The following is a 139,469-nucleotide window of genomic DNA, read 5'->3' on the forward strand; positions in this document are numbered from 1 at the left end:
GGTGGGCTAACGGAGCTGGAGATGGGCTAGGCTGGGTTGGAGGTGGTCCAGGCTGGGCTGCAGGTGGGCTAGGTTAGAACAGAGGTGGGCTCGGTTGGGTTAGAGGTGGGCTCCCTGAGCTGCTCCATGAGAGCCTGCATCGCTGATTGCCTCCTCTGACCAGCACAGCTGAGCAAGGAAAAGCAGGTCACAGGGCTGGGAGAGGCTTGGCTGTGCAAAGCAGGGGGAGGTGGAAGGCAGCAAGCTGCAGGAGGCACAGGAACAGGCTGAGGCTGCAGTCATTGCAGGAGCTAACGCAGTGCCCTGTTCGGTGTACCCCATACTCAACAACTGCACTCCTTGTCTTGAGCAGCAAGCCTGCTTTTTTCCTCAAAAACACACAGAAGCTTTCAGAAAAGTGGTGGCCTATAAATAAAAATTGTTTCTGAAATACTTTCAACCGATATCTACAATGCAGAACTTTCCCTGATCATTATACGGAATAAAAACAATTCCGGCTTGTTCCCATGCCCGACTGCAGGAACAGAAAATTTTGGGATTGGGTGAGTCCCTTTGTCCTCTGACTGCCAAACAGTGTCACAAAAGCCAAGCGTTTTAAGGGCAGGCCATACGAAACGCGTTTCTGTCCCCATGGCTAAGTTCATTGGAGTCAGGACTTCCTAATGAGAGGTCTGCATTTTCAATGCAAATAGGATTTCTATCAGGATACATTTTCATGACGGGTCTTTGCAGACAAAACAACTCCCCTAATATCAGTGATGGCTCCTACATTTAATCACATGTATTACTGCATAAAAGTGGTTTGCGGGCAACAGCAAAACAAGTTATTTTTATACGTGCACTAAAAATAATAATAATAATAAAAATTGTCTCATCAACAGAATTATATTAAAAGGAAAAAAATGGCATTTTAAAATAAATGCATTTTTTTTAAAAAAAAGGATCTGGGAGATAAGAGAATGGTAAGGTAAATAAACAAAAAGACAAGATATCACAAACCTCATTTTCAAGATTAAAAACAGTACAAATAACTGTTTGGGAGTGGTTAAAACGATCATTGATTATATATGAAAAGTAAAGACTGTTTAAAATTGGAAGCCTATTGAAAAAACATGAAGTAAATATCACACCCCTGTAAAATATATATTACATACTTCAAAATGTATATTACATATTAACTTAGAATATGGCAAATTCAGTGAAAGCCTGAATGCTAGCAAAAAGGTTTGTCTTTCAAGCATCACACCAGAAAATCTATAAAATGGCCACGTGTAAGTACACACTGAAATAGAATTAATTTTTCTATAAATTTAAATAAAAATAAAAAATGTCTGTTTTAACGTGGTCTATAATATTCTTGTTACTATATATTGATGTATAGGTGGAGATCATAGCAGATAACTAATGTTAACGATTTTTAAAAGGAAATTAAAGCACTTTATTCTTGCCTCCTTTTTCTTTTTTAAATTTTGATAAGAAGTTACATTGCTATAAAATTTCCACTGGTGTGGGGGCTTATTGTTTATCCCTTAGTATTTTTAATTTAAAGGCAGATGTTGCCTTTTTTGTACAGTTCAAAATATGACTTGGAGTTCTGGAGCAATGGAAGCCATCAGGATCTATTATTTTTATGTATAGCTGTATGTGTGTGTAATGCATGTATGCGTTATGATGAAAACCACTGGAGATGGCTGGGCAGTGCTCAGACAAACAGCAAGACATCCTGCCCCTCACCTCAGAGTCACTTAGAGCGAGAGGGAACAGGAGGGTGGGGGGAAAGTGGGAGATAATAAGGAAAGAATAAAATCATGATTAGAAACATGTAATCGCATAAGCTAACTGCACACGTAAAAGAATGGTTTCAAGTTGCTTTCGTATATGCTTGAAGGAAATTAAAAAAGCTAAGCCTAAATGCTTCTCGACTGACCCATCACTGCTACCTTCCTGACATCTCCTGCCCGGGACCACGCTGCGATGTGCAATTCAAACACCTCTATTGCACCACGCACACACACCTTAAAATGCGGGGCGGGGGGGGGGGGCTGTAATTGAGCTGGACCACACATATTCTCTCATTCAGAATAAATCTATACGAACTGGATCCAGCGTTTTTAAAGTAATGCTGCTTGTGCGGTCTGCTGCTATCTCAAAGAAACAAGGAACTATTTTCACATCTCATTCCCATAATGGATGAGCTGCAGAGCAGACGAACACTCTGTTCGGTTTGTCACATAGACATGAAAATTCTTTGATACTTCCACATTAGGCTTTCAAAGCCAAGCTGTTTTGCCAGTCCACTTGTATACATTAGAGACCATGATGGTCACAGACGGCCTTTGTTTGTGGTGTTTTGTTTTGTTTTGTTTTTAATGGTAAAAAGCATATGTAAATAATCCCTAACGATCAGGTCAATGGTCTTAGGGTTAAAGCGGGGCTTTACGCTGCTTTCTGAGAAGCTGCCCTGCTTTGTGGCCCTGCAGGATCATTTCTGGAGCAGTCCCCAGGAGCAGAGAGAGCCCCTGGGGCTGTCCCTGCCCTGCACCAGGGCTGGCCGGTGGCCGGCCGGGAACCTTTCAGCAAGACCCCGATGAATTTCTGCTCCGTTATCTGCAGGTGGAGTTCAAACAACCACCCCAGAAAGGCCCACACTTTGGGGTCCAGTTTTTATTTTGTTTATACCATTTCAATACATCTGAGTTCAATGAAATTAATCCTGATTTACAGCAGTAAGCGAGCAAAATAATGGTTCTAAGTGGTGTAACCTTTTACCGTCTTTCAGTTGCCAAAGTCTACCAGCTGTTAAGTCTATCAATTTTGCTCTTTTCATTTTTTCAGGCACATTCTACCTTCAGTTTCTGCTCAAAATTCAATTGACTTCAATGGGATTTCTGTGTAAGGAGCAAGGCTCGAACGCAGCCACTGAGACAAATCTGCCGCTGATTTCAGCAGCCGAGAGGCCGAAGGCGCCGTCCCCGGGAAGGGACGCCAGCAGAGGAGGAGGTCTCCGTGCAAAGCCCACTGTGCAGGATTAACACATAAGCAAGATCTTATTTATAACAACTCCTTCATTTAAAAAAATGCAAAGCACAGTGCTTTATCTGTTATTGTGCTGTTAGCTTCCAATACTCATTGCTAGCTACTTTGAGTTATTAGTGCTGCCAAGGTTAGCTATGCCTGAAAATCTTTGTTGACTCAGTTTCAATGAAAGTAGGGGTAAATTAGTGATGTCACCACCGGAAAGCACAATATTTTTGCTGTCAAATATGCTTTGAAAAGTTATTTAAACAAAGGGAAGTAAAACACCTAGCTATGAAAGTTATATAGAAACATGATCACTGAACTTTACATTTAGGAAGAATTAAGCTTTTAAAAAGTTTTTTCCACTGAAAAAGCCTTTAATGGTAGTTATCCAGGTGGCCCCTGGATTTATTGTTGGATTTTGCTTTGACTGCTATGGAGTTCCCAAGGGCACTATTATGTCAATAATTTCTAAGGCAACATTTTATTCCAGGTAACTGAAATTCCTTAGAAGATGAGAGCTTCAGCTTGGAGATTCTCGGATCCCATTTGAAATCACTCATACTGACTACAGTAGAAATTTAAAAATAAATTATTGTATAGCCTTCTGCTTTCGGCTATATATATAATCTATATATATATTTATAAACATTCTTTATATAACAATTCAGAACTTAATTCCCCTTGACGCTATTAAAACTATATATTTAATTACATTCATAAGGGAGTTGCCTGGGATACAGTCAAAACCTACCACTAATTCAACATGTATTATATATTAACACACTTTGCGATTCCGAAGAATTAGTAATACGGGTCATACGCTGTCTTCGTTCTGGGCATGGAACTTCCATCAGAGTCAGTCAACAGCCTTTATTTATAAAGTCTGGGTTTTTATGAAGAAATCTATAATGACTATTTTTGGTCAAGCTTAAAAGAAAAAGAAATGGCACAAAGGTCTTCTGGTTTCCAATGCACAGAGCATATTTTGCTAGTAGGAAAAGTAGAGTAGGACTTCTATCTAGACTAAACAAATTTCAGTACAAAATGATAAATGAATCAAGGAACTTACACTTTGAGATCCTAAATTCTATTAAGTCTCTGATTTTATGAAGCCAGAAAAAGGTCATTTCATGATACTTACAAGCTACAGTAAATAACTAAAATGTATGCGGTATGATGATTTTTTCTCAAAACCTTGAGAATCGATACAACTTGTAAGAAATCAGAGAAATTAAACTGAAAATATAATTGTTCCTTTTAAGACCTATTACGTTTAACGTCCATTGGCCATGTTTGTTCCACAGGTCACATATAAAAATAAATTTACTGTATTTCTTGCATTTGATCAACAGAAAGCGCCTAATGATACGTGTCCAAATTCCCCGAACGGTTGTCCCTGTGTTGGTGTCTATATAGGCTGTCTTGCATAAACTGAAAACCATCTGTCATAAATACATAATCGCTTTTAAATCCACCACACCCATTCCTCCTGCTCCCCAAAAAGGATGCATGTGAAGTATGGTCTGCCCCTGAAATATTCCTTGCAAGTTGCTAAGTGGATATAAAAGAACACAGACCTAAAATAATCTGCAAATAACTGTAACATAAGCCCTGAAAAATGCTTTTGGAGCTGGAGAGAGGGGGGAGAAGCACTTCCATCGCCCGGAGTCGACTCAGAACCCGATTCTGAGTGAAGCATTCGGGCAATATTGTTTGTCCCTGGTTTATTTTGTAAATTTGAGAGATGATTGCTACAAATCTTATTTAAATCAAGCTTCCTTTTGAATATTTTCTTGTAATTGAACAAGTGTTAAACTGCATCAGGCTGTCACAGCTGTTACAATACATGAACCACACTTACAGTAACAGCTTTCGTTCCACATTTTTGTGGAGTAGTTTCCATAGCACTATGATCAGGGTTTGCATATTTTTATACCACTTGCATATTGAAAATAAACTCTGATGTTTAGATTGCTTTCTCCAAGTGCATCTGGTACTTAAATTTCCTGAAAAACTGAGCAGGCAACTCTGATTTAATACCAAACAGCCAGAGTATAACACCTTGTTTTACTTTTTGTAGAGTTATTTTTAGCCTTCTTTTCTCTTAAATTTGTAACCAAACAGTGTATCGGATGAGAAAGCTTTGAAATAAGCATTTATCTTAATTGTCATCCATGAATTAAACATTATGGCAAACTTTTCCATTCACGACAATATACAATACAATCAGATATTCTCCATGTAATAATACGCTTTGCGTAATTATCTGTGCCTCGATTCAACGTCTAGCACAGATAAAAAGAGAAGTGCTCAGAAGTTTTAATTAAACCCCGCTCCTCGTACACAGGCACCTGCCCCTGGCCAGCAGCCCCTGCCCGCTGCCACCTGGGCGCACGTTGGCACAGCCCCGGCACGCGGTGCACGCGCTTGAGGCCGAGCTTATTCCTGACCGAGGAGCCGCCTTCTTATTAGAAAAATACACACAACTTTATATGTCTTGAGGGAAACAACCTAATGAGCACAAGCTCTTCTCTGGAAAGCAAAGCAAAGCCAGCACGGAGATGGCTTGTGTCCTGCTGGCTTCCCCCCAGAGCCGACCCCAGCAGCCGCCAGCGCTCGTGGCCGCGAAGCGCGGGGCCACGCCGTGCCGGCACCACTGCTCCCTGCGAAGCGCCCCGTGAATTAGCAGATTGGAAATTAGCAAAATACAGCAATGCCGTTCACTTTAAATTTTAATAAGAAACAGAGACATCTTCTCTCTCTTTCTTTTGCTGTTCCTCCCTCTCCTCTAAGAACAGAAGGCTGCTGGTGAAAGGAATGAAAATCTGGAAAGAATTTGGGGTGGACTGGCCAACCCCCTTTCATTTCCTTCAGATGTTTACAATCTAGCACCTTTCTGAAGACAAAGATGGGAAAAAAGCTATTTTTTCTTTTGACTGAAGGGTGAGACAGGGGGGTATTAAAAACTGATCAATGTAATTTTTTTCGCAGAAGTATTTGCACATCTGTGAAATAATGTAATTTATGAAAAAAATCTTTTATATGACATTCATGATTATAGCCTGATCTGGAGAATTATTCAAATATAAAATTAAATACTCAAAAACTAGCTGTGCTGTGGATGACTGAGCTTTTACCAGCTGTGCATCACACTTCTGTAATTCTATTAAAAGTATATAAGTGAGGCTTTCCAACTATGTCTGACTCTCTTTTAAAAGGAATGTTACATTTCTAAATGTCTTTATGATCAGTTGCGTTTTGTTTTTTCTTGATGATCGCCCCAGTTGTTGGATACGTTTTATCTGACTGTACCAAAAAGGAAAAAAAAAAAAAAAGAGAGAGAGAGGAATGCATACCCATGGAAAGCGCTCTATAAATTATATTGTATTTTATTATCACAGGGCTTAAGGAAAAATTGGCTCTTAAGAAAGGTTAAAAACCTTTAAAGTGCATTCTTCTGTTTGGTTGAAATTGCCTTTGATTTAACGCGATCCATCTGGGCCCGGTACCTGGCCACCTCCCTGCTCCGCCCGCCCCCAGCCCGCGCGAGGCCCGGCCGCACGTGGGGCGCGCAGGAGGCGGCCGTGGGGCGAACGCCCCCCGAGCACGAAGCCGCAGCTGCTCTGCTCCCAGGCGCCCGCTCGCAGGTTTCTGCACGACTCGTCCCTCTGCAAGGCGAGCCGAGCGCCTGCATCGTCCCCAGCATTATTTTACACGCCGAGCCGCACGCCCCGCAGTCAGGTCGGGAGGGGAAAGGCTCCGTGTGCCTCCACACCATTTTCTTCTCGGTTTCAAGGCGCTTCCAGCTGCGTCGGGCAGGACTGCACGGCCAACCTGCCCCATAGCACAGGCACAGGCTCCGCATCCAAGTTCACCCGTATTTTCTAAGCTTAAATATAACATTTGGCATAGATCTTCCACATCTTTCTTATTATCTACAGGTTACAGAGAGTATAATCTTGAAATTATGTGCACTTTCCCATGTAACAAGCCAATATTTTGATTAAAAGGGAAAATACAATCCTAAAACCAACCTAAATGCTCCGGTATAAACTAGCCATTAAAAGAAGAGCACCAACAAAAGGCCACATTAGTAAAAGACAGGATCTGCAGTTGTAGTTTAGCAGGGAGAGAGACAAAATAAGGGATAAGATATTGTTTCTGCTGCCTAAGACAGACGGACTTTAATAACACTTAACAGAATGATGCACATTAACGATCTCAGAAAGCACTTCTTATGCCTCATCCATCATGCGGAGGAGAAAATGAAGCCTTCGACAGCATTAGGAATTATTCTAGATCTTGTCAGTAATTCGCAGCTTCTCTGTAGTATCGTAACACAAATTTGTGTGTATGAGACACTGACCATTAATCTAGGGGCTTTTTTTCACTCGCCACAGCGTGCTGAGAATGTATCAATTGTTTCATGGAGAAATTTCACAGATGAAGCCTTACTAAATAAAACACGGAAGAGGAAAGAGATATAGACAGAAACATAAACAAGGGGAACTCAGAGACAAATTATTATCCTTAAAACAAAAAACACAATAAAATCTCCATATATGTGTTTTCTGAATGGGCAACAACAGACCTCATTCACTGAAAATAGTCAGAATATGCAGTGATTACAAAGTTATGCTCATACATACAAACAGACTTATATTTAATTTTCTGGGAGCCTTTTTTCCCCTCCTTACCAGAGCACAGGAAAAATCCTGATCTCTCCTCCCAGGAGAGTCGTGTATTTTTACAAATAGTAGCAAAACAAATTTCAATGCAAAATGCCATACGGCTAAATAAACAATAGCTTTTGGCAACCTTTTCCTTAAGTCGAAATCTGCTGTTAATCGCATGATAGCTGTTTCAACTGGAATCTGTACTACAAAGGAAAATGTCCATAAATATTTGTACAGCAAACTCCTAAGAAAAAAACCCTCTGAGTACACTCCAAACTCATTTCTATCCATGTAACGTAAAGATGAAAGCTAATGAGTTATATGAAGTTTATGATAAATTAAAACTGTTCTGCTTCCAAAACTCATACAGCAAGCAGATGTATGTTTACATAGATGTGATCGACTGCTCAACAACAGAACACTTGTCAGACAGAATGAGGTGAATTCTCCCCTAGATGTGGAGGAGCTGAATTGTCTCAGGAAAAAAAAAAAAAAAAAAAAAAGGATGGAATTTGATCAAATACTAATCACGCAGCAATAATCAGCCTTGCAGTGGCCTAAAACATACACTATTTTATCTCAATTGGAATAGTGACATATATCCAAGAAGTCCTCAAAGAAACTTGGATTTAGATAATATATTGTGATTGCAGTAGATATGCAGGATTAAAATCATTCTTGATCTTCAAACAGAATAAGAATGTATAGTTCTGTTTACCGCACATATATTTGTACATAAAAGATATGACAAATATTTTAGGTTATTTAGAAGCCCATAGTTCTTTATTTTGAATTTTTACAGACCAAATACTGGGAAAGCGATTTGACAGTCACAGGTAATAGGCACAAATTACAGATTAAACTCATTAGAAATTATAAACACTCATATAGTCTCTTAAACCCCCTGACGAAACCTGAAAATTAGAAATCCAATAACCAAGCATCAATAGGGTCTTTAACGGCTGGACAGATGTTTAAACTGCACGATGCTCATGTCAGGAGTGAAACGAAACAGTTGAAAATCAAGGTTTGCACTAAATAACAAGGCACTGATGTCAGATCAGATCATTCATATAAACTGTTTTAATCCATCTTTTGGCATTAAGTTACGTTATTCTATAATTGTATAATTTTGTTGTTCATTCATTTTGCATAATATGAATAGAATAAAATAAAATAATAAGCTAAAATAAAATAAAATAAGGAAAATATGCAGATGAGGGAGACTGTTCTAAAACACTCTGCATAGCTCTCCTCAGAAAAGGATTACTATCAAATTGATACATACAGAAAGTCAGGACTATTGTCAGAATAAAAATGTAAAAAATGCTTAAAAATAAAATCTTATCAGCAAGCTTTAATTCATGGCTTATTTAATTAAATCACAGAGGGAAATATTGCAGGAATGGTCATCTCACCAACAGTAACTAGATAAATCCCTAGGAGCGGGCACTGGGATAGCAAAAGAAAAATTGTTTGTGTTCCTAGTGTTCGGTCTGACCTGGGAGGGATAACAAAAGAATCTGGCATGAATATGTATTTTTATAGAGCGTGCTGCTGGTAAACATACCAAATAAAATAGAGTGGATTATTTTAAAATAGTTTCTCCTTAACTCTCAATATGTTTAATATGATGATATGAAAAACTATATATAAACCAGAAACATATTCAGCCCATACAAATTCTTTACAGCGCAGTAAAAAGGCAGCCAGATTTCAGCAGAAGAAAACAAACAAACAACAGAAACGCTCCGAAGCTGCCCTGTCTCTCTGCAAGCCTGCGTGCTCTCCAGTGCCGAGATAAAGACCCAATCTGCTCATCAAACACCTCCGGGCTCGGCCATCTAATAGGAACAAATTGGCAATGACTGCCCAAGCAAGTAACACAGGCCCACTGATTTGTAGATTGATACTGATGCCTAATGATCCCCTTGGGCAGATCAATAGCAACAATCCTCATCCCTGCCTTTCTTCTTTATTGGCACAGAGGACCGAGGCAAGCAGAAGCCGTGCGCGCGCTCCCCAGCACCGGCGCTCCCGGCCGTGGGGCAGCAGGGGCTCCTCCGCAACGGGGGCCAAGGTGACCCGGCCTCGACGCTTTGCCAACTTAGGGAGATCACTGCTGCTCATGCCCCTCTGCCATGTGAGCACCAGCAGTGGCTCCTGGCCACCCCAAGCACGTGCCACCGGCCCAGGCTGGGCACGAGGACCGCTGCCACCGCAGCTGGGATGCAGCGCCCGTGGCCAACGCGCATCAGGCCAGGCCCACGGCTGGGCGCTGGTGCCCGGACAGCACCGAGACACCAAGGGGCAGGTGAAAACACAGCACGTGTTGGCACCACGCTTTAAAAGTTGAGATTCCTAAGAACCCAAGGCAAGCACGGTGCTTCGGTGGCACAGAAATGCAAGAGGTGGCGGCCTGGCCATTGTTTAGGAACCAGGCCATACGGACAGGTGGATTTACCCTGCGGATTGCCGTAATAGGGTTATACTGCACTTCTTCTCCTGATGCTCCTGCCTTTTCCCTCCTCGACTTTGTCTTGTTGTCTCTTAGTGCACTACAGTATGATCAATCAGGCAATTTCAACGCAGGATTTTTATTCGGTTAACCGTGAGTCACTTTCATCCACTTTCCCCAGCCCCACCCCTGGAAAGAATTAGGGATTTTCTATTTATTTATTAATCTAGTGAATACAGTTATCCCATTAGTATATCCTTTTAAAGTCCCTGGTAATACCTAAGAAAAACTAATAGAGGTGCTTTGCTCTTTTTTTTTTTTTCCAGTGAATTAATGTTAGTGACGTTCTGCAGACCTGTGAGTGGTCATTTACGGCACCGTGGCTGCTGGCAGGCACCGCACGCAGCACTGAAGTTCTGCAGCAGCTTCCCTCGCTCTAGAATAGCCGTGTATGAGCACAGAGCTCACCAGGTGCACCCCAATCAGCAGGTAAGAAAAAAAGAAAAAAGAAAAAAAAGAAAAAAACAACAGCAGAAAGTTTGTGTCTGCGGAATATGAAATACGAATCCTGCAGTTACTGGGTGTGTATGGCCCCCTGAATGGCTCTCCCCTGCTAACCCTGCTGTGCCCAGGGGCAGGATGAGCGCAGCCTGGCTTCTTGAACCGCGCTCAGCCCCACGGCCGCCCGCCCGCGATCTGCTTTGTTCAGCAATCACCGTGGTATTTTTATTCCTTACGGCCGTTTTATTAAAACGTGGATAAAGCAAAAGGCGCAGGATAAAATTAAATTTCATTGACTGTAAATTCCTAAAACGTCCCTCCAATAAAAGATTCCCTTTTCATCACAAAAACGCCTTTCCCGGCTCTCCCCCTGCACTGCCGCACACTCGCGGTGGGCACGGAGCCGCACCGCCACCCGGGTGCCCCCCACCCCTACGTGGGTCCGTGCCCGGCGCTGCCCCCCTGGCACACGCAGCGCTGCTGCCGGGGCTCCCCCCCCCCCCACCCCGGGGCCGTGCCGCAGCCCCGCTCCTGCCAGCACCGGGGGCTGCGCTCTCCGCCGCCGTCGGACCCACGAGGAGCCGCGGCCCCAGCCCCGGCGGGGGGCAGCGCCCTGAGCCCGGCCCTGCCCGCATCCCCCCGCCCCCCCAACCGGGGTCCGCCCGTGCCCACTCGCGACCCGGCCCTCGCGCCTCCCGCGGCCACGCGGCCGGAGCCCCGCGCCCTGCCCCGCGCCCTGCCCCGCGCCCCCACGCGCGGCCGCCGCCGGGCCCCGGGTGCGCGCGGCCCCCACGCGGCCCCCGCGCGGCCCCGGCGCCCCCACGGAGCGCGGGGGGCAGCGGGCGGCGAGGAGCGGCCGCGGCGCCGGGAGGAGGGAGGGGAGCGCGCACGTGTGACGGCGCAGCCCCGCGCCCATTTGCATATTCACATGAGCTCCGTTCCCAGATTGCTTAAGCAGGCAAGAAGTTAAGGTGTCTTCTCCACCCACCTTCCCTCCCTGCTCCGCCGAGGAACGGCAATTTATAACCAAAAAGGGAGCGGGAGGCAGAGAGGGGAAAGCAAAGAAAGGGTTCGCGCACACCGCCTTACCTCCGCCGGCTGGCTCCCGCTCTCCGAGGAATTCCCCCTGGTTCCGCTAGAATTTTTGAGAACCATCCTTCAGGGTTTTTAGTTTTCCCTTTCTCTCCCTTCCTCCTCCTCCTCGCTCGGTGTTGTGACTGGGTTTATAAAAAAATAAAAAAGACAACTCCATGTTAAGCTAGCAGTCAGGGCATCGTGAAGTCTAGGGCTACAGGGGGAGGGAAAAGAGGAGGGGAGGGTCACAGCTTAATGCCTTACAAAAGGGAGCCAAAAGCCTCTATATTTTTTTTAATATCCTACACAAAACGCTGGCATGCATATACATGTAATACAGGCGCGCGCAGGGCCACGTACATGTCGCTAATTAGATTTTCGCCAAAAACTGTCGAGGCTCAGCCTATGACGCAAATAAACGCAACGGCATTCGGAGTTAATGTGGAAACTCCATCCCTAACCTGCCCTGTTGTTCCTCCGTGTGCACAGACACCCGAGGAGCGCGAGGTTTTATGTGGCGTGCAGCACTGTTTGCGATAGCTCGCACAATGGTTGAGCATCCAGGTTCAGCCTTAGCCACACGGTGCTGGCTGGGGCTGCTTCCCTGCAGCAGTGCCGGTACCGAGGTGCACTTCTGCACAAATTAATTTCCACGTTGCACGGCTCTAACGAGAGCGGGGGAAAAGGGGGGAAAACAAAATCGTGCGTCCCCTTGCAAATATACCAAATTGGCCTCCCCGCGTTTACGGAGAGGGTGGCCAGGAGCGCAGGCCCATTGTTGTGAGAGGCACAGCTTTTGTTAGCCTGGGCAGCACGGGCTCTGCCCCCAGCCTGCCCGCTTCCTCCAAGGAGCTCGGATCCCTTGCACCAAGCACGCCACCGCTCCATGGATCGCATCCACTTTTTAACAGCCTTGCATTAAATGTTTGCTGCAAATACGCGGCGCGTACACGTGGCACCTTTTTACAAACGTGTCATTACCATGAATGATTAAGGGCTTCGTCGCTCCCCTGTGCAAGGTCTTAGATCTGATTGCTGACTGATTGCTGAATTCCACTGTACACCTCACAACATGATTTCAGTGAGGGGGTCAGGAAAAAAAGGCACTTTATTAAAGATTTTTTTTGCACACAGAATATTTAGGAACAGTCAAATTTATTTTTGCAATTGGCAAAGGCAAATTTGCTCCTAAGCTGAACCGTCGCGCGTCGTGTTTCATCCCAGCGTACGTTTTTATGGAGAAGTTATAAACCCCTGAAATATGCGGTGTCTATCAGGAGCGCTGGATGTTAGATCACACGCCGCAGCAGCGGGAGCTGCTCTCTCTGAGGCAGGGGCTATGGAAGCTAGCGCAGGAGCGGTGTTTGCGTGTGCGCTTGTACAGTAACTCCATGTGTGTTCGCCACTGTACGGGGCTGCGGCGGTGCAGGGCAGACAATAGGAGCTGGGGAGAGCGAAGGAGTTAACGGGAGCTCTGCTCCTGCACCCAAGTTGCACGGGGCTGAGCGAGGGCGAGGAAAGCAGGTCAGTGGCTACCAACTGGTTAAGCAAACGCCAAAACAAAGAGCGCTTCTTTATTTTGGCGAGACCTTGGTGGGCACGCTTCCTTATCAAAAATAATTTCTCTGCCTTTGTTTCTCTCCTCCTTCAAAGAGAGTGGGAAACGTGGTGCTTTGTATTCACGCCTGGTTTCCAAAGGAAGAAAGGTGATTTTTAAGAATCTGACCACCGAGCGTGAGTTACTCGTCCTCCACCCAAAACTGATTAAAAAAAAAAATTCTTTGACAAGACTCAAAGGGTCCCTGAAATAAAGAAGAAAGAAAAAACATCCAAAACATTAGAGACAGAAACATTATATTTCAATATTATCATATGAATTAAATGTAATCCTTGAAGCGACTAGTCCCAGGGGTCACATATTAGGCCATTTTTTTCTTTTTTTTTTTTTATTTAATAGAGGTCATCCAGGCTGAAAAGCAGAACCCAAATGAAAAGCATCTTCAATGTGGTTATAACATGAGCTGCACGAGGTCAGGCAGTGTCTTGTATGGCCTCATAAAAAATACATAACCAGACAGCCTAATAGTATTTCTTTGCATTCATTTTTGGATGGGAACTGGCGGGTGGGGGAGGGGGAGGGAAGGGGCTGATGGAGATAGGAACATATAAAAAACCGCACGTACATTTCCATAATGTGCAGCTTTTAATACATTTCAGTTAGGAAAAAATGAACATTCATTTTAAAAGATGCCTCAGTGAGCTTTCTTTAAAGGACCAATCCTAAGAACTATTTCCATGGCCCTAAAAACAGAGGTGGCATTTCAGCGTAGCCCTGTGTGCGCGTGCAGCTCCTGCACACACGCGTGCATTTATTTAGGACAGTGGTGCTACAGCCATGCTTAATTGGAAGTGCAACCATGTTGGGCTCGCTTTCATTAAAAATTCCTAATGCACTTTGTTATTTGTCCGTACACAAACACAGCCTGATTAATTTGAATTATTTCTCTTCTGAAAAGAAATACAGATGAAAAACCCCGGTTACATGGTTTCTGCTTTAATTTGCTCTCACAGGGGAGGGGTTTGCCCAGCACAGAATTTATGCAGGTTGCAAAGATACACTGGGTGGGAGAGAGGGCAAGAGAAAGGCAAGGCATAAAAGGGAGCGAGGGGGGATAAATAAAAATAAACAGCGCTAAAAACGCTGGGAGATAAGAGAATCTCTAAATATTGCCTCCCTTCCCCCTCTCCCAAATATAGCCTGGAGACGAGTGACCCTGCTGGGGAGCGAGCCGCAGAGGTGACCCAATGCTAACCAGCCTGTTAGAACTAATAAGGTGCGCTCCTAAGCCACTCAGCTGACACTGGGGCATTGTGGAAATAACTCTCCTTGTTATTGCCCATCCTCAGCTTGAAATTTACTACTCCTTTGCATTATTAAAGAGACAGCTTGCATTCACTATGGGGGAGAGGAGCTGGGCAGGATAAATAACTGTGCACGATTTTTTTAATGTTATGTTTGTGCTCTCTGTAGTCTTTATATTAAGATTCTGAGCATTAAAGCATGCTGGGTTAATAGGTTGTTATTTATTATTTGAACTGTTTTCAAAAATAAAATCTGGTTTAGAAAAATAAGATTTTTTTCCCCCATGGCAAACGGTCAGAAAACAGGAAATGCGTGAGCCATCGCGGGGAAGGTCAGGCTGTGGCCAGCGGCAGGCCTTGTGGGACAGAAACCTTTCCAAAACGCTTCTCGGTAGCATCCGATGGGGAGCAGAGCAGAGCAAAACAAAACAAACAAACAAAAAACCCCACCACGGCAGATAGCATGGATTACGAGGCCGGGAACAAAAAAGACCTGCTGCAAAATGAATCTGCTCTTGCGAGACAACATGAAAAGGGCGTCAAAACATGGAGCTGCTTTGCATTCTCTGGGCTCTCACATTTTAAAGCAATTGCAGGGAAAGGTAAAACTCCGAGATAGGAGTAGGCGGAAAAAAAGCACTGTTCATCATGCCCTGCCCACACGAGCTTCCCCAAAGCAAATCCAGAGAGGTGCTGCAGCTGCCCCTGGAGCTGGCCGCCCCTCTGCGGGGCAGCTGCGAGGGTGGCAGCGCAGCCACCGTGCTGGGATTTACACTGGCACTTAGCACACCGAACGCTATGGAAAATGGGCTGAGCTGCTCGTACAGAATATTCTGCCATCTCTGAATTGGTTTTTACGGGCAGGCATTTTAACCTCGGTCACCGTAAGGGCTGGAGAGGCCGTCCCACGGCAGAGCAGGATCCTCCAGCCCCTGCTGCAGCCTGGGCCCGGCCAGCAGGGGAGCAGCTATAACAGAACTCGGGTGTTGTTAATTTCGTGTAGCACATCTGAATTAACATTGGAGACATCACTGTGAATAGTGATCGATGATAAATAAGATCCTCCGGGTAAATACAGAACGCCACTTAGCAGCCCATAGTGGGCTGGCAGAGGCAGGGATTGTTTCTGAAGCCAAGGAGGCTTTGCTTCTCTCTTGGTGTTTCATCGGATGCCATGAAATTGGTTACTGGAGGGATTTGAGAGAATTCTTAAGAGAACACAAGAGCCACAGCAATGCTTTAGCTGTCCACACTGACTGTTTTGTTTCTGCAAGTTCAGAGACAACCCATTCTTCTGAAAGGTTAATGTGGGCAGCTGCTGGGAAGACCTGGGATGACAGCAGGAATCAATGCATAGTAATGTGATGAAATACATGTAGCTGCCATAATACGCCGGAGGAGCATATCGTGACCATTGAGCGACCAAGGAGCAGCCCTAGGAGTGGGTGTGATTTGAAGGGAGCAGCCCAGCAGCCCAGCAGCCCACCTGTGGTGGGAGCAGAGGGGCCCTGTGCGTGCCAGGAGGACAGGGTGGGCTGCAGCGAGTTTTTGGCTCGTGCTCCGTGCAGCGCCCTGGTTCCGCAGGACACGTGCCATGGAGCAGCCCGTGCATCCCAAGGGACCTGCCCGCCAGATGCAGGATGCTGCCAGCAGCACACCGTGCCAGCAGCTCCCCTGGAGGCTGGGTGTCGTGGCACCCAACTGGCAGGGTTGCAGCTGGCCAGGCTGCTGCGCTCGCTGTGCTCTCAGGGTGTCACGGATTCACAGCAGGCAGAGCTGGAACCACGAGTCTGATCTAGTGGTCACTGGAGAGCCAATAGTCTAGGAGTAGATCAAAGATGACCCAAAGCTTTGAAAGAGGCATGGTGAGAGCTGCTTCTCACGGGAGGTATTGAAAACCATCAAATCACTGGAAATGCTCCGTGTGCGCACACGTTGATCATCCTGGAACCGCAGCCCAAACAGCGTCTGAGCATGGATTTATAACTCTTGGTTAAAGCTAACTCTGTGCCTATCGCAAAACCAGGCTGAGTGAGGCTTTAGCATAGGCATACAAAGCGTGTTTAAATACAAAATGTCAATATACATTTATGGCAGCAACTAGCAAACAAGAAGTATTGCTTCAGAGCAAAGGGATAACTGCCGGCTAAGGCAGGAAAATGAAACCCAGATTTTTGATAGTGCCAAATATAAACAAGGAATTAAAAGGGATACCTGGACAAACAGTCAAACCGGGAGCCTTACTGACTCTCTCAGTTATTCCCTTTCTGGCATCCTAATTTTGTGAGTCATCAAAAGTAGCCAAATTAGTCCTGTCAGCAACTGAGCTTGCAGATATTTAGAACTGCTATACATTTATGTATGCCCAAATATAAAGGTACTTTTATAAAAACACAGCTGCATATACATATTTTTAATCAAGTACCCGTCCTGTAAGCCACGATAATAGCAACAAATGTAATGTTTTACATTCCGGTTGTAATCTCCAAAAGTTTGGGGGTAAAATCGAAGGTGTGGAGACTCACAGGGCTGTGTTAAGCAGCTCTTGTGCTCAGCCTTCAGGTGGTAAAGCTTAAGTAACGAGAGTATTAGAACCGTGACAACACTCTACTGGATTTAAAAATACAATTTTCAAAACTGATTGCCAAACTCTGATCTCAATAGCATGCCAATTTTTTCAGCTCTGCCAGCTGATCCCATAAAAAGTATTATTTCTCCTTACAAACCCAGGCAAAGTTAGGCATCCAAAGAAGAGCAATTTGACTCTAGGGTTTCTAATCCCCTGCAGCTCTCTCGGTAACACTGAACATTCTCTTGAACCGACATCAAAAACACAATTATAAAAACAACAGCCAAAATTATTTCTTATATAACCGGATTGTATCGGTGCCGTATCTGCCACATTAAACACAGCAGTGGTTAACCTGCTCTACGCTTAATTCCATACCTCTTGTTTAGACTGACTGTTTAAGTGGCTGTCTTGCCATCTTGGCTTTTTTATGTCTCACATTTTATTCATTTTAAACCTGCTTCTTCTGCTTTTTTGATATCTGGTGGGCTTCAGCACTGCTGGCTGTGAGGCCGCGCGGTCTGTGCAGCCGCTGCACCGGGCAGGCAGGAGGTGGGGAAGTGCCGGCTGGCGGCTGCAGCTGAGTCCTGCCCGGGTGATGATCACGTTCACATCAGAGCTATTTTGCCAGAAGGTGCTTAGTGTGTAATTCCATAGATGTGCCTATCTGCGGAGCACAAGCAAACCAAAATTTGAGGTAGGAAGCCCGTAACAGAATAACCCCCGCTCTCCATCTTCAAGGGGCACTCACTGATGGCCGAGCTCGGCAGCGTGAGAGCTGCGGTGAGGACCAGCAGGGTCAGGAGCCTCCTGGACCAGTGTCCCCTGCAGGTGGCAGGTGGCCCAAGCAGAAGATGTGCCCCAGGTCTGGATGGAGGAGGGCGAAGGTTTAACAGCTGGGTAGGAGCTGTGCCCCCCTCCTCCCAGAGACTGGAGACCAGCACAGGCCTCGGCTAACTGAGCAGAGACGGAGAGGAGAGGCGGCTGGAGACAAATACCTCTCACCTGGGAAAAAGGGCAGGAGAGGACAAGAGAAGCGTGAAGCAGCTGTCGTGGTTACACAGCCTTGCAGCCCCAGCAGGACCAATTTCCATACCGCAAAACCCCTGCGTGTGCGTATCGCAGGCATCCACCACGCCTCCAGCTACTTTGCACCTCTGCAGTGTTCCTGCTGTAACTCTCTTGTACCTCCCTTCTCCTGCTCTCCAAATATAATAGCAACTGACAAACAGATAAAACTTCTTTTTAAAAAAATCTGTAACTAACGTATCTATAACAAATACATGTACGCATTTTAAGCCATTCTTTTGGGAATCAGAATATTAGGTTGCTTTATACAAAACAGGACTTATCTGCTGAATTTTCTAAGCAATATCATTCTTGATTATTAAAAAACAGATCAGAAGGCTTTTAGCATGCAGAAAAACACCCAAATATATTGAGCCTCTCTCTGTGTCCTAATGAAAATTATGAAGGGGGATTTGGTTTTTGTTAGCTCTCCCTTTTTAATGTAAACCTACAAGAGAAGATGGACGTCCCTGGGGGTGAAGGAGCTGGTCCTGGTCCAGCCTGCAGGCGTGCCACCAGCTGCCTTCTGAGCTGTGGCCAGTTGCTTAATAATTCTGCAGAATGAGGACAGTAATTCATGTCTCCCATGACTCATCTGGTTTAGCTATTTAAACTAAAACTCTGCAAGATAGGGAGTGAAATTTTAGCTCCTCTCAAACCAGTGAGTTTTGGCACTGACTTCAAAAAAAGGAAAATTGTAGGTTAAACAAGTTCAGGTGTCTATATAGTGAAACACTGATCTTGGCTGTGGTCTCTAAATGCTCTTAGAGTGCTAATAATAAGAATGTGGTGGCATATCCGAGACTACACTGCAGCCACAAAAATGTAAGGTCTTCATTTTCAAACATCTGAATGCTGCCAAAACCAGCTACACAGAAAAATACACACCAGCAGCTGTCCAGCAGTCCAGGTCTGGAAATCATGGAAATGCTAGCCTCCTCTTCACTTACAACCAGACGTACTTGATAGCTTGCAGAAAATGAACAGAAGGAAAGTAGAGCTCACAAGTGGGGGTTCACCCCCCCAGTGAATTAAAGCTAGACGTGAAAGCTGCGGAGAACAGGAGCCTGAACCCAGCTCCCCCAGAAGAAACCCGCAGCGTGTTAACTCTGGAAGGAAAAGCTGGGAAGCATCAGGGGGTACTGAAGCATCCGCAGGAGCAACCTGGTTAGGGGGATTAATCCTGTTTACATGAGACTCCCACATGGGCAACCTGGGCAGTTCTGCGCAGAATAGAGGAGCTCCTGGAGAAGACCCCAGGTTCCAGCCAAGGACACGACTAATCCGCTCAGTGTTTGTCCTAATGAAGAAGCAAACAAACCCAATCTCTGGTTGTACCCCTACTGAAGTGACCTGCTTCCATGAGAGGAAGCCTACAGATAGTTAAATAGATAGCTAAATCATCACTGGTTACAGCTGCTAGTGATAGGGAAGAAGGCATTTAATTTATCTAAGTGATGAGCTTTGCTCTTTGTCAGTTTTTTTTCAGGGAAGATCATTTCACTGTGTAAAAGACTGAGTTGTTAGGGAAAAAAATTAATGATATTCAAATTTTTACTAAGGATCATCCTATAATTCTGAATAGCCATCAGCATAAAAATCTGTTTTAATAAAATTAAAATAAAATAAAATAAAATAAAATAAAATAAAATAAAATAAAATAATAAAACAAAATAAAAACTCAAGCTCCATAAATGGTGAATTCCATACAGAATAATGGCATCTTTTTTTGTTGCTGTTGCTTAAAAATTTTAGAACCGTATAGTGAATATTGCAATTTTACAATTAGAAGATGGCATAAGTGTGCTCATCTTTCAAAATCACTTTAAGATCTAAAATATTCCACATCAGCTAGGTATTACTGTTATCCTGCTATTTTCATAAAAGTTTTAGGGGTAGTTCTGCTCTGTAAATGGTGCAGAGAAATTCTGAGTGGATTTCAAAAATCCTTGGTGAGCTGAGGGCTACCTTAATAAAAACAAAGGCATGAACTTGAAACATACACAGTTGCAACTCCCCAGATAACCTTAATTTGGAATAAGAACGTCTTTATTTTATTTAGTTCAGTGGTTCTTAAAGTTAGGACCAAGAGACCACTACCCAGTCGTGGAATTTCTTTGAGTCACTTTGCGTAACCGCACAGAACTGACTCATTCATAAATTTTACTGTTTAGTGTAATTCTATAGACTACAGTTCAGGAGCCAGCGGTTCAGTTTACAGTGTTTTGAAGAAGTTAAACTAACCCCAAAAAGCCAGTTATTCCAGATGAAGTGATCCATCCGTAGAACTATACTGGTGTGGAAGGTGTAACTTTCCTATATAAACAAGTCCTAAACAGCACAAATCCTCCTGAAACTCAATGGCACTTGTGTTCTTAAGTCACGCAGATGCCTTTGAAAACACACGCGTCCATTTTATTCTTGTTACTTCTAAGGCTGTTGAAAGATACCGGGAAATAAAAAATGGTAAAAATCTCTCGGTGATGACTTTGGCTTTCTGACTGTGTTTTGAGCCACCCAGCCGAGGAGTCCCCCCGTTCTTTCCCCAGCACTGCCACCCAGAAGCTCCAGGCAAAGCAGGAGTGAACGTCTTTGTAGGAGGTGGCCTAAAAAAAATGGAAAAATAAACAACTTTTGCTTTGAAGAGTGTCTTGTAGTGTTATGCCCCAAGTTAAAAATATCCCAGTAAAATTCAACAACAACAACAAAAAATTCCAACTAAAACAGCAGTGGGGAGGGGAACACCACAGGTCACAAGCTGCTCCTGCACTTGCACTCATGTCAGTCACTGACCAGCAAGAAATTGCACTACTCAGTATTTAGAGCATGAAACCACGGCATTCAGCCTAATTCTCTAAAGCTTCCTCCCTCTCCTTCTGCCCATCCGGTGACTTGATATATAACCCATAGGAAATAAACACAAAATCTCTCAAAGGGAACCAAGAAGGGCATTTTAAGAACAGACAGTCAATTAAGCATTATCTGCAACTCTCGTGCTTACATCTTCAAACACGAAAGCACAGAAACTTTCCCTTTAAACAGCAGCTTGCTCGTATAGCTGCTAGATGACAAGGCTCATGCACTACCACATAGATGTTCTTACAGATTGGATGGTTATTCCTGGAACTGTAAATACAGAAGGGTTTTGGCACTGCATCTTTGAAGAAAAATACAAAATATACACATAGCACATACATTCTACTCCATAGTTTATATAAGCTAGAAAGTCGTGGCATATGGTGAAGTCGGTTTTTATACAAAGACGTGGAAATGTATACAAAGAAAAATATTCTCAAAAATAATGCAAAACTACATATGGTCATTAAAAAAAAAATACTCCAATATATTTTTAAAGAATCTTGCAGACAATTTAAACCCCAGCTATCCCTTCTAGATGATGGAAGGTAATAATGCAATTTATTTTGCAACGTCTACTTCCATCACAGCTCAGTCTTACCAAGCTCCTTTTTACCTTCTGAATGCACTGAGGTAACAAAAGAAAGTTAACTTTATTTAAAAAATAATGCTCTGTATAAAAATGATTGTGTAAATGATTAATAAATACTTGTATGCAGTTCTGTAAACTTTATATCAAATAAGGTTGTGCCTGTTTTCCATATCTTTGATTTTTTTTAAATGCCTAGAGAGACGAAGAGCATGCTGAATAGGAATTCCCTATCAGTGGCAAGTGCTTAATGTTCATTAAATTAAAATACAATTAGCACAGTTCAGCTGCACTTTGGTGAGACCCTGCTTCCATAAAACCGAGGGCTGAACCAGCTGAGGCAGGAGTCCCAGCAGTGCTTCCCCCCGAATGGTTGGCTACAGAGTCCAAGTACGGCACCCGCACCGCTTCGTGGCAGCGATCCTGCAGGAGGGCCACTGGTGACGCCGGCTGGTTATAAACGTAACCTTAAGACCTGGTTTTCTTTTAGAAGAATTAAAAACTTCAGCTGGTTTTCAAAGAAACTAAGAAATGTGCCGTGTGAACTGAGCTTGTCTCGCACTCAGCTGATCAGGAGCCACGCTTGCGTTTCCAACTCCACCACTGCCACTTTCTTCAGCGCTCTCCCTGGGGAAGGGATTAGCACAAACGTTGCCGTTCTACCCGGTATCATCAACGAGAGTGCCTCTGCAAGAGTCAGAAATAGCTGGGCTCTCAAATAAGATTTTAAGGGAAATTTGTATTAAAATTATTCTCTTAACATTTTCCTACTTCTGCATTTCACTGCTACATTCATAGTTGCGATTCTGTATCTTTGAGGTAATTAACCGGAATTGGTTTGTTAGATACTATATTTAAACTTTAAAATACTATACACCAGTTACTCCAGATTCAAAATACTCTGTCTCTCCTGCCAGACTCCACAAGACACGTCTCAGACAAATGCTCTAAAGGCCCAGGGAATAGGAGCATTACAGCTCCCACCTCCTGAATCAGAACCAGAGCAGCTCAGAGATGGTGAACGATCCACCTGCAGGAGGAACGTGTGTACTTGGGCATCTCCGAAACAACAAGTTCAGCAGCCACAGGTGGTGTTTTGAAAGCTGCCGAAGACCAATTTGCTTTATTGTTTCTCTTTATGCATGGTTGGATCATTAGCATATGTAAGATGAAACCCTAAACCAAACCAGAGTTTTTATCTTTGACAAACATCTTTTCTAATTAATTTGTTACAGAAAGCAGGGATTACCAAGAGCCAAACTTTGTTGTGTATTTTTAAGAAAGACTTGCCATGCCTTCATCAAAAGTCATATAACATAGAATTTTTCATCAGCACTTATTCTATTTTGACAACCTACAGAAAAGAAGAAAAAAAACAAACTCTTGGGTATACATTGCTTATTTTTTTCTAATGGTAATAACATACTCTCAGAGTCACTTCCCACTGAGACCTGCTAGTTATCACCTCTTTCTTTTATTCTGTTAAGCAAATCCTGTGATTCAGTAGAAGGTTATTCCCATCAGCCAAAATGATTAACTAATTCATAATTTCCTTTCCTAGCTTTATACCCTCCTCCTCTAAATTTGGGATAGGCCATTCAGCTACGAAAGAAGAATAAGTTCATACTCAAGGCACTGGAAGTAAAGAATATACTGGTTTAGCACCAAATAACTCACATCTGGAAACCTGAAGACAGTGCTTCAGGAACTTTCACCTTATATTTAACCCAATTATGCAGATCAGCATTCGAAAAACTGTGTATATGGTGTTTCCCAAAGCTACAGAAGTTATTTTAAAACTGATCAGAAGAAAGGATTTAAGAGAAAATCAACCCAAACCATGGAAGAAACATATCAAATGTCCAAAAAGATGATTTAACAATGTAGAAAGGTGACAATTTTGACTAAAAGACATCTTGGTTTATTAGCAATATAAAGTCAGCAATTAAAATAGAAAACCAGGATGACAAATGGAAACAAAGGAACTAGATAACAAGTAAAATAAACAAGAAGCTGTGGCCAGCAGAATGTGGGTAAGGAAAGCTAAAGGCAGCAGAAAAATAGTTACACAGTTAGGGCTAACAGTTTTTAAAGTATGAAAGAAAACACAGAAATCTCAACCCACAATGAAATGAAGGTGGCAAAGCTGAAAATACAACGTAGAAAATAGGTCCTATTTCAAATAAATAAATAAATAAATAGGATTTTGACAAACTTACCAAAGAAGAACAGTAAGGCACTGAACAGTTTGTTAATGTAAATTAAACAGTGATTCAAACAGGCACAATCTCCAAAACTCTGCTGATGTGCATTGTCAGTGGGTCTCGGTCCTGGCACGTGCAGAGATGGGAGCTGATGCAAAAGGAAATGCAAGTCGCAGTATAGCAAGAAGATGCCGGTAATAATACTCAGGTTAAATTAGGAAAGCTAACTTGGGATTCAGCCTGTTTTAGCAGCTGGGAGGGGTGCACGTGTTATCTGGTGCTGGCACTTGGGTTTGTGGAGACCAGATGTTAGCAAAGAGCAGTGGCTGTGGCAGCACCGGTGGCACGGGGACACAGGCACCATGCCAGCTGTGCCGCTCCTTGGCATGGACAGGGGAAAGGGGGACTGGGCATGGAGCGGCTACTCAGCAGGGAAGCAGAGGCACAGGGAAGATTTCGGCAGACCCAGGGCTGTGCACCATTTTTGGAATCCTGAGGTTAATAATAACTGGGAAAAAAATAATTGGTCATAAAGATGGCACAAAGTTTTGGAGCAGTGAAGAAATGATGGGGATAAGACAGAAGAGTTTGGATCTTTTGCTAAACTGAGCCCATTGGACGAGCTAAGAGCTAAGGAGCTGAATCTGCCTCATTTATCAAAATTAGGCCGAAAAATGATGATTACCATGGAATAAATACTTACATGGGAGAAAGCACCAAGCACCAACGTGTCCCTCACCCTGCAAGGCCAAGCAAAGAGCTGGTGGCAAGAAGCTGAAGTCAGGGAAATTCAAATGACAGCCAAAGGACCTGTTTCTTACCACAAAGGTGATTCACCTCTGGGAAACATTAGGGACAAATGGGTCGATCCTTCATGTTACAGCATTTTTAATCCCATACTCAATGCCTTTCTTGAGGAGAACCCTCAGTGAAACTTGAGTTTGGGGCTAGAAAATCAGCAATTGAGAAAAACTCAAGTGATGGAATGAACATGGGGCCAAAGACCCATGGTCTTAAGTTGTATTGTGGAGAAAAGATTTAAAAAAAATGCTGAGAAAATCCCAAAGCTATCATCAAAGCAGCTTCGTCAAGTGGAAAACAGCAGCCCTGCTGGTGCTGGCAGCACCCCGGAGCTCAGCCCGCTCCCTGCACACGGGAGTAAAGCCCTGCTGGGTGCAGATGCGGGCTCTGGAGCATCAAAGTGCTGTTTGAAGGGCCGGCATTGCAAAAGCACAATCTGAAGCACAATTCACAGCAAGGATGTGGGCCGAAGCTGCATCCATATGCCAAAGAAGGGATAGAAGGCCCAGGAGGGCAGAAAGCAATGAAAGCATCACTGCAGTGCCCTGAACTTGGCCACCAGCCCTCTCATTTTGGGGTGTTTTGGGGCAGGAGGCAGGGTGCTGCCATGGGGCTGCTCGTGTGCCAGCTCCTGCAGGAGAAGCGAGGCGAGGGAAGGCACGGAGCCCCCGCGGGCACCGAGCCCTCATGCTGTGCCCTGAGCTCTGCAGCTCACCCCCGCCTCTTGGCCATGCTCAGGACAGGAAAAAGAGCAGAGCTGAGGGGCCTGGGGCTCACAGAGCCCTCGCGGGTTGGGTGAGGACGCAGGCATTAGCAGATGCTGAAATGCCTCTTCTTTAAACGAGGCGGGGGGGGAAGCGAGGGGCTTTATAAAGAGATTTTTCTGTCCCAATGGAAGCACGACAGCGCCCGTTGGTGACCTGCTGTCCCCGTGTGGCTCCCCCTCGGCCGGCCTCCATTTCCCGCAGCCCCCGCCAGGCCGGTGCGAAATGGAGGAGAGCGCGGGAGAGGAGGAGGAAGGAAGGGAGGAAGAAAGGCGCCGTGAGCGGGAGGGCAGGAGAAAGAGAAAGATTGAGCGAGACAGAGAGAATGTCAAAGCTCAAGTCTGGCATTTGCCTATTTAAATTCAATCATGCAGCCCTCGCAGAGCTGGAAATGGATGGCCTGCGTTATGAATTTCTGATCAGACGGCTGATAGGTTATGAGCGGGGACGTAATCCCATTGAGAAAGCCTTTTTTCCCAAGCAAGGGCAAGCAATAACTGCCCTTCAGAGATGGCTCTTTGCTTTGCCCTTTTTATATTTTTTTTCCTTTTCTTAAAAAAAAAAAATCCAAATAAGCATTTTTATGATGATAAATGTGTAATAATGATTCATTCTGCCTGCATCTGAAATGGGATATGCCTTTGCAAATCAGACATGCGCTCAAAATAAACTGCCATATTTTTTCTTTTTTAAACCTAATTAGAATTCTCTCCTTCTCTCAGCTCATTTTGTACCAACACTAGTGATCTAAAAAGAAAGTGAAAGGAATGAACACATGCATTGAGGCTGGTATTTTTAATACCCTGCAGGGTTTTTAATGTTTTATAGTTTGCCTTTTTTAACATGATGTGTTTACATAAAAGGGTACAAAAAAAAATTCTTCCAATGGCAAGAACTGCTGGCGTACAGCAGGGCAAGCCAGAAATTATTGCAAAATCCAATGTTTTCCTTCTTCTACCCATGTGACATCTTTCAGCATTGCTTCTTGTTAGGTTGAATTACGCAAAACAGCTGAGGACACTGAAAGATTTACAGGAACCAAACTCACCAGGAAAGGGAGAGGCATGCGGTGGGGGCAGGCATCGCATCCCGGCACCCAGCCACCAAGGATTTACAGATGTGCTGTCCAGTGCCCACAGCGTTCACAAGAAAAAATGGTACCAATGTGAGCTGTGGTTGGGCCTCGTCTGATACAAGAGATCTGCTGAGATTCGGTAACACTGCGGTGCCCAACCTAGGAGGAATTGCAGCGAGGTCAGCAGTCAGCAGCCACCACCTCCACAGACCTCCTGTGCCCAGGCACAGCTTGGGGCTGCAGAACCACTGTGCACAGCGTTGTGCTCTTAATTCCTCTTTCTTTCATGTTTTTCCGTGCTAATGCACTCACACATGGATACCTCACCTGAAGCACACACAGAAAGCTTCGCATCGCCAGCTGCCCCAGCGGGGCTGCAGCTCTGAGTACCGTGCGCAGGCTGGCACAGGGCTGAGCAGCCCCGGGGTGCTGAGACTGAGACCCACACCGTCACTGCATGGCATTTCTGCAAGTTCTTCTAGGTTTGTTGGATTCATTCCCAGATGTGGCTCCTGCTTTTTTTCTTTTTCTTTTTCTTTTTTTTTTTTTTATGTTGTAGCACACCAAAATATCTAGAGACAAGTAGCTAAGGCTGTCGGTGTCTTGAAGGAGATCACAGCCTGCAGCCGGGGCTCTGTGAAATTCACAGGCTCCATTTCTGGAAAGGAGGATGCCGAGGAGATCCTCTGCGAACTCACGCAGCCACCACCTCCCACCAACCAGGACACGAAGCTAACTTCATGTCTATAAATGTAAACGCTTCAGAATAACAAGGCTATTGAAAAGAGTAGATACATTTTTCCTCATTTTGCTAAAATCCTGGATCACCAGCTAAAAAACGGATCCTTGCAGGAGCCTCTCAGATGTGCTGAGCCAAAGCCTGGCTGCTCTGCACACCCCAACACATCGCTCCGTGGCACTGCCCACAGGGGCAGCGCAGACGGACACAGGAGCTAGCACAGCACCTCCCCACACAGCAACTTTAACTCTGTCCTCTTTCAATACATTAAAATGTGCTAAATTGGCTGGTCTCCAGAGCTTAAGGCAATAAAGGGAAAACTAGGGGGGGGAAAAATGTATAAAGCAATTTTCCATCCTTCTGACAACGTACCATAGCTGCAAACATTTTCTGAGATTTTGCGTACGCAACATGAGGCTCCCATGAAACTCACACACTGCAAGTGTCTTGTGTATTTTTCCTGAGGAACGCAAAAACCTGATGAACCAAGTGGTTTGCTAGTCTCCTGTGCTCCAAATGGTTAATTTTGCTGAGTATCCTCACACTGAAATGGGCAAGAAACCTCACAGCTGATAATTATGAAATAACGTGGCCACAGGGGAGTTCCCTCCCCATTACCATTGGTTAGGGATTGTCTTATGTCCTGGAGCAGTAGAATTTTGATTATTTAATTGAAATTATATATATTAGCATGGATGTTCTTGTTAGCCATAAAATAAAATATCTAATATTTTCAATCTTGTTGCATCAACATCTTGTGGCAATGAACTCCAAGGGCTAAAAGCACATTATCTGAAAACATCATTGTTTAAATTTGCCACCTTTCAGTGTCACTACCTGGATGCTTGCATTAGGAAATAAAATAAAAATAGTATAAAAAAGGGAGTGGGGGACAACAAATAACTGCCTATTGGCCTTCTTCCTCTCTTTTTATTTTATAACAAGAAAAAAAAAAAAAAAAAGCTTTAACTGAGGTAGAAAAGTATGGTCACTTATCCAGCATATCACATAATTTCTTGTCAATTAAAGTTTCTAAAAAGCTCTATCTTCTACTAACAGATTTTAAAGCCAAGTGTTGGTAGTCTCCTTTATGTCACAGGACCAATAAATTCCCAATGACCAAGTAAAATCCCAGACAGACATTTGTTTTATGATGTGTTCCAATCAAATGCAGGGGTTCCTAAGCTGGTGATTACAACTGCTGTCACTTGTATTTGCAGTAACTGCTTTACATATTTATTTGGTAACTCAAAATAGAGGTTAGCTAAAGAAGCAAACCTACAACAATAAAGCATCTTCTTGTAAAAGGCTTTTACTGTTTTCATTAACTTATTAAATTTAAACTCATTTTTCCTAGTTTTCACTTCTGCAGTTAATAACTTTTATATAGCAATTCTATAATTACATTAATAGAAAGTTAAATTTTCCCCCTTTCCCATAGCATTACAGCATTAATGGGATATTAACCAGTAAAACTGCACATTAAGTCAACTCATCTTCCACTGATAGGGCACATTTTAATTTAATGATTTTGAAGTTTTCAGCTGATTTTTCTTTTTTTTTTTTTTTCATTTTGTTTTGTTTGTTTGATTGATTTCTTTTTAAAAACTATTGCCAAGCTTCTGTTTTTCCCAGCATACACTAAAGCCCAGGCAGGACCCCTTTAGCCTTCCAGTTGCCACAGGGCAGTTTTTCTTCGTGCCCTGAAGAGCAGCAAGAGCCATGGGCACCACGTGGGCACCTTCGTCTGCTGGCATCACACCCGTGACACATGGGAACAGCTCGCTGGCCTTCAGCCTGCAGGAGCCCCTTTTTGCCTTGTGCCTTGTGGCTGGTAGTTTGTTGTTTTTTTTTCTGCTTTTTCTAAAAGCATATGGAAGTTGCTGTACTTTTTACACTGCATCACTTCGCAGATTTTAAGTGCAGCTACAGAAACAATGGAGCTGATAAACTGCAAAGGAAGGGCACGAAGGAACCGGCACCTGGGAGCCCCGTCCCGGCTGCCACAGCAGCCTCGTGCCCTGATGCCGGGTGCCTCAGCTGCTGGAACTGAGGATAAAACGAACAGAATTTCTGTAATAATTCTAACAGTCAAAAACATATCTATGGAATATTAGATTTATGCAGTGGGAAGGAACCATCAGAAATGTTCCATTTAAGAAATATAAAGACTTACTGAGCTAGTGATGCACAACAGAAACACTCAGTGATCAAGGACATCACAGCCCTTTATAAACTGAACCGGTAGTTTCCCAAATTTAATATGCATGAACAGTGCATGTGAGTCCTCTTAAATCCAAGTACCAAACCCTGCCTGTTTAATAAATCTCACCAGTACTCCACTATTAGACAGGGGATTAAAACTAATCTATCAATCCCAAAACCAAGCACAGAGTGGATTAAAATGCAAAACACATGAGAGTATGAAGATGCTTAATGCTAAATAACAAACATTTCAATCACAGAAATCATTTTTATCTTCTTGTTTATGCTAAGTAGATACTATTAGGCTTAATATCTGTATTAACACAAGTGGGGGAAGAAACAGTTTTAAGGAGACCTAAATACTTGAACGCTACAGTATTGCTTGCAAGCAGAAGCTCTCTTGTTGAAAGTGAGTGCACCATGGCGTTTAAAATAATTGTTTACTCTCTGAGGCCGGCTCAATGGTGCTTGACCTTTTTCTATTTTTTTAACCCAAAGCAATGCACCCATAGGGTCTTAAGAAAGACAGAACTCAAACCTGTTATTTGCATCATAATATCCGAATATCACATTACCACCACTGCTGGTGATGTCACAGATGTTGCTCCTGTATCCCCATGTTCAGTTCAGCTTGTCAGCGAACTGTGGGTTTGGGTGCTTTGTGTGTTTGTTTTAAAGAGTAAATGAAAAGAGCTCACTCCACTATGGAATAAATATGGGAAGTAAAGATGAGGAGGGAAGGGTGGAACTGTGCTTGCCCAGCTGAAACAGGGGAATGGCCTGAACTAACCCACCCAGTGGTTCCCACCTCACAGCAATTCACTTCTCCATCGTCACCCCAAGCTCCTAACTCTGCAGTGAGTGCCCGTTTGGTTACACATATCTATGCCTTTGTGCATCTGCCTTGCAGAGAGAAGGATTTGTGAGCACTACACCCAGCTATGGTGAGTGAAGGCACTGCGCGTTACATCATAGCTTCCTAAAAATCCTCAGTGAAGACAAATGCCAAATGCTTGCCTGAATTCATTCATAGCTCGAGAGCATCCAAAACCTGTGGAACTGGACCTTTGTCTTCCACATCCCAGCAAAAACTACCCCCGAATCAATGAGTAATCATATGATTTGATATGAAATAATATCCATCGGGGATTTGTTTGAGGTCGCCATCACACTCATTTCACTTGTAGGCATATCAGGTTGTGAGCTGATGTCTGCGGATGTGAAAGCTGGTGCATTAACCCAGTGGTATTATCACCAGCAGAATGTATAATGAGGGGAAGGCGAGCGGCTGCTGTGTGTGTGTGAGGATGGATAATGTCACACAAGTTCAGGCTATCTAGCTGGAGAGGGAAATTTGGTGACAGGAAAAAAAATAATAAAGGAAAGCCACCCATCCCCCTCACCTCCATAACATTAACTTGTGATGATGTTTATTTGTCCGTGGGGTCTTGCTTCTGGTGTGGCAAGAGGCTATGGTGCTATTTCAGCTGAAAACATACATAGTAAAGTTGCACTGCTCTTGTTCATATTTGCCTTGGTAGGTAAAGATTTTTTCTAAAGTGTCATCATTCACTAGTTACTGAAATCCTTCCACAACAGTATACATCCTTAATGGAAAGCATGAAATAAAGACAGAAGCAAACAATTTTTTTCCGAAGGCTGAGGCAGTTAGCCAACAGATTTATGCTGTCCTAATCTCTTAATTTTAGCAGAAGTCACAAATTCAGGAAAAGAAAAAGGGAAGAGAGCAGCAGTTTGATAGTTTCTACACAAATTGGAAACATTGGTATTTTATTTCGCTATAAAGTAACAAACACAAAATGCAAGCACACACCCTCATCTTGTCCCTTTGTCAATTACACTGCATTTTCAGCTCAGTTTCTGCCTGCCCTTGCTCTCCATTGTGCCTGCACCTGTGTCATCCATGCACAAAGCAAAAATGCACCATTTAAACCTATCAACGATCTAATACCAAAAAGCAAGACCTTCTAATATCACAAAAGAAGGCCCACACATCCTCAGTAGTTGTGGAAGCACTCATTAAAATACCGTTTGGAGAGAGGAAACACCCTTGACAATGGTAAAATATCCGGGGAAAAAAATAGCACATGGGAGCTCCAGGCTCCAAGAAGCCGCCCGTGGGCAGACAGAGGAGTCTGGGAGCAAAAGGAGAAGCAGCACAAGCACCTCGGAGCACAGAAGTTACCTGGACCTCTACAACAGCCCTGCAGCAATGTGTCACCCAAAGCTCCGCTCAGCTTCCCCCAGCCAGCTCCCAGCCACACACTGGGCAGTAGCCATTATGGTTATTTTGCTCTTTCAGTGACTTTCCTCAGAAAAATGCCTCGCAGCTGGTGAGCTACCAGATGTAACCGAAGTGACCGCAGCAGATATGCCCACGTGCAAATCTGTTCAGGCACAGAGACCTCAGCTCAGGAAAGAAACGGGGCTGCAGCTCTGCAAATGGCCACACACCTCTGAGGGTCTCCAGCTCTCACCTTTATGCTTCCCTTCCCTTCGTGCGGGGCTGTACGAGGCCAGGCAGAGGTTTCATAGCACGTGAAGCCGTGGTGTTTTGGGACCAGCTGCACAGCCAGCACGTTCTGGGTAAAACAGATCGCTGCCCTGCAAGGCTGCACAGCATCCGTGTGACCCCGAGAGCTCGCCCCCCAGGATGGTCCCTGTCCCTGTCCCTGTCCCTGTCCCTGTCCCTGTCCCTGTCCCTGTCCCTGTCCCTGTCCCTGTCCCTGTCCCTGTCCCTGTCCCTGTCCCTGCCACAGCAGCCCTGGAACAAAGGGGGCAAATGGGCCCCTGCTCTGCTGCCGGGAGGATCAGGGAGGGTGCAAGTGTGGCGAGGTTTATAAGATTAATTCTTATCTCTCTGGGCAGTGGGTCAAGTCAGAACCGTCATTCAACTAACTCTATGGATAATCTCCCTTTATTACTTTCAATCAAACTAAGTGTCTGCAATCTGCGGTATGGTTACTCATTTATTGAAAGAAATTACTTGTAGAGCTTGATTATATAATACACGAAATATAAAACAGTCTGGGTAAGCATCCGTTGAGTTTTTACATATCTCATTGCATAGCAAAGCTTCTTCGGGCTAGCTGCATTAGCACTGAGCAGCTGTTCGGTGAGCGAAAATTCACAGAAAGAAGTGGACATTATGCTTGTCCACTTCCTAATTAAAATAACAGGAAAAGAAATGTGATTAGGGTTATACTTGGCGTCATATCTAAAAATTTGCCGTTTGCAAATATTTAACAAATGCATTTTGTGAAAAATCAAATTTCTACTGTGTTCTTGTTAATGGAATTCTGCTGCAGCCCCTGGACAAAACAATGTAAAGCTGCCTGGATTGTGGAAATCATTCTCCTCCAGTGATGGATAATATAGCATGAGGTTTTGCTTGGTTTGATTAATTTCAGAATATTGCAGAGAAGCTGCATAATCCCTTAGATAGCACAGAAAAGAAGGAAGACATGATGAAGTAGGATAAAAGCGCGTAGTAATGAAGCACAGGCTGTTTCATATATTATGGAGAAGCTCACAAACTAATGTTATTTTGGCAAGTAGCAGCCACAATAAGGGGCAACACTGGAATGCACTTTTGCTTATGTGATTATATTATATGATCCCAGCAGTTTGTTTTTGAAAGCAAAAAAACAAAAACCTGCTCAACATTTCCACGGCTGCGACTGGAGCCAGAGCAGAAATAGAAAATGCGCCTTTCCTTTTTTGCTGCTCGCGATGGCCATTATTTATAAAAGCACTGAATATGGAAAAGGCTCTGACAAATTTACAGTGGTGTTTGGATGGCTGAAGATGACGAATGATGGATGGGGGAGGCAGAGGATTCCCTTATTAAAGCATCAAATCTTCCCCTAAACATCAAGCAGACATCTGAGCCTCGGTCGCTTCGCTCGCACCAAAAATTGCCTCGGCCGCCGGGCTCCGATTTTGCTCCTCGGCTCCTTTGCACCTCCGAGCCCGGCCGTCCCCGAGCCCCCCGCTCCTCCCGGCAGGGCCGGGGCCGGTCCCGCCCCGCGGGCAGCCCCCGCTTGCGGCCGCCGGGGCTGGAACGGGTTCGGGGCGCAGCCACGGGGGGGTCCGCCGGAGGGACCCCAAGGAGCGCGGGGAGCCGGGCAAGCAGTGGCTCCCTGACACCCACCCCTGGGTGCCACCCCTGGCCTTTTGTCACCCACTGGGCAAGGCCAGGACAAAGCACGTGCGGAGATGGTTCTCCGGGTTGTGCCCCGAGGGCTGAACGTGCAGCGGGGAGGCAAATAAAGGCAAAGCAAATACCCCAATACCGTAACTCCCCATGTGCACCACCAGCACCTCGAGTCCCATTCAGCCGAGGTGCTAGAAAAGGGCTGTGCCAGCTAACGGGCAGCTGAAGCCCTGTGCGTGACTCCACGATGGCAAATGATAGTGGAAATTATTTTAATTCCACGAAAAAAATAATAAAGTACTTATTAATGGGTTTTAGAAAAGGTTTTACTGCCCAGCTTCAGGTCTGGAGGTGAGTCATCTCAGTTTCATCCAAGGAAGTAGGGACTCACGCCCTGTTACAGGAACATCACAAAGCGCTGCGTGGACCTTCCACTGCTTCAAATAAAGCGAGAGCCTCAAAGCAACCAGAGAACAACGGCCAAGCCTCAGCCCTTGCACTGTATCCTCTCACTCCACCTTGGGGAGTTTCATAGGTATAGACAGAATTAGAAAGGTGTCTCCATTTGAAATGCATTTTCTACATTGCAAGAAACCGTACGGTTTGAAAACATGGATGAACAAACCCATTTTCTGTCCAGGTGGGAACAGTCTGGTTCTTGGGATTTTTTTTCAGTACCAACACCTGCCCTATTTTGGTTGGTGCTTAATCAATCAAACGGTAAGCTATTAATTTCAACCGTTCTCTATTTCCTTTAAACCAACTCCTTTCTCTTTTAAAGCACATGTACAGACAAAAATAAAAACCATGCACCAGGACGAGGGGGGCAGCAGGACTGGCCCCATGGCTGGGCAGGGAGGGTCCGGGCATGATGCTTTCAGTGCTGGGCTGCCTCAGCCTCTGGCACACCGGGCCTTGAGCAAGGGTCAGACCTGCTGCTGCTTCCCTGCAGACCACAGTGTCAGGCAGGGTGCTTGTTTTATAATTTGGGCTTGGTCTGTGGGCATGTAGAGGGGCTCCAGCACCTCCAGGGACCTCCAGGCATTCTTATGGCATTGTTCACCAAGTGGGCATCTCCCTGGCTCGCTTGGTGTGCGTTGGCACCAGCAGCATTTAGCTTTTGGAAGTGGCTGGGAGAGACAGAGAGACAGACATGCATCTAAGCAATCCCCCTGGCTTCTAGTTGTGATGAGCAGTTACTTATTGGGGCACAAAATTCTGTTCCGTGCTGCCAGAAAAAAAATGCCAAAGGAATTTTCATTACTGAAAATATCTTACCATGTAACTTTACTCATGTGAGCAGCTCCTTTGAAGTCAACAAGATGACTCGCATGTGTAACTGTTTGCAGGATCAGACACTTAGTTTATCATTTTTAAGTTCTGCTTCAGTACTGAAGGATGATGAAAGTGTTTCAGTGGCATGGATGAGAGTCTGCAAGGCCCATGGAAGAAGCTAACTTTGTCAGGAAGCACTTACTGAAGAGAGGTGAAGAGACCCCAGCAGTTGAGCAAGAAATGTCCAGGAGAAAAGGAAGCAGGGCGCAGGCACAGGGCGGCAGTGGCTGTGCTCACATTAAGGCGAGGACTTACCAAGATACAATGCTGGAAAGTGTAAGGCTGAAGTATCACAGTCAGAAGAGCAAATGGGATGCTGAATAATATGGAAAAATTGTGTGTAGCACATGTAAATCAAGCATTCTCAGCCACAATGTATGGTATGACCACCCGATTTCAAAAATAATATTGCATAATTAGAAGTGATTCAGAGCAGACCATCGAGAATGATTAGGGATATGGAAAAATCTCTCACATGACAAGAGATTGAAAGACTTTTTTTAAACCTTAAATAGGCAATAAATAAGAGGAGACATAATAGCAGCATATAGGATAATGAATAACCTACAGGGGGTAGATCAGACACTCCTGGGCTATCTCATAACACGAGTACCTGGGCATCCTCCATGAAATTAAAAGGTGATGCATTCAAAACCAATAAGGGGAATTTCTTCCACAAATGCAAATTAAACTTGGGAAGTCCCTGACTCTGAACACACTGAGCAGATGAACACAGATGAAAAAATGGAGTGTGCATTTATGCTAATACTAAAAATATACAGAATTATAGTAGTCAATTATAACTTTTTTAAAAAACAAAAAATTACCTCACTCATTTACTTTCTAATCACAGGGAATCCAGAGGAAAAAAATAGGCCATGGGCAGACTGTTCCACGTGGCTAGTGTGGGATTTCTCATTCCTTTTTCTGATGTATTTGCTCTGCTAATGCTGGACAAAGTCCCAGGTTAGATGGAGAAGAGCCAATGCAGCCGGTGCCCCAGAAAGGCACATGCTACCAGGCAGCACACACAAAAAGAAAGGAGGAATAAGAAAAAAATAAAGTTAAAAAAATGGTATTTTCACTCCCAGTCCTGTTGGCAGACCTGATGGCTTTCTCCCATGGGCCCAAGGCAGCTCTTTCAGGCTGAGTGCCAGGCAGTGCGCGACACCCCGCAGCCGCAGTGCCCGGGTGCCAGCAGCGCCCTGAGCAGCAGCATGCTGGCAGTCACATTTTTCCAAAGCTCTGCTGTTACCCCCACCTCGTCCCACAGAAAAAATGCAGGCAGCACAGACAGAGGGCCACTGGCCAGAATGGCAACTCCCCAGACTGCCCCCGGCACCCCAGGGCAGCCCCCTGCAGCTCCCTTGGGTGCTGCCCCGCCGCAGGGCCTGGGGCTGGTGATATCCCCGTGCTGATAAGGACACACGAGGGCTGTTCTGCACCAACGCCCTCATAGACCCAATTGCTGAGAATTTTCTGCCTTTTCTCCAGCTGACGGCTGGTCACGTGCACCTCACTGCCACCATCAAGCCCCCAAATGACAAATGTGACATTTATGCACCCCGTTCTCCCCACAGCCCCGTTAGCTCTCCGTTACATTTCACACCTGCACCGACTTCACCCTCACCAAGCAGATTTTGAAACCCCCCCGTGATTCCCGCGCAGCTGGCAAGGCGATGTGCACACCGCAGACAGTGCCGGCCCTGCGCCTCTGCCCTCACAATCCCAGGAAATGGAATCCACATGAGAAAACATCCCCCTAACTGCCTTTTTATTAAGGCTTGTCGGAAAGCATTTTCTCCCTTTTCTTGTGTGGAAAATAAACCCCTGCCCATTTACAAAAATAATTGTTTTGCTCAGTTTAATCAAAAATGCAAAAAAAAGGCTTTGCTTTCAAAAATTAGTTGTTGTTTTTCATGTTAAAGGTCAAAGATTTTCAATCAAGACAGATTTTTAGGTGAAAAAATCCATTTTCTCATAACACCATTTTTAGCCCAGAAAAGAACTACGAGTGAAGCTTTTTTTCCAAATATCTCTTGTCCTCAGCTTAATTAGTTTTATGGGTTTCTGTTGCCTCTCCAGCACGCAGTCCATGACACGTGAGCCTTTCCTATGGCCCTACAGGCAAATCCCAGCCCCTTCGGCAGCGTTTGTCGCAGAATTGCTGCGGAGGTTGCTGCCCGCTAATAAACGCAGGTGGTCCTGACCCCCTCGGTAACCAGAATCAGCATTTTTCCCTCACTGTCTGACACCGCAGCTCCACCTGTCCCCGTGTGAAATGTCTGCCTGGCCACCAGAACAGCCTGGGGTGCAGTCCCACAAGGGGAAGAGATGCTCTAGTGCATCACCAGCTGTGTGCAGCCCGGGCACCACAGAACAGGGCAGCTCGGCCACCTGCCTCTGTGGTGCTCAGCTGAAACCCGGCCATTGGGTTGCGTTGGAAGAGGGATAACATGCATTAGTGGGGATGGGAAACTTTTAAAAGTACCTCCGCATGGAAAGTCATTCATAGTTACACTCTCCTGGGAAATATATAACTTATCTGCGCCTCAGTAAGGGAGATAAATGTATTTTCAACTTGTCACAGTTGCATATTGCTTCTCGATACCTGTCCATACATTTTATATGCTTCGCATACCTGCGGTACGTCTGCAAAGATAAAGTACTACCAGCAAATACACACAACAGCAGGGAGCTGGATGATGCACGACCAAACAAAAAGATGATGGACCCGTATTCAAACAGCAGCTCGGGGGAGGCGGGGGGGTCACCGGGAGGTAGTTTTGATTTGTTTGGTTTTGCTTTTGTTGCGAGCGCTCTCAACCCACAAAATGAACCTCTGCAAAAAAATAAATATATAAGGAAAGCTAGATAAGATATAAAATGTGCTTCCATCAGTTTCTTGATGGTCTGCAGTTATATTTTTGCATGGAAGTCAATAAAATTCCATGCAGTATGTGTTTTTCCAGTGGATGCAATTTTTACAAAAAAAAAGCTATAAATAAATTATTAGTTGGGTAAAGCTGCATTTGTTCTTAAAGGAGACCAGGATCAAAGTAAGGCAGTATGAGAGAAAAGGCAATAGATACGACTAGATTAGGCTGCAAACACCTTTAACTCTTCTTTTATTACTGCACCTGTTAGATTCATTTTTAATGATTTTTAACCTTATAATTTTATATTTTAAGTCTTTAATAAATCACTTTTACCTCCCTTGGGTAATGCATTTTGATATCTGTTTATGTATTCACTTTGGCACCTGAATGGCTGTGGTAGAAAAACCCTTCCATAGTATATTTAACATGGCAGACTCTAGGAAAATATAAAATAAAATAAAATGAAAAACCTTCCATCCTATCTGTCTTCAGAGCCATCACTGCTGCAGCAGTGGGGTTTTGGTGGCTCCTGCTGAGCCCCCAGCCCGTCCTTCCACACCTGCAGCCCAGACACAGGCACATGGGGGCCAGGGCCGTGAGCACACAAACCCCACACGATAGGCACGGGCTGCCTTAACTGCACATCAGAACGTGACCCACCATCAGCTCTGCGTTACGATGCACATAGTAAGGACAGAGCAGAGCAGCAGGAGGAAAGCTGTGCCATGACCCCACACATGGGAAGTGCCTCGAGCTCAGCACCCCAGCTCATGCTGCCAGCCGTGGGGAGGACCCGCTGCTCCCAGGGGAGCAGGGGCTTGACATTACCCATCCCCAGCATCTAGCTTCGTGTCTCAAGGCACAGAGGATCAGGAGAAGTTGGCTGGGACGCTCAATGATCCAGTCTTGCTGGACCTCCCCCTCCTGAGCTTTTGCTAGCGCTCAAAGCCTCCGCCCAAGGAACCTGCATAGGCCGTCCTTTATCAGGGGTTATTCCCCATCCCAATCGGCCCAAGTAACAGTGATATGAGGAGTTTAACAAAGGAATTTCCTCCCCACTCATTTCATTCTTAAAAGGCACTAGAGGCTTGTAAACATTTGTGCAATAACGCAGCCCCGCAGAGGCACCGTCCTCGCAGCAGGCTCCAGCTCCTCGGCAGGCCCGAGGCTGGCGGGGCTGCGGGCCCGGCAGGCGCAGTCCTCCCCTCGCCTGGAGCGCTGCCATCTCCCACATGTGCTCGAGCAGCGCAAAACCCACCTCCAGTTCAACCTCCTCCTTGTGTTACAGGTTGAGGAGAAACAGATGTCCCAGCCAGCCGCCCCGGTCTGCTCGCAGAGACGCTGCTGTGCCTCAGCAGCCCAGGGTCGCTTCCCCACACCTCACGGGGGCGGTCCCATGTTCAGCGGGGTGCCATCCGGGGGATGCCCGTTCGTGGGCACGGTTAGGCGCAGCTGAAGCACACTGACATGAGGTTTTCTAGATAGAAGTGAAGCTCAATTAAATGCGGATAGATGCATTTTGTCATATCGAGTACCAGTGTTCGCTACAGGAGAGGCTGCACGTCTCAGGTTTGCAGAACAGCACGCTTTGCCTGCAAGCAGCCCACAGCTTCTCACACGAGGAGGTGCAAATCCAGCAGTTGATGCGCAGTCACCTGGGACAGCACTTGCCCAAGGCCCTGGCGCACTGACTTTTCTCCCCATGCTGGGGAAGGTAGACGTTGTTGCAGCTGGCTGGGTGAGCACCGACACACCAAGCAAACTGCAAAATGGCCTGGGAAGCGATGAGGAGAGGGCCAGAAGCATCAAGCTGTGCTGAGAAAGGCTGGAGAAGCCCTCAAGCAGTGAGCAGAAGGGAGCAATTTTAGTGCTGTTTTTCAGATGTACAGCAATTTTCTTGTCTGCTAATAAATGTACTACACCGCACATGAGGGCCGCGGCCACAAGAAAAATGAAAATTTCAGGCATACGTGATTCCTGAGCATATGCAGGAAGGCACCTTCATCTGGTGCACAGGGTTCACCAGGGAGGTGCAGGTGGGTGAGGACGTTTGGACAAGACACCCAAGGAGCCAGGCGTCCAACCATGCAGCACGCCCAGAGCTTCACTGGCCCAGACAAAGGAGGAGCTGGCTGCAGACATGAGTGCTGACAGCGGCAGCTGGCACAAGATAACAGGAGCCCATTGGCTGCTGGCCGCTATATTCCACTTTAAAAAATAAAGAATAAAAGTGGTGAGAGATTAGTTGATGCCTCCTAGTCCTTTCCAATCACATTGGACGTGATTTCAGTGATCTCCTAAAGCTGAGGAGTTTAGTCCTCATTCAGACAGAAGGCCTACAAGACCACAGAGTGAAAGCCACGGGCTGATGTCACCTGCGAGGTCGGGGAAAGCCTCACAGGCTCGCGGGGCTGGCCCAAGGAGGCAGCGTGCCTGAGCGCCAGCCTCGACTGCAGTTACACGTTCTGGTCTGGATATGCTCCGAGAACACAGAAAAGTAATTCACCTCAAGTATTGCAGCTTTTCTATAGACAACGCATCCAAAAAGGTTTCTAAATGTAAGAAAACAAGTATATAATTACATAATTAAGCAGATGCACTGCAATTTTTCTTTTATGTTACCCTTTATATTTTTAAAAGGCAACAGGACAGAGCTGTGCTAAAAAGCAATAAAGCACGGGTAATTTAATACCAAATTACATCCATATTGAAAAGTTTACATGAAGTTGAGAGCAGACAGAGGTCAGGTTTTCAGCAGGACTGTCTTTAATTGTGGCCATCAGTTTTAGCAATCCAGATCTCTGGATCAAAGAAAAATATAATGCGTTTCCTCAACACTGAATAGTGAAAGCAGACAGTAAGCATGGCACTATCTTGCACCAAAAGGTCATAAAAAAGATTATCAGAAGGGGAATACGTCTCGCTGTTCAACACACACATACGCATAACATGCTGTATATTTTTAATAGTTACATTTTTCTAGCAGATTTTTCAGCAAGTGGGAATGTAAATTACAAGTTTTACTACTAGTTTTCAAATGCAAAGGGTTTTTTCTTCTTGTCCTCTAGTAAATGTGCCATCTTGGTACATGTCTTTTTTAATTTTTTCTGTTGCTTTCAATCATAACTCTCAGCCCAGTGAAACAATTCCTCCCTCCTCAGGGAAGAGATGTGAGCTGAGACACTGTTTTGTTTCAGTCGGGGGGGAGCAGGGAGAGAAGAGAAAAAAAAAATAAATGAGGAGTAAATTATCAGCAAATCAGATAGAAACAAGTTTCCTAGATCTGCAGATCCATTGTACAAATGAAGCAATTTCATCTCTGCTTGCTCTGGGGGGGTGGGATTTTAAGTGGCCAAGGGGGACTGTAAGGGGATGTTAGCAGACGAAGCATCACAACATTTGCATGCATAGACCACTCAAATCTGCACCAGGAGACTACTTGTGAGAATCCATCTTTTTTCACTTAACAAGATACAAAATATAAAACACATTTGCCTCTTATTAAGCCTCTCTTGTAAGTGGTTCCAGGTCCACCATTTTTAAAGAGGGGGAGAGGGGAGCCTGGATGCTCTCTTGGGAATTTCACTGGAGTGACTGGAGATGAGGTACAGGCTGGGAGCCTTTATTACTTCCCCCCACACACACCCCCTTTTTTTTCCTTTTCTAAAAGCACAGAAGGAATAACATTTTAAATCATTAGCATTTACTTTAAGTAGCACTTTCTTCAACTAAGCTTCCCTTCCTGGCCCTCGCCCTGTTAGCACTGCACCCCGTGCTCACTGGAGGAGCTGCCCGATGGGATTGCGATCTGGTTGCTGAACGCAGAAGGTGCTTTTTTAAAACTCTGCCCTCCAAACCAAGGTGGCTGTGAAAGAAACTGTAATCACATTTTTCTTTAAACTGTACTGAAAATAGTATTCTAGTGTTTATTAACACCTAGACCTGCAAAGCACATAACCTCTTGAAGTTACTTTCCTGCTGCAGTAGCAGTTTCTGCTTATTTTTTTATTTTATTTAATAAAAAAAAAAACACTAATCTGTTTAAAAAAAAAAAAAGATTCTTAGCAGCCTACATTCAATTCACAGTTCTGTCACACAGTCAGTAGCATTTTCATCATTTCTATACTTGTTAAATATTAGATGCAATATTAAAATATTGAAGAGAAAAAAAGAAAAAAAAAAAAAGAAAAAAAAAAAGCAACTGCCTGAATTTACAACACTGGCAAAGAGAGACATGGAGGTGATCTCTGAAAGAAGTCATGGGTTCTGTAGTTCAAGCACATTACAAAAAACAGTTATGAGATACTCCATAATCAGTGTTCAAAAAGGGAGAAAAAATAAGTTTCTCCTCTACCTGGAAATTAGGCATTAGTGAGGCTTCTTCAGAAACAAAAACAAAGTGATTTCCACTGCAGAACAGAAGGTGCATCCCACCCTGCAACCTGTCCAGAAGGAAACCTGGAGCACAGGTGCTTGGGCATGAAAAGTCTAGATTTCCTAAGAAAAGGGACTGCACGTCAGTGCCAGAGCAAGCATTGTCTTCCATTACCACAAAAACAAGGAGGCAGAAGAAATTATTTCAGAAAATAGTAAAAAAGGAATGGAAAACGGAGTACCTGTTGTGGGGGAACATCATCTCTGCTACAATTTGCACCAAAAACTTTTGGATGTTTCCAATGCACCTTTCACAAACCAGACAGCCTCCGCATTTCCCCTAAATCTCCTGGCAATGCTGATTTGCCAGCTAAAGTGTATTTCAAACAATCCCTTTTGTAGTGCAATAAGTTCAACCAGAAAGCCCTCTTTCCCGGAGCAGCTGTGCAGAAGGTTCAGCATCGGGCCCAAAGGTAGTTTGTTGCAGCTCAGGAGGCGAGCCACAGCTCTAATCGGGTGCGCACAGCCCAGTGCAGGAGGGTCACCTCCTCCGGGAGGTTTTCCTTGGACAGAGAGCCCTGGCCAAGTGCACGCAGTCACAGCCAGCATCTCTGCAGAGCTGCTGCTGCGGGCACAGCTGCCTGCTCCTGCTGCCAGCAGTGAGGGGCAAGAAGCACGAGGCCTGCTGGTTGCCCGGCTGCAGTGGGTGCCACTGCCAGCTCCACCTCATCACCACGTGCATGCCTTGCCTCCCATGGAGGAGGTGCTCTCCTCCACCTCCTGCCACCACTGGCTTCCCTCCGACCATTGCCCCCAGGCTTTGGGATGGGATGGGATGGGATGGGATGGGATTTGCTACAACTATTCTGAGAAATGAGGCTAAAACAGGCAAAGACAGGAGCTAATGGATGAAAGCCCAAACTGCAGACAGCCAGGTTTCCCTGACTCTCTCTCATGTCACCCTAAAAATGCTTCAGAACCTGCCCTTGTGCCTTGTTGCGTGCTGGCATTTATGTGATGTTTAAGAGGGTCTGGGGCAGGAGGAAGGCTAACCTGGGCAGAAGATACGGGGCTGAGAATTTAATCCCTTTGTACCTCAGTCACCTAATCCATAAACCAGGGATAATAATACTCACTAATCTCAGACGGCTTTAATTGATTATTTGTTAAGATCATCAAGAACCTTAGCAGGAAGACTTTAAAGACCTGTAAAGTCTGTTAATTATTTTACCATTATCATTGCTTCAAAATTATATCACATTCTTCCCTCTCCTTCTCGCCTTTTAGACCAGGAACATTTCGAGGCATGCAGTGCATGACTGTGAGGCCACATCCAAGCTGAAGCCTTGGGGTATCGTAATGGATACGCACGGCTTTAATAGCAGACTCTTCAGACCAAGGATTGTGTCTTTCTGTTTATCTCATTATATAAAAACAACAATGAAAACAATATGGCAGAATCCTCTGCTGCAGCTAATGACAACAAGCAAGGAAGTACTAAACTGAATACAGCAAGGGGGGAATAATAATGTTGCTAATAGGGGAAGTTTAGCCGTAGCTTTTCATCATCAGATCTCTGACCTGTCTGCAGCAGAGCTCTTCTGCATCCACTTTAACGTACAGGTAAAAAGCAATGGTGCAAAGTCAAGTGGCGAAGATCCAACCAAGTCCCCAGCTCAACCTTAATGAGGCATTACTTTAAAAAAATAAGGCTGTTTATCACTGTTAACACAATGACAATTACATGTTTATTAATGTAATATATATATAGTCATATTCAAACCATATGTTTGTCTACACATGAATTCATCATTTTTTTTTAAATCACTTGATCCAAACTTCAGAATAACTACACCCTAATAATTTTCATCCTTTGAGCTCAAAGGCTTGTTAAAGCACTGACCAGGGAAATTTCCTGTCCAAGTTACACATAGCCTGAGATGAAGAATTTACCAGATCCTTTGCTAAACTTCAAGTGGTTAACAACTATCATTAAAATATCTGTGCCACATTCCCCACTTGAATTTGGTGATTAGAAGTTGAGTCCACTTCTGTTTGCTGCAGATTTCTCCATGCAGACACATACACCCCTACACAGGGAAGAGTTTCATGTGAACTTAACTTCTACCAGAAATAAATAAATACATAAAAACACTAACTTCTCTACACTACTTTAGGCATCTCTTTGTGTACCACATTTTTGCACTTTTAGACCCAAAGTAGGAACAATTATTTCTTGCCACCAAAGCTATCCAGAACAGGACTATCCTGATGCTCTAGACTGAAGATTTTTCCATTATTATAGCAATACTTGGTCACACCTGAAAGACTAGCTTGTCCGATATCAGTAACGAAGGTATTTCATGGCCGGTGAATTAGGAGGAAGTGTGACCTAAATTACTTCAATTCACATTTAATCTTTTCGCCTCAGGGACTCAAACCCCTCCAAGTAACGGCCAGCATGAGCCCAAATGGCCAAGTGCAATAACGTCTGTGACTTTGTGCACAGCAGGAACATGCCGTAACTGTTACCTGCACTTCGCATGTGCATCCACACCACGCACATACGAGGGCGGTCGGTAGAAGATCTCATTTTATTATGGCCTCAGGACACCGAGCTAGAATTGGTCTAACAGGAAGGGGAAAGTTATTGAGCCACAAGCTTTTTCTCAGATGGTTTTCTCTTCAGAAGTTTACTTTACCTCCCAAATTAAATTTTTTGGTAATATTCAGTACTTTTTTTCTGAAAAACCTTAAGTTGTACCAGTGTGTCCACAGTTATTTATTACCTGCCTTGTGGTCTGAACAAATATGATTTTGTTATTCTATGTTGTCAATAGAAAAAGCACATATGGTTTTGTTTGACAAAATTATGATAAAATTCACTGTATCCTAAAAAATGATTGAAAAGTTTGCAGATGGTTTCTGGGCATAGTAGGGAGGGAGAGGATTGAATTTCAACAAAAGACGTGCCAAATTTTTTTCTCTTCTTACTGTTCACCCTGTTTCCACATCCCAGCTTTTTTCTTATTAGATACTAGGGTAAAGCAGGTATTCAGTCCAGAAGTCATATGTTTCTCTTTAGCTTTTGGCATTCCATCACACTTTGTCATGTTCGCATTATGTTATACCCAGGTTCATTCACAGATAAACATGAAATGACATCATAAGCCTCAAGTCACAAACAGCAAAACATAATTAACGGTAATCAAAAGAGTGACAAATCTGTACCCCAAAAATTTAATGTTTGAGGAATGTTAGTTTGGGGCATATTCCAAAGGTTCTAAGTGAACTTAATTTTGTCTTCTTTTTCTTTTTTTTCTTTTTTCTTGAAAACTAAGTTCTTCTCTTCCTCTGTTCTTCTACTTCCCAGAGGACAAATAAGTGAGGAGAGGGCCAGGCACTGCGAGCCCAGGTGAGACATCAGATTATTTCCTGATAAAATCGATAGCTCCCTTTTTGTCAGCTCAGCTCACATATTAAAGCTAATCCCTTCCATGGGCTTTCCTGTAGCTGCTCACGGTGCTTGTACATGTTCTGTAAAACAAAAGACCCACGTAAGCGGCGTTTTTTGTGTTTCATCTCCAAAACATCTTTACAAAGAGATTCACCTGTCATTTGGTAGCACACATTTTTCGTCTTCTTCATCTGCCTGGGGAAAATACTTATTTAACTTTCTGCTTGCACCTGAACTCTGCAGCAGCTGGTGACCCATGGCAGTGGCAGATGGGCAGCCGGGGCAGCCCCTTGGGCATTAACAGGAACGGGGCTGCGGGCTCCAGGGCGAGACTCTGGGAGCACCGTGGGGATTCTGCATTCAGCAGAACAGCAGGAACCAAACAGCATCACTGAAATAACTCATATGTGAGCATGGGGAGGGGGGTACAACTCACCTTCTCATGCTTTCCATTAATTTGGTAACAGACTTCAGCCTGTCATAGCCATTTTTCTCTCCCCAATACTCATGGCAGTTGACGATCTGCTACATCACCACCTCTAAAAGCTGCTCACAGCTCCATGTGCACATGTGCACGGAGGTCCACACCTACACCATGGGCTGGGAGAACAGAAGCCTGGGTGGGAAGTTCTGCTTTCCCCAGGGAGGAGTGGAGGGACAGCATCCTCAAGGTGCGAGCTCTGAACTCTGTCCCTTCTCCTTCATTTTAGCCACGTAATGATGGATAACACAAACTACTCAGTACTTATTTAACCAGCCCAAATATTCCCATCTCTGCCAAAGCTGTCAATGCCCATCGGCAGCTGTCATCCCATCTGCCACGGGATATCTGTGGAGCAGCAAGCCGGCCTGGAGAAGACTGATAATTGTTGAAGGGAGAACATCTGGAAGGTGTCATCTGAGTGTTAGTAGCTCTCCCTGCCTATGAGCTGTGCCCAAACATGTCGATAAGTTTTCCAACGTGGAATTCATTTTTTATAACAGGATACATGTGGCAGTTCATGTTTCAGCAGTGGACAGAAGTGGCTCTTTTCTTCTTCAAAAAGATTTGTGACCTCTTCTCCAGGCTACTGTAGTGTGATTTATTTGGGCCTCCTTTCACAGCACACTCACAGGCCACAGCATTTCCAAACACAAGAGCAGAGGCTTTCAGCTGCCAGTTAATGAGAGCTACCCCCTGTGACGGGCACTGTCTGCCCGCCAGCCCGTGAGCACAGCGTAAGGGCCACGAGGGCACCAAGATGCTCTGCAGGGGTCTGGCTGTCCTAAGCTGCCTGGATGGGCACCGTGGTCTGTGTGCTGCTGCATGGGGGCACCCAGCTGGGCAAAAGTCCCCCTGTGCAGAGCAAGGGTGAGTTTCACCAAGGTGTCCAGAGAAATTACGAAGGATCAGGGTGAATCTGACCTGAGAACATCTGTGGACTCTCTCACTGCCAGAAACAAGACGAGGAAGGACAGGGAGCCTGGGGAGCAAAGGGGCAGAAATGAAGGAGGAATGTAGGGAATGGAAATAAAACTCCCCCAAATCTTGTAAAAAGTTTTTGATTTAGTTTGAAAGGGAGTGGTGAGGAGAAGACACTTTGCTCACACATTTCACTCGTGGTCGTTTGCAGCAGCCGGCCCCAGGAAAGCAGCACGGGGCCTTGCCCAGCCTTAGCCTGCAGCGTGTGGCTTACAGCCCAGCCCAAGCACATCTGCGAGCTTCTGCATGCACCTCAGAGATATTCACGGCTCTCCCAGCCACATCTGCACAACCCAAAAGACACCTGTCCAACGGTGGAGTGAGGCACAATTATTGATTATGCAGAGGAAGAATTTTGCAGGACCTGTTCCATGCAAATCCCTGAACTGATCACGGAGCAGCACACTTCCATACCCTTGCTTATTGCCAACAGAGAATGTGTGTGACCTAATTGAATTTTATCTAAAAGTATTTTCTTGTTTAAGGTCTCTCAAAGCACTTATTAAAATAATCAGTTTGAACATCACAATGGCTCCAGGAAAACGCAGGAGTTGGAAGATTTTCAGCAACAACTCAAAAAAGTCCTTATGCAACACTACATATCTCATATATCTCAAAATAGCACATGCATGGAGAAGTACCATTTAGAGAGATTCTGAGCATTTAACCTTTTCAAAGGGACCCTGGGAATGCTACCTTCTGCCTGGCCAGAGAGCAACTGGCTTTTACGTCCTGCGGGAGCTGCCACCCTCTATCTGAGGCACTGAGAGGCTGGATCAGCACTCTGCATTAGCACGAATCCTTGATGTGATGCTTAAACCTATAACCCTCCAGTTCAGAGGGAAAAATTCTACCCAATAAACCTTTCTGACATGCAATAAAATAACACATTTATTTACTTGCTTGAACCCACCAATGTGCTGTTCATTTCAGTGATTGATAGAATTGGGTTATAATAAGCATACTTTATTATTGAAAAATTTAATTTAAGGTTTAAACATAAAACAAATGGTATTTTCAAATCTATTTTAATGAAGACTATCAAAACCATTCCATTGCCATAAGGGAAAAATTCTGTCTCCATATCTGTTATGTATATATGCATAAAATCTTCAGCCTACAAGTATAAGTCGCCTGTCCTTCTATCAATCCATCATTCTGAAAATAGAATACAGAAAGCCTTATTTTTTCACTTAATTTTCATTAGATTCTTGAGGGAATTAAAATAACACAATAATGGGCAAATTCTGCCACTACAAATCCAAATGACAGCAATGAATCTACTTATGGGCGGAATTTGGCCAAAACTCCAGCTAGGAGTGCCAAATACAGAGCAGATACCAATAAAAGAATACTTAGAGCTCAAGTATGTCAGGCAGGTAAATAATATACTGTAAATTCATACAGGAATATGAGTGCCTTTAATGTGCCATTCAGAGTAATGGGCTGGCTGGAGGGACCTCGCAGCGCAGTGCCCAGTGTGTGCTGTACCCACGGGCAATGCGGTGCTTGCACCGGGGGCTGCCGAGGCTCCTTACCACCTGGGCAGACCCCGTGCTGGGCACAGCCCAAGGCAGCCCCCTCCTACCAGCATCTCCAAAGGGGTTTTTCTTGTACAGGAAATGCAGGACTGCTGGTGTGCCTCCAAAAGGCTGCTGAACGTCCAGACAGCATCCAGCCCTGGAGAAGTCTAGCGATATGATGTATTGCCCAACGCGCGCGACTCAGTTCTTTGAAATAGAAACTCTTCCTACTACGTGATTAAAGAACGTCTCTCCCTTTGGAGCAGCCAAGCCAGCAGACCCGTCCATATCGCTGCGCTGTAAATCAGGTTAACGACCCTTTGTTGGAGGCCAGTTGCATTCGGCAGAGGGATGGTCGCCTCCTTCCTCGGAAGGCTCCAGTTTAGAGCACACGGGTGCAGCCCTTGGCAGTACAGTCCAGAGCATTCTCCATTTTCCTGCACGTCCACCTTCATCCTGGGCTGCCCTGCTTGAGTGTTGACCAGGCAATCCTTGAAGTCCCGTGCCAGAAGGGCCATCCAGCAGCTCGCTGGGACACCTCTGCTCTGCCAGCAGGACGGAGAGGTGCTGAGCTGCGTGCATTGGCTCTCCCTTGTCCCATGTGCACTGTGCCATTCTCCTCTCCCCACTCATGCATGCTCAGAAAGAATATTTTGGTGGGTGCATGAAGAAAAGTTTTATAATAAAACTTTCCCCTGGCACTTTCCTGAGATCTTCCTTCCCACAGTCAGTGCAGATGTCAGCTCACTCCTCTCTAAAAAAGCAACACAAAAAGACACTGGACATGCCAGAAGAAAAGCCCTGATCCTGAGCCCAGTTCCCTCACCACTCTTCCCCATGGCTGGGGGGCGAAGGACTGTGGGTGCCTGCAGCAGGGCAGGGGTTTGGGAGCAGCCTCCAGGGGTTGGGAACACTCCAGACCCCTGCTGGCTTAGGGCTGCCCACCCAGCCATGGCACATAGCAGAGCCTCAGATCCCCAAACCCTGCCACAGTTGGCATTAGGCCCCCACTAAGAGCAAGCAGCCAGGTGCTACCACATCCAAAATTTCCATCCCTGGGCAGTCAAATCCTGCACTGGGTTAAAATGTCTGCCCACAACTGGCTGGGCTGGCTGCTGTCCTCAGCCCCTTTCTTATTCCTTGGTTTTTGGAGATAGGCAATACATTGTTTAGCTTGAATGCATTTAAAAAATAATAATAATTTGGGTCTGCCTGCTTGTTATAATTCAGTGTGTAAGTTAAACGTTAGCCACGTGCTGAAGTTCGGGGGGTGGAAATAATAGACTTACATTAAGGATGCTGAGAATGCTCTCATTCACATTTTCCTTAAATTTTTTAAATCACCTCAAACCATAGCAGAACATTAAAAGCACCATGTGTTGGCTGGATTCTTGTTTGATAATTTTTAAATGATCGTCTATATTCTAATTCGGTTTGCACACTGCCCAGATAAATCAACAGATTCATTTCTTCCGTGGGTCAGACCGTTAGCACATTTTGCCTTTTTGCGGAAAAGAAATTTATCTTTTGAAATGACTTATTCTTTCCCTGGATGTTCCTTTGATGCAGGTCTATTGTTTCAGTGTAAAGAAAATGTATTCCTTTAACAGGTTTATGCCTTCAATGGAATTTGTGTAAGTAGGTTCCACTGCACAAACACAAAAAGCCCTAATACATGCAGGCTGGGTCTACATCACGCCGTCAGATGTCAAGTTTGATGGCTGATGGTACTTACACAGATTTACACAACAAAAAGTACATTAAAAGGACGTTAAGATTGTGAGTCAAAGTCACAAAAGCATGGAAATTCACATTTCAGGATTTAAACATCCAATATTGACATGGAATGCTGAATATTAAAACAGTATCCCATTAGAGTTAAGGTACTGAATAATTTTTAATCTAGACTATTAATTTCCTGAAATTTGTTGTTCTCTCTGCCTCTTATGGCTTTCACATTTTTAATTAAGTTTTTGTTGTGTATATGTCCTTGTCTTGTAATTTCAGAGTTGCTCCTTCTGTGTCTAGTATAATTACATAATATATGCAGCATGTGTGATAGCTTAATTAGAAATGTTAACCACTATATGTATTGAAATCATAAAAAGCTTCATGAAACTTTAAGAGTAAATGTTTCTACGTATTTACTGAGGCTTGTAAATGGTTGTTTCCAGTATTATTCTCTAATAAAAACAATTACACCCAACACCAGCCCAACCTGGAGTAAAATTATGAATAATAATAATAATTAGTACTTACAGAATCCTTTCAACACAGTGTTACCATTTTCAGATAGAACAAACATATTTAGGGGTTAAGTGACTTGCCAAAGGGCTCGCTTCAAGTCAGTGTAAAAGGAAAAAAAAAAAAAAAAAAAAAAAAGCCACGCTCAGAAACCAAGCGTCTCAAACCAGGCTCAGGCAGCAATATTAAACTCTCTCTCTTTGATCATTTGACCCCCCTCCCCCATGTGTCTGGCATTATTCTTACAAAACCCTGCTAGGATCCAAACCTTTCAGATGCTGAATTGCTCTTAGGAGATGTTGGGCACTAAAATAAATGGGAATTGAAGGTGCTTAGAAACGTGCACAGCCAGAATGATGTAAAGTTAAAAATAGTAAAGTAAATTGTATTTTGAAAATTTTTTGTAACATTAAAAAAAAAAAATTATTCCCAAGTTTACACATCTTATGCCAGGCCTTACCCTGGTGTGAATTCTGCGAGGCAATTTTATAAGCCTTCGGAGTAGAAGTGTGTAGCAAAAACAATAGCATGCTGTAACTTTAACTAGCAGTCTTACAGCCTCGCTGCAATAGAAGCAGAAATATGCAAGTTAAACCAGTGGATAAAAAAATCTCCAATGTAATGACTATTTGCTACGCTCTCAGAAGGGGCTGGGACAGCTTATGGGGAGAGGAGAGGAGCACCAGGAGAACGGCAAAGTGCAGTGAGATAAAACAGGAGCCGCTACTTTGAATACAATTTACGTTTGCTAATTCCATTTCTATCTACACAGAAGGGAGGCTCCATCTTACGCACCAGTGCAGCCATTTTGAGCTCACCAAGAACTAACTAGACAGCGAGTGGCATTCTTCCTCCAATAAACCATGATAGTGGCTCAAATGCAAACGGGTGCTGAGTAATGGCTAGTGGATAGCGACGGCCAGTATCAACCACAAAAAAAAATAAAATAAAATAAACACAGGAATTTTCTTAATATCTCGAGATGACTCTGCAATGCTGGGACCAAAGGAATCGCAGCTCTCCAGAAGTGGTTCTGCGCCAACATTTCAGTGTCAAATCAGTGTTGCGAGGCACCAACTTGTGCAGGCCCGCTGCTTGTAACCGCAGCAATCAGTCCGTGCCCTCGGTGCTCAGCTGGCCCTGAGGTGCTGCGGCTGTCTCCTCCCGCAGGAGGAGAGGACAGGAGCACCTGGGAAAGGGCTTCTCCAGCCCAGGGCCCTCCGAACACCAGCCAAGGCTTGCCTGGTTGGTTTTCCTTCTAAAATAAAGCCTTTGGAAGAGAGGAGAAGCTGATTTATACTCACACAAGTTTTCCAACATGGATTTTGGGTGGATAAGCCTTTTTCTGCCCTTTAAAAAGCAAAGAGGACAGAAGTTACTAACAGCGTTTTTTTGTTTGTTTGTTTGTTTTTGTTTTTCCACATAGTCAAAATTGCACACATCTAAAATTTGGACTCAAGGTAAGCCAACATGTGAAAGAAAATGTCTGAGAAGTCTGTTCTCCAGCCAGAACCCCTCAACTGAGTACCCGCCAGCATAGAAACGCATCCCAGCATCCCAGCAGGATGGAGAAATCCATCAGGATTTCAGCAAAACACTAAAATCATTAATTTTTTAACGCTTTTTTTTTTTTTTCCAGCAGTCAAAGTGTTACCAAAAACTGGGCACAATTCTGCACTGCCCCTGCAGCCCCAGCTCACATCTCTGTGCTGCCTCCATCCCAAGCGCAGCAGGCATCGCGTCCAGCCTGCCACAAGGCTTCTGAGGGCACTTTATTTTTTCCAGGTGTCCTGCACTGGCTTATTTACGGTCTCACTTTCTTCCTCAGTGTGAGAAATCCTAGCTTTTAGCCAGCTGTAAAGGATTGGTAAGAAGCATTTGTGAGAGGAAAAAAATTAGCAACGCTTTTTTCTTACCAACCTTTGCCCACCTTATTAGGCCGAGAATTTTCCAGTGTGCTTAAATAAGCCCCGCAGCACCCTCGCGTTTGACCTGCGAGCAGCATTCAGCACATTATTACAAAAACCAGCTGAAACATGGTCACATCTGATAAACCTGGGCTTGCCTGAGCCTTTCCGAGGAAAAACTTCCCATGAGAAAAAAAAAAAAAAAAAAAAAAAAAAGAGAGAGAGAAAGAGAGAAAAAAAAAAAAAAAAAAAAGACATGAATTTCTGTTCTCACGGGCTTTGGCAAAATCACAGTGACCCACCTGAGAAAGCCCAGAGGCAGCCACGTCTCTCACCAGCCCCAGTAACATCTCCCGTGCCCACTGCCCAGCCCAGGGGCAGAGGTGTCCGGGTGGCGCCCAGCCTGCGTCACGCCACGGGGAGCCCGTCCCAGCCGAAATGATGTCGAGCAGCTGCTGCAGCAGAGATTGCAGCCCTCCAGCTGCACACATCTGGCATTTTAGGAACGCCGCGGTGCCACCAGGGCCGGTGGTGCCATCGGGTGGTGCTCAGCAGAGCAGGATGTGGCCCCGGGGCCACGCTCACTGCAGAGCCGCGGTGCCAGGTGCTCAGATATCAAAAATGTGCCCAGAGCTCAGCTTCAAAACAGAAGCGTGAAGGCCCTAGCAAAGTTGTTGCTTGAAGGAAAATGAATCTTGGGTTTATCAAAACGAGGTGTCAGATACCTTTCTGCATATGCTGGAGAGACTCTACCCTGCGTGGTTAATGGCAGGTTATTCCTTTTCTTATGCTGTCAACTATTGTTACTGATTGTTAATAGCATTAATATTTCCATCACTTAATTTATTTTATTAATCCCATTCAGGTTTACCATTACCAGCATATGAACTGTAAATAGCAATAATAATGCCATCAAGGTTAATATCGCTGATGCTGAAGGGTATTATGTAAAACACCGCCTGTGAGCGGCAGCGAGACGGGCGCCTATAAAACCTCGCGTGAGATAGTGGGGGGGGTTAAACAAAGGTCTCGCGCAGATTTACGGAATTGCGTTATCTGGTGGAAGAGGTGAAGATTTAATACCAAAAGCCTCCTTTAAATTTCCCGTAATGTTCCTTTCTATCCCCCGACTGTAAAAATATAGCCGAAGAACATTCTTAAGGAACAGCATTTTTATCTTAAATTATTAAAAGTCTAATAGTGGCTTCAGTTTTCTTCTAAAAGCACAGGCACTGGAAATAGGCGATTTGTCAACTTTTAAATCACAATATGCAGGCGTTAGGATGATTACAAACAGCAGAAAGAGAAGGTCTGCTTGAACGAGTACAGGGCAAGCAAAATCCCTGCTGGTGGACTCCGAAACGCCAGGGCTGGGGGGGAGAGGGACCTGATCCGGGGCTGGTCCTCACCCTTCCAGGTGTGCACCACAGCCACAGAGAGCAGCAGCACCCAGCAGCGAGCACACCGGCATAATAATACTGCTAATGCTGCTAGCTAAGTTTATCTGCAATTAAAAGGCCAAAATATCTCCAGGCAAACCAGCCTTCCTGCTGGTGGAAGATCCAAGGCAGAGGGAGGGGACACAGCACCCTGCAGCCCAGCACCACCATGGGCACGGGGTGCAGGAGAGCCCACGGGCTGGGACAGGGACACCAGAGGGAGACACATGGGGACAGCCCTGCTACCCCCCCAGCAGCCCGAGGGAAATGCTTGCAGATGCTGCTCTGGAATAAAGGGGGGGAAGATTCAGAAGAAAAATTTGAATTCTATAGAAATTCCAGGAGAATACGGAAGCCGCTAGTAAAGAGGCCACTGAATACGGTAGTTTAGGGAAATCTGGAGAAAGGCTCCATTTGCACCTCTGGGATGGATTTCTGAAGGCTAAAGAACACGTCAGCTTCCTGCGCTTGGACAGGGTGATTTAGTATTCACACCACTTTATTTGGGAGGAATTTGTAAAAGAGTTTGAGCTATAAAATACCTTTCTGCTCATTTTTCATTGATGCTGCTGCAGCGATTGCAGAAGTCTGCCAGGGCACGGAATTAAAAGGAACGTTTTCATGGAGGAAGGCTTCGTCCTGCGGTAGGAAGTGGCCCGTCGGCACAGACCCTCCTTTCTTTGTTACATCTGCCTTGCCTTCCTCTAAGAATTAAATTAGATATACAAGGGAAAAAAAGAGAGAGAGGGAGAGGGGGAGAGAGGGAGGGCAAGAAAGGGAGGGAGAGAGAGAAGAAAAAAAAAGGCTCAGGCAGGAATATATTTCCTATGTCTGGATAAGGGGAAGGATTCGAGGTAATTGCTTGCTTTTCTCATTGTTCTCAGCTGCCAAGCAGAGATTCATAGAGTGTCTGCAAAGATCTCTCTCTTTTTTCTTTTCCTTCTAATTCTTCACTCCCCCCCTCCAAACCATCACAGACCCCCAGCCCCGATCCCTCCCCTTCCCGGTGCTTATTCCACCCTAGGAAAAAAAAAGTAATTTGTCTGTTTTATTTATGATGCAATGAAGGTATGCTGAACGCATCGGGATAACCTGACACTGGTCAAACTATCTGTCAGCAAAGAAGAACTGCCTTCATACTCCAACGAGTGCATAATTTAACCATTTCTCCACCACAGGGCAGCGCGAGACCATTCATTTACAGCGAGAGGTTTTGTCACTGTTCCTTTCACAATAAAAATCAGTTTTGTTGCACCCTGGCAAAAACTGGAATTTGACGTGTTTTCAATCAGCCCTTTATCTTCTCATTTTCACTAGTCATATACAGATTGTCTGCATGTAATAAAACTTCTACTTGGAAAAATATAAAATGATTTGAGATATTCATATGAAAGCCAGGTCCCAAAACAAGATGGAACACACAAATCTGCCAGCTATGAAACCAATTCAGGATGGATTTAGGACCCAGATAGATCCAGACAATTGGATGCTGAGTATGGTGAAGAAACAGTAATGCCTCAGGTCTGAAAGAAGTGCGGATAATCCTATCCTCCTGATGCACAGGGCGGCAATGGCTACGGCTCTGAGAGCAAACGCAGCCCATCCAGCGGCCAGGGTACAACGAGAACAGAAGGAGGAGAGAGCAGGCGAGAGAACCATAGCAAAAATATTAGGAATGTACACTACGGATTAAAAAATAAAATAAAATGAACTGCATCGGAGCTTTAAAAAATAATAATATTAATAATAATCTATTCAAGCCCTGTTGAAATAGAATGAGCAAGGAAGGGAAAGGCTTTACCACTTACATTCCACCATTTTAAATTAGACACAACATTTTTTCCTCATGGCCAGCACCATGCTGATGAGGCCAGTGGCCGGGAAGCCCCCTCCTGCCCAGGCCATGCCCACGGCCACCCCTGCCCACTGCCACCGGCTGTGCTGTGGCCGCACCGCAGCGCTTGTTGGCCAAGGAGGGCGAGCACGGCCGGCGTGAGCAGCTCCAGCTCCCCACTTCCCCACAGCCGTGCCATTTGCTGCTCTAATTCTTGATCTGAGACAGGAAAGGACACGCCAAGTTTGAACAATTCCATTTTTTATTTCACCATAAAAAAAACAATGCTCGGGATTAGGCCCCGAACTGTGAGCTCTCGCGCCACGAAGCCCTGCCGGGCAAGATTTCCTGAATAAGTAGGATTTGAGCACACTGAAAATATTCTGATGTTTAATAAATGACAGAACAAAATATGGAAAAAAAGATTTTGAAATATAATGCAATGCATGCAACAGGGATCAGAAAAGGAACTCCAGGAAATAAGGGGCTTGATGAATAGGTTCTGCTTATGATCCTATTTATTTCTGATGCACACCAGTATTTGCCTTTGCACTGTAAGAAAGCAGAAAAAGATTTTATGAATGGGAATATCTGCAGCAAGAGGACCGTACCCTCACAGGGAGCTGACAGGCAGGGTCGAGGCACAGCCGCCAGGCTGTCCCCAGCACCCCAAGGGACGGCCTCCAGTGCAGCCACACTCGCCTGGGGACCGGGACACTGGGGCCGAGCCGGCACCCAGCTCCTGGTGCTCTTCTGCTCCTGCTGCCGGGCTGCTTTTGTCCATCCTTCGTGGAAGGAGGGATTGCACAATTAAAATCTGGGTCTCTGCTGTATTCTGAGACAATTTGCTGAGAAACAGGCATTTAGAAATGACATAAATTTTTCATTGTGAGGTTATTTAGGAGTCAGTCCTTGTAGTTATATTGTCTACTTACCTGTAACTACTTATGTATTAAACACATGTTAAGATAAAAACAAATATATTTGGCAAAACATAAAAATAAAGATATTCTGGATATGGGGAATCAATTTGTAGAAGAATAGATTCTGTAGTAGAAACATCTAAAAAGACACATCATGCTGTTTGTCCTGTCATTCTGGAAATCCCACTTCTGCACAAATATGATGAATGTTCCTATGTTTTTCACACAAAGATTGCTCTGTAATAATTACTGTATTTGAGAACAGTCCACTTTACTTTCTTCTTGCCCTTTATTTTTTCACTACTGAATGAAGAAATAACATGAAATTACAAGGACCAGCCGATCTCTTTTTAATTCGCAACCATCTTAAAATGTGAAAATACAAACAGAGATAAATACATCAAGCTTTAATTTTATTGTAAAATTGCAACTAAAATTAAAATTAGTTTAAACAATTAACATTTGTTTAGAAAAAGGCACAATGAGGTTGAAACATTCTGTGTCTGCTTTTAACTTGAACCAAATTTTTAAGGCTGTTATAAACCTGAAAACAGGATGTTAATACCTGAAACACTTGCATTAATTTAAACATAAGAGTCCAAATAACATCATTATAATTCTGAACAGGTTGTTTTATCTCCTCAAATCCAGAGTTAAAACCTGCTAAAATAAAATTACAAGAGCCTTTTGAACAGACAAGCTCCTTCAAAAGAAACTGTACAGTTTTGAAACCTGATTTGTGTTACAGATTTTGAAGTGTTCATAATTTGTATTTGTGAAACAAGCTGGATTATTACAGCAGGGGAGATCCTATCAGTTTACAGTCTGCCTGAATTTCATACAGAAATCTGACAACACTCCTCCATGATCCCCTCTTTAAGTAATTGCTCTGCCATTTTGTCGTTGCTTCTTTTTCACCTGACTCAGCCTCAGAGAACCCAAACCACACATTTTAGAGCAGATTTCAATGTCCCAAAACAAAATTTGCAATTAACAATTCTTTTATCATCCCTCTTCAACATAAAGCAAAGGCGCGTTTATGCTGATGTAAGGGAATTTGCTGCAAATCAGTTATTTTTTTACTTTAGTAAGTGACTTGAAGCAAAGGAAAATCCTACTTGGTGAAATAAAAGAATCCCCATTCCCACGCTGGAGTGCTCAGATTCTGGAAGAAAAGTAGAACGCATTTTCAGAGAAAAACAAACAGCGAGGGAAAGAAAGAATAAAGCAGGTAGCAAAAAGAAACTTGAAGACCAAATTCACACCTCTCATTAGCAAGGTAATGCGTGGTTTGGATTACAGATGTCAGGGGCTCCCGCAGCAGCGTCCCTGCGGGCTGGCTGTGTGGGCACCAGGTACTTTTGGTTAAGCGGCCTCTGGGCACGATTCGGCCAGGTGACACCACGGGAGCCCCGCTACAGCCCAAATGCGGCCGCAGCACCTTCCTCAGCCTGCACCGAGCTGGGGATGGGGAAAAGCGCGAGTGTTTGCGGCAGGGGTTGGGGAGCTGCGAGCAACGCCGGGGAGCGTCCGCAGGGACAGGCGGCCAGGGAGGGCTGATCACCCCTACCCCGAGCCCCCAGCCCCAAATCCCCAGCCCCAAATCCCCAGCCCCTAAGCACCGGGCGACTCCAGGCGCTCCCCGCCCCCATCGCCCCGCCGGCCACGGGGCCGCTCCCCGGCTTCCAACTGCGCCCACCTCGCCCCACCGGGGGACCCGAGCCCGGCTCCCCGCCGCCCCGTCCTCCCCCCTCTCGTGCCCCCCCCCCCGGGCATCATTTGCTGCCATCATCGGGATTTTTCTACACGCGCGGATCGCGCCCGGCTGCCCGCGGGGCTGCGCTGGGGGCCGCGCGGCCGGGGCGCTTCGGTGGAGGGCGGGCGCCCTCTGCAGGCGCAGCCCCCCCGCAGCCCCGCTCCGCTCTCGCCCCCCCAGCCCCGCTCCGCTCCCCCCCCCGGCCCCGCTCCGCCTCCCGCACGGCGGCGGGGACGCGGCCGGGGAGCCCCGGGCAGCCCCCCTCCGGGCAGCCCCTGCTGGGCAGTGTCCCCCCCCCCCCCGGAGCCGGGCAGAACGGGGCTTTCTGGGGGGGTTCTCCAAAAATCGAGGCGTGTCGGAGCCCTGCCCAGACACCTGTGCGGGACGGGTGGAGGCGCGGGGCGCTGCGCGCTCTGGGCTTTAAACAGAGCTTTGGGGTCTGGCTGGGGGGTGTGGGGGGGTAGGGGGGGGGATGTGGGTGTTTGTGTTTGTACCGACACAGGGCACGCAGGGAGAGCGGCGGCGGCTTAAAATGCAACCCAAAGGGCCAGAGGCGGGGAGCCCACTCCCACGCGAGGTCGGGGGGGCCCGGCAGCCCCAGGCACGAGGCCTCCCCGGCCGGCGGCGTGTGCGCTGCGGAAGAGGGTGGGATTAGGGCAAAAACCTTCTCTGAAGGGAAAGCATTTAAAAAGACGTCATGAAATGAGAATTTACTAGTCTTTTCCAAGACCTAATAATGCCTGTGCAGCACAATAGACATTGCTCACTCTGCCACAGACAGGACTTTCAGGCTCCTTTTTGTCCCCGGCCCCCCTCCCCCTTTAAGAATATAGCTTATGCAAACCTCACAACAGACTTTTGCCTGAGATTGTATATCAGAGCAGCAGGGGGGCTGATGAAGTGCTCATTTTTTTACATCAGTCTTATAAATTGCTCTCCCCATTAATTGTTTCCATGGAAACAATGCATTTGGCTTGTAGGGGGATCCTGAAATTTTTTTAATGGGATTCTTAAAAACGGGCAAAAGGCGGGTGGGGGGTAGGGTAGGTGCTCCCGAACGTCCTCAGAAAAGATCCAGCTTAACTTCTAACAAAATGTGCAATTAATTGCTTGTTTCCAAATGTTGCTAGGCTGAATCCAGATTAAATCAAGGATCTGAAAACATTATTCAAATGACCAGGGGAAAAAAAAAAAATGAAACAAAAGGGCAAGTACAGATTACGTGACAGCACAGACGAGAATTTTCAAACACCTCCTAGCAAAACACAGTCATGAGACCATGACCAAATAACAATTCTTTAATGTCACAGCCTTAACTAATAATTTAAGCATGAGCAGTCCCTGATAACCCATCAGATCTTCCAACAAACATCGCGTTTCTTGCAAAATCTCCGCATGCTGCTCTGACAGGGACAGCGGTAGCTACACACAAGCCTGCACCACCAATGCGCACAGCTGCACACACACGCACGCACACACCATCTTCCCTTTCCCCACTCTTCAAGTGCCTGGGAGGATTTTTCTTCTATTTTTTTTTTCTTTTCCCAGCAGGGAAAGTATTTGTATTACAGGGTATGAAACTAGTCCAACATGCAAGCATATTTAATTTGGAAAATGTGTGGCTAAATGCCACTTGTTATGGGATTAGTTAACAGCTGTGAGTCTGCTACTGTGGAAAGAATTTTTTCCAGGAAAAAAAAAAAAAAAGAAAAAAAAAAAAAGGAAAGAGAAAGAAAAGGATTTAACTGAGAATTGATATGTGTCGTCTCCCAACTTTCCCTGCACATTTTCAAGTTACATTCAGTTTCTCAGCTCTCTATGGGGTTGTCCTCACTTAACTGCCAGCTGAAGCTATCTACACTTACATTAACTCCTCTCGAGTCAGCCTGCTTGGAGCGAGAGCCGTCAGCACCAGCAAGCAACACTCGAGCTGCCAGGCATGCGCCAGGGCGGCAGCGCCCGGCTCGGCCCCGCGGTGTTGCTGGCAGCAGCCTCGCACCCACACCTCCAGGTCAGCTCCGGCCGGGAGCCCCGGGCTCGGCTGAAGATACGCCCGAGCATCATGTTACAGGCAATGCTCAAGGTATACCTCACGCTAACAACGCAGCGAAGACAGGCTCTAAATTACTTGTTAAAAATACCGTACTCGTCCTGAGTGTCCTATAGTGTCCTCCAACAATAAGTGCTATTAATGAAGGAGAATTTCACTGTTAACAAATCAGGCAGATAAGGCACAGCCACAAGTGGCTCCTATTCTTTCTGTCCATATGGCCATGACCTTCCTGCGTGACCGCTGACAGATTTTTTTCATGAAGATGCCAAGAAGCAGGTTTCTAGGCCACAGCATGCCCTGCTCTGCGTCCCAAAGCGTTTCTCATCAGTATCGTGCCGTGGGTTGGGCTCTCGGGATGGGGTCAATGCAGGGAGCAGCTCTGGAACAAGCATTCCCCAGGTCCACCTCCTGGAGAAGCTCCTGTAGGTCCCTGCCAGGCGAGGCAGGAGGAGGGGAGCCACCAGGGGATGGAGCGGGCTCCCCAGCCCAGCAGGGAACCTCCAGAAATTTGCTTTTTTTCCCCAGACTTGCTGCTGCCGCTCAGCCTGAAGCAAAACAGGCTCCCGTGGTTTCATTGCACCAGTGGTAACAACAGAGAGAAGCCCCCATCACTCACCCCCATAACCCCAGGCACTGGCTGCTTGGGCTCCAGGCTCAGGATGCCCGAATCCCCGTGTCACACTGCGGGGAGGGAGTGAGGAAGACGCAGCACACGAGCAGGAGCAGGTGAGGAAGGCTGCCTGGGCTGGGCTGCCTCAGCCCCCAAAAACTGCCCCAGGGGCTCTGCCCAGCCCCGGGGCCTGCAGGAGCTCATCTGACCAACTCCACTCATGGCATCGGCATCCTTTGGAGGTCACCAATGCCTCCAGCAGTTATCCCAAAACCACAGTCAGATGGGGAAAATGCACTTCTATGGCTACCAAGTATGAGCGGGGGCAAGGCAGTGCCGTGCCTGTCCTGTCTGGGCTCCCCAGCAGTGGTGCTGGTCATACTCCAGCTGATAATTCTGTTTTAACGCCGTGCTTACTCCCACAGCCTGTATCATAGAAATGAGACAGAGATAGTCATATGATATGGCAGAAAAATCCCTCTTTGGCTGTTTCTTTTGGATACCATTTGCCAATTGCTTTTATGTCATACACACAAATATGATCACGCTGTGCTGACAGACACCCCGCAATTATGTGGACAAAGACAGATGCTACGTGGCATTTTTCTGCTGGAAATGATACCCTGAAATGTATCACGGGGGCAGGGGATAATTGGGAGCAAGTTTCTTAAAATCACATTTCTGCTACAGTGGTGCCAGTTCGCTGACCCTAGCTGAGCCACGAACATTGACACCCCACAGCCCAGACCTCCTCCGACCAGAAGGACCCTCTTCTCCTTGAAGAGCCACAGGACAACCAAGCCAGTGTCAGCCAGGGGGGTTCTGTTTTTCACAATGATGCAGCAAAATATTCCTTTTCCAGCATTCTCTCTTAAAATTGACCAGATGAAGCCCATTGTGCCCAAAGTTTGCGCTTTGGGCCATCGGTCTCTTCAGGAAGGTGCAGTGAAGCTTTTTTGAATTTGCCCACGTTTAAAAGTAGGGCCACTTTAAGAGGAATGAGTGAGGAGTATGTTCTGTCATTTCAGAAATGAAAGGCATTTACCCTCAAGACAATAAAACAGATCTTTTAAACCTTCCTGGTGCAAGAGAGGAAACGCGAAGTTTACAAAAGTAAAGCTCCGCTCCTGCAAGTACAGCCCTGATCTTCCTCCCGGTGCAGTTCACCAAAATCAATACAGTTGCTCACGAGTGAAGCCGCAGATGCAAGCAAATGTTTCCCTGGCTGAATCTTATATTAATATTAAAGTTGCATTAAATAAAAAAATCTTCAGAGTAAATTCAAAAGTTTGTGCAGTTAAAAAAATCATGTGTGAGTTATATTTGTGCAAATATTTTTCATTAAATTATATAATTTATGCATGCAGTTAAAGCCCACCTACCTCAGGTGATGCCGGCAGCACCCCCCTGCAGGACACAGGGGCACCCCGCGGCACAACGCCCGCAGCCCCCCAGCCCCAGCACCCCCTCCGGCCACCGGCTGCCTCGGCTTGGCAGCCACAACCACTGCCTTCGGACCGTCCTGCAGCTCCCAGCTTGTGGGGTTGAAACAAACACTTCTTTTCTTCTTATTGCACTGCAAAGGTCCTCAAAATACTTGAAAAAGCAACAGGTATTACACAGAAAGGACATACGTGGTAAAGACCCACAGGAATTACGAAGAGGTGACAGCGATCACTTCCCCCAGACCTTCAGACCGTCAGCTTTCCTCCTACTTTATGGAGCCACACAAAGTAAATTCCAGCTGCTAACCATACAGAATGAGAGTTGTTTGCTAGAGACCTGATAATGTTTAAAAATATATAGTCAAACATCTTGCTAAGTGAAGGCATGATAAAGCAAAGTCCATCTCTTACACTAACCTTCAAGGTAAAATTAATAATTAATTGGTAAAGCCAGGACATGGAATGATTGCTATCAATATTTTAATACTTTTACTGCTAATTTCATTCTCCCTTCATAATCTGCTTTCTGAAAAAGCAAGAGAGCTACATGTGCATTTCCAATGAGCTCCCCTGCCTCGGCTGGGGTCAGCATTTGAAGCGAAATACCGCTCTGAAGTGTGCTGCGAATGTCATTTCTACACAGAACGAGAAACACAACATCCACGCTTCCAGCTGCTGGGTGTGCTCGGTGAGCGAGCTGTCCCCATGCCCTCCATGAAGCAGACCCTGCCGCAGCCCTGCACCACGCTCTCCTCGCCTGCAGTGGCTTTGTGAAATTTTGGTGAGCACAACTTTAGTGACGGTGGTAGAGCATACCGGAAAAGAATACACAACTCAGCTCAATTCCTTGCACGAGAATTTTTTAACAGGAGTGAAAACCAAACCCCTAAGACCCTGAGAGCGAATAGTGCCTGTATTTGGTGACATACGCGGGGCTTTGCTTTCAGGTACACAGGCGGTCGGTGCTGCAGCTTGCCCAGCCAGGACAGGGAGAAAGATGGGTTTGCTTTTCATGAGTATCAAAATGCAGCCATAAACTTCCGTGAGTGCTCAAAACACCAACTTCCCTGGGCAAGGAGATGCCCAGTGCAGGACAGAGCTGCTGGGGAAGGTGCATGGGTCGAGTGCCCACAGATGAAGGGCCCAAACCTGCACAGGAGCAGGCGAGGGGCAGGGAGGCGACCCCGCTGCTGGGAAGAGAAGCGTGTCCTTGCCTGCTTTATTTACTCTTTATTAGTCTAATGAGGCTGTTTCCCGGGAGTTTAATTACCATAATAGAGACAATTCCTTTCTTAACCCTCTTTACAGCCGGGAACAGAAAGAGCCTATGAAAGGGTAAAGCAGAAAACAAGAGCCAGCCAGGAGAGAAGTCGTGTTTGACTCTGTCGGAGCAGAAAGGGACCGAACCTCGGCCACGTGGCCGGGAGCTGGGCAGCCGCGGCATGGGGCTCCCGGCCGCCCCCGTGCCCACTGCCCCATGGGGCCGCCGCCAGGACGCGGAGAACACATGATGAATGCTACAGAAAATGTGCGGGTTACCAGCCCTTTGAAACCCTACCTCGTCATCATTTTCCATTTATAGTTTACTAATGAAATTAGATATGGTAAAGGGTTTCTTTCTTTCGTACTTTTTTTTTTTTTCCTTGAATTGACTGTGCATTTTTTTAGAGTTAAATCAACATATTTTCCATTCCATATTCAGCAAGAAATCAGAAAATTAAATGGTTTTTGTTTTTTGTTTTTTCCTGGTGCTGCTAAGAAATATTTCCACATTGTTGCCATAATGCATACAGCAATTTACTGTAGTAGCTTTACATGTCTGCTACTCCATACACAACAGATAAAACAGAGCACACTGAAACACTGAAACTGCTCGTTAGCTGGTTCAGTCCCCACTGACATCCAGCTGAAGCGCACACGCACCAGATCAGCATTCCCTCCTCCCAAGAAAGCATACTTGTGCTAAATGCAGCCAGTAATATCATTCTGCTCCTTTCCGTGTGAATAAAAAATAAGAAACAGCCTTCCAAACATTAGTTAGTGGCAGTTTTATGAAGCCAGTACTGGACCAGCCACCTCGCCCCCTGTGGGCTGGGAGCCCCAACCACTCGGAGCACTGCGGGCCGGACCTGGAGAGCCAGTGATCTGCAACTGGGCCGTGCTAAAACAGATTTTAAAAAGGTGAAGGCAAAGAGACAGTGAGGACGAAAAGAAACAGATCTAAGAGGAAAGAACTACAGAGCCTATGAAAAAGAACAAAAGAAAACAAAACACAAAGTGGGATGAATCCAAGCAAAGTCTCTCCTTGCCCACTCCATTTGTTCTTGCACAATATGGACAACATACTAGGAAACTGATTCCTACAAAGGGGATGGGTCTGCAGGAGAACGCAGAATAAACTTGAGCCAGGGTCCAAGTTCCAAAACCACACAACATCCTCTCCTGATTTTCCTCTACTCAAGCCTCAGCACCACCTCAGTGAGCAGCTTTGGGTTTCCCTTGTCTCATGTGTGAGCCGCCCTCGTTCCATGGCCGGTACCTGGTGCATGTCCCCATGCCAGGGACGTGCCCCGGTGCCATGGGTGCCACTCAGGCACACAGCGTCCTGCCAAGGGCCCCGGGAAGAGGCTCAAGCAGAGCCCCCCGGGGTGAGGGCACTATGGCATCGGGAAGGCACTGAGCCATGGGGAGGGGGCGCCTCACATTTTGGTGCCCCAGCTCTGTCTCTGTCCTCCCCACATCTATGGCTGCACTCCTGTTAAGCACCTTGAGCACAGGGTTTGTATGCTGGAAGCACAACACAGCAGACAGGGGAGGGGATGGCAGCAGGTCGGCACAGTAAAACCACCCAGGGCCAACACAGCATGATGCAATCAACCACTGCTATTTCTCACTTTGTTCAGCACCGCAGTGTTGCTGTTTTCCTTCACCTTTTCCTTTATGGCTTCCTGGGCTGGGTTTGGCACGCACATCTCTCCGGGTACACGCAGTGCCCAGGCTCCATGCTCCGGGAGCAGCTGGGAAACACTGCTTCTGCTTGAAACGACAATCACTGTTTGCATCCATGCTGCTAGCACACTACAGAGAAACCAGAGTAAGATACCAGGTTATTTAGAAGCCCTCTTTCCCTCTGCAGCACAGCATTTCTGAAACAAAGCAGTTAAAAGTGCCTTGGGTTACAGCTTGACCAAAGCCAGGAGATGAAGCTCACACCCGTATCACACCCATGTCGCATGCACTGTGTGCACTGAGCACCACGGCCACCGCACGCTCCTTCCCTGGATCGCTCCCCAAAGCCAACCCACTGCCAGAACTTAGGAACTTCACTGCAGCCAACAGCAAACGGGACCTTTTGTAGTCAGATAGCTCTTACCATAGCCAGGGACTGACACTGTAAAAATAAACGTGAAATTAAATAATTAAACACATTCCCCAGAGGCTGCTTACAGAGCAACCACGAGAGCGAAGGGATTTGTGAGCCTCTCGCTTCACGAAGCCACTGCCACGTGTTTAGATGAATGCCCTCTGTTCCTGTGCTGCGTTTTGAAGTTTAGGACTTTGCAGCAAGAAACTGCACTCTGGCTAAAATTCATATACGGATATCCCCTTTGAACGCCTCCTGAATGGTTATTTTAAATAAGGTTGTGTTTATTAGCAGAACAGAGGAAAGTCTGTAAAGCGAGAGAACCTGAGCGCGTGATTTCAGGCAGTGATGGATGAATGGCGGGGGAGGCCAGGTCACCCGGCTGCAACATCAAAGGGGCGGCTGCGCCAGGCAGCACACTTGAAGTTAGTTAAAATGCCATAACAGTTCTCTGAGTTTTTCCTTTTTCTTACAGTTAAAGAAATTATATTTCATAGCGCCAGCTTCAGTCATTATTTTCAGGTCTCTGACGATACCCAGGGCTATAAAAAGCGGCTACCTGCCGGCATCCCGCGGAGTTATTTGCCACACATTTTAATTGCGGTACGGTGCGGTGCTCCCCTCGGCCAGAGAGACGGCCTTCCAAGAGCAGGAGCAGGACGCGTGCCTCCAACAACGCCGCGGTGCTCCTCCCGTCAGCCTACTCGGGCGCATCGGGACGAAACTGCCGGGTGACTTGAACGTCCCCCGAGCCCCCCGAGCCCTCCGCCGACGGGAGGCGGCTGCCGGCCGCCCTCGCTCCCCTCCCGCTTTGCGAGCAGCCGGAGCGCAGCGCGCCCCCGACGGCCCCGCGCACCCCGAGCCCGCAGCGCAGCGCCAGGGGGCGGCCGCGGCACGGCACCGGCACCGGCACCCACAGCCCTACCGGCACCCACAGCCCTACCGGCACCCACAGCCCTACCGGTACCCGCACCCCCACCGGCACCGGCATGGGCACGGGCACCGGCACCGGCACCCGCCCCGGAGCGCGGCCGGCCTGAGCGGGGTTCTTGTTTTTGCTTTGCCTGCAGGCACTTTTGAGCCCGAGTAACTGCAGATCTGGGAATAACAGGTGTTTATTGATTTCCTTGTGGGCTTTTGTTGTGTGTTTCTTTTTTTTTTTTTTTTTTTTTTTTTTCCAGCCGCAGAGCTGCTGCAGAAAGACATATGTAATCCATATGTAACACGTTAGAAAATGAAAGGCAGCAGAAACTCCGAACAGGTGGGCAGAGCGGGGGAAGTGCTGACTCTCTCCCCAATAAATTTTACCTACTTTTCCCACATCATCAATATTAGGAAGAAAGCAAAAGAGTTTTTTAAAAGCCCGACCTCCCCTAGAATCCAAGCGTGGCTTTCAGCGCCAGCACGATGTCTGCACACCCCAGCAAACTGCCTGGGGTTCCCTCCCTGCCCGCTCAGCGGGCCTCAGGGCAGGGCAGCTGCAGCAGAGCCCAGCTCGCTCCCTCCAGCCAACGACCTCAAACTGCAGGGGAGATGCTCTTTTGCTACCAAGTGGACAAAGCCATGGATCACAAGGGTAAAACAAAGTCCAGAAAAACACAACCAAACTGCAGTGTAAAGCTGAACAGAAGTACATTTCTGCATGTCAAGGTTTCCTAAATTATCTCTAGGTAAACAGCCGAAAACTGGCCTCTTACGCTGACATCCACCCACTTGTTTCCACAGGCATTTTGCCTGGGCACAGAACCCGTGTCCCAGATCGTTATCCAGGGGGTTGTGTGCAGGGATCCAGGCTGGGCCAACCTGACCCAAGAGCCCTGCAGGTGGCCAGGGCTGAGCACACGGCAGCAGCGAGAGCCCCCCATCCACAGCGCCCCTCACTGCGTCCAGATCCCCTCTGCCCCTCTCCTCCCTTCCCACAGCAACAACAAACCCTTCTCCTGCACCTCAGTCCAGTATTACCTTATCAAACAGAGAAGGGGGAAACCATATCGATCATTTTGTCCAATGTTAAAAAGAGGGCGAGGAGAAAAAATACAAAAACAAGAAGGGGAAAACAGACAAAGAGAGACTAAATCAAACCACAAAGCAGCAAAGGAGGAAAAACAGGTAGAAAACGACAATTGTTTTCTGAACCCTGGCTAAGTGGAGAATTGAAACGAGGGAGGCACCGAGAGAGGATCAGGGGATGAAAGGAGAGATGGTAAGAAACAGAAGGGATATATAAGTCTGAAAATGGCTAGAAAGAACAAGGGAGAGAGGAGACAAGAATGGAAACCTCTGATGTTGGCAGGAAATGTTGTGATTCTGAAGATGAAACAACTTGCAGGGAAAGAAATTGGGAAAAAATACCCCTGTGTATTTCATACGGTGAACTTGAGCAGCAAATGAACTGCAGAGGAGACAGCTGCCGGACGGTACTGGGCAGGAATGAAATGGCGCAGCGTCCTCTGAAGGAGAATTCATTGTTAGAAAATGACATCCTTTCATAATACCAATATTTTTCAAAGACTGCTACAGCTGCAGCTGCAGATGTGGTTTAAAAACCCGAGCAGGAGGCCCATTCCCCTATGGCAAGACCATATATTCTATGACCGTAATATTATTGCCATAAAGGGAATAGGAGAGACGGGGCATGAGAGATACTTAAAACTTCCAAACTCATCTGAGACAAGTATTAAGGGACATACAAGGAGTTTAAGAAAAGAAACATGATGGCCTTCTTACTTATCTATGAAATTATTATAGAAATGTTTATCATATATATTTTCACTATCCCCTAGTATGCTGGGGGGGGGTTTAATTCCTTTGGACAGATGCCAGTGCATTAGGAAAAAAATGCCGGGGAGAGGGAAGGAATACATTTACTAGAAAAAAACGCATTCCTTCCAACCTTTCTGCAGCTTCTTAAAAAAAATACAAAAAGCCTCCTTCAAACTGCTCAGTGCCATACCAATTTCCTGTGTAGACCTGGATATTAGTATATGTTTTTCTGTGTCTCCTAAGTTTCCCAAGTTACCTAATGCACGCTCAGCATGAAGCATTTTTAAATGAGTTAGTCTTTATTGAATTATGATTTCCAGCAGTCACTAATAACAAAATTCAAATTGCTCCAGCAGACGAGGATTTTAAGAATGCTGAGAAGAAACTGAGATTTTAAGAGAATCTCGAAGAGCCACCCACTGCTTGTGTATAGTAACCATGAGCCTCTTGACGGAATACTTCAAATAGTTAATTAGATTTGCTCAAAAAAAAAAAAAAAAAAAAAAATCAGTCATTAAGAGTTACCACTCTGGGAGACACTTGATAAAGGATTGTTACTGGCATACCTACGGCTTAGTCAAAAGTGAAGCTAAAAAAAAAAAAAAATTTTTTTTTAAATAGTTTCAGGTTTTCCTCACACTGTCCCTGCAGTCGGCATGATGCAATTAGCAACACATCCAAAGGGGAAAAGGGAACTTTTATTCCATTAGGACTTCTTTTTTTACCTCAGGAATTTCTTCAGGCTGCTAAAAAGGCATTTTTTCGAGCAAGGAATAATAGGGACACTTAGAGGCTATCTGCAGTTACCATCCACGAGGCTGAGAACTGCAGATCACCTGCAAACTGAATTTGTTCTATTTTGTTAACCATTTATTTTGTCTTTACTGGCTGTTCAAAGGGAAGTGTGATAATCCCACTGTTCCTCACTTGCTCAGCAGGGAGTTTAATCTAATAAAGCTATTACAGCAGAATGGATTAAAGCAACGTGAAGCATTAGTAATTTGAGGAGCAGTTAAAGAATGTTAACGCTGAGACACTGTGCGTATTCTCCTAAAAACATTATCACAGAGATGAAAGCAGAGCTTCTACTCAAAATGTCATTTTTCAGGCTCAGAATTTAATTCTTTCAGCCTCCTCAACCAGATGTTTATAGTGCAGAGCAAGACGCTGCCCATTATTTTAGAACTGCTGAAACCAGAGGCCGCTCAGAGCGGACGTGCTTTAGCTTAGCCCAACTTTTGATTAATCCTTCTGTTATAACAATATCTGTTTTCGAAAGAGATGTCTGTGACCGCAGCCACCTGGAGGGCACAGCAGGCAGGGCCCAGGGCCCTGGGCCACCTTCCCCTGGGCAGGGTCGGGGCCATGGGAGCTGCAGCCACAGCGGGAAGGGTTTGGCTCCCGTGGTGCACCCCAGCCCCATGCGCAGACAAACCACAGCGGTTTCTGCACACTCCTGACCCGAGAGCTTCCCATGCCAGACTGCAGCCCCAAATGGGAGCTGGGAACCAGGGGGGTGATGGGCAGGGAGGTCAGGGGCTGCAGCACGGGCATGGGTGGGACAGAACAAACTGAGTAAAGAAAAAGTGATGTGCTGCACATGGGCTTTAAGTACAGTACACACACGTTTCACTGTACTTGGGTTTTAACATGTTATTGATCTTCCCATGAAATCAAGCGTTTGGGGGCAGAACTCCAATTAAAACCCCAGTTGCACTGCAGGTTTCTGGATTCTTTATCAATACTGTTGGAGGCAGGAACGTGCTCAGCCCATGTTTGGCACCATCATCAAACAGCGCCTATGTCCTGGTGCTTCAGAGGACGGGAGTGCTCCTGAAGCTCCCCAGAGGCAGGCAACCACCAAGCCATCAGCCAAATGATTCCATAAGCACATTATTATTTTTTTTTTACCTTGTCAAGGAAAGATGCCCCTGTGTTCAGAGATCCTCAGCCCGTTTTGGGGCTGTTTTGGTTCGTGCAGAAGAGGAAGCTCTCTTTGCTCACACTGCTGCTTGTGGGAAGCAAAGGGATCATCGGGACACCAAAGGCAGAGCCTCATTGAGAGAAAAACACCCAAACCGTGCCACATTTTCAAACCCACCAGTAGGGTTGCAGCCTGGAACCACACAACAAATCTAAGTCAGAATTTGAAGCAGAAAGGTAGGCATTCAGAGTTGAAAATTTGGTCCTCTGTTACATCTGAATGCTGGCAAGGCCAAGTGCATCTCAGAAGGAAACCCACATGCTCACACCTTCTTTACAGGACTTACAAGGGCTTTGCTACCCAGGGATTTAGATGCCATCTGGTACCCAACTGTTGCCTAGAGGGCAAAGTTTAAGTCAACTTGTATTATATATGTTTATATACACTTATAAAACCTAACACGGCATACAACGCAGTAGCACTTGTGGAGGCACAGGCACTGCTAAATATCACTGGCACACCCCAGCAAACGTCCCTCGATCAGTCTTGGTGGCACAGATGGGGGCTGCGGTGGCCCCACCACAGCGTCTGCATCAGGACCCTCTGCCCATCAACCGCTTTTATTTTGCTAAGATAATTTTTTTAATATGGGAAGTGCTGTGACTGTCACTGTCTGACCTTCCACTGAGCACATGCCGTGGCCTGCAGAAAAATAATAGCTAAAATAGAGAAAATTTAAATTATCCTGAAAAAGATGGGAAGCAAGAGGGTGACCGAAGAGAAGAGCTGCCTGCCTGGCACAAAGGAAGGACACCAGGCCTAAGAGGTGCTGCCCCATGTCAGCCACAAAGACCTGCTGCAGGACCCGGCCAGGGCTCAGCACCCCAAGGCTGAGCAGCCACAGATGTCGACGGGCACCCGTGCCTGGCCAGGACATCAGGCAAGGTGTCAGGACGATGTTTCTAACCCCAGAGGTGGGAACTGCTGAACTTGAAGCAATAAAGAAGCTGGCAGCTTAACTATGGAAGAAAAAAAATCTATTGCTGGTCCATAATGCAAGTTCCTCCACTTAATTCGGTCACTGGTTAATTTGTTTCTTTGTTTAATATGATAGAAACCCCAGGGATCAAATCATTCATATTGAAATTATATTAGTACTTTATTTTTGTCATTTCTGATTGCTCTGAGCAAGCATTATTGGATAGTTTGATCGTGGGATACAGAAAGTTACCATTTAATTAATATGAAAGGTGCCTAAATTTTGAATAGCATTGAAGAAAAAAGCCTTAGGACATGGCAGGAGACTCACATGTATTATTAACTCCTATTGCTTTCTAAGCTGCATTGGCTGTCAGCTTTCGGGTGCACTTCAAGATGTTAGATTTAATCTGTAAAGCCTTAAATTGTTTGGAACATTATGGTGAGAAATAGGCATTTCTCACTGGTCTCATTGACACGATGGAGAAGCCAATGTGCATCACAAGGGGAAGTTGTGCACAGGGGGGTGCCAGGGGCCTCGCGTGCTTTGGTGCAACATCTTTAACCTTTTGCAGGTGTTATGGGCATGGTCTCAACTTCAGGGAGCAGTCATCAGTACCAATTAACTGATAACTTCATAGTTATTCCCAAACTATCAATAAATCACATTATCTGATGAAACTGTCAGCCCTGTAGCCACCTGGTCACCTTTCACAAAAGGTGAAGTCTTTGGCAACAAGGGGAGGGTGGTGGTGTTTTTTGTTTGTTTTTGTGAAGGGGCTGCTCAACACTGGAAACGTAAAACCCTTAAAAAATAAAAATCACAAAATTAAGCCCCAGACACGCTGAAAAGATGTATTCTTTGCACATGGTTTTCTATCAACGAGCATAGTTACATGTTTCTTGATGTCATCAGCTCATGAAGCAGATGTGAGGTTTGCTCAAGGAACCCTGGCCCTACCCAAGGCTCAGTTAAAAATTAAAAGGACATGGGAATTAAAGTTCATCGGGTGTCGATGGGGAGCCAGAACAAGCATGGCCTGCTCCTTAAACCCATAAGGAGAAAATCCCACAGCACACTGAGATCTGTGCCCAGCTCCTGGTGCTCCAGCAGCTGGAAGGCTTCCCACACCCAGACCAAGTCATCCTCATCGCAGGGGAAGTTCGTGCTGTTTAGTACATTTGGTAGAAGAGAGAAGTTTGAGGGTAATTAGCACAGAAGAGGATAGCGAGGAAAGCAAGCAAAGCAGGGGAATTGGCAGCATGATTGGAAACGAAAATCAATGTTAATAAGTGGAAAGAAATGCATACTAGGGGCAAAAAAAAAATTAAAGCACTTAAAGACTTTACAGTATTCTAAATCAACAGGGTCAAAACAAAATGTTTTCACAAAGCATGCTGTTGGGGTGTCCTACAGGAAGTCACTGTGGGCACAAATGCACAGAGATAAAAACAATGAGTTTTCCTAATTCAGTAGATGTTTAGAAAGGACGTTAAACTTTGTTCCCTAAGGTTTATGCCACTCTGTAACTACCAGAGAGCAAAAGAAAATACACCTTTGGGGAGGAAGCCAAGCCGCACTATTGCCTGCTGTGCTGGCAGGGTCTCCCCAGGACACGCAGGAGCAGCCAGGTGGGGCCAAGCATGCACAGAGCCACAGCCCCATGCCAGGGCCTGGCACTGCTGGCTCTGCACCCACACACCCCTATGTAGCCAACAGAACAGGAGACAAGGGAGGATGCCATGCCCAGCGTGCACAGCTCACAGTAGCAGGCGAGGAAAAGGCTGGCACACTGAGGTTTAGCAAAGGAAGGAGCCCGGTTGCTGTTCTGCTCCCCAGGGAAGCTGCGTGTGCAGTGCAGGAGGCAGCCTGAGCAGTGTTTGGGACCAGACCCTCCCAGCTTGGTGAGCCTGCCAGGCATGTCCCTCCCTCATGGCACGGAGGGATGCTTCTGGAGACTTCACACGTTTGCTGCTTTTGGCTGAAGTTTGTTGCTTTTTGGCTCCAGAGCTGCAAGCAGGACTCACCCTGGAAGCACAGAGCTGCCTGCTCTGCCTTGGCAGGAAGGCACAGTGCTGCTAAACCGCAGGGTCTGATTGAGTTTGGTCGCTAGAGTGGCGTCCTCAGCAGCATGGCTAATTCATCTTAGCTGCTTGTGCTACTGAGGCTCTCTGTGGCTTGGGAACTACCCAGCTCCAGATTTGCAATGTGCATGTTGTTGTGCAAACTGCCTGAGATGGCACCATGCACTAGACTTTTAAGGAGCCATGCTCACTGCATGTATACAAAATGCACATACAAGAAACATAGCAAAAGCTTGCTTGGTATTTCCAATATGCAAAGGCAACATCTTTTAAACCACTGGGACTAGTTCAGTGAGCACAAAGGTTATGTTCTATCAGCAAGGCCTCATGGCCAGGAGTCCAGCAGCACACGTCTCAGCAGACACCACCTGCACCACCACCATCGGCTTCCCAGCAGTGAAAGCACGCTGCCAGTTGTACCAGTCAGCGCCCAAAGCAGGAGCAGGTTAGAAACTTAGCAGTTTTCTTTTCCATATTCCACTGAAGTACTTCAGGAAGAGCCCTTGGAGCTCATTGCACTTCAGCACAGCAGCAGACACTCACATTTGCTTTTTCCCCAGCAGATCACAGCTGAGAGAGTCTGGAAGGTGCTGGCAGCACGGTGACAGCCAGGGGCTGAGCTGCCCATTTCACCTTCAGGGGTGCTGGGAGCAGTTTCTCTCGTGCCACCAGCCAAGTTCCCACCCAGCTGCACAGTGGTGTCCCAGAAGAAATGGATCCTCACAACACAGTGGACAAAGCCAGCAGGCAAAGCCCTACAGGTGAGTGGGACCCACGGAGCTCCCGGCAGCACTGCTGCCACTCCACAAGGGCAGCTCCTGGCACTGGTGCTTAACCTTCAGTGTGCAGTACCACGGGGAAGTACTCACATCAGCCAAGACAACCAGGCATTTAGAATAAACCTGCAGAGTGTTTTACCCTAACCCAGATACCTCTGCGTTTTCTCCTACTCTGTCAGTGCCATTTTATGATTCTCCACTGCTCATAAGTGCTTTGATGTCATCTAAACAATCCCACCTGCACCCATCACTTTTCACAGCTTACAGGTATTACTTGTTTGGAACATCCCCTCTGCACCTTAAGCAAGTGCAAAACCAGAAGAAAACTGAATAACCCAGTCAGATAATGAACAGAATCTGACTCTATTTATAAATTTTATTTTTCTTTTATGATACACTCACAAACAGTAACATGATTAGCCTTCTTGTAGGTCTGGTATGAATGGTTCTTTTCATTAAAGTTGAAATAATTAATGTTTTTAAAGCCTATAAAGGCTTTGAAAGTACAAAATGCCGCAGGCTATGAGGAACAAAAAATAAGGATACAGTTAAAAAACATATATTATAAATGGTTCCTTAAACCCCAGTGTGCTATCCTTTCATCATTCCCTTATGCCGAGGTTAGTAGGTTATTAACCTGTGTCCCTGGGGAGATAGGATGCACATCAATTATATCAATTGAATAGACAAATGAAAATCAAATTAAAAATTTAACATGCACGACCATAACTACAATACAGTGCTTCTAACAGGAATTTCATCCAAGGAATGAAATGCAGAAGTGCTTTCTCCATCTTAACTGCAATTCACAACACCAGGAAGAAGGACCCAGAGAGCTGTGACCTAATGGAACTGAAGTCCGTGCAGGAGATATCAGTGAAGTCTTCATTCCTAGTCCTGCAACATTATTGTGGCAAATCTGCTTTAATTAACCCACTAGTCTGGTGTTTAACATGGTGAGGAGTGCTTGAGAAGATGGGTTTGTGTGTTTCTTCTAGCCGGAGCCCAGCAGGAGTGTGCTCACAGCTGGATTTGCCTGCCAGGGGCCAGGTCCCACTCCCCAGCCCACCGTGAGCCTTCCACCACAAAGCCACATCAAGTGTTGTTCCCACTCATCATGCAATAATTTCAATGAGAATAGCAACCCAGTTTGCACTGACTTTCAGAACGTGAAGTGTTACAAATCCCTAAGTACATGTTCTGCAACATCCACGAAGCAGAGCAGCACCCTCATTAATTTCACCTGCTTCACAGCTAGTCTCAGGATCACCATTAAAACCTGAGATGGGGAAACTTGTGCTTAGAATGGTTTAAGTTATGCAGTTCTGCTCTAGATTTCGTGCCCTATGTCACCTCTATGCCTAAGAGAAAATAATATCTAGAGGCATCCATCAGGAAGAGTCTTCTATAAATCTGCCCCCCACTGAGAACTTTTGATTGCAGTTTTAGACTAAGATGCAAAAATATTTAGCTTAAGTAATTAAGTGCTTATATTATGTAATTATGTGTATTGACGTTGGCACATTTAGACAATTAAACAAACAATTGCAACATTCTGCCTTTCATGCTATTTGCACAGCTCAGGAAGCCCCAGCTCAGCAAAGCTCCCAGCTGCCACAGCCTTGCTGGCAGCACTGGGACACAGATGTAGCCAAAGCTCCACCAGAACCATTGGTGCAGCCTGGCAGCAGCAGGACCAGCAGGAGCGGCTGCACACCCCCATCACTCCCCATGCTGCCTGCACTTTTTAAGACAGAAGCAACTTTCTAGCAATGACTCCCAATTATCTTAACACCAAAGTTAGGGAAGAAGCAAAAGGCTCCGCTTTTCTCCGCAGATTTGTCTGTACCTTCAACACTTCATCACTTGTAAGCAGAGGACAATTACTCAGAAACAAATACGGAAGGAAGGCAGCACTACAACGGAGCTGTGCCATTTTAATGCTATTTCTGTCTATATAAAATCTTCTGTAATTTGTTTACGACTACCAGATTCAACAATAGTGTGCAAATGCAAACCCATTTATGTTAATGTCCTCTTTCTCTCCTTCTCAGATCAGATTCTGAATAAAAATTAGGTAAATACTCTGTTTGAAAATATATAAGATGAGAACTAGTCGGGGAGGGAGCAAGAGAACCTCCAAATGCACTATCCTATCAACCGCATTATTTTTTTTCACTTAATAACTTAAGTGTACTGTTAGTGAAATTACAACCTGCTTGTGACACAATAAATTTACAACAAAATTCATGTCATAAATTATTCAATTCGCTGACTGCAACTACACTGAGAAATATCACCACGAGCAGATGATTAGCATGTGAAAAGAAAGCCATCTCCAGACTGAAACAATCACTGTCACACCTCCATTTGAAGATGCCTAGTGGAGTTTTGTAAAATTACCATTAAGAATACACATTTAAGGCTTTGTAGTTTCTATAAAAGCGTTAAGTATTTGATTTACATTAGATTCATTTGTTCTTTCTTCAACTGTCTCTTTTTTCCTACAAACCATAACTGTTTCAATAAATGCTGGCTCAATCAAGTGTGCATTAAAACAAAAGAATTTTAGTCCAATAAAAGTGATGAATCAGAACTAGAAGTTAACCTTCCCCCTCCCTTCCCTTGCCACATGATTGCTGCAGCAGGAGAAACAGACTGATTTGGTAGCCTCAAGGTTCAAAATAGCCTTATCCCACAAGGCCACATGCTCACGAAGAAAGAACCCAGGAGCTGTACCACCAGTTTGGAGGCTTCAAACCTGCAGTAAACATGAAGACTTTCTCACCTTCAACACAGGCACAGAGCTGGTGGTGAAGAAATGCTTCCATGCAACATCTTACCTTCATTCAGATAAGCAGTGAGCTCTCAATGGGCAGACCTTAGCATCTCACAACCTAACCAGGACCCATTTCTTCTGCGTGCCCACAGAACTAAAGTCTCAGCAACATTTCAGCAATGGGATCAGCAACCTTCCTAACAACTAACAGGAGGATGACACTACAAAAAGTAACAGATGCTGAAGCAAGCATAAGCAAAATCAATGGAAATTCTTAACCAGCTGCTGAGATGGGCTTCTAAAGCTTCTCTGTTTACTTTCTGCACCACACAGCTAGCACCAAGCTGCTGGGTTTTAGATAGCAGTAGTAGAAGCGACTGTAGTTGTATAACCTAACAATCGTTACAGTATTATACTAGCATCAACTCTTCAGAGCACTCCCTTAAAAATATCCTAGTATGATACAGAAAAGATTTAAACCTCTCTCCCTGATAGTCTCCTTATATACTAATTGTCTGAAGAATTATTTTATTCCAAGATGCAGGAGTAACTGCTCTGAAGGCATGCATTACCTCTCTGATGAACGACCCGCATCCAGCTGCTGCAGTGCCCCACCCAGCAGAAACAAGGTGATGGATGAATTTTAAGTACAATTTTCTCAGGTGACCTAGATGAGTTTATCAAAATGCCTCCACACAACAGACCCTTCTGATCCTGGCCCATTAACTGTAAACATCTTACCCATTAGAAGCATTTAAATGGCTTCCAGCATCTTTACCTCCTGCTGGGTTTCCCAGCTAGAGAAATTCAAGGAGTTTATGTAAAGAATTTATTTTCCTGAAAAGGAGAATGAAGAATTCTTCTTGCTCTGGGAATCAAAATCTTACATTTTTAAAAAATACTTAAAAAATAAAAAGTCCAACAGCAATCTTCAGGTAAATCAAAACTCACTGCCATGACAAAATTCCACTTTTACAGATAAGAGTATTTAAAAACAAGAGCTACCATTTTTAAGCTGAACAATGACATAAATCCGGCTTCTTCCTCACTAATCATTCAACTTGCATTTAAAAAAAAAAAAAAAAAAAAAGTTGTTGTTGTTCTAGGAGCACTGACCACAAGGGGAAAAAAAAATGTTTTGTTCTTTTACCCAGAAACTTATTGGCTCTACGTAAGACTGCACTTCTCTATCCACTGACAAATTGCTTTATCTTCTCTTATGCTGAGTTCATTATCAGCACTTAGACATGTTCCCTAACTCCTTCTCGAAGTCTCTCCCATCTGAAAGCAGTACCTTACATTATTCATAAGGATAATCGCAAATATGCAGAGAGCCATAGACATGTAATGGAGAGGCTGACTTGTATCCGATCCAAATTCCATACGCTTCATGGAGCTTACGGCTTTCCCATAAATTTTGCTGCATGGGCATGCCTCCCTTCCCAGCCGCTCCAACCGGCCCGAAGCAGGGACAACTTTGGAAAAAGTTCTCATGCTTCCCCACAAAGTTTTGTTTCTTTCAAAGGGTGGAAAGCAAATAGGTATATTCTGCCATCTCCTCATGGGTTCTGCAGCTGCTGTATCTGTCTATAGATGCTGCCTCCTGACTGTACAAAAGGAAGGCTCAAATGGTGTTTCCACCCTTAAGCAGGATTCAAGACTTTACATGAAATTGTACTTCCAAGAGCACAAGGAACGCAAAAGTTCCTCTCAAGTTACTCTCATCAGTGACAGCTCCATGAAAAAGCCAAGGAACGCCAGCACCCTGGCTGTCACTGACTGCGGGCAACCAGCTGCCGGGCATTTTTCACTGCAACTTCTTTACCTCTGGTGGTGCAGAGAAACTTCTTTGTCGTCTGCACTGCACAGAGCCCGCTGGGTCTGCCAGAGCCCTGTGGAAAAAAAAGCCTAGAGGAGGAAACTGAACGTGTCTGTAACTGCAGGGGCTCAAAGGACACGCAAATGGTAGGTGAATAAATGGGGACAGGTAGGAAAGGAGAGGGTATGCACAGTCCAAAGGTGGGGAAGAAATGGTGGCTGGATGGGGTAACAAGGTCACCAGAGAAAAATCACTGAAATCACGGGCTCTTCGTGGCAGGGGCCTCTGCTCAGGCATTACTGGAAACATCCCAAGTCCTTCTGGACAAGATTATTAAGTAATACTAATGAAGTAACAGATTAAGAAAATGAAGGCATTTCTAAATCCCTCAAATTTGAGACCAAAAAAAAAAAAAAAAAAAGATTAAAAAAAAAAACGTCCTGAGCAGATTCTTGTCATCAGATGCATTCTAATAAGGAAGAAAGAGATTATACGTTCATAGCCACATTAACCAGTAATAACTGTGTAACTTCAGCGAAAGACAGAATCATGGAGACATTAATAAGTGATGAGATCACAAAACATCTGGAGAAATGTGAGCTGATATGAAAAGTAGCCAGCAGAGTCTTATAAAGGGTAAATCTTGTTTGACAAATCTGCTGGAATTTTTTAAAGAGGTAACACAGACTTCAGGCAGGAAGAAAACACTGGACATAATTTATTTGGATTTTAAAAGTTTATTCTACACATCACAGGGCACAGGCTGGTGTATTAAAGTACCACAAGTCAAAAAAGTCACCAACTTTGAATGGACAAATAAAATTAAGGTAGTTAACAGCTTGGTAGTGTGATCAGTGAAAAACGGGGGGAGCAAATCAGAGCATGTTATGTTCTGTGCACTCAGGATAGAGAGGAAGACATCATAGCACAAACATCCAACCAGATGGATCACATTGAGCCATTATATGAAGAACATAAAGTAATGTACTGTGTAATGGCCATGATATTCATTTTAACTATAAAATGAGGAGTTTTAATATTAGAAGCTTTATGTGCGGTGATGTCTTTGGAAGACCCAGAAGAAGAAACTGGGATTGGCTTTAGGAATAACTGCAAAGCATTTCATGACACCTAAAAGCAAGCATGGCAGATGGAGCAGTGCATGACCGGAGCACTGGCTGAGTCCTGCATGCGCTGGTCAGCCGGGGAGAGCACTGCTCTGAGACAGGAGCAGCGTGCCTGGAGGCTGCCATGCATGCTGCAGCACTGCATGCAACCCAGTACGTACTGCCAAGAGGGGGAATAAGAACAAACTGATAAAAGGTTAATAACTAACTCATGCAGAAGGTAAATGCAAAGGACTCTGTATTTTTGTAGAGCAGTTTTAGTATTATTTCTTTTCCCTGAAACCTTTAAAGTACACACAGTTATTAGACCTCTCCGAGTAAAGGGCAGACAATCTGCCCAAAATCAAGTTGTTACACAATGGTGGGCAGCAATTGTGGGTGGGCCAAAGTTTTAGGGTTTGTCCTTCCAGGGTGCAAGACTGTGTGATGGTGTCAGGCTGGATGCTCTGATCCCTGCTCCTGCCTGACAGCTAACAGCCACCCTTCCTGCGTGGAAGGTGCAACAGAAGCTGGTGGACAAGCACCCAAGGGCTGGCCCAATCCATTGTTCACATTTAGGTACCACTGGAGCAGGTCCCTGTCAGGAAGGGTGATCTTCTCCAAACTCTCCAGAAGCTGCAGGCCAGCAGTGAGCTAAGCAATGAGTAGCCAGCAGCTCTCAGACATCTTCTTCAGCAACAGGTTCCACATTTATCCTGGGAAAACTGATGGAAAATTCCTTTCCCCTGAAGCACAGCAAGCAGCCGTACGTTGGAGGGTCACAGACTATGAGGGGCGCGGTGATTGAGATTATCACTGGACTGCAAACCTGGAAAGCAAAACCTCCACTCCTGAACTCCTCTGGCTGTCAATGAAGACAACTCAAAGAGTGCCTGACGTGAGGAGCAAGCACCATCAGCACCCGGAGCTCCAGTAGAGCCTACAAACTGCCCTGCACTCAGCCTCGTCAGGCTGTGGGAGCAGGGCCAGAGCTGCACCACGTCTGGGACCTTGGGGGCAAGAGACCAGAAGGGTTGATAGCAAAACCACTGCTCTGTGCTCAGGCAAGAGGGATCCTTCTTGTTGCATCTTACAGAGGGCCTAAGTAGAGGGATAGAGGAGAAAATCCTCTTTCAGTCTACCCAGCAAGCCAGAAATGCAGCCCCGGCTCCCACAGGGCTGCAGGGTGCGCGGTCCTTCCCAGTGGCACCAGTACGCTGGCACTGGTGGTGCTGGAGGATCTGATCTTTGCCTCTGGCAGGCAGCAACAAGTGAAAACTAATGCAGAATTCATCCTCTGACATAACACATAAAACTCAATCACATTTTCTGCTTCTCAGCTGAAACATATTGATCTGATTACTCTTTGGGATGAAACATGGAAAAAGACAAGTTCCTTATATATAGGAATAAATTATTTAATGTAGATGTCCAAACACATATACAGTCATATTACACGTATAGATCAATACGGTATTTTTGCAAAGCATTTGGCCATCTCTGGAGATAAGGAACATATATGAAATTAAGCCCCGATTTACCGCATTATGCCAGTTCAACATAGCCATTAATAGCATTGATCTTAGTGGACTCAGACTTTCAGGAAACCAGAGGGGAACAAGGCTGACACGGGGAGGAGGGAACCATGGAAAACAGAAGGAAGGTGTGGGGAGAGCAGGCGGGTCGGCGCCAAGGCCTGTGCGGGCTGGGTTCTGGTGCTGCCCAGCACCAGCTGGGGGACGATGTTGGAGCACCTCAGGACACGTTTGTCATAGAGCTGGCCTAAGCACGGCCTTAGTGCAGCCCAGTGCAGGGGGAGCAGGGGCCAGGTCATTGGCAGCAGTGTGGTCACTGAGACATGGTCAGTGAGACATGGTCAGAACATGGGGTAGGACAACATCCAGAAGCAAAGACATGCAGTACTTGGAGAGTCATGCTCATGGGCTGAATTTTTTTTTTTTTTTAAGGCTGGCAGACTAAGGCATGCTTGCATTATTGGGCTGAAAACAGAGCAGGATGACATCAGAAATGTGAAGGAAGAGACAGGAGTGAGCATGGGGGAGATCAGGAACTGCTGCGCTGCTGCCAGTGGGGTAATAGCGAGGTGGGAGGAGGTGAGCACGCAAGAACTACCCGTGACAGTAACCACGATGCTGGTGATCGCACCCTCTGCTTGCCTAATCAGAACCAGCACCAGCACTGACTGCGCTGCCTTGTTGAAGCCCGGGGTCTGTGCGGGGCTGCCTGCGCCTGCCCAAAATGCAGCTGCAGTGAGAGCTCCCTGCAGCCACAGGAGCAGGCAAGAAGGCTTCACGGAAAACTTAGTTCAGCATTTTCCAACTTTTGGAATTTGAAACTTAAATAATCTCCTTTTAACCTTTTCTTCAAAAAAAAAAAAAAAAATGCACCAAGGATTGTTTATAAACACAGCCTGCATTGCAGCAGGCTGCTGAGGCAGCAGCACGGGCTTGAATTACAATTTTTATTTATTATTTTGTTGTGCTCCCTATATTTTTCTTACAGCACAGAGAAGGAAAATGGCAATTTTCAAAAGTTTATAACTCAGCTCTACTGCAATGAAATGTCACTTGGGAGATAGAAAAGTAGGGAAGGAAGGACATCTACGGCAAACCTCCATTGCTGGTGCCTTTTCTTGTAGCTCTACAAATGTCTGCAGAAAACTCCAATAGAATTAAAGCTTATGGAAAAAAAAAAGTCTCAGGAAGGCCACAGTGGAAAATGTTAAGCAATCACCGTATTATATATACCTCTCTTTCTAAGTGTGCCTGTACAAACATGCTGGTAAACATGCAAATGTGTGTTTTCTTGAGGGCAGGGTGCTGTGGCAGTGGGATTCGGACTGGCAGCGCTGTGAGGAAAGGTGCTTTCCAGCCACAAGGGCAGTGGGGCAGCCGCACACTGCAACAAGCCCGTGTCATGCAGAGTGTGGGAAATGTGTTTCCATGCAAGTGGAAGGAAGGGAAGAAAGTGCTGGGATGAACAGGTATTTTAAACTAACAGCCATGAATGAAGTCGATCAAACACTGAGCTGCCAGCACAGTGCAGGTCAGGGCTGCACAAGTTGCCACTGCAAGGCAAGACAGCGAGTTTATGGGCAGGTAGACAAGCAGAGGAGCTGCACCCACATCCACACATCACATGTGGGTCACCATCCAAATCTCAAACACTTCTCAGGAGGAACGAGCTGCAGAGTGTTCAGAGCAGGCATGGGCGAGCTTTGCCTGCACACATTTGGACATCGCTTTGTTATTGCTAGCAATGAGCCCAGGCACCTGTCTGTCCAGATGCTGAGCAGCAATCTCCCAAAAGCTGGAGCTCTTCAGCAGGTGGCACTTGAAGCCAAGAGCAGCCATGCTGGCTCCAGTCCTGTGTCCCTCTCTCACACCCTGTCCCCATCCCCATCCCAGTGGAGCAGCCCAGGGCAGTGCACAGAGCGGGGTCATGTGCACCAGCACCTCCGAGTCCCCTGCTGGGAAAGCAGAAATACTCATGATAAATCCCTGCCAATGGTCTCTGATGGTGCACACTCAAATGCTGCCAAACCAACACCAACATCCATGTTTAAAAAACACCTCACATCATTCCTGTATCACCGATGCTGCACCCAAGTCACAAATGATTTCACAAGAACAGCCCAGAGGTGTCATCAGGCGTGGTGTGAAGCACGAAGCAAGCATGTGGAAACAAGGGAAACAAGAACCTGTAGGATGGCACGCGGGGCGGAAAGCACCTTGTGAAGTCTGGCATTTTTTTCTAGCTGCGATACAGAGCCTTAAAATAATTCCTACATAGGCTTTCTCTGTAAAAAGCACAGTCAGTGAAAAGTTACACTAATTTAAACAAAATTAATAAAGAAATGTTCTGCTTCTTTTTATCATCTTTCTACCTCTCATCATTTATCATGCAAATTAAATTGCAGTAATAGAAAATGTAAAGAAAACAAACTCCACAGTATATTGAAACCTCTATCCAGCAAGAGATAAGGGTGAATATTAGAAGGAAAGGTGCAGAAAATTAGCTGTCCATACAATAACTGGGAGGGAAACTGTTTTATTTAGCCTGGAGGGATTTTTGTTGCCAACTGACTAAATTAAAATCCAGTCTATTATACCCAGTATCATACCAGAAAACGCCTTTTCCTTGCACTTTTAGATAAATTTTCATTGATCTCATTTTATGCATGATTACATTTTTAATGAGATGTACAATATTTCCAAGCTCATTTTAAATGCCTGCTCTCACTGCTGTCTCCATTCCCCTTGCCCCCTCCCACCGTGCACACACTCACTGCTTGTTGGATTAACACTTCTGATAAATTGCTAGACCAGAGAGGAGCATTACCAAGATGAAATAAATTACTTCCATCTTTTGCAGTTCCCAAGTAGTAAAGTAACCTTAAAAATGCCCCGTGTCTAATTATGCCACCTTGCAATTCTTTCCAAAAGCAATCATTTTATTTCATGTAATGATTTTATTTGTTATCGGTAACCCTGCAAAACACACAGATGGTTGTAAGAAGTCACCTTCCTCTGCCAGCAGTTCTGACCGGAGGAACCAGCACGCTCTTGAAACTCAGAGCTCTGCTGGAAATAAAAAGTTGTGTTCACAAGAGTTTTTGAAGAGAACAAAGCAGGTGACCAGGCATGAACTGGCCTGTTGCCAGAGTGCAGTGATCTTAACTTTAAAATATCAGGCAATAATTGATTTTCAGCATTGAAAACTTGGCTCATTCCCAGAAGCCTTAAACTTTATTTTCTTCCTTTGCCTATTTTTGGTAAAGTCATTCCCTTTAAAACAAAGGGGGAAATTGCAGGGGCGGCGCATGAAAAAACATTCTGCTCCAAGCCTGCCATTAAGTCCCTGGTGTTTTATTTCCCTCTTTGATTTGAGAGCTGCTTTTTGTGGGTGGGGGATGTGTTGTCCACGTGGGGCCGGGACGGCTGCCCGTGGTGCGAGGCAGTGGGCACAACAGCAGAGCGACGCCTCAGGGAGGTCCCTGCGTAGGAGCAGCCGTTGGAAAATGAGATTGACAAAAAGTGTGAACGTGGCAGAGAGTGACAAACCTGGAAAAAGTGGCAGGGATGCTGGCTGAGAAAGGGAGGAGGGCCCAGACAGAGAATGGGCTTGGGGAAATGCTGAAATGAAGGAGCAACAGAGGAGTCTCAGCTCAAGCTGAAGCATCACGAGAGGGGATTAGGGGCTTAGACTTGGGACAGTGGAAATGAGGCCGAGTAAAGCATCCGACAGACAGTGGGAGGAAAGAAACTTAAATGTAAATCCACATTTCACAAAGGATTTATCATGATCCAGCACTGCTTTGAGAATTAAGTACTTCCATCAGAGTCCTCGTCCCGGTGCACAACAGGCGACGCGAGCCCCTCCAGATGTGCAAGGTCAGGTGGGCTCGTGGACCCGTGGAGCAAAATGCTTTCCTGATTCCCCCAAACGGATGAATGGGACTATTGCATAACCCATGAAAAATTACTGCTACCAAAAAAAAGCATTGTTACAGGCACCAGACAATGGGATCCTAAATCAGAAGCAGTGAGTGAAAACAAAAGGAAATGGCCTAGAAAAGTAAATGTTTGAAGAAAGGGAATGCGTATCATAGAGCAAAATCTGACCCTCCAGATGTATGCCCAATTTGCATTAAGTTGTAGTCGTGAAGGATGAGCTATGTTTTTCAGGAATAAATGACAGATTTGTGATGAACTGAAATTAAAAAATTGTGGAACTTCCACAGCTAAACACTTCCAGGGAACCATTACCATGGCTCACTCCAGCTCAGCTGCTGTGAAACACAAACGTATGGAGAGATGATGATTTCCACAGACGCTGGGATGTTCTGCAAATGATGGAGGCAAGGGGAGAGACAGAAGGGGTGGACAGACAAAGGAACGTCCCGCACAGGCTAAGCAGGCTTTACGGTCACAAAAAGGCCAGGAAAATATCAGATAGGGCAGGCATCCAGGCTGCAAACCTCCAGCAAGAAAGATGCCTCAAAGGAAAATCAACTCAAACTAATCACAAAGCAGTAAGAATAGAGCAACACTGCTAACGTTTTAAATACAAAAACCTGCATGTTCATGTGGTTTCCACATGTGCCCAGCGTGTCTGTGTTTCTCCAGCTATGTGCTGTGTAAGCCATACACTGTTTATTCTTGTTCTGGCTGCCTGCATTTCATACATGTCTTTTTAAACAAACCATTGTAAAAACTAAACATGATTTCCTTGCGTTAACTGCTGCATGTGGTCTAGTAAGGAATTTAAATCATTGACCTGCCTCTGAAGAGGGCAAATCTGCAGTGGACGGTGCACGCCTGTTAGCAGCCCAGCTACAGCAGTCGAGTGAAATGCAACTTCCATCTGCTCCTTAAAAACATCGAGTTCTGTGATGAAGTTTTGTACAGAGGTAACACATGCAACAGCAGCCCTTTGGGGCTGAACCCTGGATCCATCCGTCCCAGCACCTGTCTCTGACAAGGACCAGCAGTGGGGACCCCAGCGGGACACGGGCCCTTCCCTGGTGGCCGGCAGTGGGACCCTGTGCAAGGAGAACTTCAACACGTGTTTTACCCAAAAATGCATCTCTGGGCCCCACTGCTTACAGCAGGCTCCCGAGTGCTACCCTAACTGTGCTGCTGCATCCTGGGACCGGGGCTGTTTCCAATAGAGTGCATTTTCAAAATAATCCCAGACGTTTGGCAGGGCAATTGCAGAAGCCGCTTGTAGGCCGCGTGTAACTCCAAACGCATGAAGGCAATTATTGTCTCCATTTGAGTGGCTCTCCAAACGGATCCCGGTCATCAGCTGGGAAGCCTGAGCACGGTCTGTGCTCAGGACTGTGCACACACATCTGTGCAGTGCTGGTGCTGGGCCCTTCCCCACGGCGGGCTGGCAGCAGTGCTGCCCGAGGCAGGGACTGGGCAGCCTCCGCAGGGCAGCTCTCTGGTCACGGGCGTAACCAACTCCTACACCCTATTACTGCTGCTACTGCTTTATTAAAATGCATAAAGCAGCCAGAAGCAAAGACACCAATAAATTCTTCTGTAAAAGCAGAAATGTTTTTTTCAAATGGCTCCCTTAACACTAATAATCACAGCTCTCTTATGTGTACTTGACTCTGGTTAACCTTTTTCTGGCACTTTTTAACTTCTCCAAGTCAGGTACTAATATGGAACTAATGTGGGGTTTATTTTCCCTATAGGAATAGCAGAAAGAGCACTGCACATTATCGTAATCACGCAAGCTCCTTCCAGAAACTGCAGGACTTTAGATCAAAGCATCCGCATTATGGCACAGGAAAAGAATTTAATAACAATTGTGGGACTAAGCATTTTTTTAATGTTAAGGGGTTTTTATTGAATATTAATCCTATAAAATGCTCCTGAAAGTTGGCAGAAGGAAAACTGATGTCCCAAATCGTTGCTGTGGCCTTCCCCATTGTAGGGATGCAATTGCAATGTAATCAAAATTCATCATGCCATTAGCAGAAGGACAACAGGAAAGGAGACACTCTCTCCCACATCGCGCTGCTTGAAACAATATGAACTGTGGAAACAGAACAGAGCACGTAATTGTTAACCTTCGCTAAGCACTTACAGTTTGCATGTTTTTTTGGTTCATAGCTTGCAATTTCTTTCACTACAAGTCATGCTCAATATTTGCACTTTCAATTTTACCTTCTATTAAAGATTTGTGTTATATTTCATCCCCCAGTGGAATGAAGGTGCTGGGAGCATGTCTGCTGTGAAAATGAGCTTGCGGTAGCAAGCGTCCCCCCGTTCCTAACTGCTGGAGGCTTTCCATGTCTTGTCCATGGAGCAGTCACTCCAGCTTCCTGATGCTGCTGCAGCTGAGATCCAGCAGCACCAGCACAAACCCAGCTGCAGGGACAGGAATCCGTCCAGCAGTAGCAGGGGAAAGACAGGCAGAAAATGTCAGGGCAAAAAAATGAATGAATAAATAACTCTGGCAAAGGACAAACACTTGAACAAAGCAGCGCCTGCGCTCAAGGGAGTATCGGGATGGACGAGAAGTGAGACGAGCGCCAACCAGCAAGAGTGGGCATCATGCAAGCTGAGCACATCCGTCCATCTGGGTGTCCAGGGGCAGCACCAGGGCCCCACACTTATGCCATGAGCAGTGCCACCAGGCGGAGGAACATGGGGCACAGCAGCCCCCAGCAGCTGCCTCAGCACCCACGGGGTCACTGGGGGACCAGCCCCTGCTTTGTCCCTCACTGTCCACCTCAGGTGGCCCCTTTCCCTGTTCTTCATGAGCAAAACCCAGAGCAGGCCATTTCCCTGCACTCCACACACCAAAATGTGGTCAGAAATGCAAAACCCATCCGGTGTGCTCTGCTAGAGAAGGGGAGAGCACAGAGCCTCCATCCAGTATCTCTGCAGCATGGACACTGCATGCAACTTACATGTCTTATTTTAAGACAGACTTGGCATTGGTTTCATGTATTGAGACACCTATAACCTTTCCTTTACTGCAAAGGAACCTCATTCATTATGTATCCCAATACCGTGTTGTTTAGTTAACAGCCAGAAAAGAAGGAAATGCAGAGACAACTGTCATCATCACCTCCATCCCACTGGTGTGGGGTTTGCTGGCACTCATGGAGTTGTTCTCCCACCTGTTTACCACACAGACATCTTAAAACAATGAACAGGATTGTGAGCAACCACGAAGTCTTAGGATTTCATGATTGGCTTCTTCTTTCCCTATTATTACATAAAAATGTCGTTTGTTAAATTCAGCCCCTCACCTCCAGTTTGTGAGATGGACATCCTGCTAGATTAACAGATCTTTCTACCACTGCTCACAGCCTTTGGCATCTCTGTGTGCCAGTGTGCCTTCTCAGCATCTGCTTGGACTAGCTGCAAAAATTTAATGTACTCAATGTCTTCTCATATGTCAGCTCTTTGGGTCCCCAGCTCTCTTTGCTGCTTTCCTGTTCCCGACTGTTCGCAGGAAGGCGTTTGGGCAGTGCCAGAGTGGGGCCTGACACCCCAGCTGCAGCCTGGGTCAGGGTGGGGGGCACCGTTGTTTTCCTGCTCCTCGGCACGATTTTAGCTGTACTGGTCATTTTTCCTGTAGGACATCGCAAACTCATACCTAACTTGCTGCCTATTGTTGCCCTGAAATGTCTGGTAGCATTGCTGCAGCTCGGGTTCCTTGCTATTGAATATACCCGTGATGGATTATTACTTTCATACACAGGCAGCTATATCATCTGTATTTTTCAAGGCTGAATTTCATTTTTCCCCTTCCTGCTTCTAACTTCTATAAATAACCTGACATTATACCTGTATAAAACTCCTCACTACTCATCATTCTTCCAAGTTAGTCTGATGATGTTTACTTCATCGCTCAAGCTATTAGAAGTTATTAAAGGAAATGCATAGAATTAATTCTGGACCGGTCACATGGCTGTACATCAAATGCCAACACAAAATTAAACATTTTCTCACTACTGTTCTCAGTCTTTGGCCATTTATTGAGTTTTCCATCCAGTAGACAGAACTACACCAGAACTACACTCCAGCTACACCAGAAGAATTAACTTCCACCCAGAGCACACTGGGAGAGAAAGCTTGCTGTCTAGGTTGGGTAAATTCAGGGACTGTGTGAAGGCTGGGAAGGTAACGTGCAGGAAATGTTACCTTCCCCTCCCTGACATATCAGTGGCAATCATTTAACAACAACTGTTTTGGTGCCACCACAAATACTGGGGTAGGACTGAGATTAGGTCAGAGCTCCTTACCACAAACCCCACATCTGCAGGGCTACCTTGAGCCTGCCTCCCTGTACATCACTTTTGTAATGCCAGCAGCTTTTTCCCACTAAAGAGCACTCAAGAAACTTAGATTGCTGGTGGAAAGCTGATCACATAATAGTCTTCTATTTACAGCTAAGCCCAGCAATCTTCACGAAGTGGCAGCCAGTTTTCAAGAGATGCACACACACCAGTCCTGGCCGTTCCCGTGGTTTCTGTGTGGATCAGAAGGAAGCCAGCACAGTTAACCCTCCAATTTCAGGCTGCGATACTTCTTTATTATCTTACCCATAAATCTTCCAAGCATTTCTCTTTTAAATATTCAAAGAGAAAACTTCAGAGCAACCTAAAGGTAGGTATTTTATTGCAGTAAAAGAAAAGAATAATCCAAAAGGAGATTGCCATCTTGACAATCGGTTAAAAAAATCAAACCATAAATGCAAAGGAGAAATCTTGCCTGCATACCTGTTCAAACGTAGCATGCAGACCATCTGACTTATATAAACAACAAAACCTCAAACACTGTCAACATCTGAGTGTTTTAAAGTTGCTGTAAGGCGATTTTTTGGCAAGCAGTCATGTCATTATTTGTTCTTGGGACTCTGAATTCACTTGTAGAAGTCACTGACAATTTAATCTCTGCTTCCAAAGACCGAAAGTCACTCAGTTTTAATCACAGCAAGGAGGAGGAATGCTTGCTCTGTGCTTACTCAGCAAGCAGAGGATCGCACACGGGGCAGAAGAGAGCTAATGGTCTCTGCTTCCTAGCAGTCTGTCCCAGCTCAGGATCAACCACAAGAAATCTCTGTTCCTTTCAGAAATATTCTTCAGTCTTACAGCAGGTGGTTCAAGAGAAAAACTACTGACTTCTTTCTGCAAGACTTTCAGTGATGCCCAGGCCACTGACTGCCTCGAGGAGAGGACTGGGCTCTGCATCAGGGAGCCTGTGAGCATCCTGCAGAGCTGCTACCACCATGGGCTGTCTGCACCACCGGGCTGCCTGCTGCGGGGAGAACCCCGGCCAGCCCGGCCGTGTGGTGGGAGGGAGAAGAAGAAGGAGGCAGAGCACTTTCAGAGGTTTTTCAGATAGAGCACTGACAGAACGCAGCACAGGATGCCAAAGTCCAGGCTGGACAAACTAAGAAGAGTGAGGAGGAGTGCTAGGGATATCAGGATGAAAAGAAATTCTAAGAACATAACTGGTTTATTATTAGGCGGAGGTGATCATGTTATTAATAAGGGTACAGGCAGGGCAGAACTGGTCAATAAACATTTTGTTAGGAAAGACCCAGACAGCACACTCAAATCAGATGAAGACAATGAACTAGTCTGGGTCTATTTCTAGCCAAGGGGAGCATTAAACAATCTAAAATCTGATGGCCTCTGGATGCCTCGTGCTACTAAGTCGTAAAGAGTTGCCGGGAGAGATCACTAATCTGTCAATATGAACTGAAAAAAGTTAACATACCAGGGAAATTGCAGAACACTGGAAAAGCATGAAGATTATATCCATACTCACGGAGAGCAAGTGAGATGACTTGTAACTATAGGTTACTTAACCTGACATCAATCCTCAGCAGAAAGTAATGAAAGTTAATATAGAGTTTGATCAATAAAATATTAGAGGATGGGAATAAAATTAACTCAAGTCACAAATGTTTTGTACAGAGTCTTGTTGAGCAAACATTGATTTTTTTAGGTTTCATAGCGCTGTTTGAATTGACTGATTCTGAGCCAGAGCCTTTGGGCGCAGGTGGCTGTGCGGCGTGGCCGGCTCCTGGCAGGGCTGTCCCTGCTCGGCACAGCAGTGCCCGGTGTACCCATGCAGCCCCCAACAGCACACAGGGGGCAGCGGGTCCAGCAACCCCACACTCCACAGCACGCCGCCATGCACTAGTTTAAGGGTGACGAGCCCCAGCCTTCACCCGAGCTGATCTTCTCAAGTAGATCTCGGAGGACTGGGTCACACCGCTGATAGAAAGTCACGGCAAAACACAGGAAAACCTTTTATCTCATACTGTGTTAGCACGTGAGTCCAGTTTATCCCAGCAGCACAAGCAAGATGTGTTTTAAGGGTGCTAGGAGCTGTCCCCACGCCGTGAGCACGCAGTGGTGGAGGCACCCTGGCCTCTGCGCTCGCTCCGCCGCCCCTCGGACCAGAAACACTTCGCAAGCTGCGGCAGAGAAATAAGAAAGCTGAACGGAAGTTTGGCCTCATTCCACCGAAAGCAGGAGATCATCTGTAAGTGTTACAAGGTGTTTCCATCCTATGTTGTGGCCTGGCTCCAAATTGCGCAGAAGCTGAAGTAATGGCTTTTATTAAGGGGGATTGGGGCTGGCCTTTGGCTAGCTTCTGCGTGAGCTTCCTGAGGAACAGGGGTTTTGTGCTGGGCAGAGGGATCGGAGCTGATGCATCCAGGGTTTAGCTCCCAGTTGCCCAGGTAAACCCAACTTCAGGCTAATTTTTATTGGTTAAATAAGTTCCCCACAAGCAGATTTACAACACATGTGACCAACTCAACATTTTAATTACAAGCAGAGAATGATTAAGCTGGTTATTTGAAAGGAAAGACAGAGCTCGTCTGGTGGCCTTCTGGTAGCACTCCATAACATCGTGGAGAGGCCGGGGCTGGCACTCAGCTCTCCAGCAGCCTCACAATGAGGCCAGCAGATGGAGTACAATCATCTGCTGGAAGGGCTCCAATACTCGTTTGGGCCCCCAACATCATTATTGCATGGAAAATGGTGAAAGCTGGGCAGAGGCCAAGTTCCTTGCCAACATGATGAGCCGTGTACCACTGCCTGCCCTGCCCTGCCCCTCCCAGACGGGCGAACGGGGACTACAGGGGCTGGGTTTGGGACTTTTGCACGTATCCTTTTTTAAGAGCATATTCTGATCCTGCAAGGTAATAAAGCCAATTAAAATGTTGCACTTTCATTGCACCAGCTCAAATGGCCTATTTCGATGTTATATCCGGAGGGCTTTGGGGAAGCACTGCTCAGCAGGCCGTGGGAGGCAGCACTGGCTGGCTTTTCCTTGAAGTGCCACAGCAAAACACAGCCCTGTGATGCCAGCACCACCGCGTGCCATGCTGGAGGGCGCAGAGCACAAAGGGGATCTGTGCTCCTGCAGGAGCTGGTGCTGGCAGGGCAGCCACGAGCCCCCCCTCCCGCTATATGCACTCCTCTGCAACTGCTGCTACATCATCACTGCCCCGCTGCAGGATTCCCACCCACAAATGTGTCCAAAAAAACAAGGAAACGGGATCCAGCAACTGTACGATTCAACTTCAAAGACATCAAAAGACATAACATTTTATTTGCCTTCTGCTTTTTAAACTTTTAGGGTCCACTCAGGTAAGACTTTCAAAATTTTAATTAAAAATAAAGGCACAGCAGCTTCTGCCGTCGTTTCTCTTTGAAGTTGGACATTTAAGTATAATATCTGTTACCTGAAGACTTTGCTAAAGCTGTGAGTTTAGGAAAACTCTGCCCAACACATATGTCTCAGCAGATCTGGACGCTTATTTTGGTTTGATCTAGTTTTATTTCACCTAAAACTATTCACCTATATTCTTTCAGCAATTTAAAAGCCATTTTGAATTCCACACGGTTTTTCCTTTCGCATTTCACGTTTAAATTTAACGTATGTTTTTTATATTATCATGACAAATTGCCTCCTTTTTAACTCAGTCATAACCACCTCCTCACCCAGCACCGCCCGGCCGTGGCGAACAGCTGCCCAGATGTGCTGCTCAGGGAGAGCATCGAGGTTGTTCATCAACACCCCTGAGAGCAGCAGAGCTGCAGGCTGGGGACAGGGCTGGTTTGATGCCTCCTCCAAAGCCGCGCGTGGAGTGAGAGCAAGTACACGTCTCGAGTCATTGTGTTTCTTCTTAACCACAAAAGAATACTTACATCCTACATTACTCGGCGTAATGGGATCCATCATCAAAATTCTCTTTCTACTGGAGGACTGCTATATTTCACTGCTGAAAGAACAAAAACTTTTGAAGCCTCTCCTTAATTTTCAATGAAAAGCATTTGGTTCCAGGGTGACAGACTGGGCTCTTAAGAGCTGTTACCACCTCGGGTAATTATAAAATGACGGAAGGGGGGAAAGAGAGAGAGAGAGATTAACACTTGGTGTGTTTCTGCAGTGCTACAAAGGCAGCTCCTCAGGTGCCCATGTTAGGGGCTCGGCTATAACAGCTTCCAGTTGGAAAGCAAATTGGAAGATGGAAGTGCAGAAAGGAGAACTTGCAATTAGAAGCTGGAAAAAAGAAATCCACAAACTAATGTATTAACTTGAACGCTCCAAAATAGGGGGGGAGGGGAAGAAAGAATGAAGAAATTAAGTAGAAAATACAGCTTCTGTTGAAAACAGCCCTGATTTGAAAAAAAAAAAAAAAAAAAAAAAAAAAAAAAAAAATCTTGCACAAACTTGGGACTGACTAATGCCCTAGGAGCTAGAGGAGGTTTGTCCTCTCCCTGTGAAGTGGGTAAATCACAGCAAATTAGAATTTCATTTTGATACGTCACTTAATATACTCTACATTAGGTATTACTGGAAAATATAAAAAAAAAAAAAAAAAATCAAAGCAAAGTAAGACAAAAAAAGGCAAAGGCTGAGCAGAAACCAAAGAAATGAAGTGATTCCAGCAGCAATAATTAGCTCTTCAATATGGTTATGTGGAGTAATGTAATAAACACACATGGACCATGCAAGAAACGTATGGACTAGAAGCAGGAAAAAGCATTGGTAAGAGAGAAAACTAAGCAGCTCCTTACTGATGACAACTGAGCACCTAGGTGAGAACGAGGCGACACGCAATTAAAAATGGTCAAAGCATGAGATGAGGGAATCACCAAGGCAGAGCAGCCTTTAACCTCCCATACCCTGCTCCTAATTCTAAATTAAAACAGAATGAAATGCAGGATTACTGGCCTATAGGTTCGCAGAGTAAGTTCCTCCCAAATTCTGCCTGGTGCCAGCAGTACTGTACAGGGCAGCCAGGAAACCCTCTGCTGGGCACGACCACACGTCCCCGCTGTGCCGGGGCCATCCACACACCAGCGAGGGGAGGTGCTGCTCGACTGGGGCAATAGTGGCAAATAAAGGGTGCTTTAATAAAACAGCAGCATAGTACAGGACTCTGTCCTCTTCATTTTTTAATAGAAGCCTTTCACGATATGGAACTAATTATCGCCATCTGCCGTCCCATACTTATATTTCCTCTCTCACAGCTCATTCTTCAAAAACTCAGTAGCTTCCTCCCTTTACATTTGTAAATGCTGTTGACTATGGATAAAATCCATGTTTACTTTGTATGCAGGGCCCATAGGAAAGCTTGTTTTAATCATCAACAGATGTTACATTCTGCTCTGCTGTGCTTGGCACACAACTTCAGAGGGAAATAAAAGAAAAATCTTTATTTTAAATTTAAATTGTAGATTGTTACAGACTAAATAAAATGCCAAATTGTTATTGGAAACAACATGGCCACTGTAATAACTATAACTGACATTTACTTTTTACAATTATAATTTTTTTTCTGGTGCTGTTTAACACAAGATGGTTTCCACATTTTGCAAAGGATTTTTTTTCCCTTTTCTCTGAAATGATTTGCAATCAAGCCACAGACATTTGTAATTTATTTTTATTTAATACTTTCCTATGAGTTTATGAAATACTGGGATTATTATGCTATATACAGTAGATAGTTTTTGAATACGTACTCTCCCTCTGGACTCATATTTCAATACACATTATCCCCTTGAACTCATTTATAAACACCCATTATTCCCACAGACCCTGCTATAAACATGTAATATCTCTGCGGACTGTTTCAGCCTTATGGTCCTTTTTATCTCTGGCTCCCCTCCCGTCCACATTCACCTTTGATGTCCAAGCACGGCCCCGGAGCCACGTGCCCACGGGTGCCCGGTGCCCTCCTGCTGCCCTACAGGGACGGGAGCAGCCGTGCTTCTGCTCATGGTCCTGCTGCTGGAAGGGGACTGGTGGCACTGGTGTGCTTGGGCACCTGCTGCCTGTGCTGATTACAACATGGCACCTCCCAGTGAGGCATCGACCATTTCGTGTTTAGTCACAGTTGTCAAGAATACGAACGCAATCTCCACGGCCGCTAGAGCCAGGTATCCCTGCCGCAGCCTCACTCGCCCTTTTTTCCTTGTCCCCACAGGCACGCGCCAAATCAGTGCTTCCTTTGAGTGATAATTTCTCATTTCAACTTTATTTCTAAACTACTGAAGAACATACTTCATGAAACTGTGGGTGTGTTTTGTATTGCTCAGAAGTAAAAGGGATTAAAATGTTTGAGTAGAAAATCTGAAAGACTGGGCATGATGCTCTTTGTGGTAGCTAGCTACAGAAAGGACCGGAGTGTTTTGCCAGACTGAGGTGTCAAATCTCTGAGTATTTGCAGCAGCAAATAGCACGTGTCTGCTTATACTCCTACAGAAACAAAACACACAAAACCAAAACCTGCCATGTGAGTCTGCAGGAGACCACAACGTTATGGCCTGAATACAGCAGAAGGATGTTTCAGAATCAAACAAAAGGTCTGTAATGGCCATTAATCTTCATTTACAATTAAAATTCACATATTTTTATGGGACAAGAACTGAGCACTTTGAAAGTAAGGGGCATCCCACACAGTGAGAGTGAATTTCAAGGGGATGGCTGCCTGAAATTCCTAGTCTTAAGATGAGAGACATTTCTCAATTACTGCAACATCCTCTCCTCTGTCCTTGACAAATGCACTCTTGCTCTGTTCACAGCCTATCTGGAGTGTTACTGCAAAGATAATTTCCCCATCCATCACCTGGAGCGCATCACACATCTCCGCAGCCCTCCATTAGCCACCTCTTCTCCCTCCTCAGACACGAGCGGATTCTCTTCTCTTCCGTGCCTCTTCGCCGCTGCCCCCTGCCCCATCAGGCATCTTCCATGCAGGGTCACGAGCCTGCCACCCAGCTCTGCCACATGAGGTGCCTGCTTCTGCTCTCTGCCTGCCAGCTTTTCAAAGGCCTTGTGCTTTCTCCGAATCTGGTTATAAAAACTGAGAACCTACTATTAATAATTTTTACCTAGGCAGCTATTAAAAAGGAGCAACAGATTAAGAGCGTTTAGGACACTGGTATTCCCTTCACAACACCTCTTGTACTGGTGCTGCTTCGCTGTTCCTTATAGCCTGTCACTTCCCTGCACCTGATCTCTGTCTCCTGTCCCATACAGGCAGGGCAGAAATTAAAAAAAAAAAAAAAAAGTTACTTGTTTTTACATATTTAGAATGGATGTGATCCTGGTCCATGAGTAACTAGACTAAAGAATGATACCAATACTGGAATAATAGAAACGGGGAAAAGCTGCAGACAGGTTTGGGTTAGTTAACAGGTGTGTAGGCTAACTCGCTTCTCATGGACTTCATCCTGGTGCTCATCAATCTGCTGTCAGTGGAAAGAAGACAACTTCTTTTGGGGGTGATTCATAAATTAATCTCATTAAATACTCCTAGTCATCTCCACGGGCTTTTCTGACAAACGGCTTTCTTTAGATTAAGAACCTTGCCTGTGGCAAGCTGAGCTTAGCACAAGACTGGCTGTGAGGGCAAGGCACGAGGCCACCACACCCCAAACCCCTGCCAGAACCGAGCACTGCCGCAGCTCCTGTGCAGTCTGCTCCCTCCCTGCAGAATCCTGCTCGCACACATCCAAGTCATTAAATTACCAGCGCTCCAAAAGCAAACCACAAAGCTCACTTTAAAGTCACAAGTCAGTTTTGCCTAAAATCATCTAAATGTCCAAAATCCATACAAATCAACATGAGAGGTCCAGCACCCAGGTTCACCTGCAGCAGTCCGTTTCACACGCCGCCAGCCTTACCTCTGCCACGTCCCCTTGTGCAGCAGCAACCTCCTTCCACTAACTTCCCCCAGCTTTCTACAGTCCGCCAAAGCCCAGGCCATCACCCTGTAAGAGGGGAAGTCTGCCTTTTGCACAGCCTCTCGACTTGCCAAGCAATTTTCCTGATCATCCCGCACGCTGCCACGAGCCTGCACGTGCAGCAGCAGGCTTGCACGAGCGCCAACAGCAGAACCTGGAGGTACGTGTTCCCACAGCAGGTCCCTCTCTTGTCTGAAATTACACACACGTGTTGCTCACAGGCACATTACACACAGAGCTCAAGCTCACAGGCTGTACGAATGCAAATACACCACAATACTGACAAGATGATGTTATAATTTTAGATAGGTGCATGGTTCACACCAAAGCAAGCTTCCCACGTCTGTGAATCTGTGCATCAGTGTCTGGGAGTGTTTAGAGAAAGTCAAGAACAGAGCAGAGGGTGGTCAGACTGCACCTGCACTGACACGGCATGTGCCAGGGATGCAGATGCGGGTTTTGACAGATAAGGTAACACATTTTATAAAAATGCAGCAGGGCACACACAATTACTCAGTCAGATGTTGCATACAGTTGTGCAAATAGCAACCACAAACAAGTTAAAAAAATCTTCCTTAGAAATTCTGAGGTCTACACAAAAAGCTGAGGAGGAAATAAATCCTTTACTTTTAAAAATTGCAAACTACAGCACAATGCAAACCAGCTTGGAAAGAAGCAGACTTTTATTTTACATCACTAGTGGATACTGTTATGAATTAACAGTTCATTAAGAAAAAAACTTTGCAAACCATGAATCTAAAAAGAAAGTCAGAGAAACTGTCATCTGCAATTTCCAGTGTGTGAATAAATCTCAGAAGATGTCAGCAGACAGAGTTCTTACCGAGAGCCAAACAAACAGGTGTCTCCTGGCTTCCTGACCCGTGACATCAACAGCGCAATAAAACTCTTTCCATTTAGGGACAAAACCATTTGGTACCGGTACATGGAATAATACCTGCTTCTTAAAATACGGAAACACATATAACAAATGCCTCTTTAAATCCCAGAAGAAACAGAGACTTGCACTGTGAAGTATTCCCCCTAGGAATCCTGTAAATCATACAGAAATTTTACTTGTCCTGGAACAGGTTTGAAAATCTGTTTGTGGTTTCTGGTACATTTTTTAAAACGTATCTGGTCAATTCATAAATGAAAGAGTCCTTCAAATTCCAATGGAACGGCCTCTGTACATGTTGTTTTAGAATAGCCTTAAATTGCAGACAAATTTGCTTTGAAAATTCAATTATTTTTGTAGTTGAAAAAAAAATTTTTACTCTATTATCTTCATCACATTCCATACGACTTGAAATTAAGGTGTTGTTGCTTCTCTATCGACTCACTCTCTCCTGTCAGACCTGGCTGCACAGGCACCACAAAAGCAGTGCTACTGTGGCCTTTCCTTATCGTCTCCTCTCCAAACCTCAGCATCCACAGCGTGAGATCTCCAGTCACCATGAGCACCACAAGCACCTCCTGCTCCTGCGCCCAGTACCACTGCCAGGGCTGGGGCTGCAAGGAGACGAGATGGAGGAGCAGGGAGAGAAAGGTGAGTTTGGCACCGCACGAGCAAGAACGAGCTAAAGCTGCATTTAATACATGCAAGCAAGCATTCCTCATCAGGCTTTCATTCAGCTATTTAAATAAATGTGTTCGTGCTGGAGATTAAGCATGAAGCTCCCTCAGCCAGGAGCCCCAGGAGGAGGGCACACCGGGCACGGCCCCGGGCAGTGTGCTGTGGGAGGGAACGAGGGCTTCACTTCCCCAGTTCCCGTCTTCTTCATGGCGAGAATGTGAGTGGGATCACACCAGTTTGCTTTTAACCTGAAGCAAAAACTAGAGTGAAACAAGTCAAGCTGCTTGGAAGACATGCCAAAAATGGCAGTGAGCGTGCACATTTAGGCAGATTGGTTTGTGCCTTCCCAGGAGCAGGGAAAAACTTAACAAGTTTTGGAATCCAAACAAAAAGCTCTTAACAGATAAAGAAGAATCTTCCAGCAAGCAGTGTGGAGCCTCGCATCCCCCCTCCTGAGCATCTGGCAAGTACAGCCATGAGCAGCTTCTTGTAGGTGAACCACACTTCAAGACCAGACTGATGGCAGCCTTGAGAGAGGCAAAGCCCTACTGTGCTCATCATCGTTACAGAACTGCAGACACAATATGTAATCATTTCATGATAAAGGTAAAACCGTCCGGTGATATGCCCTGTATAAAAATCTACGCTTATGCAGATGGTTGCCCACATTTAATTTCATTGACTACCTCTCCATCCATCCATCAATTCTCCTGAACTTGAAAAGTAAAGTCAATTTGGAAAGCTATTCCAAGATAACCTTCAAAGTCGCTTCCAAAAGGGATGCCTCTGATTTAGGTTGACAGTCCAGCCACTGTTTGGTGTTATATCTTTGTGATCGTAACTCATTGTACTCACCCCGTGTTGCACCACACTCCAGTGAGAGGAGTATCTTCTTAACGGCACGTGCTAGCATACAGTTTATTAAAATGAAGAACCCTTTATCTCCTTTGTCACTTCTCTCAGCTCTTTGCAGTTTATCCCATCACTGCTCTTTCATTAAGCTAATACAATGTGCACACATAGACATGGTAAATACCAAATAATAAAATAGACTACATTAATGTTGTGACATTCACAAAAGGCAGCAAAATTAAAGCTGGGTTCATCATTCCAGCCTTGCATAACACCTTGTTTGACATGGGGTGCCACAGATGCATAAAGCACAGGAGATTTAAGGGAAGAATAGATAGGGATACACAAAAAGGCAGAAACATAAAGGATTTTTTTAATATATTTTTTCTGACAGCTCATTCCATTATCATTTATTTTCTATACTTTGGATCATCACTGAAGAAATCCCATGTTCAGACAATTCATGGTGATGGAATAAAACATATCAAAAACAGTGAGCTGTAGGACTGCTGAATTATTCAAGAAACAGAAAATTATTAGAGGTCATGTTTATTCAGAAACAAAAGTGCCTTGTTAATTCACAGGACCCTAGACACTGCGATGATTTGATCTGACACTTTGCATAATATAGGCCACAGGAATTTTCTGTATTACTTCCAGTTTGAAGCTCAATAGTTGCACTTGAACTAGAGCTTTTAGAAAATCATCCTATCTTGAATTTAAAATATCCACCATAATGGCCATTAAAGTTGTTCCAGTGATTAATCACCTTGCCTGATTAACACATACATTATTTCTAGACAAATTTTTGTCTACCTTTAATTTAATTCACTGAATCTCATTATACCTTTTGTTGTTAGTTTTTAGAGCTCTCTGTTCTCAAATTTCTTTTGCCTGTTTGAGCACTTATTGACCGTGTTCAAGTCACCTCTTAAGTGCCTTTTTGATAATGTAAGAGACTTGGGGTTGGGGTTTGTGTTTTTTTTTTGTTTGTTTGTTTTTTATCTGTCACCATAAGATACATTTTCCATTTATTTAATCATCCTCATGGATTTTGAGTGAATCTTTTCCGGCACCCTTCTTCAAGTGTTGGCATAAGAAAGGGACAGTATTCCAGAGGCATTTATAGCAGCAGAGAGCGATCACGCAACCCCTAATCCTGCACAGCATCCTTCAGGTCACACATGAAGGGGCCGCAACAGCCCTTTTATCCTTGGCATCACCCCGGAATTCGTATCGATTTATTCCATCAGCTGCTGTGAGACTGACGTCTGCCCCTCCTGGGGCAGCCTGCAATGGGATGGGGGCAGAGGGAGCTGGGGCCGGGCCGTGGTGATGGCCCCATGGAAGTGCAGGAGTCACCCAGAGCAGGGGGCTTCACAGCATTGCAAATGAGACATTCCCTCGGGATTAATTGCGACAATACCTCCATCAACAGAAATCACGTACCTTTTCCTACAGCCATGTACATTTCTGCTATACCAAACATCCTGGACAGAGACTGTGGATTCTTTCAGCAGGACTCATCTGGTGTTTTATTTCTCTTCATGTACCTATTCCTCTGTAATCTTCCATAAAGTGGCAAAGAACACAAAACAGTCTGCAGCATACACGTCATGATGTCCTGAAGCACTGGTCACACAATTGTTTTAAAGTTTAGGTCATACAAATGACCCTAAATGGAAGCATGTTTCTATTAATTCACAGATAACTAAGATGGTACATTATTACAGCTCTTTAAACAAGCAGCATTTCTCAAACTGGAAAGGAGGACACTGGCACGGTGTCAAACGAGAAGTTGAATAATAGCTTAGCTAGAATTTGTCTCATCCTCTCTTGCATGTGCCAGGATAAGCACGGCATCTCTTTAGAAAAGGAGAAAATGCGGCCAACTGGGACCGCTGGGCATCCTCTACACGCTTGGGTGCTGCTGCTCCCTGCGCTTCCAGGACACAGCAACACGGCAACCTCCCAGCCCTGCCTGGGATCTGCTGCCAGCACTTCATGAAGGGCTCCAGGAGGACAAGGACATGCAACCAAGAACTCTCGACAGAAACCCTTATCCAGGCTGGCCACCTTCACAATAAACGGTGGTTGGGTTGGGTTGTGTAGTGGTAGTTTACCAAAGGGCCAGATTGCAAACAGGCTTTGTTGTGATCGATGGTGGTGACACAAAGCGTGTGACTGCTCACTGTGCAGCCCTGCCCCAAGCCCTGACCTCAGCCTATTTGATATTTCAGGACAACGTAATTTTCCAGAGCATTAAGACCATCAAACCCACAAACGCTGCAAACTATTCTGCATGTAAAATATCTGGATTGCTCGGACTGGACGCAAGCAAATTAAAGCTATAACTAATTTATCTCCGGCACAACCCTATGCCTTTATGAGATGTTTCTGTCTCATATTTGAAGTGGAGGAATAGAAATAAAAGTCATAATCATGAGCAGGAAGTTGGCGAACGTTTCAGGAATTTTTGCTACAGAAAAACCATGCTCCGCCTGCCGCTACTGGCACGTGTGCCTTTTGCTTCAGCAGGCTTTGCTCAGTTTTATTTTGTTTAATCAAGAAGAGGGACTTTCTGTAACAAACAACAGAAGCACAAGTCTCACTTCAGATGCTCCACACATCTGAGCACAGGTAAGTGCTGGGCCAGCACGGACGGGTCTGATGCTGCCCCCAGCCGCGGGCTGCCCTGGGTTCCCAGGCATTCCAGCAGCATCCCACTGACCTGGTGAGCAGATGGCATCGCTGCTGCTACCGGTGCTGGGGACTGGCAGAAATAACCCAGCCACAAAACCCCACGGCACAAACCCATCCTCTCCGCCCAAGCACCTGGGGCCGCATCCAGGCACAGCCGCAGCTGCTCCCTGGGTCAGCCCTGGGGGAAGCAGCCAGAGCACCGAAGCTGCTTGGGGAAAGCTGTGAATTCTTCAGAGTAGCAGCATTCCTCTAAAGTGAATTTGAACAAAGGCATTACCTTTTATTTCTTATAAATAGACAACTTTGAAATGTATTCTCTTTAAAAATTATACCATTCCTTCACGTCTTAATTAATGCCAAAAGCTTTGTTTTCTTTCTAGCAACGTATTAGAAAGCTGTTATTAACGTAATTTAATTTTTGTAAGGAGCAGCATTTGTTTTCTATTTAAAAAAAATAGGTGGTTCTGAAATCCTGGCCTGTCAACATCGCTTAAAACATTCCCGCTCCATGCCTCTACCTAATAAATTAAATCAGTGTTTTAATTGTGCCCATGCTTTGTGGTTCCTGGCAGTACAAAAAGATCTTCTGTGAATGCACGTCCCAAAAAATCCTACCGAGTGATTAATTACTAGTCTGGAAGATATAAATATGCCTTTCAGTAAAGACAGTATGGACTGCTGGAAGCTCTGGCCTTACATATCTCTGTAGATCTCCTTCACCCAGCACACATCTTTTTAATTCAAACAAGATTCCAGCCTCAATATTTACTGACAGCACAAAAAACCTTTCTCTGCCCATTTGCCCTATGTAATTGATACAAGGTATATTTATTTGAAGTAGAGCAATACAAGGTACATTTATTAGAATTTTTCGATTTCTCCAAGTTTTCCCCACCCTTAAACAAGCCATCCAAGAGGCACATTAAGTTCTACATGTTCTGGGGAGCTCAGCCCCTGCCGGACACTGCTCTGAGCAGCATCCCAGCACGGAGCAGCCCCGCTGCCCCTTTCACCGCCCCAACAGACCCCAAGCCCCTCCTGGTGCACGGGCGCTGTGGTCGGAGCCACCCCGGGGGGCGAGGAGCAGCAGGCAGGGGACAATTCAGTGCAAGAACTAATCAAAACCAACCGCGAGATGAAAGGAGAGGGACTGGCGGCATAACGCCCAGCCTCACGCAGGCAGGTCACCCACACAGGCCAAAGCAGCACAAGTGGAGATTGCTGCTTAATGGCCTGAAAAGGGGGAAGCAGGGACTGCAACCTAGCTCCTTATCATAAGAAACGCGATTTATTTCACTACAAGCAAGAACGAGGCAAAGACTAACTCTGCTCTTACACACTTTGAAAAGGTCTTTCCATAGTCAAGGAACAGACTGAAATATGAAAGGGAAACATGTGCCTGTTTCGAGGACAGAAGACCAGAGTTTTGCAACTCTCTGAGCACCAAAATTCACTGAAATCACTGTTACCATTGTGATTGCTCATTAACAATACACATCTTTCAGCTGACAGTTTTCATTTGGATCTTGTGAAAACCACAAATCAAACATACGTAAGGAGGCAGCTAACTTCAACTGAGGAAAGGTCTTTAAAAAACAAGAAAGAAAATAAACCTTTGATAAAATAATTGCTTCTACTGTCATTTTTTCTCTTTTTTTGCTATTTCTTCAAAAACAATTTCTCTTTCTTTCTTGTTCATCTATCTGGTGTCCTGCTGTTGCATAGATGAAAGGTCCAGTCTCTTTAAAATTTCATGCAGGGCTCTTTAGAACATCTCAGTTTTAAATGCCCATGGCAAAGACAACAAAATGTAACAGTAAATGGAACGCAGATGAAAAACCCTGTTTATATACTTTATAAAGGTAGCGTGTGTGACATAAGGTATATTTTCACACCCGAGCATCGTGGTGATAACCATTTTTAAAACCACTGAACCACACAACTTGTGTTCACGAAGCACTGCCCACAACTCAGACCCACAAAAGCTATCAGCAACTTTTAAAAATAATAAAACCACAGCCCCTGGCAGCCACACAGAGCAGACGTGTCCCACCACCCACCAGGTCCTTCCTGCCCTTTGCAGGACCGGGTCCCACCCTGTGGCTGAGCAGAGGACTGCAAGGAGCAGGGCACAGCCAGGGCTCCCTCCCTGCCACAGGACACAATGACCCTGGAAGGTCTTCGGGTACAAGGACGTGACTACGTACAACTGGCATCAAAAAATCCTCAAAATGCTGCAGCCCCCCTATGGCTCTGTTTTTGCACATCAGACTTGTGTTCCCACAGGTTCTGGAGCTAAGGCAGGGGAATCTTTCAACATACTCATCTGTTACGTTTGCCACATTAAATCCTCTTGAGAATTCAAAACCACACCACAGCTGTAAGCCTGTGGAGATGCGCACACATGAGTACAGGTGGTGTGGACTTGTATGTGGACCACTCAAAGAACAAGGTGCTTCCAGACTGTCAAAAAAGGTCCACTTCCATTTTCTGGAAATAGAGTATATTCCTATTAGGAAGATGACCAGATTTCAGGTAATTTCACCATTCACAGATAACTTGGTTTTACCAAATTCAAGACAACAGGGCCTCACAAGCAATTTCAAAGTTTTTACAGCTCACCATCCAGCAAGGTAACCACCAGCAGCAACACTTGAGTCAGACAGGTTTGTGTGGTTTTGTAGCATCTTAGCATCGTCTTATATCCAATAAGTCTACAGTATTTTACCAGAATGGTAACTGGAACTTTAACTGGAAACCACAACATCTGTTTCCTATATCTCTGCTGTTGCTGCTCTTATGTACAATGTTCACAACACTTACCACTCCCGAGGATATATCTTTTAGCTCACTGAGGATTTGAAGCACAAGTGTCACAGCTGTGGAGCTGAAGCACTGAGGGAGGAACCAGTAGGCTCCCTGCCTGCAGAGGCTGGGGATGTGAATAATACCAAAAAATTTGGAGGAACTGATTAGCACACCTTCAGTCACTTCAGGGAAAAAAAAAAAAAAAATCACAGACTATACTTCAGAGAACCATCCTGATACATAATTGTAGTCATATTCCTGATCAATGGGAACATTGACAGAAAACTAGAATGAGGGTAAAATGCTACAGGTATTTGTACAGGTTCAATAAAAACCGTCCATCATTTCTGCTTATAACAAATGTTGAGCCTGTTTCATCAAAAGTGCAAAGCAGCAAGACAGTGACAAGCGAAAACCCCAAAGCAGCAACTAAAACAGGCCCCAGGTGGACGAGCAGCACGAGGCAGAACATCTCTTCTGAGACAACGCCAGCATTCCTAAGGACAAAGGAGTTGTGAAATGTTGGTTATAACACTCTAAATGCAGATGTAACAAAAACAGATGACACAGTCTTCCCCATCAGGAACAGGGCAGTTTTAGCAGCATAGAGTCTTTATTAGTGGAGCTATGTTTTGTACACAAAACATGAAAAGAACAACCAACGGTATCAAAGTGGGCAAGCCTGATGGTTCAGAATCTGAAAACAGAAAATGTTTCACTGCAGGAGCTGCATGCATTAATCAAAATACTCTGTTAGCTAATCCCACATTGATAACAAGGACTTATCACACAGGGAGATCAGGTACGTGATGGAAGTCATGTGGATGGCACAAAATAAAGATTCAAGCAGGAAACATCTCTGCCATAGCCTAGAGGCCGGGTTTGGAGAGCACTGTGCAACATCATCCCCAGCGAGAAAACTCCTGGTGTCCCCGAATGAGCTGCTGATAGACATGCTTGTCCTGGGTAACCCAGTGCCAGCACAGCTTCCAGCACACAAATCAAAACCAGCAGATGTTCAACACTTCTGAACAGAGCAGCCTGGCAGATAAAGGATGATATCACAGAGCAGAGCATGAGTGAGTCATGTCCCATCCGATGCTTGGAACTGAGTCACAGTTTAATAAACAGGCTGGCTCCAGCCACGTGCCTTCTTCATATAGAGCTAATAAGACCAAAATAACCCCTCATTGCATCAGCCATGATAGAGAAAATGATAAGCTCTTTCAGTCAAGACTGAGCTCATGCATCCAGAACAAAACCACCTCACATGATTTTGCAGTCATTTTTTGTAAATGTATCAATGGGAATATTAAGCATAACACTGTTCATATATTTCCAAATACCCAAGGAGCTGAAGGAGCCTCTTTGTGTCTAGAAACTAGGACCTGCTTCAGAAGGTGATGCTTTGCTGCACACAAACATTTCATTTTCTAGCTTGGGACAACACTGATGGACTCCTGCAGCAGTACAGGATGGGGGCCAGGTACAGAAAATCCCTGCTCAGGCTCCATTTGTGAGGCTGCAGCTGTCTGCTGGCACCACAAAGGAAAAGCGAAGAGCAACCAGCACCACTGCAGCAGTTCCGCTGCAGAAAAGCACCTGAGAAAGGCAAGACCACATACATACGCGTGTATACATATACATGCATACACACACATATATAAACATATATACATATACATATATATACATATATATATGTATATGTATATATGTTTATATACACACAAGCCAAGACCTGGGAGCGCTGGTGAGGATGGGCCAGCAGCCAGGAATGAGCAATGCCAGCAGGAGGGGGCGAGGGAGGGGAGCTGGAGCCCAGTGAGCCCGGTTGGTAGAAAGCACTCTGATTTCTGCTTGCACACTTTAATAAATGTACATTGCAGAAAAGCTTCCAACTCAGAATTATTCCAGTGCTCATCCACAAGTATTGGGACTTGAAATATCTGCATATTTAAAACTACTGGACACATTTTCTGCAAAATTGGTTTCTATTTCCTTCCTTCTTCAATAATGACAATATCATCTACTAAACTTGAAATTCCAATTTCAACTTTTTTTTTTTTGGTTAGGCACAAAGGAGGAAATTAAAAGGAATGTTATTTTCACACTAAGATCTAGAAATCCAACAGACTTTGAATTATTTAAAGAAATATTTGAACATACCAGACAAGAAAAATGTCAGCTTTAAAGAACTAAGGAAAGTTATAAATAACTGCAACACTGAAAGACATTAAACCAATCATGGTTTTGTATCAACTCATGAAAGATTATTCATATATTAAGAAAAGAAATAATGAGTTTTCTTTCCTGAAAGGACACATTACTGCATTGCAACACACACGTGGACTTTTCAAGGATCTGCTTGGGCATGTTTTTGTAGAAGGGATTAACTGAAGATCAATTTCAAATACTTCCAGTTTAAATCTTCATTTGGTTTGTGTTGCACTGATCTTTCTGTGCGGTTACATCTGTGCACTCCAAATTCTCTCGGCCAAACTAAATCCAGGGACTGAGGAAGAGGAGGTGTGTTCAAAGCCCAGCATGGGGTCAGGAAGGCTCCAGGGGTCAGCACCAGTGCCATTTCTCCCTATATCCAGGTGCCTCTTATCACAGATAAGGTGCTCTGTCAGCTTTAGCAAGTCCTAGAAAACACCCCCCATTTCTGGTTTGCTTCACAGGACTGCAGTGCACTTGTGAGTGCTGCAGATCCAGGTCCAGGTAGCTCTACCCAGCTGTGGTGCACAGGTACTGCTTCAGGCTTTTAAGGCTGGAAATAATGTGGATGAGCTTGCTTGATAATCAGACCATTGCAATATTTCCACCCAAGCACCTTCTGTAAGATCGTAATGGAAGGTGCAAGTAAAAGGAGATTTGTTATTCATTCCAGACTTTAATCAAATGAGAAGGATAAATCATGCTTCCTTTGAAAATCATGTACATGGCACATAACGTGCTATCATAGCAGGAAAGTCTTTAATACAAAATGAAAACTTAAGTTTTATTTTCCCTAAGTAGGGAAGAAGTAACTTGGGTTATCCTTTTAGCTTATTCATGCATTATGGACTCAATAGACTAGTCTTGTTTCTTAATACACTATTATTAATTAGACATGGCACAGCCAAAGGCAGAATCCTATTAGAAGAAAAAGCAGGGATACAAATCCTGCACATCCCAGCCCACTGGTCTCTGCTCGCTGCCCAGACAACATTCAGTGTGTTTGAGCAGGGCCCTGTGCAGGAGGAAGGTGTGCTCTGCCTGAAGGTGCATTAGGAAAGGGAAACGAGGCAGCATCCAATTTTTAGTTAATCTGAATAATTTACAAAGTAATGATATGAAACATTGGCAACTGTGGTCTGCCTCATCGATGGAAGATGCAGATGACAAGCTTGTTTTGTTGAGATCTTTCCACAGAACAAGCGTTTATTGATCAGAACTTGATGCGAAAGAGGCTGAAATATTGCTTTAATGTAATCAAACTTTATTTCCCTAAAAAAAATATTTTACCTGCAGTAGATTTTATGCACAATTGCAATTTTGAATTGAACTAAGCCTACTTATATCTAGCACTTCAGTTTGTAGGTAACCAGAGCATTCACAAAGGTCACGGGCTGAATACCAAGCAAAAAAATAACACCTGTTATCACAAAAAAGGTATAAAAAAATAAAATAACAAATAATAATTTTTACCATCTACAAAGAAGAGCCTACCTGAAGCTGATTCTGACAAACCTGCTCTTACACATTCTGAAATATTTGAGTCGTTATTTATACACCTGCATGAAACACAGAACAATGTGCTGCTGGATGAGTCTTTCAGTGATGCTTCACACAACAGGTATGCCAGGCAAGGCTTTGCCACCTGCACCTGGCAGCTTTCTCCCAGGCCCCTCAGGCAACAAGGAAACACCCCCCCTCAGGCACAACCAGGGATGCATCCTCGTTAGGCACTCCATGCAATTAGCTGCAGGCAGTGGAAAGCCCATTTTTGCTCAGCCTTTCGACATCTGTGTTTTTCCAAAGTCCTGATTTCCTGTTTTACTGCTCATATGCTAAAATTCAGCTCTTTTTCCATAAAGTATTTTAATCTAAAAATAATTTGAAACATGTTTATTTTTAAAAGCTTTTACCCTCCCCAAAATAATGCTTAAAAGAAAGCAACCTTAAGTATTAATACAGAGGAAGTAGTTGCTGTTACTCTCATTGCAGATAAATCACTTCTAATCTAAATTTTTTTCAAAAAAAAAAAAAAAAAGATCTAAAGTAATATTAATCGTGCTGGCCAGGGAGCAAAAGGACATTCCCAGACATTAACTGCTTTCCAAATATGAAAAACATATTAAATATCTCTCTTAAAGCAAGATGTTTTCCTCATGTTTTCTTCAGGGGGAAATGTGCTCTGCTCACTGCGGGATGGGGGCACCGCGCACCAGGCACCGTCCCCTTGCTCTGCCACGGTGCCGGCTCCACTCCGATAGCACCCGACCCACTGCACGCTGTGTTAAGCACAGGGCAACATCAGGTAACAAGGAAACATAGCAAATTTATGCAGAAAATGTCTTCATTTCCCAATATGCAAGCCCCCGGCTGGGACACTGTGCCTGGAGGCACTTGGAGAAGAAAAAATAAAAGGGGAATTCAGCACAAGAAGTGGGCAAGACACAAAATGGACTTGAGTACACCCAAACCTGTGCATGGCCTGCATACTGCTGAGCCCATCTGCAACTGCAATCATACATTAGGCAGCAGGAATCACGATGATCCTTCCCCAAGGCCACAAATCCCCCAGTGCTTGGAAGCGAACCCCAGGGAGGCACAGGCTGGGCTCCGGCCAGCCCAGCACCGCCACGGCCCTGCACAGGATGGGACACGATGCCTGCCCATGGCCCCACACAGGACAGGCTCACACTTCAGCTCTACACCTTGGTTTGTCCCAGACTTGTGTAGGAAAAGCACACAAGTGAGCCTTGCCTGCACCCAGCGGATCAAACCCGACAGCGCAGACAGATCTCGCTTTTATTGAATCACAACCTGTGATTTTTGCTGCAATAGGATCAGGGGCAGAAGGCAGGGAAATGCACTTAGGCAGTGAAACTCAGGGAATACAATTAGGGCTAGTCCCAAATAAGATATATAAAACTGTTCTCGCCCCGCACAGGCACAGTGGGGCCGGCAGGGAAGCCCAGACAGTCCATTCCCTTCCCCTGCGTGTGTCAGGGTGGTGTGAGCACTGCCTCGGACACGCTGCCCACAGCAGCATTAAACACGGCCCTCGCCACTCCGAAGCTACCAAATGCTACCACCCTAATTACTTATAAATCACATGAATTCCGGCCACGTGGATGAGATTTTTCTGTCAAAGTAATTTTTGTGAAAGAGCTGTGTTTCTGGAGTTAGCTTCTCATCAGACAATCCGCCACAGCCCAGCTGTTAGGCTTCTCAATAGAAAAAAAATACTTTTTTTCCCTCAGATAAATAAGGAAGAATTTTATTAGGCTTTAGTGTACGTGTATGATTAGAATAACAGAAGGAATAATTTATTTGTGGCATCGTAGCATAAAAAACAGTATCCAAGTCCTCAGAGGCTAGGATAGATGCCTTTTAGCAAGGAGCATTTTAAAAAGATCATTAAACACATATTCCTCACTTTCTGAATCTAGTGTCTTTTCCCTATTTCACTAGTGTCTTCTTTTTTATTATTTTTGCTTTAACAGAACAGAAATAGCATTTGAACTGTTATGGACTTTCATTGAATTAAGATTTTGTACGTTCATCATCTCTCATAAGAAAACATTCCCACACACCCTGGTGATAAACAGCATACAAAGCTTAATGCCAAGTGATAAAGCTTCTTGAAAAGTTCATATTTACAGATCTTTAAAATGCTTCAATGCGAAATATACGGTAATGCTGTTTTCCCTTGCACTGCATAAAAGCAAATTAAAAGTAAGCACCATAGGATTTGTAAAATAGAAAGGTATTAGGTATCTCGCATCAGTCCGGGAGCACACCACACATACAAATGCCACTAGAGAAGGAATGAGGTGTCCCTACCTTACCTGCCGGCTCCCAGGTGCAAAGCTCTACGCAGCTGTGGACACCCCAAAATACGGGATGCAGAAACTGCTCCAGGCTGGGGGCATTCTGGGGACAGAGGGGCAGCAAGACTCCCTCTGCATCCCCTGTGTGTCCCACACGGATACCAACAGGACTGGTAAAACGTTAAAACATCTGGGACGACAGCAATAAACCCCAGAGCACCCGGCCTTGAGTGCGAAGCACAGAGCAGAGCTCTCGAGGGTACCCCTGAGCTGTGCCCGCTCTTCTGGAATGCATTCCCTTTTTGGGTCTACAGCACCAAAAAAGGAGCCTAAAGATTTTTTTTTTCCTGGTTTACTGCTACATTGATACGCATACACAGGAGATGCACACTCTCTAATTATCTTTAAAACATTAGGAGAAGAAAAACCAGATATCTATCATATTGATTTAAATTTCTACTGGGCAAGAGTACTTCATGCCCTGCCTCCCTCTGCTTGCCGAGCATAGGTGTGCCGACACCACGGCCGGCTTCACAACTGACTGGCCACACTGAGGACCCTGTGTATAACCGGACGATAAAACAACGAGAAAAGATAAACAAGCGAGCCTTCTCCCCGACACTTTTCCTGCGTAGTATGGATTCTCCACTATGAAAAAGACAGTTATCCCTGCTCCCAGCAGTATTTAGATAAGCACACGCAGAATGCCTACAGGCTACAGTTTTTCATTTTCCTCTTGGCCGATCTACAACTAAGCTGCCAAAATAAACAAACTTAGCCTTCCAGTCAGGCTCAAAATGAACCAGCAAACTGAATTTTTATGTCATAAAAGGAAGCAAAAAAATAAGCAGCAGCAGCTAAAATGCTTAAAATATCAACACTTTTTTCTAGAGAAGGAAAAATAAATGTATGAAGACAAGCTATTAAGCAATGCTTTCAGATGTTAATTACACAGTCCTCAAAGCATCTAACACAGTATCAGAATCACAGACTTCTTTCTAAAGTCACTGAAGAGAGAAAGTTTGGCCCTGTGACATCAGAGAATAAAAAATATACTTTTTAGGTTAGAAGAGGAACGAGCACATATTTTGAAAGCTGCCTCATCTATCTCATTCTTTGCCGAGCAACTACTTCATTAAGTCACACATTTTTCAGAGATGTTTTTCTCCCCTGGGAGCCCCGGGAACACCCTGGGGAAGAGCCCAAAGCCCGCTGCTGACGCAGGGCAGTGAGGTGCCCGTGGGCATCACAGAGCTGCTCGTCCATGGGGAGCAGGCACTGACACTGCCCCAAGACACCGCGTCCTCTGCCTAGGTCCGGACCACATTCATCTCCAGACATAATCATAAGTTCAAATTAGGGTGAGTAAGTGTTTTATTGTGTATTGAAGACCTGAAAGATGAGCTTTTCTAAAATGCTGAAAACAGCCCTATCTTAGCTTTCCAAGGGACGTGGAGCACAGCTGAGGAGCTTTCCGAGCAGCAGACCACCCGGACCACCTTGCATGAGAACCCCAACCAGAGGCCAAGGGCTTGCAGCCCTGCAGTGGCCTTCTCACCACCCTTCCCCTGTTCTTTGCAATGCAAAGAGCTCAGGCAATCTTTTTGCCTTGGGGCACATTTTGTCATGATGTTTGTTTACAGACGTGTCCCTACAGGAGTCCTTAAGTTCTTGTTATGAACAGGAAAATACCAATATGAAAATAGCCCTTTCTTCTTTGCTTCTTCTCTGCACTTTTTCCTTGTTTTTGTTTACAATAATTTAAAAAAAACCTTTCCATTCTTTTTATCCCAGCAGAAGCAACATGTATCAGGAAGCACAAACCGCAGCTTGCTTTGCCTCACACGCCATAAACAGAAGCACTCACCAAGCTCTGACTGTAGAGCCCTTATTACTGAGGATAATGTATGAGACAGAAAGAAAACAGATGCGTTTTCAAAGGCCAGAATCTGCATTTAGGGGAAGAAGGGAAGAAAAAAAAAAAGTTTTTAGACTGTAAACTGCAATTTTGCTGGACTCATTGAAAAAGAATAAAACCAGGATTCCATGATGTAACTTTTACAGTCAATGCTCTGACTATAACCACACTTTACTGACCTGCCAGTTCGAAGTACTGGTACACCAATTCATCACTTTGCTGCATAAAACAGTGTAAAAATACCAATTTTAAATAAAAAGCCCATTTTGTTATTCATGTATATGAAAGTACAAATCCCAGGTACCTGCTGTGTCAAGTAAAATACATAAAGCATTATCAGAAAAATACACTGGAAAAATGCGAGTGCCATATAAAGCAGTCTGGAAGAGTAACTTAAAATGACTGATGGCATGCTTGTCTTTTTTATGTGCTTTCAGCCTTCTTCCACTTACTGCATTCATTTCCATTAAATATATATATAATATATATACATATAGTCCCTCTATACAATGCCTTTGTTTGACCCTTGCAGAGGATTATACAGAATTAATGAAATAAATAGGCAAAATACAGACCAAAACAGAATAGAACATATACCACATTCAGTTCATCCTGAAGGACAAGCACTGACTGAGGGTTTGTGCAGATGGCAAAACCAAATTAGCAAATTAATTTGAATTTTCTATGTTGTTGTTTTCCTTATAATTCTCATAGAATAAAGAGCAATTATTTCCACAATATGTACCTTACGACAAAGAGGCCAGAGATCCAATGGAGAACCACAACAGAGTAAATACTCTGTTCTAAGATTTTGCTATTATTCACATACAAAGGTTTAAAATAAGTAATTTGCAAAAAATAACAACTAAAAATGAGGCATTGTCCACCAAGATTTTTGTATCCAATTCTTTAATAAACTTAACATACAAAATAATATAATAGTTTTTGTACTTTACAATAAGTGAAGGCTTTACAATCAGCTGTTAGGTTCTGTAGCACCAGAGTGCAAGATCCTGACTTGACGCCTGCCGTGTCAGGACTGCCTGATGAGTGCCGGGGGGATGCCCAGCGTGAGCCGAGGGGATGTCCAGCACAAGCTGAAGCAGCACAAGAGGCACAAAGCACGGCTGGGACTGCTGCAGAGCATCCCAGGCTGCTGAGCCTCCACGCCACCACAAGACTTGTCTTCCTTTGCTTTAAAACAAAGCACCACAACCCAGCTTTCTGTCCAGGTGGGAGCCTGGGACCAGCAAAGCAGCCAGCACGGATACATGGGCTCCTTTTATCCCATCCCAGCTGTGACATGGCTGTTGGGTTCCCATGAGACAAAGGCAAGGGAGAGAGACTTTAGAGAAAAACCCCTGTCATTAGTCTGAGAACAGACTCATCCAAACTGGGCGCTCAGCTCGTCTCCGTGACCGCAGTACTAATCACAGGGAAGTTACGCTCCCCACACAAAGTGAGGATTCTCCATCTCTGTATGTTTACAGATCAAGATTTGACTTCCTTTCTGAAAAACAGACTTTGATTAAAGATACATTTTTGAGCTCCATGGCGGTAACACAGCCGCGAGCTAATGGTTTCTGAAACACGGGTCAGGCCAGTCTGGGGCAGCGAGAAGAAGAAAATTCTGCAGGTTCCAGACAACTAAGTGCTTCCCTGGAGAACTGAATTTCATCCTTCCCCTGGAGAGACTTCTGCAATTTTAAGCCACTTGGTTAAATCAGACTTGCCAGAGGTACTGAGTAATTGTATGTTCCATAGATGCTAACCTCCAGCCTGCTAACAGGGGGTGTCATCCGCAATGTGCTGTGCGTTTTTAGAGACCAAGTTCATGGGATTTGTTTTTACACAGAGAACGCTCAACAATGCTAGATGCTCTGAGTCACACAGCCTAGATAATTTTCTATTTCATCTCTTGGAGATTCCCACTGAACCCTACTTCTGACATTTCCATAATTAGAAGTGTTTGACATTGCATATTTAATAACATTTTTTTTATTTAGCATTTTTGTGTGCAATTAATAACCTAGACTAAAAATAGTGTTTTTATATATGTGTGTGTGTGTATATATATACTGCACTATGAAAACCAAAATATTTTTGGTATAGTATTTGATTTGAATATTTTATTGAGGTCATACGGAGCACCTATGTCTTTATATGGATAACTAAAAGCAAAGAGAAATCTGTTGTGATAACATGCAAATAAGTATGGTGCATTCATACGAGACCAAACACTGAAGTAATAAAAAGGAAGGAAAACTACACAGCAGGACAGATATTTCCAGCATTAATGTAGCATTTACACCTGCTGTGCAGACACAAATCCTGTGTACATGAATTAACACTTGTTCTTATTTGTTTTCTCACCTTTTTTATAGAGCAGAAGCCCTATGTGTATCTTTACTTTCAGCTAATATTAAGAAATATCCATAGCTGAAAAGATTATTTCCATTTTTACCCATATGTGGAAAATGTGGTTATGTACAGTTCATGGGGGAAAAATTAAAAACTTATGCAAAAAAAAAAAAAAAAATCTGTTTGCCTCTCAGCCTTTTATCAGTAAAATACCTTGAAGGGGGGGGAGGGAGGAGCGGGGGAAGAAAAAAACTCATGTCCTCTGAATGCTCATCCAAACACCAGTAATAAGGACTAAATCAATTTAATAACATAACTTCTACACCTGCTGGTCCACCAAAGCTCAGCAGGAAGCTCCTGGACATGATGTCGGTGGAGACTGCTCTCTTATTTCTCATCTTAGTATTCTACATGAACATTCTTTTAAGATTAATATGCCTAAAAGCAGTCTTGCAAGTGCAATTGTGTCATGCATTTATTTTCATCATTATTCGTCTTGCAAGGTTTAACTAGTTTCTTGTAGATTAGATTTCTAGAATATATTTATATTTTCATAATAGCATGATATATTTTAATGTCAAATTAAACACCACAAAAGGAGATTTTTAAAAAAAAAAAAAAAGAAAAAGAAAGAAATCTAGACATGACAAAGAAAGGCAGAGTATTGCCAAGCCCACAATCATCACAGCAAACCTAGAAGAGATGACTGAACAACAGATCAAAGGGTGATCCATTGCCCTCTTCTGCTTAATTTGTGCCACTCAGGCAACAAAAAGGAGGCAAACTCCATTCAGTTTTCTTCACTATGAAAGTCTTCTTAGGAAAGGCACAACAGAAAAATCTATTCTCTCTGTCCCTGGATGGCAAAGGGAAACCAGAACTCAGCCACTTGGAAGTTGCACCCACACAGAGAACCAGAGACCTGCAGCCACACCGATGGCACTGCTCGGTGCACTGGGTGTAAGGACCTGGGATGCAGCTGAGAACATGCCAGTGTTTAGGTTGTAATATTTCAGCCCTATACCTTCTTGTTAAGCAAATTCACTCTAAAGTATGTCAGGTTCAGATTAAGGCCTCTCCTCTTTTCTCCTGCTTTTCCTCCCCAGTCCAAGCTAAAATCCTGGTACCTTTCTTTCATGTGTATATCCAGCCATAAGATTAAAGACAGTTTTACGACAGCACACCTTTCAGATCTTGCCTTCAGGCATTCCTTGTTTCTTCTGACTCATCTTCACAAACAATGATCTTCGTCTTCTATTGTTTAGACTTATAACTTGGCCATTACCCAAGTTTCATTTTTCTTTCTCTTCCTTCCATCAGATCTAACTTATTGCTTTTTCCCGCCTGACATTATTAGGACATGACTTTTCCTTTTCATCCAGCTAAATGCCTTGACCAAGTCTTCATCATATAACATCATAACTCCTACAACGTCCTTCTCTACAGATTTGATAAATGCAACCTCGCTCAAATTTTACTCATTTAAAAGGTTGCCTCAAGAATCATTATCTTGACTCTTTTTTTTTTTTAAATATGAGAAATCCATCTTTGTAGTTCTGCCTATTGTTTATCCTCTTTACAACACAAGGGAAAAAAAAATGCATCTTCATTTTCAAGGTAGTTCACCACTTACAGAATTAGGAGTTTATAAAGGACCTTGCCTTTTGTTGTTATTGCTGTTCACTGTTGACATCTTCATCTTAACTTCACCTAAGCTGTTTGCTATCTCATTTCAAAGCAGGATATATTCGCCCTCTCCTCTGACACAGCTGTTGCGTAGCAGCATCACAAATAACAGGTGTACCTCATAATCCCCCTTCAGACTGAGCCCCCCCTGTCATAACGCTTGTAATAACTCCACCATGGACAGGTGAGGTGCGTGCAGCCTTTGCTCATGTTCCTGCTAGCACCATCCCACCATCTCCCCCTGCCCATTGTCCCCGCAGCGCCTGCTGTTCAGGGGAATTGCTCTGGTTTATGTCTGCACAGCAGCAGGGTCCCAGCCCCTCACCAGGGTGTCTGCGTGCCAGCAGGGTACACACAGGGAGCAAAAAAACTTGGAATAAATTTAGGAGGAGAAAAACTTGGAATAATTTTTTGCCAGTGAGTGCATTAGTGAACATACAATGCAGTAATACAGGAGTGCCACAAGGAACTTCCCTAACAGATAATTCTGTCTTTCTGCAGTCTGACACAAAGCAGAAATAATTAGGGTGATAAAGTCGAAGCAGCCCTAGTAAATTCAGCTAAATCTGGTATCAACACAGTTGGGATACTTATTTGCATGTTTAAATTACTCAAGTGACTAATTTTATAATTTCCTTTTCAATTGCTGAATGCCTTACTTTTAACATTAGCCCCCTGAGAAGCAGAGGCACAGTGCATGGTGCTGTTAAAGTTAAAAAACTTGTTATACTTCAGAAGATTATCATAATATTGCATACATTATTTCTTATTTAATAAAAAATTAATTGTGCATATAATTTGATCATTTAATGTCAATAAATTGTTATATAATTCTAGAATGCATTAATTTGTGGTTTGTTTGTTGTTGTTTTTTTTAATTGTAAAATAAGTTTATTCATCAAAGTTTCTGTGAATAAACGTTCTTATTAGAACTCCAAATTTTGCACCATTTTGTCTGCAGTCTTCCGAAATGGGACGATACTCATACCCATGGAAATCAGGCCCCTTTATTGTTATTAAGTGTCCTTAAATCCAGGCTCTCGCCCTTGTCACAGAAGATGCAGAACACCAAGACACACAACCTAGCTTCATGAAGTTCTGTTCTTTGGGTATATCTTCAACACAAAGACAAGAAACAGCCATAGAAAGCCGTGACATCAAGGAGCAACATTTAGCTGCCACTGGAGGTGGAATTCTTCTCTACTCCTCTTCTGTTGGTGTGTAGTTTCTCAGAGAAAGCCAAATCTCTGGAAACCATTATAAACAGTGATCATAGTAAAACAGGACCTGTTTTCTGCAAAAGCTGACTCATTATGACCTTCTAAAATGCCAGATTCCATGTGCTGTGCCAAAAAGCCAAGTTCAACATTATCTGTGTATTTCCTCACACAGGGACACAAACGTAGCAAGAGGAAGCACTCAGTTCACTGCATGGGCAACGGGGATTTGTTTGCTGTTTACAAACTAGATAAGGACCGAGTCCCACTGGTAAGGACACTGTCACCATAATCCTCGTTTCTCTGAGGCCTCTACAATACGTGGATTTCAGGAAAATAAATAAATACATAAATAAAAATATGGCAAATTTTACTAATAACCTGGATCGATCCTCAAATGACTGTGGGTTTCAGACATTCGCCTCCTTGCATCAATTGCAGGTTTGCAACACTGACCTTGTCAGTTCAGCGTGCCCTTCAATATACACAGATGCTATGTGTAGATTTTAATAACAGACTGCAAATGGACATGGAAAACATCTTTAAAAGCATTTGGAAAAACCCATTTTGTTACATCATTGCCAATTACTGTCTCTGGCAAACTAGCCTCTCGACTGGTTTGTTGATGTGCAATCTGGTTTTCCATATCCTGAGGGGAAACAGTGATCTTAGGAAGTTCCTAATGAAAGTAAACCTCACTCAACAGGATCACGCAAATGACAAATTAGTTATCTTCTGTAGAAATCACAAAATATTTTCTAATGTGTACTACTGACACATTATTTCTTTCCTGTTTTCTAATGTGGCTCTCCGTGGACCTCAAAGTCTCCAAAGACAACAGAAAACCCACTGCTATCAGTTCTCTCTCTCATATGGCCCACAGCTGCCCTGCAGACTTAACAGCCATCTACCTTCCACCGAACACTCATTACTTCTGGTGATGGTGCTTCGTATTTGTGTGATGCACCCAGAGACCCTAGGCAGAATTCATGGCTTCCCACTACCAGGAGCAGTTATCTGCTCAGTTAAATTTTACTCCAGGTAAATTAAGCAGCCAAGTAGCAATAGGCTACATAAAAACAAAATGTTAGAAGCAGTCTTCCATAACTTCTGCTTCATTATATTCTTCTTTGGCTCTCCCATTCTTTTTTTTTTTTTTTTTTTCCTCTAGTTTCTGTAGCCAAATACAATACCAAGATTTTCAAAAAGTCTGTTTCTGCTAAATTCATTTTTACCCTATTCTTCTAGAGCTCAGTAAGGCACTATCTGAGTATAGCAGCGACATAAAAATTCAACAGCCTAGATATTTTACAGTGCTGACATTCCATCCCTTTGAAAACAAAACAAAAGCAATGCCCATTCCTCCACAAACAATGAGCAGCACAATTCCTGCCACAATATGCCCAACAGCATGTCATATTAAAGTATTTTATCAAAAGGTTTGATCGAGAGCAATTATGTCACTAAAGGAAGAATACCAGATGTGTTTTTCCATTGAAAAAAAAAAAAAAAAAATCAAGTCTTAATAAATTTCCACCTTTACACAGGTATTAAAGCCATTAAAACATATACACATCTGACATTAGCTTTCTGTATTCAGAGACTAAGAGGTTATTATTCTTGCATGAAAACAAACCACTTTGCACAGTACTATACTAACTTCCTTGTGCAAAGGTCAAAAAAGTACATACAGCACCCACCTGAAGTTTGCTTATAAGAAAACTGCCTTTAAAATCTTGTCAGCCTATATGCAATCTTCATGTAACATACAGATGACCTTACAAAGCTTCTCTATCTTCCATAAATTTAAATTAATTGTATCATTTTATTTAAGTTCCCAACTTGCTGTGGTATATTAGCATATTAAAATTAACTCTGCAGGCTGTAATCACTTTACCTTAATAAACCAACTTACCAAGACAAATTTGATAAAATTATAGTACCCCCTTGTGGTGTTACCTTCATACCCCAGTAGAACATTTCTTATTATTATATTCTAAAAAATCTTCTTCTATCAAGCTCAGTGGATAACTAATTAACCTTTTCCAGAATCCAATAAGAGCAAAGGGAAATTAAAAGGACTATCACCAGAATCTGAGAATGGATGAGCTAGGAGGACATTTTTCCATAAGCCAAGAAAGCAATATTTCGAAAACCTTATGCATTTTCCATCAACAAAGACAGCATATAATGCTTTAATATGAAAAGAGCATGTGGGTAATTGTCTCCATGATGCACCACCAGAAAAGATTTTATTTTTTTTTAATGGAAAGCAATCAGTTTATCAGTTACAAAAGTAATCTAAAAGTTCACCATTCGGTGATTATATCTCACCTTGTACAATGTTTTCCCTCACTAAATTTAAATGACTATGACTTTGATCCAAGAGGCCCTCTCTGCAGAACTCTTCAGTCTCCTGTCCTCTTAATATTTATTACACACACACATAAACCGATCACCTTTTACCTCAATAGACTCCTGTGAAAACAAGCAAATATATAAACAAAAAAGTAACCAGATATTCTCAAAATGGGACAAAGGAAAAGTGTAGTTTGTATGCTCTTTTCTTTCTACACTGATTCTGAAGAGGTGTGGAATGTCTTGAGGTTACAATTTCACTCTCTCTTAAAAGTAACATTTAAACAGGACAAATTTATATACTATGTATGAAAAATGTGCAGACTAACAGCCATATGGCCAATTAGATTTACCTTTAGAGGAGAGGTCCCAGCACCTAGCTGCTCACATTACCTGGACAGCACCATTTATAACAGTGGCAGGGTAATTCCAAAAATATTAAGCGTAAAGAAGTTTGTTAGATGCCATGTATTTTGACTTTTTTATGTATTTATACAAAAAAAAAAAAAAAAAAAAAAAAAAGGCTGTTTTACCTACATGGGAAACGTGGCAAATGATATCAGACTACACAATTGTCCACAGCCTGTCGCAGGTAGGATGTCACAGAAGTTATTGAACATCTGAGAAGTATTCCCTGCACAGGCACACATTGGCCATAGCCAGGGAGAGAAGTCAGCCTTCTAGAGAAGGCAAGGAAAATGAGCACGACATTCCTATCATAGACATTTTGTCTCAACATAATTAACGCAGCACAACATTAAGAACAACAGTAAATTTGGTCTATAAAGCGCAGACCTAGGCGGTACAGGATTTATAACCGCCTAAGTCTTGAAATAAAGTAAATACATTTTAAGTTCCTGATAGTTATGGAAACAGTTTTGAAAGACTGTAATGCAGTACCAATAAAGCTTTTGTAAACACTATCCTAAAATATGTGTTTTCTCTAAAAGAAAATAGTTGCCATAGGAGGTTTTTTTTTTTATTATTTTATTCCATATTTTTACCTATCAGGCTTCCAGAGAAATGGTAGAAAAACAGTTTGTTCTTCTGAAAGAATATGTGTTTATCTGTTATTCTCAAACTGTGACAAACGGGGTATTGGGACCAGCAGAGGTGGTAAAGTGTCCTATTAAAAAGCACCAGTACAAATATGAGAGAGACACTGTCACTGGCAGCATGTGAAGCAGCACTCCCCAACCTCTGCCAGACCCTGCTCCTTCCCCAGGGACACCTGCTCCCACAAAAGGAAGCCATTTAAAGCAAATCTGTGCTTCCTCAGTCCAATGAAATAATTTTGACGCTCTTTTAACAAGAATAATTACATTATTACTACCAGCATTTCTCAAACACGTCCAATACAAGAATTTCAAAACACTACACTTGAGTCACTAATTTTTCATTTTCTAAATGAAACAGCTATCAAAACAAAAGAGTGATTTTGTCTAAACCATTCATAGATGAAGCAGTAGAAGAACAAGACATAAACACTGACTGATCAACTTTATCCTGTTAAAGCCCCTTCAAGGCTAATTTACTTCTTCCTTCACAGCATCTTGGCCTTGGTGTCACAGGAATTCGGGGGACTCCAGGTGCCTTACACTCCTTTCATCTTTAAACATTTGCAGGCCTTGGGGACAGCTGAACCTACACTTGGCACAGGCAGCTGACTGAGAGGAGACCTTTGCAGATGAGCTAGGACGAGTCTTCAAATTCAACTTCCCCCTAAGTCCAGTCTTAGGACAGGAAAGGGGCTTGGAGATGAGCACAGCAGCTGGGCCACAGAGGCTGACAGAGCTATTGGGCTTGGTTATCACCGTGTTTCAGTAACATTTCGTTACTAGGAGAGTCTTCCACTGCCCAAGGTGCCCAGGTGCCTTGGTAATCTGCCTTGAACAGGACATGAAGGGTGCCCTGAGACAGACTAAGGAGGGATGTCTTTGGTGGGATTGCATACCACATTTAGGGTAAGAAGGTGTTGACAGGACCATTTTAAATCTGGGTAACTCTTGGGGTATTAGGGTCAGAAAGTCTTCCCATCGGTGCCCATTTTCTATTAAGTGCTGTTTCATTGCCCGGTGAGCCTAGCCCTAGTTCCTTTTAGTTTTTGTGTAACCTCCACAGGACCAGAGACAGAAGGTCTCAGAGCTGGAATTTCTGGAAGATTTTTACTGGCAGTAAGCACTTGGGGTTTTGGCCATACCTGCTCCCACGAGGGCAGCAAAGCGATTTGCTCCTTACAACAGCAATTCGGTGTCCTTGCTGTGGCTTCAGTTTGTGACACTTGACTGATCTTTGCCCTCCTGAATTTGGTGGCCGCAGCTCCCAAACTGCACACACAGACCTCCGAGACCACCAAGGGCGTGGGGTAGGCTCAGGAGCCTGCTCACCTGGCGATTCAGCCAGGGAGCCTGGGCCAGTCTTTGAGAACAACCTCACACAGCAGCCTGGACACAGCTGTTAATTCCCAACTCTTTGAATCTCATCACCTACCAAGTGCAACACATTATCTTCCATTATGATAGAAGTAAGCAAAAAATTAATTAACCTCCACTCTCCATGAGAAATGAAGCTTTATATAGACAAAATCACGCACATTCGTGATATTTGATTACAGGCTAAGGAGAGAAAAAAAAGAGAAAGTCTGAATGAAATACGCTTAAAGAGATTTTATTCAGGCAAGAGAGGACCTTCTGCTTAACATACGCAAGCTATTAGAAATTTCTCAACCAAATCATATGGAAGTGCATATACGGTACATGTTAATTCTTCTTACAGAAGCAATGATGGAAGGATCCTGGCTTCAGAATGGACTGTTTTAATTCTGCTTCAGCTCTCAATTCTGCCTTTCATTTTCCTACTGACTTTCTGAAATTCCATGGAAAGACATTGTTGTTAAACAGCAGTGAGTGTTATTCTCACAGCAGTGTACACTAATAATAATTCAGTGCGGTGTCATGGAAGGCTGTGAGCTCTTAGCTGAATGTATTTGAAAAATAAAGTTTGTTTTTTTTCCTCAGAGATCTTTACTTAAGTCAGCATGGAACTCTTGTAAAAGATAACTACCAATAAGTCACAACTACCCAAGGAACAGCCTTTTTATTTTATTTTTTTATTCGTTGCTCACCATGACAACATAATAAATGAGCCCTGAGAGACTAGAAGTGCATAACTATTTAAAATTTTGTATTTTATCTTTCATTGTATGCTTCCAGACATAACATTCATGATCTATTTTTTTTAACCCTCTTCAGTGTCTCCAAGTAAAATACTCCAATTTTCAACTGCAATATACAGTAATCAGAAATACATCTTCACCGTGATTCTAGATAACAGTTTACAAAACCAGTCTTATAGTATTTTTGTGATTCATTAATAATTACTTGCTCCCGTAAAAAGAAAGCAACAAGCCAACACAGCTTCAACATCTGCTTTTTCAATTTTTGTTTTGAGTTCTGTTGGATGTCTCTGTATTCTTTCATACATGACTAATAGGAAAGATACAAGACTAATAGGAAACATAACTGAAACTTCACTTATGGTTGGTTTCAGTTAACAGATGGTCTTTAAACTATCCAACATAAAAGCATTCATTTTAGAAAAACTGACCCCAAAACTGCTTCATAAAATAAAAAGTATTTCAATTTTTTTTCCAGAGCTTTAGGATCTTTCAAGACACTACAGTATAAGAGGCCCCAGGGTTTAAAAAAAAAAAAAGAAAAAATTATAATTCCTGACTTTAAATATCAGAGACTAAAGGCTTTACGATACGATAAGTATCAGAAGTTACATACACAGCTATACAGAAAGGTGGGCCTCCTAGACTAAGTCTGTTCTTGCTAAATTTCAAGTGCCAACATAAAATTACAGCAAAGAGATCTGCAAAATCCCTCTGCTACAGATGATTGCCATGATAGGTCAACCAAAGCCTTAGTTTTCCATACGCTAATAGGGCAGTTATGGTGGGGTCTTCTGGCTGCTGTAATAGCTGCTTCCTTCTGGATAAGTAACTACTCTAAGTCAGCCACCAAAATAAAAATAATAATAATAATAATTTCTTGGCAATATGCTTTCGGGGCATATGAACTAGAGTGATCATAATCTGAGTCCTATTTCCAAACTATTTAATGTAGCATACAGTGAGTGAAGAATTATCCCACACACACCTTGCACAGTTGAAGACTGTTTAGGATCGATAAGAAGGCTTGGCAAGATTTGTGCTGCTCCACGTTTCTCAGTCCAAAAGCACCACTGTACGTCTGGCTCGTTTTAATACTCATCTACAAATCTGCTGCTGACCGCGGTCAAAGAAAGTCGAGTAGGGCAGACACACCTTGTGCTTGTGCTCGGTGCTTTTGCTCAAATAGCAGCACCATAGAGAGCAACGTGGTGACTTTGCTACAAGAGCAGTCTGCTTACAACATGGCTTTTCTTAAAAGCCTATCTACAAAAGAAACCAAGAATAAAACCAAAGAAACAGCTATTGTCCAAAATGCCTTGCAAGCCCATCCATCATGCTTTGCATAACTTGGGGACAAACGGGGACTACTGCAGCACTGCTGTTGCTGTAAGGGCAGCAGAGCGTGGGGCCAATTTAAATATAAACAAGGTTTAATGCCTCTGTCTTTTTCAGACTCACTCTTAGATGTGTTGTGACAGCAGCCCAACTGAAGCCAACACATCAGAAGGACCTCCACTTTGTTTTAGGTCAAGAATTAAGGATTATTTTATTCAAAGTTATATTAACAAGTACTTTACGTAGGTCTGTGCTGCTACTCGCATGTTGAGGCTGCCCATGCAGCAACACTGGACAGCTGCGCATTGCTGGACTTCGCTTGATTGTCCGATTCCTCTTTCCCTGGAAGAGACTGAAGGTGGCAGCACTTTCATGGAACAAACAGAATTGACTTTTATATACTTATCTATGTACATACACACACGTCTGGACACAGTTTACTTATGGCCAGATTCTGAGCCCCTTGCTCACTTGCAATAGGTATTTACTCTTGCAAGGTGTCCCACACAGCTCTGTCTGCTAGAGGGTCCATACAAGCTATCAATATTTTGGTCTAGACAGGGAAATAATTTTTGCTATCTGCTCACATTAAAGAACAGCCTTCGAAAAGTCACTCAGACACAAGTTTAGAAACAGATGAAGCAACTGAAGCACAACTGAAGCAAAATAGCAATATGCCCTAAAAGCATGGCTCTTAATTTTAAATTATTTCCTAATCAGAATTCCTTCAGCTTTGCAGAGAGGTATATGATCACTTAAAAAAAAAAAAAAAAAAAAAAAAAAAAAAAAAAAAAAAAAAAACCTCTACTTTTAAAAGTGCTATGAAAAAGAAATCATACAAAAATTAGCATTGGAGAAAGAGTTAGCAAATAAACCAAAGTTGAAAGTAAGTTTCTTTCCTTCAGAAAGTCTGTTTTTCCAGATGCATCATAGGCATCTGCATGTTAGCAATTTTTCATTATTTATAAATGGAGTATTACAGGAACACAGCCAAACTACAAGCCAAGAAGTCCAACACACACATTTTTAAAAATAGGGAATGTGTCTTGGTTATAGAACAAAAGAACTCATTTTATCACTTGGCTTTACCGCTTGAGAAAATGGCTCCTGGTGTGCTGAACTCCATGATAAATGTGCCCCCTCTAGATCTTTATTGCCCTTGTAAATCAAAGGACTGACAGCAGTTAATAAGAAAGCTTTTGAGTGGTTTTGAAGTTTTGCTTTGTACAAATAAAATCTCATATTAAAGAATTTGCTAGTCCTCAAGGTGTGGAAAAATGAGTATGACTGGAACCTGTTGTGCTTTTTTTTTTTTTAAACTGTTTCCACTGTTTTCAAAAAAAAAATCATTTTGTAGCAGAAGCAGCAGAATACAATAAGTAATTTGTGCTCTATTGAAATACAAAAATTAGAGTTGGTGATTTAGTTATTAACTTTTTTTTTTTTTTTTTGGCATTTCTATATCCTCTGATTTCTGGATGGAACAACAAAATCTTAAGTATAGAGTGTAAAACAGGAAGAGTTTTTTCCAAAGCTTCATATTAGATGTTGACAGCTCTTCTACGAACCGTCCTTACCTGAAGAAAGGGCCTATTCTACATCCAAAAAGTATTGGTCAAAATTCCACTACGATACTGGTTTTGGAAGGATAAGGATCATTTCAGTTACCAGCTAACCCACAGGTATGGACAGAATTTTTTTAATTCACTGACAACTGCAGTGCTTACAGATGGCCAAATTATGGTTAAGTAGCATGAGTTTTACAAATCTACCTTTTGGTCAAGCAACAGTACTTTACAGGGAAACAAATAAATGACTACAGCACAAATATTTAAATATCAGATTGCAAAGAAACGAACAGAAGAATTTATAATTACAGATTTGAAAGTTTACTTTAAAAAATTATGTTCTAGAACACAGACTTGGAAAAAAAATGTTTATTGCTCCAATTTAGAGGTCTTCAGAAGCAAACTGATACATATTTTGAAGTTTGGCTAAGTACATTTTTCATGGCATCATGCATTGAGCATACAGCATCAGCATTTTACTGAATTACGGTTTAACCAAAACAAATTAGAACTAATGTTGTGGTGGCTTTGTTTTCCTTCCATGACTTGCATTATCCCTGTTCAATTCCAGGCAGCATCGTTCTTCCTAAAACAGTTAAAGGCACAGTCTGGTCGAGGAAATCTTAACAGGAAGCTGCAGTTATTTGGACAAAGCTACACTTACTTATAGTGAAATAAATATTTCCTGTTTGAACCCGTAGCATAAAGGTATTGTGACAAACTATGGACAGGTCTAAAGAAAGCTTCACTCTTCCCTAGTGGATTTTTAACACATTTTAAAAGGCATTTCAATGAAAACATATTCTAGTCTTTTTAAATACATTTCCCCCTTCTTCACCTATGTAGAAAAAATAAAGACTTTATTTAAAAATAAAGAAAAATAGTATTAAGGGAACACATTAGCAAGTGTCATTTAGGATTAGGATCCAAAGCATCAGGCATCAATACGTCCCAGCTGCGTGGATCTGTTGCAGCCACAGTCCCACGGATGTCACTTATCACTAGCAGGCACTGGAGAGCTACAGAGAAAAAGCAAATCAGGCTGGAGCATTTCTGCCTTCCACAGGACTTGCCCTCCTCCCGCCCGCAGCCCACCCTCTTTCTGCTGACAACTTCCCTCACACACTCTGCCCTTTAGGTGGGTAGAGAAGTGGGTCCCTGGGAGAGGCTCCGGGGCACAGGTAACCAAACCCTTCCCAAGGAGAGGCTACCGATCGGCAAAGAGCAGCATCTTGTCTTCTCAGACACGATGGAAAAATACACAAAGCAGGCGGTAAGTTGGGAGGGCGCAGGCTATTAAGCAGTCATCCAAGGCTCCATTCACGTGCTCAATGAACTGAGGTTGTTAACTGCAGCATGCTGGTGTTTTCATTTAAAGCACTGTTACGTTTCTAACTCTCACAGCTGGAAAGAACACCTAGGAACACAAACTGAACGTACTCAGTAAACGTATGCCTTCCCTGGTCTATACACAATCAGATAGTTCTGTGATTCCACTGGCAGAATTATCTTTGTTTGTTCCCCCACCACCACTATTACAGATGCACACTGCTCCCCTTCACCAATACTGCCAGATTGAAAGGAGAAAGTGAGGGACACAACCATTAAGTGTCCCTCCGCCACGTTCCTGTGGTCTTGTAGGCCAGCAGTAGTTAAATTAGAAAGCAGATGGCAAGCAGACACTCCGTAACACCATGGCTGATGGCTGCCCAGAGAACGTCACTAGTCTAACAAGCACCTAGGCGTGAACATGACACAGGACATTTTATAGAAATAGAAAGCAAGTTTCTGAAACATCTAAACACTTCGCAGTTAAAAAACAAATACCAATTCCTGATGGAAGGTCCAACATTCCTGGTCCCCAGGGTTGGAAAAGAGGCCAGGACATGACAAAAGGCATAGAAAAGACTGAGGATCTCAGCACCAACAGTTTTCATCCTGCTAGTGACACAGCAGCTGACAGCAGCAGAGCTTGGTTTGGAAAAGCCTACAGAGGCGTCCTTCTGTGTGACAGTAAGAACTTGAGCAGAGTTAACGACACCTAACAAATTAAAAGGAAGAGAATTAGGGCAAAAAGTGAATTCCGAATGAAGTGAATTCAGAACAGAGTTGCAGGTCATGCCGTTCAAGACAGTGTGCGATTTTCTGCTGATGAACTTTCTTTCAAAATGCACTGACACTAATGGAACCGATAATGGGATGGCAAGCCAAAACACAGCAGAGGTCTCCCCCACAGACAGCACGATGCATCTGGGACAGTGACTTCCCCCTTGAGGTTATCAAGGCCATTATTCAAGGCAGACCAGAGGTCAGTTTAGCATTAAAAGTCAAATTCATGATTACGCAGCTGTTTTATGACAATTTATTCTTCTAATTTTTCAATTCAGAGTATTGTTCTTAAACCTCTGAAAAGGTGTCCATACCCTAAAAAATAAAAATAAAGGAAAAGAAAGGAGAAGAGAAGTAAAGCCCAACAACTAACAACTGAATCATTTGTTCCGGAGGGGAGGAACCTCTCCACTCCAGGTCAGTCGCCAGGTGCTCGCTTACAGGAGAACGTCTCTAAACTTTGAACTTCAGCTCAGCAATCATGAGCCAAATCATAAATAAGTATTGATGTTTGCCACTCTACAGTTAAATTACATCAGGCATCAATGCAATCAACTCATTAGCCGTTTTTTATTGAGCACCAACATTCATTACTTACTTTTCAATTCTTTGATTAAGCAACATATTGCCTGTATTCCCAGTCTACATCTACCAGCTGATTAGCTCAATAATACTGATAATCTTCTCAAGTCAAAAGAGCTGGGAAGGGAAGTAACTGAAATCCCTATGAGCAGACTCAATTTACTCCTTTTGTGTATAACATCAATACACTAAACTACCAGCAATACAATCCAGCAAATGAAACTTCAAATGCACTAAGTTAGAGAGTAATTTTAACAAAAAGTCACAGCAGGTCATTAAAATGCCCCTTAATTGTCTCTAGATCATACTCCGTTATCCTTCAACAACCTTCCTGGCATGCTGAGATTTTAAATCTCTTCTGACTGATGTAAGACCCAGGAACAGAATTGAAGCGTGATTGTCACATACGGAGTCTGAATGCCAAAGGTCAGAACAGCTTACTGGTATGCTGGCCCGCTGCTCCAAATTTTATATCTTTTCTGTCCCTCGGTTATTGCCTGACATGATTTAACAACTGTAATTCCTTATTTAACGATGTCAAAGGTTTTTAGGAAATTGACTGTATTTCACCAACGATATATTTCTTCTTGATTACAGAGTGGTTAAAATGATTTTAAACCAAGACAGCAAAATAAAGCAGTAATAAAATCAATAAAAGGTGCTTAAAACATTCCTTCTATTAGGTAATGGCATTTAAAATATCCGTAGCTTGTAATGGCACTTAGGATATGCCCAAAAATCAATGAGCTAAATTACTTATTGAACTAGTTAATTTGAACATTGAGTTTTATATGTATATTGATAAAACAAGCTACAAGAACGCCGCCTAGCTTCCAATTCCACGGTCAGACGTCTCCCTCTGCTGGAAGGAGCCCCTCAAAGCACCGCCGGATTTGTATTTTTCAGACAAAACCGGCACTAGAGGACGCAACGCCTGAAAGAGGCCACAAGAGGCCTCAGCTTCAGCCCCAGTGAGAGCGATATCGCGACAGTCGCAGCTGCGAGGTGTCGGGATGCGGGACAGCAGCACAGAGCCTGGGACCTCACCCAGCACTGCCACACTGCTCACACCTCAAAAAGCGTGTCCTATGGGGAAAGCGTGGAAAGAAGGAATGTGGTGATTTTAAAACAGTGAGGCGATAAACACTCTGTCAGCACTTTTTATGTTAATATCCCGGCGCTGGGTTGGGGAGCAGCCGTGAGGTACCACTGACAAGCTTTGTGCCTGCTGGCTTTGCGTCTAAGCTGTGTCTCTTTTAGGAAAAACTATACTTCAGAGAGGAAAATGTTTATTTAAAAAAAGCCTGGGGGCTGTTGGTGCCTACAGAGCATAACACAGGGGCTGGAGGCGACCCCCAGCAGCCCCCCGCCCGCCCCCACAGCGGCCGGGGCGCCGCGTCCCGACTGCCCCAAGATGGCGCCGCGCCGCCGCCGGCCCGGCCGCACCTTCCCAAGATGGCGGCGGGGCGCGGCCCGCCTCCCGCGACCTCCCCAAGATGGCGGCGGCCGCCCGCCGCCCCGTCGCAGATGGCGGCCGAGGCCCCGCCCGGGCGCGGGGCAGGCTGGGAGCGGAGCCGCGCGGCGGGGAGCGGGGCCTGCGGCGGGCGGGGCGCGGAGCGGGGCCGGGGCCGGGGCCGGGGCCGGGCGGGCGGCGGGCGCCATGCCGGAGCTGGCGGTGGAGCGGGTGGTCGTGCACCCGCTGGTGCTGCTCAGCGTCGTCGATCACTTCAACAGGTGGGGCCGGCCGCCGGGGCCGCCGCCGCGCTGAGTCACGGGCCCGGCCCGCGCCGCGCCGACGGGCACCGGGGGGGGAACGGGAAAGGAGCGGGGACGGGGGCAGGGGGCGGGTGGGCCCCGATCGGCCGGAGCCGGGCCCGGCGGCGGGATCGCGGCCTGTGGCGGCCGCCGGGCCCGGGGGAGGCGGCGCGGGCCGGGCCGGGGCCGGGGCTGGGGGGGGGCTGCGGAGCCCAGGGCCGCGTCCCGGAGCTGCCCGCGGGGCTGAGCGCGGCCCTGAGGCCCCAACTGCCCCCTCCCGGCCCCGGGGCACCTCCCGGGGCTCCTCCCGGGCGGCCCCAGCGCTGATGGGCAGCGGGGGGAGCAGCTCGCGGTGCCCCCGAGCCCCCCGGGCCCTGCCCCGTGACACAGCACCGCGGCCTGCCCCGTGTCACTGCGGCACCGGGTTTGGCTCTCAGTGCACCCGGGAAGCTTTTTTTTAACGTAAATCAGCGGTCGGTGGCCATCCAGGCCGCCCTTTGTGCCGGCCCGCCCGCGCTGGGAGGTTTGCACGGTTGGGAGGCACCGGCTGCCCCGCTGTTACCTTCTCCCCGAGGGGCTCGGTGCCGGGGCTCACCGCCTTCTCCATTCAGGATAGGAAAAGTTGGAAACCAGAAGCGAGTCGTCGGCGTGCTGCTGGGCTCGTGGCAGAAGAAAATCCTGGATGTGTCCAACAGTTTCGCAGGTGAGTTTGGGTGTCCCACCATATTAGGACCTACCCAGTTGCTCAATCAGGTGCATCACGTACTTTTTTCTTACGCCACCCTGACAGGCCACAGATTCTCTCCACCTCAAAGCAGCCTGTATCAAACAAAAAAATGCTAACTGCCAGCTGTCAAAAATACTGCTACCACAGCCTTTCTCGTCCCACATCTTCCCTGTAACATTGTGCCATGTGCAGTGTTTCAGCAGCAGGTGTAAACCTTTTTTAAAACGCTGGCAAATGTTTTGGTGCATTGGACTGGCTGACCTCTGCTGAGTGATCATGTCCCAGCTTGCAGAACAAATCACAGCCCTGAGTGCTGATGTGGCTGTTTCCTGCTTACGTAAAGATGTAATGTGTACTTCAGCTTTAATTCTTTTCCTCAGATTTTGTCCAGTTACAGCACTTGGTCTTTCTTTAAGCTGTTAATAATAGTGTTGAAACAGTTTCCTCTTAAATACTTGTATGTGATAGTAACAGTAGTTTTTGAATCCATGGCTTTCAGTAACCCATTTGTGTTAGTTACATCATTTCCTTCCCAGTGGGACCACTCTATGACAAGGCAAAAATATCCCAGTTTACATACGCAGTTTTTCAGTTTGTATTGAGTTCTTCTCCCAAATGGGGACTTTTTTTTTTGCCAATTTTTTGAAGGCTATTTTTTCCAGTTGAGTTGAAAAAAGTTGAAAAAGTTGTTTTGTTGGTTTTGTTTTGTTTTGTTTTTTACTTTTGACAGCCTTTCAACTATGAAGCTTTAATATTCTTGTAAATTGTAGGGCTGAAAGCAGCCTGTTCTCAAGATTGAGCTTGTGTCCCTGTGTACATGCTGACTGATGAAATAACGAGCCCTGTACTCAAGGGTAAACAGTCCTCACTTAAAGTGCCTCTTTGGATTCTAGTCGTCCATGAAAGCACTGATTAATTCTGCACTGAAAATTAATTTTTCTCTGAGTAGATTTCTGTTGATCAACAAGCTGCAAAGTCTACAGGGATCCTCAGTTTATCATATCAAATGTCTGTGCACAGCGAGTTACTTTTGTGTAAGGGAGGATTTCTCTCTGATGTTTTGATGTTCTAACTGATGATAACCTTCAAAATGTTTTGCATTTTATTTTTCTGTTCTAGAACTGTTAGGAAAGAGAACTGACCAGCGCCAAAATTTATCTCCTGCAGTGTAACGTTGCAGAGCATTTGAAACTGTTTAAGATCCGATCTCCCTTAGCAGCCAAAGCTATCCTAAAACATGCAGGTTCTATAAATACTTCTGGTCTAGAAGTTGGATTCTTAAATACTGATATTTTGTTTTATTCGCAGTTCCTTTTGATGAGGACGACAAGGATGATACCGTGTGGTTCCTAGACCATGACTATCTGGAGAACATGTATGGAATGTTTAAGAAGGTCAACGGTAAGTTTAGATTGTCTTGCAGTCATGGATACGCTCCTGGAAACTTCAAAATCTTTGTCTGCCTCAGAAAGTGGATTCATAGCTAAGTAGAAAATTATTTGCTCATGTAAGAAGCTGCTCCGTACTAATTCCTTGCATGGCTTCACTTTTGCTAATGCTTTTCCATGGATTAATTTGTGCAAGTAGTTTGTGTTCTTAACACGTTCATTTATACCTTGTTATTTTTCCCAAGTAACTCTTCTATACAGATGTGCCCTGAAATTGCTTCTTATGAATGTAAATATTACAAACACAAATTTCAAGTAATAATTCTTTTATTCCTTACTACCGTTTTAAAAACTGTCTTCGCTACTTGGTTTGAGGCTTTAGGGCTGAATGTCCATTGATAACTTCAATTCCTATTAATTTTTTTAGCCCTAGGAACAGTTGGCATTCTCGTGGAACAGTTTATATTTCTAGAATTTTTACATTCTTAGATGTCAGAGTTTCAAGCTGACAGATCCCAGCATCTGCAAAATTAGTACATGATATGAAATAGTCTAGTTATGAACCTAGGAGTAAAGTAATTGATGCAAACTAAGATTAGTAAGATGTCTTTGTCACTGGTCATGTCATTGTCTTGCCTGCTCAGATTCATTTTTTCCCTGCTTGACACTCGTCTTCTGCATACATCAGATTTTCACCCCTGATTCAGTCTCCACCTAAATCTTTCTGTTGTCTTACCACATGGTTCTGATTTAGAATCCTTTCTGTTTTTCCTCAGCTAGAGAAAGAATAGTTGGTTGGTACCACACAGGCCCTAAACTACACAAGAATGACATCGCCATCAATGAACTGATGAAAAGATACTGTCCTAACTCTGTAAGTGCTGCACTTTCTGTTTGGTTTTTCACTCACTCTTCCTGAATGGGGGACCTGGGAACCCCTGGCCCTTACCTTTGTTATGGGTGATACAGCTTGTTAAAAACTCACCTCAAAGTCTTGAAACATCTGTAGATGTCTGGAGACAACACCTGCACAGCCAGCATACCATTGTTAGGGAATGAAGAGCTGGCTTGGGTATTTTTTTCTAGTCCTTGAGTAAAACTTGGGTTTCTTTTTGCTTTTTTCCATAAGGTGTTGGTGATTATTGATGTGAAACCTAAGGACTTGGGGCTGCCCACAGAAGCTTATATTTCAGTTGAAGAAGTTCACGATGTGAGTATTCAGTGTTTCCATTAAAAGATGAGTGTTAGTTTCCCGGGTTTTCTGAAGGATGCACATCCCTGTGACTGGCAGCCAAAATCTGCTGAAACCAGAGTTTAATCCCAGCAGTGGTGTGAGCCTTTCTAACTTTCTAAGTTTTCATCCACCAATGCACTTGGAAGAAAAGCTTTGTGTTACAGTTTGACCTCAGGAATTCCACAGTTCCAGCTTTCTGTATGATTTAGATGCTTCTTACCTGTTTCTGTCACTTCCATGGCCACAGTCACTGATTGGAACCCTTATAACTAGTCACTTCTGCACGTATGTTTGCAGAAGTATTCTGAGTACTTGTGTGCTTATTCATTTGTTCACCAGCCAGTGTTGAACAGGCAGGTCAGGCATGAGCAAAACTCTGCACCCAGGCGATGTACAGTAGTAAATCAGCTTCAGCTTTTCATTTCCAAATGTTTGATTTAAATTACATTCTGAACATATATAAAGAAGTTTGATCCTCTTGCCTTTCTGAGGCCCTCACTAGAGAGAGAAAGCTGTTTCCAGTATTACAGGTCATATATCTGTGGAATTTGTTCTTAGTTATGTGAATTCACAGTGGTCTCAGTAGTGCTTTCTGTTTACAGCTGTATACTGGTCTGGGTAATGACTTTGAAAACAGACTGGTAAAACTCATTCTCAGTAGTTCAGGTGATGGCTCTCTTAAACATCTTCCTTAATCTCAGTTGTGTAGATTTTAATTTGAATTAGATTGATTCACATTAGTATTGTTTTCTAGAATTGCATACTTCTAACCAGTGAAAGCCAGGATGACAAAAGGTGTCCTAAAGTGTAATAAGGTTATATTGAGAAAGAAAGAAATTAGGATATTTAGTGAGATTTTCCATTTTACCCACTAGTAGACCAATAGACAAATAAAGTACATTAAGTGAAAATTGCACAGAGCACAATAAGAAATTGCTAGCATTTCTGGACTTGTGGCAGAAATACTAATTAAAACAAGAAAAAGGCAGCTTTTCCTCTCTGACTTCTGGTGGACTATATGTAACTACTTCGCTAAATTCATTAGTACAGTTTCTTATACTCTATCTGAAAGTGTGTATTTTTAAAAGGCATTGTGATTCACTTACAAACTTCTCCCCTTAGCTGTGTACTTCAGTCCCACGTTGTTTTGCCCTAATTTGACCCATTGCTTCTTCCTGATGCTGTCGTGCAAACAGGCCTCAGTTAATCTTACGCTTAACATTGTTCACGTTACCCTTGTTCAATTGAGACACCTGTACTGGCTGGTCTGTGTGTGTCTTTGTGCCTGTAGCCAGCTGTGTGCCCAGTCTAACCCTGTCCCTTGTGTTCGTGCCCCTCCAAGGATGGCACTCCAACCTCCAAGACGTTTGAGCACGTGACCAGTGAGATCGGAGCGGAGGAGGCAGAGGAAGTTGGTGTTGAACACTTGTTACGGTAAACACCTTTAAAATTAAAACTTTCTCAGGCGACTTGCCCAGGGGAAAACAGGGTCCATCTGGCATCTCCCGGTGCCAGCTTCCTGGAGGAAACGCAGAGCTTGTCAAACACGCTGCTCAAGTTCCAAGAGCGTATTCATTTAGCAGTCTTGCTTGGCACGTTCACTTATTGCTCGTGAAACGTGTATCTGCCCACTTAAACTCCATGCGATGATGAAAACTACGTAGTCATTGTATCAAAGCTTTGGAATATTGTGGTTTGGGACTGTCTCCAGCCACAGCATACCTCACAGGAGGACTGGACGGCTGCATGGCAGGCTTATCGCTAGCTGACGAATTGGCAAAGCTCGCCAGTCATCAAGAAAAGAGAGCAGTCACCCAATCCAAGCTGTTCAACTTCTCAAGTGTCAGAAATTCTGATGTTTTATTTCTTAATATCCCTCTAAGTGGTGTTATTAATATTATTCCAAATAGAACATTTGTGCACCACAGGATACAACAGTGACCTATTTTAGATACACTTTCTAATGTAAATCAGTTTGTTCTCATTCTTTGACTTAAAGCATTCAGTTTAATTGTCCTTTATCTGGGCTTGAAAGTGCTCTTCTTTCTAAGCTGGAAGACCTCTCAGTGACTATGCATAGCCTGGTAACGAGCATGCAGTGTAACTTTCTGATGCTGAGGCTTTGTTATGTGTGTTTCAGAGATATCAAGGATACCACGGTGGGCACCCTGTCCCAGCGGATCACGAATCAGGTCCATGGCTTGAAGGGACTGAACTCCAAGCTTCTGGACATCAGGAGCTACTTAGAGAAAGTAGCCATGGGCAAACTACCCATCAATCACCAGATCATTTACCATCTTCAGGATGTCTTCAACCTGCTACCAGATGTCAACCTGCAGGAGTTTGTCAAGGCCTTTTATCTGAAGACCAATGACCAGATGGTGGTAGTTTACCTGGCTTCTCTTATTCGTTCGGTGGTTGCCCTGCACAACCTCATTAACAACAAGATTGCCAACAGGGATGCAGAGAAGAAAGAAGGACAGGAAAAAGAAGAAAGTAAAAAAGAGAGGAAAGATGAGAAGGAGAAAGACAAAGAGAAGAGCGATGTCAAGAAAGAGGAGAAAAAAGACAAAAAGTAAAATGTGTAGTTTTTTTATTTGTAAATTAAAAATCTTGTAAACTAAATCACTTTGCTGCTGGGTTCTTTTCCTTTGTTGAAACGGTCAGTGCTTTGTTTGCCTCTACTTTGATGCCTGCTTTTTGCGTTTGTTTATAACATGGCTGTATAGGCCTGCTCAAACTGGCAGCTGCTGCAACAAGGAGAAAGGCTGGGTGGTTTGGGGGTCTGAGCACTGAGCAGGGAAGGGGGAAAAGCCAGGGTGAGTTCTTTTCTCTAAGCACAGCACTCTTCCTTCCCCCGTGCTCATCTCCTTCACTGACAAGTCAACAGCTGAAGATTTCTACTGCAGCCTGTATTAAAACTTGCTCTACATACCTGTTTCAGCTGTCACTGTGAGTTTTCACTATTAGCTGAGACCTGACTGGTTCTGAAGCACCACAGAGCAGGAACAAGGATGTTGCTGTATGGGCAGCTGCCTTCTGGCTCTAGCTTGTGGTGGGCTGGTAGCTTTTGGTACCTCACCAAAAAAAAAAAGGCAGCTATAAAGTATGTGCCTGACACATGGCCTCTGCTGGGGTGGAAACAAGGAGGGGGGGAAGAGAGCAAGGGCTCATGCTGGAGAGGAAAGGCTCTGTGTGTGTGTGTGTGTGTGTGTGTGTGTGTGTGTGTGTGTCTGTGTGTGTGTGTGTGTGTGTGCCACCACTGCTGCACAGAGCAGCGTGCCTGCCTCCCAGAGGAGCAATGTTCATTACCACATCATGTTTTGCAGTGTGAGTGCATATTTGCATATTTCAGGACTAATTCATTGTAATTAGCCAATTTTATGCAATATGGACGTCTCTATATTTAATCTAGCCCCGATTTGCAGTCCCTGGGCACCTCAGTGCCCTGGCAGCACACAGATGGCACTGCTGCTGCTACAGCTGCCAGCGACTGAAGCAGCCCCACGGCGAGCTCCCCACCCGCCCAGTGAACCCCAGAGCTTGTAGGGAGTCAAAACATTTGTGGAGACACTGAGCCAGGCCGAGCTCTGCAGAGCCCCAGGCTGAGGTGACGGTGGTGGTGCTCAGGAGCCTGCCCTGCACGTCCTGCAGCCCCGTCCTGCATCGCCAGCCCCTGCCAGGCCACCTGGCTGCTGGCAGGAGGGATGGACGCGTTCTGCAGCACAGCTGCCCCTGAAACTGAGCCAGGAAGCTGGAGCTGGGGCTCTGTTTGGCCTCATCCCCTGCAGAGCGTCCCCTCCGTGCCACAGCTCCCTGCCAC

General features: G+C 44.6%; 1 protein-coding gene and 3 long non-coding RNA genes across 4 annotated transcripts; 1 reads left to right on the plus strand and 3 right to left on the minus strand.

Annotated features, from left to right (window-relative positions):
• Positions 1 to 6,392: 6,392 nt before the first annotated feature.
• Positions 6,393 to 112,489, minus strand: LOC137862033 (uncharacterized). Its single transcript, XR_011100023.1, has 3 exons — positions 112,249 to 112,489; positions 11,746 to 11,873; positions 6,393 to 9,541 (listed from the first exon to the last, which is right to left on the minus strand). It is a non-coding gene; the product is annotated as an uncharacterized lncRNA (long non-coding RNA).
• LOC137861955 (uncharacterized) lies at positions 48,159 to 68,946 on the minus strand. Its single transcript, XR_011099947.1, has 3 exons — positions 53,123 to 68,946; positions 52,218 to 52,263; positions 48,159 to 49,423 (listed from the first exon to the last, which is right to left on the minus strand). It is a non-coding gene; the product is annotated as an uncharacterized lncRNA (long non-coding RNA).
• A 15,716-nt stretch (positions 112,490 to 128,205) lies between the features above and the next one.
• On the minus strand, positions 128,206 to 133,283 carry LOC137861872 (uncharacterized). The gene is made up of 2 exons (XR_011099903.1): positions 132,860 to 133,283; positions 128,206 to 128,870 (listed from the first exon to the last, which is right to left on the minus strand). It is a non-coding gene; the product is annotated as an uncharacterized lncRNA (long non-coding RNA).
• PSMD7 (proteasome 26S subunit, non-ATPase 7) lies at positions 132,112 to 138,271 on the plus strand. The gene is made up of 7 exons (XM_068693447.1): positions 132,112 to 132,276; positions 132,909 to 133,000; positions 134,333 to 134,425; positions 135,189 to 135,286; positions 135,542 to 135,622; positions 136,989 to 137,080; positions 137,787 to 138,271. Exons 1-7 carry the CDS (start codon positions 132,203 to 132,205, stop codon positions 138,223 to 138,225), a joined length of 969 nt encoding a protein of 322 aa, XP_068549548.1. The 5' UTR covers positions 132,112 to 132,202; the 3' UTR covers positions 138,226 to 138,271.
• The last annotated feature ends 1,198 nt before the right edge of the window (positions 138,272 to 139,469 follow it).

The sequence above is a fragment of the Anas acuta genome, chromosome 10, assembly GCF_963932015.1.
Source record: "Anas acuta chromosome 10, bAnaAcu1.1, whole genome shotgun sequence".
Classification (NCBI taxonomy): Eukaryota; Metazoa; Chordata; class Aves; order Anseriformes; family Anatidae; genus Anas; species Anas acuta.

Coding starts and splice junctions, on each gene's coding strand:
- PSMD7 (XM_068693447.1), top strand. CDS start 132,203: ATGCCGGAGCTGGCGGTGGAGCGGGTGGTCGTGCACCCGCTGGTGCTG. Junction 133,001..134,332: donor TGTGTCCAACAGTTTCGCAG/GTGAGTTTGGGT, acceptor TTTTATTCGCAG/TTCCTTTTGATGAGGACGAC. Junction 134,426..135,188: donor AATGTTTAAGAAGGTCAACG/GTAAGTTTAGAT, acceptor GTTTTTCCTCAG/CTAGAGAAAGAATAGTTGGT.